A 144179-nucleotide genomic window follows, 5' to 3' on the forward strand; every position below is an offset into this window, starting at 1 on the left:
GTTTGACCTGTTCTCTGTTCAATACAGATAGTTAAAAACGTGCATTTTGGATTAAACTTTAGCAAACAACCACACTACACATTATCATGTCAAAGGGAAATAACAATGTCTGAATCTCAATCAAATCCTAATGAGTCATTATCAGATAACATGATGTGTACTCGTTTCTCGCTGTAGGAGAAGGAGCATGTGATTTACATGGTGAACTTGGTAGGGAAGGCGAGGGTGTCCCCACTGAGGCCGCGGTGGGTGCTGGCCAATGGTGTGGCCACAGTGTGCTCTGCTCCAGCACGAATCATGATAAAGAAGGAATATTTGGTTGCCTCTGAAATAATCAAAAGACAAAATGATGTTAACCATCAGTACAATAAATACTCAACAATACTGAGTGACGACTGATGTCTGCAGAAAATGTGGACAGTGGAGTGCTTCTTTGAAATTATTGCACTTTGAGTCTACCTGGCTTGTTGGCAGTGGAGCAAGCAAAGTCTGCCTTGAGAGGCAGGCGTAACTCCTGCAGGGTGATGGAGCCCTTGGAGGCAGACACGCTCGAAGGTTCTGGGGCTGCAGGGGCCTTTTTCTGGCCTGCTGGGTCTCCTTTCAGACGATCCAGCTCTGCCTTCAATGCTTCCCTCCTCTCAGCTTACAATGTCAAAAGAAAAGAAAGACAAGCCTTGATACTTCCACTGGGAGTCACCAAATCCTACAGAGAGGGCTTTAAAATATATATGGACAAGCTGTGGTGCTGCTGTGGCTTTATTATTTACACAAAGCAGATGTCTGAAAGCCAAGTTCACACACAGCCTGGAAACTGCTTGTATGTATTGGCACTTTGCATAGTAGTGTTAATTTTTGTATGATTGTATGGTCTCAAATCTTTTTTCTTCACATTCAAATTGCAGCTTATTAGTAACAGAGTTTTAGTTAAGTATTAAACCCCAAAATGAACCTGATGGCTAGATTTTGAAATGTTCATAAAGAAAAAGATAATAAGGCATTCACAAGAACGGCTACAAGTTTGTTGCCTGGGTCCAGATCATGAATCCACCCACTCCACTCAGTTGGCTGGTTTGTCTGCCATCCTGACAAGAAACGGCGATTCGATGACCGCCACAGGGGGACTAATGATTGTCAATCAGCGCCATGGGCAGGACTAAAGCTGTTCTCAAGCTGTTGTCAAGTGTTGTGAAGCTGTGCACCAGAACCGAGGAGGAGAAATAACAACAAGACAGACGCTGCTATTGTGGCTGTTCTTCACCCAACATCATAGTTTCTTTTTACTTTGCTCCACTCTACCCTTAAAAGCCTGCCAAAACCAGTATGTTGGCATAGCAACGCATCAGTGTTGACTTAGAATGACATTAGATTCAGGTGAATACGCTGGTCTCTAGAGACCGGTTAATGAAAAACGAATCCCCCTCCCCATGAACCCAGTTAGAGTGGAAGAAACGTCAGACTGAGGATGGAAACAGTGTCATGAGACGACGAGTCTGTCTGATATCAGGCAAACAGGTTTTATAAATGAAGCTGAATAACTTCTAAAACCACATTTAAGTTTGCCGAGCATGAGTCAAGTACCATCTGAACAAACTCACTTGCCACCAACAGCAGCCTCTGTGCCTCAGCTTCCACCTGGGATCCTTTGCCGTGCTCCTCATCTGTGCAGCAGTTCAGGGCCTGACTGGCCTGATGAATAACGGTCTGCTGCAGGTTCATCTCATTCGTCAGAAACTACGGACACATACAGAGTGAACTGTAACCTCGTCCTCCTTGTGGTAAACTAAGCTGTTTCAAACTTGTTTCTGACACTCACAATGTGCATTTTCAGTAAATGTGTCATGTTTTTTTTTTAATGTATAACCCCAATTCCAAAAAAACTGGCATGCTGTGTAAAATGCAAATAAAACAGAATACAGTGATTGATGAGGTAAAATCTGAAATATATTGACTTTGTACCGTTTTCAAATGAGTACATGTCAAAAAGGATCATCAAATCATCACATTTCATTTTATTTATGTTTTCCACAACATCCCAACTTTTTTGGAATCAGGGTTGGATATGCAATATTATGCTTTACTGACATCTTCTGTTTACTCTGAAAAATGCAGGCTGAGAATTCACCTTTTTTTCCCTCAGCAAGAGGATCTTAACCTCCACTTGACAATGAGAAAAAATAAACTCAATTCTTATTTCTGACATTTGGTAGGACTTAAATATAAGGTCTTTGTAGTGTTTTCAATTGAAAATCATGTCTATTTTTTTAAGTTCAGAATCTGTGTTGTACGTCAATAAAGTGAATAACAGAGTACATATGAAAACTTTACACAGCAAATTCAAGTATTTGTTCCAAACCTTCATTTTCTGTTTGACATTGAAGAGACTCGACCCTCTGTGTTCCTCCACTCTGTGAGAAATGTCCTCTTTTCTCACAATCACCTGTTTGACATTGGGTCTCTCAGTCTCTTTCACCCGGGTGGACCTATAAGCATCAATGCTAACACACACGCACATACATTTAAGTTACACACTTACTGAAACAAAATGGACAGCAAGCTTTAAAACATCCGAGTACTACATATGGAGCATATAGTAAGTTCTCCACTCACCTATACGGTAACTTGAGGTCTTCATTTGAGGCCTCAACACTGTCTGGGGAGCCAGTCTGTACTATGTTAGCACTCTGGAACTTGCTTGGTTTGGAAACACTGTCTGGAGTGTTGTTCTTTGTCATGAATGAGCTGGCTGGAGTTGACGTCTGCAAAAAGACATGAAGAAAATGTTTTTGCTCAGCAGTTTCTGGCCATTTTGGCCTCACCCAGAAAGGTCCAACACTAACTCTTGCGTGAAGTACATATAAGTGGCAGAAAGAACCGTCATGTTGTTGCCTACCATCATTCTGCGTTCTGGACTCTTCACTACAGCTGCCACAGTCTCTGCTAGTGGAGCGAGGATGGACATGGAGGAGATATTCAAAGCATCTTCCTCCTCGTCATCACTCTCATCTGCACTCTGCTCCAGGACACCATCAAACAGCTCGTTGATCACTGCAGAGTTGATGGACTGGTCCACATTCATCTCGATCTCCTTCACCACCTCCTTGTCTTCTGGGGTTTCCTCAGTACTTTTCTCTATAGCATGGGTGAGCACCCTGAGAGGACTGGATGTTGAGGCTGGAGGCGAGACCATCAATCCATGACCTGTTATTTAATATATGTTAGAAAACAACATAACATATAGTGCTGTCTTCACTTAGAGACTGTTTTTCCAGGGGAGTACAGAGGACTGATAGAGAGCTTCATCACATGGAGCAACAACAATCACCTGAAGCTTAATATCAGCAGAACCAATGAGCTTGTGTTTGACTACAATGCTTCAAATATGGATGCTGCTGCAAAGAAGCTACAAACTGTAAAATGTGGATGCTTCACCCACATCTTCAACCCAGCAGCAAAGAAGATCTACGCAATCAGCACAGTTTGAAGGTGACCACCCAAGATTAGTGTCACCAGTTCAGCGTCTGACCAAATGCGAAACATGGTCACAGTCTTTCTTCTGTTCCTGAGTTATGGGGTTGAATAATGGCCAGAATTCTGGTTTATTTATGGTCAAAAACTATAGATCCTCTTTGCACATAGATGACATTGATTCATTCTGCACCTCATTACTTAAAGATAATGTGTTATAATAGCCAGAAAGCCATTACACTAGAGTATTGTATTCAACAAAGAAATTCAAATGTTTTACTGTGGAAAAGGTTTGATAACAAACCCCAGAGATGCTGAGCTATTGATTTTCACACTTTCTCACAAGACAAGCCAAATGTTTTTTTTATGCCAGTATAAATATAGCAGCAATTAAAAAAATTAAAATTCCTCAAGCAGGAAAAGTTCTTCATTTTGTTATCCTGTTACTTTGCAAAACAGAGAGTCGTGTATGTGTTCGTCTGTCATTGTAACTGATCACTCACACGTCTGGACACAACCAAATAAAAGTGTTTAATCACCAATCTGAAACATTGTTTAATACCTGGAGACATGCATGTTGCAGGTGGATCAGTACACTCAGTAGAGGGTGCTGCGGGTTCATCCTGTGGTTCAAGTGGGGCAACTTCAACCTCCACAGGCTTGAGAAGCTGTTCCTAAAAAACACATTATTTATTAGAACTTTGCACATTCTATGAAAACATGCCTATTTTGCGAGATGCTTGTTGACCAACCTTGATGTCCGTGGTTTTATTGGTTGCTACCACTTCATCTTTGTTTTTCCACATGTTGTTCCCCTTCTGAAATCGATTGCGAATCTGAGCCAGCTCAGACTCTCGCTCCTGAAATTAAGGGATTTTTTTTTTTTAATCTGATTTTGGTTTTGTGATATCACACAAAATGATTGCAACAATAACATGATACACTATAGCATCTCTGACATTAACCTACCAGCTTCTGTCTTTGTGTGAGATCAGCACAGGTTGTGCTTGCAGCCTGAGCAGCTCTGAACCTCTCCTGTACCAGCCTGGTGTTTGGTGTGACCGGTAATGGAGTTACAGAGGGTGTCTTGGCATGGTTAACGCCCCCTGCTGGGGAGCTGTGGGTGGCACGCTCCTGGCACCTCTCCCCAAAGCGCTCAAGGAAAGATTTTACACCTATACAGGAATATACCATATACTCTGTCACACATGAGGAGGACACTGCTCAACATTCAACACTAAACAAAACCAGCTGTAATCTTACTGGTTCGAGCACATAATTAAAAATACAAGGTTAGGTATAAATCTAAAATTGAAGATAATTTTCAGCACCACAAAACCAACAAGGACATAAAATTAATACATTTTTCTATAAACAGGCCAGATCATGTGAAGGAGGAGCTCGGGAAGGTGCTCCTGGTACATGTAATATATAGCATAACACCTTACATTATACAACCTAATGTATTTACCCAAGTAATTCAGTTTGTCTGATAGAGCACATCTGAATAACTAGGACATCACTCCTTATCCAATTTTATAAAATATTTCCTAAATTAACTGTAACATGACTCACCGGGTGTTCCAGCAGTAGCCTTTTCCTGGTGGACAGAGGGGCCAGCAGTGGTGGGTTTGGCACGTAATTCTGGTTTCTGTGGGCTGGAGGTGGGTTTGAGGTCCCGGGAGAGGCCCTGATTCTTCAGGGGACTTTGAAGCACTGATGTTGAGGAGGAAGGGCCGGCCTTCTGGGGACTAGAGTGCAAGGTCATCCCCTGGTTGGAACTCTTCTGAGGACTGGACTGAAGTGCTGGCCTGGTTGTAGGAATGTCAGCCTTCTGAGGGCTTGGGAGAACCACTCGGCTAGACTTCACTGGAGAATATGCAGCCTGCTAAAAAGACATACAATAGTTCCTTCATTAATAAAGCATGGTCAAAAGCAATATAAATTGGGGCATCCTGTTGGTCTAGAGGTCAAACTAAAAAGCTCTGTGTTGAAAATACAAGTGTGCAACTATTGCATATCATAAAGAAAACCAGCAAACTCCCACATTTGAGGACTTGCAATAAGCATGTGTTTGGCATTTTTGCTGGAAAAATGACAGAAAGTATTGTACACATTAGCTGAAATGAAAAGAGTAGGAAAATTCACCAAAGTAGACAATTCATATAATAATATAATTAATTATAATTAATATAATAATAATAATTAATAAGACCATTTCAGGTGAACCTACCTGATCAGAGCTGGATATGTTCTTGCTGCTTGCAGTTGAACTGACCACCACATGGTCTGCAGCACTTGATTTAGTGCTGGCAGCCACTGAAGCATCTCTGACTGCAAACTTGGGAGCAGCTAAACCAGACTTCGCTTTTGCATCCTCACGGGGAATGTTAGCATGGCTTAGGTCGTCTTCCCAGGATCCAATGGTGGCAGCGAGGTTGGCCAGTCTGCCTTTCCTCCCCACAGGAGTTTCTGAGGACACGGTGGGGACGGTGGCTGGTGGGACCTCCGCATGTTTCTTCAACAGGGACAAGGGAGTGCAGTCTGACTCTGGATATGCATCAGAGGTGCCTGAAAAGGTAGTAATGTGTTTGTCCAGGGGCAAACTGTATTTGACATTTGTGAGAGTGGACATTGCACTCTTGACAATTAGCAATCTCAAATTTTGAATTCCTGAAACACCAATTGAGTGGCCCACAGTGAAATCAGAAACCCTTTCTGCTGCAGGAACATACAGTACGACTACAGAAAAACAGGTGAAGCACTGTGGCCTTTTCTGTCTTTGACACCTGACTCTTACTAGGATCATAATTAAAGATGTCAATGGTTAATCGTTAATTGGGTAACCACAGAATATTTTTAACGGGTTGTGCATGTTGGTCTGTGGGTTTAGTTATACACGCCCACACGTTAAGTTTTCATAATTTTTGGGGACAATACATAGACTTACATGCATTTCCTGGAGAGTTACCCTGAGCATAACCATTATTACTACTTGCCTAACCCTAACCCTTACAAACCTAACCTAATCCTCACCTTAACCCAAGTCTTCACCATTAAATTTAATGATTTGCGCATGCATGCCCGCCTGCACACCCACCCACCCACCTTTCATCTGATGATGAAATGACTGCTTCTATGAACGGAGTCTTGTGGCTTTGGCGTGAGCAACATAGCTCACATAGCTAGATCTTACTCTTTGACAAAGACATATTTCTGTGGAGATACTGACAGTCTGATCCTGTCAGTTGCAAAAACAGACACTTTCAGTGGAAGTATACTGAACGCAAATGCACAGAGGGATTACTGCAGCCCGCTCCGTGGCTCGCTCAATACTCTGTCAGTTTCAAAAACTGCTGTCCCCACACACGAAAGCTTTGGAAAATAGGTCCATAAACACAGATATTTGAGCAGAAGTTCCCCTATTTGTCCAGGACACTGAAATCTTTCAGGACATGACTGACTGGGAAATCCCGTCCAGCATGCTCCTCAACGCAAAATTAACTGGTTAGTTACCATTTAATGGCTGTCAGTCTATTAAAAGCAACATTAACTGAAACTGACATGTTCTAACCCCATGTTTCGGTGTGAAGATTCTCCTTTGTTTAAACCGTGATCATGGATTGTCTAAATATTGATTACTTACTTAAGATTATTTTATCTGAAAAGCTAAACAAATTAAATAAAATCTCATCAATCAGCACAAAAAAATATTCTTACCACTCTCATCCCAATACTTTCTCTGCTCTGCTAGCCTCTGCAGACGAGACTTCATGCCAGCAGCAGATGGAGCTGGATCTTCCTCCGGGTCCTTCTTGTTCCTCTGCAGGACTGAACTGGCAGTCACCATGTCTGCTTCTCTGCTGCTTGGGGGATCAGGGGCAGGGGTGACAGCCATCTTCTCTGGCTCAGGCTGTGCAGTTTTCAGCTGCCCTGGCTGAGACTGGACAGCAGGCCGGGCAGCAGTCTTCTCCAGGGAGGAGGAATGTCGGATACTGGCGGGGCCCACCGGAGGTTTCTTGTCTGTCAGAGGATCTGAGAGCATGGGGGCTACGGGACGGGTCAACACTGGCTCCTGGTTCTCCTCGCCAGCTGCAGGCTGAACATTTTCCCCTGAGCACCTGCGCTTGGACGGAGAAGGCTTGGAGGACACCTGTGGAACTGGGAGGAAGTGGGGAAATGTAAGTAAAGAGTAGAGCTGAAACTCGTTGGTCAAACTGAGAGGACAAGTCACACATAGCAGTCCAACAGATGTGTTCATACCTTTATCAATGACAGGCTCACTGATCATAGTGTTGGTGTCAGCCAGTGGCTCTCTGGCCCTTTTGACCATCGGTCTGTTTGCTGCATTTGGTCTATCTGCCATTTTCTTCTGCAGGTTTTCTCTGCGAGCCCGAGTCCGCTCCAGCAGTTTCTGGTTTGATGAAAAACAGTCAAATTGTTACTCCAGCAGCTGCTTTATACATATGGACAGAATAAAGCCATCATGTGTGGAATGTTCTATTGCACAGTATCAGGTACAATACAACAGGGCTGCATCTAACGATTACTCTCATCGATTAATCTGCCAATTAATTTCAGTAGTAATTGAATAGTCTATAAAATGTTTAAAAAAAAAAGGTGAAAAATGCTCATCACAATTTCAAAGTGACATCGTCAAATTGCTTCTTTTATCCAACCAACAGTCCAAAACTCAAAGACTTTTCATTTATTCTCATAAATGACAAAGAAAAGCAGCAAATCATTACATTTAAGAGGCTGGAACCAGCAAGTGTTTGACATTTATACTTGAAAAATGGCATTTTATTCATTTTCAAAATAATTGGCAATTCATTTTCTTTCAATCGACTTCTCGCTGCAGCTCTACAATACAATACCAAAGAATTTTAAATCTTGTCACATTACATCATAACTTGCAGAAAGGTGTTATTATAGCAGGACAATTGCACTGGATTACATTATGTTGTTGAACAGCGGGATGTACTACAAAGCAAGATCAACTGGTTAGCGAGGTATGTTGAGTCTATGGCCAGAGTTTCCAATGCCATGAAGATGACTCTCTTTTAACCTGGCTAGATCACTATGGTAACTTATGCTGCACATCTGTTCATAAAAAGTGTAAATTGTTTGCATTGCACTTAAGAATTTACACAATTTTTTTAACCAGCATTCCTCTCTTGCTTTACTTGCTGCGACAGTGTTGCCTTTTACTGTAATTTTATTTTATGTTCTTCACAGCAGAAATGTTTTTATCCAAGACAAGCTAAGGACTTAGCTCCCACAGCGAGTAAATACTATCATAGCAATCCAGAGCACCTGCTATTATGCTACAGGAATAACTGAAGGAATCAGTTCAAAGCAACAACTTGTATGCATCCATGAATACGAAATTTCCTGCAGACTTTAGTTGGTCGTTACGCCCTTGAAGGAATAGTTCAACATTTTGGGAAATATGGTTATTCACTTTCTTTTCTTGAGAGAGATGATCGATACCAATGTCATGTTTCTGTGTTAAAGCTGAAACTAAGTTGTACTTAATGCAAAGGGTAAATAGCAGTCAGAGTATAGTGCTGGACTTCACCCACAAATACAACCACTGCAAAACCAGACAAAAATTATCAAGAAATAATTGTATTCCCACAGTAAGTGACTGTGTATACCATTTTAATTTACTATGTGATGTAGAGTGACTGGGTTAAAGGCACACATACAGAACTGGAGCTGCATACATGTAACTTGTATTTATTTTCATCATTTGTCATTCTCCTGAAGAGAAGACTACTCCTGTGCAGTCCCTCATTTTAATGTCCATTCATTCACTGTGATAAAAGTAGTGAGCTGGAAGTCCGCAGTGGAGACAGCTTTTCAAGATGTAGGTTAATGAGAACTAAACTGCCAAGCATTGCTTACTCTTACATCAGCTCCATGTGTAGGCGCGGAAGCTACTGTGCAGTGTAACCCTTATGCACAACAATAAATCAGAGAGTTTCACAGAGCTGGAGCCAGGAGGCGAATAGCCAAGCTGAGCATTAACACGGGAAGCAGGGGTAACGGCTATCATGGCTCTGGCCAAAGTTCAAAATACACCTTCCAACATCTAAAGTTAACTGGCAACCTTGCATGCTGTTGTTTAATCTATGCACAAACAGAATTATAAAAACAACAATTTAGGCTTTTAGGGGGAGCTGCATGCTCAAACTATTTCTTTGCAAACAACAGCATGTGCACTAATATTTCTGCCACCAGCTGGATTAAGAGCATCAGGCAATTCCTCTAACTTTCCACAGCAGACAAACTGAAATTCACAATATGATTGGCCCGCTGTGCTGAGATAAGGAGCCTGAGAGTCAGGGTGTGAACCCATCTCTAGCGCTCTTAATTCACTCTTGACAACTATTTTTGTCACAGAAACAAAAACAAACAGATAAATAAATCACACAAAGTTTTGCAATGGCAGAATGACAACCCCCCCCCCCAAAAATCCCTCACAGCTTCTAACTTTCTGTACACTTTGGTTCTGCAGCATAGCTTGTGACTTTAATCAGTAGATTTGTCCATGTTGTGCCAAAGAATCTGAGACTCAAACCTATTTGTAATTACACTCCTGTTGTTGTCAGACTTGCAATTAGTCTGCGGCTTTTTCAAGTAGGCCAAAACGTGATGATTCCTTGCTGGATAAACTTCTGGAAGAAGGCACAGCATATTATCCGTCTTCATATGGGCTATTTCAACAAGTGACGTAACAGCCTAAGACACACAAAGCAGCCCTTCTCCACCAGAGATAAAAAAAAGGGATGTGTCTGCTTGCCCTCTTTCCTTCCTCTTTTCTTTTCATGACATTCCTCTGCCTTGGCCTCACACAATCTGATTTACTGTGCAGTGCGTTAACTTTGCAAGCTCCAACACATTCCTGCAGCTGTACTGCACCGCCTGCACCATTTCTCCAGGCGTTGTGGAAAACCTGAAGTCACATTTAGTAGCATTCCTGTGGAATGAGCCACTCCTGCTTGTAGTTCCTGGATTTGAAATTTCAAACTCGAACGCTATTGGCTCAGATACTGGAATTATAAAAACAGTTTTTAGGTATAAATCATTTCTAATTTCATTCCTTACATTAAAGCAAGGAAAGAAAATTAAGCAAAGAGGACCTAGTGTTGGACAATTTCCAGTGCTGACACTTACCATTTCCTTAAATGGAGATAAAGCTGTTTCAGTTGAATAGCGTTATGCTAAACAGATTTTGGTGTGTTGGTTCAGTGTACTGATGAAGTACAAGAATATGGATGCTATAATACTGAATAGAGAGCTAGTCAATCAGCACTCTGGATAAATTACTTACCAACTAGTTAAACACGTAGAAAACTGCATATATAAATTAACCTTAGCCGTCAGATCTTTGAAATACTTCCTAAGCTAGGTGTTATTTTTATTGCAGATTTGTGCTTGCTGACGACTGAAAAGACAAAGACACAACACGTGACATATTTTCATTGGCCTTGTTTCAATGCATCACCATACATTTCTGAATGTTAGCTTACATTAAAGTACAATGGAAGTAAACAAGTGCGTCTCCTGGTGCATCTAACGTCTGTCTGATGACATTATAAAAATACTAAATGTTACGTTAGGTAGCTTAGCATTAGCAGGTAACATTAACGGCACTATTTTGACTCAACCTCACATTAGCTTACCAGTGTGGACGATAGCAAACTAGCTACTTGAGTTAGCTCACCCACTCACCTCAGTAAACGGATCCATTTTGACAGTTTATCCCGAGACGCGCACTAATTTAAAAACTGGGTGTTTTAAAAGTCTTGTACACCACTGTGTGTACACAAACAGGGCGTAATGAGGGGAGCTGAACGGCTCTCAGCTTCTGTTGTCGTCTTCTCGACTCTTCTCTCTGCACATAACTGCTGTTCAAATTTGAATTTCAGCGCTGCGCCTACTGCGCAGACTCCAACAGTTGAACGAGCGCTTGAGATCCAATCAGAATCAACGAGCCGTGCTTACACTTGTTGAGCCAATCAAAACCTGGGCGTGTAGAGCGAGCCATAGACATATGGAAAGAGCTGTCACTTTATGAGGTACCAACCAGACCACAGACTGCAATACACATGACTGTATCAAGTGCTCCACATTTCTTTATGAATCAGTCATCTGTGTATTCAAAAACAAGCTGTTTAAAACGTACACTGAGCTAATGCACACATTCACTTTCCATTCATTACAATGTAAGCCTACATTTTTTCATTCTTAATTTTGATTGATTGCCTTTCTATTAACCTATGAATGATTACATTGTTTTATATCTTCGCCATTTTAGTGTAATCACCGTACATTCAGTAATCATTTTGAACCAAAGTCATTTTGTTTCACACTCAATCCAGAAAGTAATACAATGAAAAAATGTATTTACAGGCTGAAATCATATTGATACACGAATTACTACTGGTTAGAGACAGACGGTGCAACCAGTCCATAGAAAACTACAACCATGGCGTCCAATAGACCTTAGTCACACAGCGGTGGCCATTTTCCTCTGACGTCACGCTCAGGGTGGGAGGCTCAAATGCTGTTTTCGAATTCGAAAAATGTTGTACTGCCATGTACCAGGTTGTGAGTCAAATAAACGTAGGGAATCTGACAAATCTTTATCATTTCACCGCTCCCCGATTGATAAGCAACTGAAAAAACAATCGGTACAGAAAATCCGGTGGGACATACGGCCATGTTTCAAGGTAAAACAGCATATTTGATAACCCATTAGCTACCGTTAGACAACAGCTAACCTTAGCATTTAACAATTTCCTTGCTAACATTACCATTTCATAGTGTTAGACGACACGATATGAAAGGCGTAAAATAACATTAGGTCTGAAATATCTAAGCACATCTTGCACCCATTTATTTAAGACGGAAGTAAAACACACGTAATCTAACTCGATGTAGTTAACGAAGAAGGCACGTGTCATGACACTTCATGCCACACAAAACGCTAAACTGCTCGGAACACACTTCAATGCTGTATGTAATCCTTGTGAATATTACACAGAAATGTGTTCTAGTGAGCATAATGTCATGACATAACGTTACCGAACAGATCTTTTCTGAAGTCAGGTGGAGAGGCTTTTTACGTTACATTGAAAGCTTGATTACACCTGAATCCAAAGTTAGTGCATTTTACTTTCACGCTTAAAAAGTGTCTAAGATGTGCGTTGATATTTCAGAATTAATTTATGCCTTTCCTATTGTATTGTGTAACCCTGTCAAACGGTAACGTTAACCACGAAGTGGTTGAATGCTAAGGTTAGCTGCTGTCCAACGGTAGCTAATGGGTTATCAAATATGTTGTTTTACCTTTAAATATGGCCCAACCCCTCTGTATTTTTTCTATCGATAGGCTTTTCAGTTGCTCATCAATCGGGAAGCGGTGACATAATAACCATTTGTCAGACTCCGTCCGTTAATATGACTGTCATACTGGAACATGGCAGTACGACGATTTCATTTGGATAACTGCACCTGAGCTTCCCACACTGAGTGTGACGTCAGAGGAAAATGACAGCTGTGTGAATATGATCGAATATATGAGCACTACATTCAATCCAGTAACGATATAAATGCTGCATTACAAATTATGTATGATTCTCCAACCATTAAAAGACAAACCCTGATATTTTATCCAGTGCCTCAACCTATTCTCAGAGGGACTTCATTTCCCATGAGCATCCATGTGTATTGCGTAGTTGCCAGTGAAACCATGGAAACAAATCAGTCAATGCACTGCCCGTTCCACCCGAACAACTCAGCGCTTTGTCGTCAGTTTGGCAGAGGTTCAGCGTAGGTGGGACGGTTAGCTCGGCTGTTATCCATTAAATTGTTTGTTTGTTTGGTTTTTCAATATTTCTACATGTCGTAATACGTAGTCACGACAGGTATCTCATTTTGTCGTTTCTATTTGGTCAACATTAGCCGGCTAATTTAGCTAGGTTTACTTGTTTAGTAACGTTTGTATTGTTTGAACACTGGTGTTTCAGGTTCAACGTTACAGAGACCTTAACAGAGGATGCTGGAGTCCATAAAAGTAACAGGTAAAGTTAATGTTGGATTTCTGTTTCTCTTATTTTCCTGTGACTAGGTTGGAGCTCGTCTAACTTACTTAGCGGATTAATAGCATCAGGAACCAAACGTAACGTTAATAAGCACTTCATGTTAATATAGTAATAACAGTAAGCCTTCCTTAAAGCACTGATGTGACATCAGTTATCCCAAGTGGGAACTAGCTCAGCGTTAGCTCGGTTAAAGATGGGCAAGATGAAATATAAAGTACAGTTAGCTATAAAATTAACTCAACATTACGAGAGAAATATCAACGTAGACAAAACGAAGAGATTTTATTAGAGCATGAATTTGTTCATTATTCTCCGTTTATGTTTCATTATTGTTGCCTACATTGTGTCTCATAGTAGTCAGCTTCCTGTGTCCTACGCATTTGCTTTGGAAAGACTCATGGCAGTGTGAAAAGCAGATATCTGGTGATCGTATTCTGTGCAGTCATATGGTTTAAATTAACATTAGTGCTTGATATTCTTATTAACATGATGGATGAGATGGAGACGTTGAGCACGGATTCATTTTGTCTTGCAGCTGAATCAGTTTCTGGACTTAACTGGCTTGGAAATTTCCTAAACTAACTTTTGTAAAACTTGAACACACCATGATTCAGTAGACACTGGAGTTGATAACTTTTTTTTCCTTACAGTATGATGTGATAGTAACCTCAGATGAGGAGATATCCAGCTGATGTGTTAGGTAATAGTATTTGATTTGGTGGCTGAGCAAGCCAATGAAGCTCCAATTTGTACTTTCCCTCTTCCAATCATTGCTGTGCTGCTAAGGTCATTAGTTTGTGCTGTCTGTCATTGCATGGATTCCGCCTCAGTGCTCCTGTCTGAACAGAGAGCCTGCTTGAGCTGTGATGATGATCCAGGTCTTCTTACAGGAAATCACAGAGCCCTGCACTCTGACTCCTTTGTTGTACTGTCAGTCTCTGGAGACATGAGAATAATATCCTGTGTGATAGCAGGATACTGACTCATTAAAGTGAATGGGTCATAGCCATGGACTGCTGACATAACAGAAGTTCAAGACAAGTGAAATAGCATCTATTTGAGACATATCACACTATTATGGTTGTAGAAATACAGATTATAAGTTTCACTTATTTAGTACCTTTTTTTTTTTAGCTTGGCATTGGAATAGATCTAATTTTATCCTGCCTTGATAAGAGGATTAGTCTATGAAGTCTATCTATAAAAGGTCTGCACGTGAAGAGGATTCTAAAGTAAACAACAAACAGATTCACTGTCCTCCCTTACTGGTCTCTCATCTTCCTTCTTACAGAAAGACTCCACTGGCCAGAGGTAGAAATGTCCAAAAAGTATATCTTAAACTCTGCTGATAGGGCACTGAGTCCAAGCCAAGTATACCTGGACAAGATTTCTTCAGGTGTTCTCAAAGACCTCTTTAGCACTGGCTCCAGCAGCTACAATGTCCTGCTGCAAGCTGAGGAAGAGGAGAAGAAGAGCCCCAAGCAGTCCCCCTACAGGAGGCCAAAAACATCAGTGAAAAGTGGCACCACATTTAGTAAAAGAAACCGTCCAGGATTGGCTCCTAAAAAGGTGCGCACTCCAGAAGGTGGCAGTAAACCTGCACAGACGAATCGTGTCCTCTCAGGCAGCAACTCCAATCTCCCTAAACCAGCACGAAACATCGCAGTAGTGGGCAGCACCATGGGCCTAGCCCCCCGTACAGTTCCACATCACAGGAAGATATGCATCCCCAATTCCCCTCGCACTAAACTTCCTTCATTGCACAAAGCAGCAATAACGCGGGAAGTGGAAAATGCCAAGAAGCTCTGCATCCTTACCGCCATCAAGCCATCTAATGTTGAGAGAGAGAAGGCCAAGTTTTTTAAGTCTGACTTCAACTACAATCCCCAGTTTGAGTACAGCAACCCTGCCTCTGCGCTTGTCCTGGCACGGCATAACAATGCCTCAGACCGTTTTCTGACACAGGTAAGGGTGTGTTTGTGTTTAGAACAGCAATTTAATTCTCATGGTTTGCTTCATTTGGCCAGGTGAGAGTAATAACATCTGCAATGAATAACCTTCAGTGAAATTTGCTTGTTAGCTGTCTTCCTAACAAGCACCTATGTGATCAATCCAAACAATTATAGCAAGGAAACTCAAAGCATAAAGGGTGTTACGGTCCTATAAGCAGTGACTAATGGTTCGAAAACCTAGCAGAATATGGATAGTGAAGGTAAGACTGACAAAACAAATTGTACATGTATCACACGTTAGGCTAGGTCCACACCAACATAACATAGAAGATGCTGACAAAGTCATGTTTTCCTACCGTGAGTATATCTGCAACAGAGTTGTAGCTGTCATTAAGGACACTGACCAAATGTCTTATTTCTAGTATTTTTTTCATTTTTGTGTTTTAATTTTAGTATTTTAATCAGTCAGTCCAAAAGCACGGACAGGTCATTCATCACAGCTGCAGCAATGTCTTTAGTACACAAGCTTTGTGCTGAGCTGGCTGGTTTGGGATCAGCAACCTCATGCCAACAGTCAAGGTGGATGCTGTGATCAAAGAGACTTGCTGCCAAGGTTGTTTAGTGTCAGAGACGTTCAGAGCTGAAGCAAGGTGAGTCTATTGTCTCACCGTAAGTGGAAAGTGGCTGGACTAAATAGTTAAGGAGTCAAATGCACAGGACTGTGTTTAGCAAACACTGAAGGATTAGTTTAAAAGTGCCTCAGTTGGTGTCTTAAGTCAACATCAACAGTGTGAGGACATGTCCAGTGAGCAACACTGAAGCTGTTGAATAATCGCACAGTAATTTAAGTTTTTGTTCTGTAAGAAGACAAGAATTCCAATTCATGTTTCCAACCAATCACCCCACAAATGAGTAAATAAGGATATGAGGTCAGACATGTTTCAAGTGAACAGGAAAGCATCCCTGTGGTGTTCTGTTGCAGGCTCTTCCAGTAACACAAGTATTCAGATACCCAGTCAAGGAAAGAGTGAGTGAGCTCAACAGGAAATGCAGTAAAATGATCCTGTTTAGGTTGCTTGTGTTTTGTTTTTCCTGGAGTCAGCCCTGGTTTGTTTTCTTTCCCTGTGATGAACTTTGAAAGTGGACCGTCACTTGATTCACATTAGTCTCACAGTATTTATGACATTTGTCTGGGGAAATGGAGGACAGTAGGTCTCCATGGAGTATTAATTCATGAAAGTGTGGAGCAGCCCATCTAATGTAAAAAAAATATTCTGCATTTTTTTTTTTTATCATTGCCACCTCTATAAGCTACTGAGAAGACACAGGTCATGTTAGTGAAGTGCACAGTTTACTGATAAGATGTTAGATGGTTTGTGGGTAATGAATCTGTATCAGTTATGATAACATTTGAATTATTGTGCTAGTCAACAGGGTAAGAAACATGGACTAGGGTCAAGTATAGTTACTTGAGGAACCTCATAGGATGAAAAGGACTTACCAGTTAATAGTAGCTTCTCTACATCCCATAGTTAGTCTGTAAAATTATCTTACTATTTGCCTTCATTTTCTCCTTTAAAGAAGTTGTTTGACAAGCTTGTGGTTTCTTTAATTTCTGTCTGATTGACTGTGTATCTTGCTTGCTTGACTTCGTTTGATCAATGTGCAGTAGTAGCTGTTATTTCTTTGGAGCACCTTACTGTCTACCTTACCAAAGCATCAACAACAGCAGATGTCAAAGACAGTCATTAGTCATGAGCAGCCTTTGCATTATGAATTTCACATCTCTTGCAGGCAGTGCACATCATGGAGCTTGCCCTGCAGCGATATGGCAGCTATGAGAAGTTTGAACAAGCCACCGGGGGCAACCTCCTCACCAAGAGTCGTATCTGGCACAATGTCAAGAAATACATGGAGAAGGAAGGCTGCTTGGGTGAGGTAAGAGGACAGATGACTCAGGTTTATGTGCAGATGAAGAGATCTGTTCCTTTGTATGTGCACACTGTCATGATGTTGTAGTTTAGATTTTTTTCATCGTATGATTCAAACATAATTGTTTGAGGTGAGGCAGAGCAGCCAGAGGAAATCAGAGGGAAAACCAGAAAATATTTTCTCCATAAAACGTGATCCAGTATCAGCAAATCAGTGAATAAAGTTCCAAAGTTGTGTTTTTGTACAGTAATCAGTGAGGCCCATCTCACACTCCCCACTGTCCAATATAAATCTTGTCTCATTTATGGTCTGATAAACAGTAAATGTGAGAAAGTGTTTAATTGAGTCCAGAATTATTATACACCCCTAAGTGCAGGATCAGTCAACACTTCTGTCGTTTTCCCAGGAAATGACAAACTCCAGAATACAATTAAGAATACCTACAAAACAATGTTGCTTGTAATTGTTGGCATATAGGTGACAATCAGCGCAAGATATATGCCAAAGAAAAATGTAAACATCTGGTTTGATTTCATGGGAATTTCAAGTGCCTGGAGCCTTTTTTTTGGAGGCTGGTATTTTTCTGTAGCTGCACTCTGCAGTGTGTGTCACAGTGGATTTCTGCATCATCATTAAAGAGCACCAGACAACAGGGCATCAAAGTGAGCGAGCTCCAGGGAAATAAGACCTTGAAAAAAGCCACCACTGAAGTCATCCTGCAGTTTGCTTGTGTGCAGCTACGATTATGTAACCATCAACAAATACATGTTACATCATCAAGTTATTAATGTTCCACTGAACACATTACACCACATATATACATGCACCTTGTGTATGCTTGGTGAAGTCCTAATGGGTTTAGATATACAAGTGGAAAGAAAATACATGGGTGTGAATTCAGGGAGAAATCCACCCAAAAACAGAGGTGGCCAGACCAGCATGAACCAGGCAAAATGTGGGTGGAGTTATATAAGTGGCTGGAAACACCAGGGTTAGCAGTCTTGTTAGTGGTTGAAAAGAATGCATCTTTACTAATTATACACACCTAATGCTTTGATGGCATTCCCCCCTGTGAATGCAGCCTTGCTTGTGTTAATTGTCACTGTAATTATGTAAAAAACAATAGAAATGATCAATACTTTCTGGAAAACAGGTCGTTCACACCATAAAGTCTTTGTAGAGCAGGATCATGTTGTGATAGAAAGTTAAAATGTCCACATTCCAAACCACAAACCAAGAAAAACCACATTCCAAGAAATAAACCACATTCCAAGAAATAAACAGATTACCATCTAATGCAAGCTAATACAATAGCCATGCAGTCATTTTACTAATCTTATAGTGTTTTTGTTTTTGTTGTCACCAATTTTTTGGATTAGACAGGTGAAAGGAAAATACCCTGAAGATGTAAACAGCCAAAAAATAACACTGAGTTTTACCTGTACTGATAGATTGTAGTCCAGGTGACAGACGACCTCCTGTCCAGAGCGTCCATGACGGTGGTGAACAGCAGGCCCACACTGACCATCAATATCTCCACTGCCCGAGAGCACTGGCTTGAAGGCATGCTGAGGCATGAGATAGGTGGGTACAGTAGCTGTTGTGTTTTATTCTAAATGTGGGGCTACCGGAGGTCACCAGCTAAAAAATTTAAATTCAACTGCAATGCAGTTCATCGGGAGGCATTTAAAGTGACTTTTGTCATTACATTTCTGATGAGCTGTGAAATATGTGGCTAGAACAGTGACTTTCAGTGCCAAAATTTACAGTCACTGTTTTAGCTCTGTATCATCCAGTATCTACTAAGAGACTAAGAGTGTTATTGGTATCAATGCACCTATCAGTGATTGCATGGATCTAGTTGATGATGCTCATAAAGTTGGCTTGCATTTGGTACTCAAATACAATTATATAAATGGTCCTTGTCTCTGTCCGCCAGGCACACACTATTTCCGTGGCATCAACAACTGCCACCAACCTTGGAGCAGCAGCGTAGGCAGGAAGAAGCACAACCTGAAGCCTCTGAACCCCACAGAGGAAGGCCTGGCCAGCATCCATAGTGTCCTGTTCAGAAAAGACCCCACACTGTGGCGTGCCGCCCTACTCTACTACACTGTCTACCAGGCCAGTCACATGTCCTTCTCTCAGCTCTTCCACAACCTGGGACGCTTCGTCCAGGACCCCAACACCCGCTGGGACTACTGCGTCCGCGCCAAGAGAGGCCAGACTGATACTGCACAGCCAGGTCACTATGTCCACAGACAGGGGTTAACATTCGAAAGAGAGTTAGCTGATATATGCAGCCGATGTTGGGTTTACACATTTAATGGAGAATCAACAATCCATCACTGGTTGACTTAACCCGAATTGATACACATGTGATACATTCAAAGCCTCGTAAAATTCATACTTCAAACATCTTTTTTGACCTCTCTCATTGCAGGGTGCTTCAGTAAAGACCAGGTGTACCTGGATGGTATCCTGAAGATCTTGAGATACAGAGACAAAATCAACTTCCCGCTGCTGATGGCTCTAGGAAAGGTGATGCTGCTCAGCTGTCACTGTTTGTTGGTATTAGTCAATTTAGTGATTCACTAAGCAGTCAATGAATGGCTGCTTCCTCGATTATCCACATGCTGTGAGATACTGACATTTGGATTCAGCCACAATGTCCCATTCGTGGGACCACCTTCACATAAAGGTGTGCTCTTTAGAAGACTGATGACTAGTGGGCTAAGCTGATGCCTCCAAGTTTCACTGCCTAGATTCAAAGAGACCAAAACAGATGTTAACCGTGGATGGTGCTCACCTCCCATTAATTTTCCACCACGTATCCTGGTCTCAGTGGCGGCAGGCTAAGTAAGGTAGCACAGTCATCCTTCTCTCTAGGCACATCCTCCAGCTCTTCCTGTGGGATCCCAAGGTCTCCCCAGGAACTCTTCCAGGGTCTCTCCCCAGTTGGACATGCCCAGAGAAAACAATGTCTGGTACAGTGTCTGCATAACTGCTGACAGTAGGCTGACCAGTCTCACACTGCATTCGCCTTTCTGAGCAAGTTCTGAATTTACCACCACAGCACTGCATGCAACCTGCAAAGTTGGAAATACTAGTAGTGAAGGTGTTCCCTTGATACCCTTCACTATAAGGTAAGAAGATTTTCTTTATCTGACTTCTCAGTCAGGTATGTTCCCTTTAAAAGCTATGTTCCTAGTTGTTTTTCTGGCTGCGTCAGACAAACAGTCCTGCTCTGTTTTTCAGTTGTCAGGGTCAGCGTCATGTTTCTAATGGTATCTCTGCTCTGGCAGTGTCTCTGCGATACCACTATCGTAGAAAGTATCAGCAATCATTTGTGACATTCAGTCTCATGAAATAAAAGTTTAACTACACAGAAGATGGCTACAGTTCAGACAGAGTAAAATGAATGGAAAGCAGGGCTGATTGAGGCTTATGTAATAACCTCTCTAAGGAGTGAACAGACCGTGTTCTGCTTCACAGGAGCCGAAGGCACTGATGATTAGACAAAGCTCTCGTTCTAGTTCTAGATGCTGAACGTGATGTAAGAGGGGATGTTTTTTTAATCTCACCAGTGGTTTGAAGGCAGAATATACAGATTGACTGTCATGAGATGATGAAATTAGACGAAAACCTACTCATTAGCAAAGTGTAACAATCGCTCACTTTTTCACATAACACAATTTCATTTTATTTTGAACTTTGAAGGTACTTTAGCCATGACTCCTCTGTGCATCTAGGGATGGCAACAATCAGTCATTTCTCCCCTTTGGTTCAGACTTCAGGCTAATAAATATCAGCAGCTAGTAGATGGATTGCTATGAAATGTGCTACAGTATTCTGCTGACCTTTGCTCTAGAGCCATCATCAGGTCACTTTGTCTAATGCTTTTGTTTATGACTAAATAACTGCTAGCTAATGACGTTTCCATCAGTCTCAGACGTGCTTAGTGTGATACACAGCAAACTAAAATTGAAACAAACTGTAATCACTACCTGCTAAACTCACCATGTGTCATCAGCATTTTGTCATTGTTAGCATGCTAGGATTGGCATTGAGCTCAAAGCACCACTGAGCTAACAGAGGTGCTTACAAAGCACGGCTGTCTTCTTTAAATTCACTTTAGTAATGAGTTATTCATCATCATCATCATCATCAGATTTTTGATTTGCATTGCAGCAGCTTGCTAATTCTTCCTCTTCTGTTTTTCTGTGGGCTCAGGTGTCATTTGAAGATGTTGACCGCCTGAAAGCACTGGCTCAGATGGAGCACGTCCGCATCCCACACTTCATGCAGGACCAGGCGAGGTACGCAGAGCAGCTGACAAAAATCATGGCAGTCAACCAGCTTACTGACGAGGAGCTTAAGACTATCATCTGAGTCTACTGCACAAACCTGACCACGCCTGAATGAAACCTGTCACACCACTGCCAGCCAGGCCTGCACGCCTCAGCGACATCATTGTGCATAGTAACAGAGTGTGTGACTTGTGCAGCGAGCTGTATTGCATGTAGTGTAGAGTTGTGTTAGACAGAATATATTAGTTTAATCTGATAGTGGATTTTAATAAGGCGCCTGTTATTTTACCTGGTTGTTCCTCCACTGATAGAGAAGCAGTCACTCAGAGAATCATTGCAGTGTGTTGTGTTCAGGGCTGGATGTAGTTTGTTTGTTTTTTTGTTCTAGTGCCAATACAATACCCGGATTGCTGTATCAATACTTAACGGACACTTTTTCATTACTTTGCTTTACTTTTCTGTAACATTTACTAAGCACTTGGTGCCAACTGTATTTTTTACTTAACAGTTTCTGATACTCAATAGCTACATTAGCATGGTTTTCCAAACATCCCAGGATTAATATCCCATTATGAACTAAATTCAAGCCTGACTGATACTAGATAATTTAGGCTTATATTAATATTCGAGACTTAAAAATCTGATATGTGTATGTCCACTGATACTTGTTTATTTTAAGGTAAACATGTCACATAAACGCATGTGTGATGAGGATCCCTTAAATTGTGACCAGGATATATACTGAATGGGAGATTTTACAGTTGAAAAATAGACTTGTGGTGCTTTGTGGTGGACAAACTATGCTTTAACTGACTTCTAACATACCTTAGAGATTTGTGTAATCCTGTTTCTTGTTATTTATCAGCCATCATACACTGATAAGACTCACTTTCTATTCAAATTCAAACCATCCTTTAAAAGTGGGAAAAAAGCATAAAGGCTAATACTAATTGTAGAAGACGCTGTGATTTTGACCCACTGCATGCTCTTTTACCTATTGTTCTTTTTGCTAGCATAAAATACAGAAAACTAATGAGCCATGCTGAACGGATAGTCACACCAAGGCATCTGAGACGTAGTGTGACAAAACATTTTGGAGTTAATACAGTGAAGGCGAAGCTGTTTGCTGACTTTTCAAATGCAACTGACTTACAGTAGCAGTAGCTTGTTACTTAGTGGGGCAACAGAGGCACCGTGAAGGAACTGAGCATGAATTTGACAACATATTTTAGCATTAGGCTAAGTGGGCTGCATTCAGATTTGTTTGAGAAATGATGTGCTCATTTCAATTTATTTTAAGTGTTTTATGTAAAGAAGTGACATCCCTACACCAGTGTATCTGTTCTGTGATAAGCTAAAGCAGCAGGTGAAAGTGGATGTGACGATGCATCCGTCAGGCTCTTATCTAAATGCTGCCCCAGCGCAGTTTCAACCTGACAATGAAATTCTTGGATAATACCTGAATGCATTTTGTTGTGGGTTCTTGTGCATGAATAGAGTTAAATTTAGATGTGGAATATCCATTAGTTTTAGCATAAGCCATCAAAAAGTTATTGATCTAGTTCTAATATAAGGATGTTTTTCTCATGCACCTATGATCTAAGTGTACTTACCCAGTGTTTTATATGTTTCACATTCTTGCACTTTGTTTCGTCCTGATACTACTTAAGGTTAATATTCTTGTAGTACAGATTTCAGGCATTAGAGATGAGAGTTGTTCATGAGAAAGATGGTGAGAGCCGGATGCTTCAGGACAGCTCTGTTTTACGAGAGGGAGATGGACAGATGACTGTAGAAGTGCTTCATCAGCGTTGTCACGCACAGGCTTGTTAAAGCTGAGCCTGTCAGCTTTGTTCTACATTGCCTGAAAAGAAAAGGTCCCTGAAGTGTGAAAGTTATGACATGATGAAGGTGTGCTCCTCATTATGGTCTGTGAAGCCGTAGTGGTCCAAGTGCTCTGACTTGAAGCCCTGTTAGACTCTTTGCACTTTGTTACCTTCAATCTACCTTTTCAGCTGCACTGATATGGACAGTTACTGTGTTGATGTCATTTATACAGATTGGTGTATTTACGTTTTACAAACCAAACCAAATGCCTCGTGGTTTTATGGTGATACTTGATGAGTTTCTGTGTTGTTAATTACCGAGGATGACCTAATATCAGGAGCATGTGTGCTACTCTGTGTCCTCAAAGAGCCCTTAAATGGTACAGTTTAATAACATGGCATTTCTATGCGATGTTTTCTATTTGAATGACTTTTTTGTGATATTCATAGATACAATCTTCAGTAAAAGTAAATAAAGTAATAAAGTGTACTCCCTGAAAATGAGTTATGTGCTTTGTATCTCCCTAGGATGAGTTGGATGTACAAGTTCAAACTGTAAGCCTTAATGTTCATGTTTTTGAATGTAAATCTTGTTCCCAAGCACACTAAATTCCTACAGCACTTTCATTCCCCCTATGATCCAACAGCAATTAGTGTCGTTTTTTTTTTTTGTTCTTTTGCATGAAAATTGCCTAATTTAGAGCAGATTTTTCTGTGGTACTTTATTGTATGTGTCTAATTTCCTAACAATTTCCTGGAAGTTCCCTGAAAACAGCTGTGTAATTTAGAGGTGTCATGTGGCCTCCTGCTTTAAGACATGGAACATTTAACTGCAACAAACCTGGTGTGATTCCAGCTGAGGACCTTTCTAACATGTCATCCGTCTCTCTCCTGTCTGCTTCTCCACTGTAAACTCTGGAGTCAGTATTACACTTGGAATGAATTAGTTACAATTAATTTCAAGCTTTACCTGCAGAGTATGCAGGTCAGAAATCGATCCAATGCTGAGGCCAGACCCAGATTTCTGAAGGATTACGGTTCAGTATCAAATGGATAAAAATGCTAGCTGATATCAGAGAGCTACAAAGTTTATAATGCTAACAGAATACAGGTTTAGCATTTGGAGCTCTTCTCAGTGTCACACATCAACAAGGAGAGTCTCCTGAGCTGAACAAGCTGACCCACAATCTGAGTGAACTCAGTAACCAAATCTGTCGAACACACACTGCTGGCCTCTCCAAACCCTGTCCAGAGGTGTCACACTTCCCATTCACCAGCATCTGGTTTCACTGGGAAACTGGAAACCATTGAGGGCCAGAGTGGTGACTGACAGCTACAAGCAGTGACATGCTGGACGATAGGGATCAGTCTACAGTACACAGCAGTCACACACAGACAGTCAGGCCTGTAGACCTGGCTGTGCTATGATGAACACAAAACACAGTCCAACGCACTCTCCTTAGGATCTTTATGAGACACGCTTGTCCCCACTGCACTCATTTACTTTTTGACAAATAGATCTCTGTATGTTGAATTAAACTCTATTGTCAAGTCAGATACAATAGTCACTAATGCTAAATAGTCAAACTTGCAGATGACACAGCCTTGATAGCAGTGATTGTTAATGACCATAGAAGTTATAATTACCAAGAAATCAACTCATTCATAATGTATTGTGATACAAATTTCGAACAGTTGCTTCTGGCAAGACGAAAGATGGTCGCTGATGTCTGTAAACAATAATGCTGAGCCCTGTCAAGTGTTGATAGAAGCTTCTGTTGTTGATGACAGACTGACATGGATCATGTGTTAAAAACCACATTCAAACTGCCCCAAACTGCTGTATTGGACGTAGCAGCAGGGTCAGACCATCTATCACACACACTAAACTATCCTCTTTCATCTCTCAGGGTATTGATAAGCATGCAGTCAACTTTAAGCTTGTTATTTAGACAACCTGTCCTACTGAATTAAGATGAGGAAACAGCTGAAATGGTTGTTGTGAAATGGGGTCTTGTGTCCACTAGAGGTCAGTAGCACACAATGTATTTTCAGGAGGCGACCCATAGCTGCAGAGCCAATGTGATCCTGCACTCCTGTGGGTCAAGGACAGCCAAATCTACCATGTTCAACTAATTGTTTGTAATTGATTGTAAACATCAGATGACATTTCACTCCCAGCTGAGAGTACGACACATAAAATATGTGTTGATAATGGACTATAAATTTTAATATACACTGAGGAATGGGGGGAAAAAATAAAAAGGGCACCAGCTGCATGTGGTGGCCTTAGTATGACTATTACACCTGTGTAATTGAATGACATTGACAAATATACTCTGTGTAGATCATTTACATGTACAGCCATGTGTCAGATGTTTTTAAGACAATAGTGTGTTTTCAAATTTGGGTCAACAGTTTGGGTTTGCACAAAGTCATTTCCATAAAGAAACGGTTGATGTGGACAGAGACACAGAGCTCTGACTCAACTCCATCCATCACCTTTAGGATGAGCTGGAGCAGTGACTGAGAGCCGAACCATCACCCAGCTTCAGTGTTGGACCTCACTCATACTCTTATGGCTAAATGGGAGCAGATTCATGTAGACCACCTCACCAGGAACTTTACAACATGTCAGAGTTGTCAGGTATTCTGCATATTGTAGCACCAACAAGAGGACTTTGAATAATTTAGCACTCCATTGTTGTGGCCTTGTGATGATTATCAAAAGCATTCAAAGTTGCGCTGCTGTTGAATACATGTACTGCATGTTTTATTAGTGTGAACGTGAAAAAATACATCTACCACCACCTTTAAATTGACAAGCAGCAGTTTATCCATCTACCCAGTGTTTCTGTACTGGGACTCCACTAACTCCTGACCTCAGGCCCTGACACCATACTTAACACACTGATGAGAGATTAGTATTGACAACAATCATGGAGACATAAAAAACACAAAGGAAGCTCAGAAAAATGTTGATTTTCTTTCATGTTCCAACACAAATAATATCCCAAGACTCATCTCAGTGACAAATCCTGAACTACACATTGAATTGTATAAAATATTTTAATGCTTTGAGTAACGTATTGTAGAGCCTGCTGGCCTGTTGATGTCAGCAGTAACAGCAGAAACACACAGACATTTACACACAGATAAACAGACACACAAGTCAGCAGATAATTGGTACTTTTCAGTACCCTAACACATTTTACAGCTTTTAACTGTTTTTTATCCATGCATTCTTAATACATGTAAAAATAGATCTATTTTGTCACCAGAGGGCGTATTTCTGTCTGGGCAGCATGGTGGGAGCAGGTCAGACAACAACACACAAGTGAACATTTTTATTTTTTGCAAGTCACCCAGCAGAGTTCATGGCAAATTTGGAGCAGTTTTGGTTTATGTGATGTCTTGTGATTCAGTTGGCTTGGGGTCAGTGAATAAGGCTATTTTGTGAACAATTACTTAGAATATAATGTAAGGCCACAGACACATATCATTAAACAGACACACAGGTTAGCAGATATCTGCATCCTGCAGCACTTAGTACAACTTTTACATGACTGTGACAGTTCATCAGGTTCATCAGTGTTATTTACTTACATGCATTTGCAATCAGCTGAGAAAATAAATATTACATAATGGTATTCAAACAGATGTTTGACAAAGTATCAAAGAAACTGCTCTTTACTGGGGATATTAGGATTTTTCAAAACTTCCTTCAGAGTTAAATTAGGTTTTGTTTAAGTGTTATATTTAATATTTCAGTCAAAATGACAAATGGTCCTAACATGTGTCCAAATACTTTGTGCTTCGCTATTTTATAGTCAGAGATGAGGACGAGTCTGTAAGGGAGCTCACAGTTCACATGGCCAATCTGTCCATCAGAGGACAAAGCCGTCCTCATGATTGGCTGACAGACACAGAGGATGTGCTCATGGAGGAGCAATACTTTCGCATTCCTATGGGTTTGTTAATGTCATAAGTCTAACTTTATGAGTCTTAACAAAGGATGTGCCGCATGGTTCTATTCTAGGACCACTTTGATTCACAATCTTTAGAAATGAATGAATTTTTAGAAATGAAAACATTCAAAACTCTACAATTCATCTGTACAGGGATGACAACAGAGCCCTCTGTTGCACAGGCAGTTCAAAACTTGCAGTTTAATTTTTGTGCTGTAAAACCACCTTTGATTAATCTTAAATTAGAGTTTTTTTGCAAGCTGTTTTCTAAAAAAACTGGCAGCAGTTCCCCTGAACAGAATATTACTGTTCTTAGTGAGACAAGAATTTATCCTCTTATAAATGCCTTGGTTTCTGTCTCAATGACAAACTGTGCTTCAAAAAACATGTTCTGAATTGAATTAAAAGCAAAATTAGCATTCTTTTACAGAAATAGGGTATGTAGCGCTGTGTGATTGGTGGTGCTTTATCTGAATTGATGTCATCCCTTAAGTTGTCCTTGGGCTGTTTTTTGCACAGTTTGTCAATGTATGCTATAATAATGGTTGTAGTACATTTATTAAAATGTTATTTGTTTGGAAAACATGTCAATATATAGCCTACTCTGTCACCTGAAACATATTTCTATTTTATTTTGAAAGAAAAGTATTTTTTATCCAAATGTAGTATGTAAGTACACAGTTAAATTGTGTCAACAATACCTGAAATGCTTGCAGGCTACTAGAAGGAGCATGACTGGATGAGCTGCACCGTGGGTAACAGATCATGGGCAGGTTCTCAGAACAGGGACTTGAGAACCGCCCTGTGTACTGTTGGGGTAAATGAGCAAAAGACTAAAGGACCAAAGGACATGTGGGGTGTGCAGGGGGGAGCAGGATTAGATGACTGGTAAAGGGCAGGGAACTCTGAGGGCATCTGGTGGAGGGATGGGATATGACCATAATGAGTCCAACAAAGAATAGAGGCAGTAGAGGGAGGAAGATAGAGACAGGGCAGGTGTCACCATGACATGAATAATCATGATCCCAGTGCAGCTCTGAGCAGGTATTCACAGTGAAAACAACTGAAAACCTGAAAGGTGCTCACAGAGAAGTATTACCTGATTCTGCAGTTCCCAGTCACTGTATGGAGCCTTTCAGCCTCTATCAGCTCACTGGTTAGGTTTCACGGCTCTGGACTCGGCTCTCATCAGTCTTCCAGCAGCAACAGTCATCTGGTTTCTGTGGATAAACTCACTGTGCACTGCCTGTCCAGCACCAAACAGCACACAGACTAACTGGCTGGTGAACACAGTGGAACATTTAGCAGCTAAAGAGACATATATTTTTTACAGGAGCTAATAGAGACCAAAACATAGGTAAAATGAGAGATAATGTTGGACTTACATTCATCAGTTAGACTTCAAATAAATGCTAATGATGCTCAGATTTGAAAATGGGAAATTGTTTGCGAACATGTTTGCAATATCCACTCTACAAGGTGATGTTTTTGCCTTGTTCCACAGCTCCAAGTGGCCAAAAACTGTGAATGTGGGGCCCAGGGATGGTGCCTGTTTTGCCTGGTTGATAAACCAGCCAAGGGAAGAACAGAGGTTTGTATATTTACAGTATGTCTGCAGTCAAACACAATGATCAGCTGCACTCAGTTAATTACATCCACTCTTGTTATTGCCCAGTGTGGATATCTCTATTTCCTCCCAGTTCAAGATATGTATATTCTCTGACAGGTTTTCTTTTCCATTGGTTGTCTTTGCTGTAATATGTATCTATCAATGATTGAGTGATAAGTTCAGTTTTTGGCCCTTTAAAAGCATCACTGTGGAGCCGCTTCATGAGCCGTTGAAGCAGCAGCACTGTCCTCTGGTGGCACTCTGCCGTAGACCTCCTTTCCATAACACAGGAAGATGGCAGCGCACACGTGCACACAGAGGCCGGCTTACATAATTTAAGAGCTCTACAGCTAAGATATTATCATCCTTTCAACTGAGCAGTACAGCACAGCCTGTGAAGAGCTGGGTCGCTCAGATGACTCTGATTGATACAGCACTTGTTTGCATAAATGAGCGTTCAAACACAGCTGCAACATTTATTAATTTCTCTTTATTTTATATACATATAGAAAATGTTTGGCACATTTCTTTTTAAAGAACATTATATATACTTTATCTGAACATTTTTTTATGGCTCTATGACTTACCAGCTAGTATTATACATTGATAAATTGAAACCCGAAAAGGCAATCTTGGCACTTCTTCACATTCATCAGGAAACTCTTTGCTCCATGGCTAACCAAGACAAAGCAGCATCCAGGCAGGAGAAAGTCTGATGTCTTTTCTGTGACTGTGGATGTTGTCACCGCTCATGTTTGGGCATAATGTCTCCTCTGTCCACCACTGCCATACCAGGCCTGCTTAGCTCCTTTGGGGAAACATCTGCGTAAAATTCAGCCACCACGGGGCAGTGATCTGACGCCACGCCACCCCATGACCAGTTGTCGGGGATCCAGGGGTTGGTCAAGCCCTCCCGCACTACCACACAGTGACCTGTTGGGCGAGAAGACATAAGGTGATGGGAAGGCAGCAGACATGAGGACTGCATGCAACTTGGACATGTATCAATGGATAATATCCATATAGACAATAAAAAATGAATGAAAGCTACCAGCAGATCTTAAATGTTTAATTATCAGGCTGATGCACTGAGGATGCTCGGTCTCAGTCATGTAAGAAACTCATATCTTTGAAATGATTCAAATGCCCTGTCATTGTCATTTTCACAATCCAGAAAGACTCATCTCGACTTGACTTGAGACTCGCTTTAGACTAGACATTCACTTGTTTGGACTAACTTGACTTGAGACTTGATTTTGAGTAATCTTGAGTCAACCAAGACTTAACTTGGAGTTAATAATCTGACACCTCACTGAGACTTGTTTGAACTGACTTTAACTTCAGCGTTGACTTGAACTTGTCTCAAATGACTCAAGTCTCAGTGTTGGAAGCGAACTTTTCCTACTCACCACCATATTGTAATCACACTTTTGTGTGATGTTTGCCTTGCTTGGTTGCATTTGGCAGGTGGTGGGTGTTAATCTCCAGCCCTGTCAAGACTTGACATGGACTAATCTTGAATGACGTGAGACTGGATTTGGATTTTACTTGAATAATTCAAGCCTGGACTTGGATTATCATGAATAACTTGAGACTCCACTTAAACCTGTTTCAACTGACTTTGCCTTGTCAAGACTCATTTCAAGATTTAACTTGGACTTCCCTCAGATAACTTGAAAATTGACTTGATTTGTCTGTACTGAGTTTGAATTGACTTGGACTTGTCTCAAGGCTTGACTTTTCTTGATTTGTCTTGATTGGCTGACTTGAGACCGCTGTCCAAAACCCCCCATGCAGTGCACTTACCCGAATAGATCTTCTTGAGGGAGCGGCTGAGCCAGATGTTGTCCAGACATCGGGTGCCTTGTGGTGAGCGTGTGCTGATGTTGGTGAACTGGGTGGATGGTACCAGAGCACAGAGCTTCTCCTTTCTCAGTATGTCCAGATCTGAGCTCTGAGGGGGGGAGCCAAAATCTCCCAGCACCACCAACTCCTTCTCACCTGCAGAGAAGCATATGGAGAAAACAGGTGAGAAGAGAATAATTCACCTTTAGGCAGAGGACACACATGACGTGATGTGTAGAGGAGGTGACTTTTACCGGTCTAACCTGACAGACTGACCTTTGAGTGTTTCCTGGATGCTGGGGGAGAGACGCTGACACTTGGCTTCATCTGTGTTGTGGTTCTTGCCGTTGGACTCTGATGCAGCTGTGGCCTGAATGTGGACGTTTACCACCGTCAGCTCATATGAACCAACCTAATGGGAAAAGTCAGTCATTTGATTCCGGTCAGAATCCAGCTTGCAACTAAACAAAACACACTGAGCTATCTGTTAGCACTGTACTAACACGAGTTAAGAAATGTGCTGTTGTTATGCAGCGACGATAGGTTTGTAGTTTCTGATGATCATTTTAGAACATATGGAGGGAGATTAAAGGATAATCACAGATTATTAGAATTTGGGTCTTATTTTGATTGTTCTGATCATCATTCCCATCAATAGTGAATCCATTTACAACCTGTCTGCCCTTTACTGCCTGCCTGACTTCTTTTTTGCAATGTCTCCATATTCCCAGATTTAAGTGATTGCTTTGGTTGTTTCAGTGTCATCATAATAGAAATAATAACCAAAACTACAAAAAATAAGACCTAAATTGTAATTAACTGGAATAATTCTTTCAACTCTGCATACCTGCATGGTAGTAGCTACTGAAACATCTCTAGCCAAAAGTGTTGGGCAAAATGAGAAGAGGTGATCTATTAAGGTCAACTGAATGCAGCTTTGTCTGAGAAAAGAACTATTGGTTTAGTGGAAGCTACATTTGCACATAACAACAACAGAAAGCCTTCATTAAAATGTATAATGTTAGCAGAGGTCAGCCTATGTCCAGTTAGATATCTGGATCTGAGATTTCCGCCTCCACCTCCACAATGGAGGTGAAAATATCTGCACATCTCTTTTCATCAGGACTTCTTCAAATGAAACTATTTCCATAAAATTGTTGAAATTTTTTGTTGTGGATTATATATTCACTTCCATTCTATTTGGCACTGATTCAGGAAAGATGTGCTGAATTTTAAATGGTTTATTTAAATGCTTTGAGCTCCACAATAGAGATTCTGTATGGAAAGATGCCACTAGAGGCTATTTCAAAAACAGTCTTTTTAGCAGTAATCTGAGTAAAGTGACCCTTTAAATAACCTGGCAGGAGAGAGGCTTTGGTGTATTCAAGGGAAGAAAAGTTAACCTCCATGAAGCATTCAGTCCAACAACACAATTGGTGTGTTTCCATCCACCCATTTTTACACACATTGCGATATTTTGTTATTTACTTTAATTATTAGAGAGGCCATGTCCTGTATATGGGAATGCATCCTTGCACACAATAATGGCACCAAACTATTTTCCACACAGTGGGAATGCTGCAGTCTGTTTTGGGAATCAATCAGTACTTACAGAAAAGTGAGCCAGGTACAGTCGAGGGTAGGTATGATTCCCATTGCCATTGACAACAGGAGACTCCAGCACTGCAGCATCCCTCAAGTCAATACCACACGAACTGTCCCACAGGAAGCCAGAGTAGCTTATTCCCTGAGAAAAATAGGATCATGGGAAAAGAAGTCAAGGCATTTTTAATATTTTCATACCCACTGCTTAAATAGCCTCAAACGCATTACTAATGAATATGTTATGACCACTTATTGCATCACAAGGTCATCAATATGAACTATTTGTAGGCTTACTAAACTATAACAATTAACTGTTTCTTGCACTGTAAGCTGCAATTATCAGTCCATTATAGAGACAGCAGGAAGCACACTCATTCATCTCTGTTAGCACAAATTTGAATGTGAATGCAGAATAATAAGGCAATGGACAAGATTCTGGTATCAGAAGCTTTCAAGTTTCTGTTTGTAGTCCGTTTGTTGTCCAAATAGTAGTGGTCAATCATGTTTGATGGAGACCGAAAGAGGTGGAACTCACTGGCAAAAATGCAATCTCGGAACACGTCGGATATCGTCTGACGACAATTTAGCTTCATGTCAGTATGTTTTTTTATTTATCTGCGTTCACATTCAGATATGTGTTTAAAGAGATGAGCCATTTCAAGTTTCTAATCAGACAGATGGGACCTGTTGGCCTGGATATCCATTATCTGGATATCCGCCGGCCTCATCGTCAGACGATAGCTGCTGGGTTCTAAAATTGCACATTCGTTGAAATGCAAATGTTACATGGATTTCCTGATCATGACTTAATTGGATTCTTTTCTACAGCACTGAATGAGCCTTGAGATAACTCTTGGCTGGGTAACCGCAGTATGCTGTGACAGAAGGCCTAATTTTTAGACCTACAGATTTAAGTATTATAAGATGAAAGATCAGCCAACACGGCTTAGTCACAGTTATCAAACTGCTTTGTTTTCTGCTAATTAAAAAGACAGTTTGGTAACTGAAAATACTCAGAGATAAAATGACCCTTCAGTGATCTCTGTGGGGAAACCTCTGCTTTGCAGCAGTAAGGAAAGATAGAACAACATGAGTTTGAACAAGACAGAAAATGAATGCAGAGTAACTTTTCAAGAACACTACTGTATGAATGAATAATGTATGTGAGTGTTCAACATAACAGCACAACGACGTACTGAGCCTGAGACTGTTAAATGCTTTCATTATTTGAATTTTATTTCTTTCTATTTATCCAGTTATATTGTGTTATATTATAGGTGCCAGAATCCTTACTGGATGGTCAAAAAGCTTGGTGGAACCCCGACCCCGACACCTTTCCACTGTCAGATTGATTTCTGACACAACACACAAACCAAGATTTCAGCTATTAGATTTAGTTCCAAAGTCCTCAGAACACTGTCTAGAAAGAAAAATGGTGAGAAAATGCTGAATCCAGCAGTTCTGAAAGATGACAGAGAGTTTAAAAAAAGAGCATCTTTGGGGACTTCAGTGGTTCTCTAAATGGTTATTTTTGTTGGCCTGGAAGTTGTCAAATTTAATTATGCAAAATCTAAAAAAACACTGATCCACAGTGTTTGCTTATAATTGCAGAATACATGTAAACTCCCCCCTGATGATAAACTACTGAACAAACTAGCCCTGCTATCATGCTGTCAGAGCGCCGGCCCGTTGGAGGTGGCAGGGTGTCTTAAAAGCCCTTGCTGTTATTTCAACCATCCGTCTTACGTGACTGAGGCCACTGACATGCAGCTGACCCTGCTCAAGCTTCTATCAGGCGTTCATCTACTGGCTGGTCTCCACTGTGAACAAACAGCACTCTGCTGCGTGCTCAGCGTGTTCCTGATGTCAGAGCTGATACCGCACAGGAGAGAGACAACCTCTATGAGCTGAAGAAATCCACGAGGCTTAGCTTTACTGTGTGGCCCATGCCTTTGAAAACAACACCGCCTCGTTATCGTGATAGAAGAAATAAAGCTGCTGTCAGGTTTGATGCTTAACATTTGGAGATGAGAAGGCAGATTTGGGCACTTGAGGACTGCTGATATCGTTGCTTGTGAATTGAAGTTGCATCAGCTGATGGTCAATACGGCAATGCAGCAGCAGTTTGACGTCCAAAGCCGCTCAACCTTATTTAAAGATCAACGAAAGCAAAGATACCCGTGCGGTTAAAGATGGCGGCCGTACCTTGCTGGAGTGTCCTGTGGGTTTTTCAGACACGACACTCTTCCACAGCCCTCGAGGCCATTTCCACTTGCGTACGCTGGCCAGCGTTCCCTGGTTTAACTCCACACAGAACTGCAACACACCACAGACAGAGGACATGCTGTCAGCGCTGTGCACACATACGTGATTTTTGTTACTTTCACTTCTTCATTCGGCTGTGATGTAAATGCTGATTGTAATTTTAGTCCTGCTGACACCCCTGAGAGGGAGATCCACAGTCTTTTGTAAAAAAAAACAAAAAAAACACATAATGTGTGTAAATACATGAACTGTAGCTAGTATGTAAAATGTTGAAGTGGTAATAATCACTCATACAGTCTGTACAGGTTGCGGCAAAGTGGCATATTAATCAAATAGCTTCAGTATAACATAGTTAGGCCTTCCAACTTAAGCTAGCCATGCTAACGTAGGAGTAGAGAGTCACTCCTGACTTTCGCTGCTTTCATCAACCCTTCTGAAAAGCTAGAGTTAATACTGAGATATTCTGGTCAAATGATCCCCTAAATGGAATGACTCATTCACTTATTCAAACATTTCAGCAGTTACTTTGTTAGCAAAAGCTAAAGCCAGCGGTCCTTGAGTGAAAATTTTGCCAGATTTTCCCAACAATTCTGTGAGCATTTCCATAAGCACAGCTGAAGGTTTGTCTGGAGGTGGGTCTTCACTTTTGACAACACAGGCTGCGACGTGTGCGTGCAAGGATCATAAGTATTAGTCTTTCGCTCACTGTTTGAACACTGAGATTTGTTCACAAGAACAACACACCCTCTTTTGACATTTGAGAGCAATCCCTTTACATTTAAGGATTATATTTGAATATTTACAATGTGTATCTGACTGTAAATATTAGAAATTAACCTTTGACTTATTTTACAGTTAGCTGTTCCACGAAAAGACTAACATTTTACATTACATAGGTAGTACCCAGGTATTAGGAATTCTTGTGTGTGTGTGTGTGTGTGTGTGAGAGAGAGAGACGGGGTACTTATGATGTTGTATAATACACAGTTCTGAGTTGTAGCCATACACAACACTGTTGCTGATGTTGATGTTGCTGATATATATAGTGTATATATACATATATATGCACACACACACGCACATATATATAAATATATACATATGTGTGTGTGTGTGTGTGTGTGTATATACACACACATCAACATCAGCAACAGTGTTGTGTATGGCTACAACTCAGAACTGTGTATTATACAACATCATAAGTACCCCGTCTCTCTCTCTCTCTCTCTCACACACACACACACACACACACACACACACACACACACACAAATATACACCCAGAGTACATAAAGGGACTAAGTATTTAGTTCGAAAACATCTCCTGATGTTTATCTGATAATTAAATGCCAGCATCACTTTATCTGTGTCTCCGTCTGAACTTCTAATCTGTCTCAAATACATGACACAGCTCAGTTCACATGGAGCCATGTGCTTTGTTTGAACACTTAGGGGCAGATTAACTGGTTGTCAGCAAAAAGGTTTCGCTAAGCAGTCACAGAGAAACAATACAGGGTTCAGTGAACTCAAATAGCCTCATCTCATCTCATCTCTCAGAGGAAATACAGTGAGAAAGAGGAAGCCTCCTCTGTCGACATCACAGAGAGGGGGCGAAGCGAGTGGAGGGGTAATGCTCTGGAGAACAGGCAAAGTTAACTTGGTGAGGAAATAAAAGAAGTGGGAAAAGGGAAGAAATAGAGCAGGGTTGCCCAAACTGGGGCCCCTGGGCCAAACTTGGCCAGCCATTCGGTTTGATGCCCCCCCAGATGTTTCTACTTTCTCCTGTTTATGTTGCTTTGTTTTTCTGAGGTTAAAATGCTCTTTAAACATGCAGGATGCCTAATTGTTGATTCTTCTTCATAATATGAGCAAAGGAGGCAGAGTGACACTTTGAAATCAGTCACTTAAGGGAACTTGGGATCCTTGTCCCATTTTGGATCTTAACAGTACAATAGGTGTTTGCTTTTGGCCCGTGGCCCACCATTATGTTTGGCCGACAGGGGAAAAAGTTTGGGCACTCCTGAAGTAGAGGGAGCTGTACAGAGGAACATGCTCATGAAGGCTCAGGTTGCTGCTCTGGCTGACCTGCCACTGGCTCTAAATTTAACCTGAGAGGCTCGCTGTGGGACAGCGGGAGAGTCAGAGGAAGCCCACCTAGTACACACACACACACACACACACACACACACACACACACACACATACATGACCTCTCCATGACCGTGCTGACATGACATCCACTCAACAATCTGCAGCAATTTCATAAGAAATAGAACAATATTTAGACCTTTGACTTATATGGTTTATGGTTTATATTTACAAAATCAGTGAAGCTGATGAGGTCAAACACCGAATACACTGTCTCTGTACTGTTTTCAATATGAGTATGAGTATATGTCAAAAGCAAATGATCATCCTGACTTTTTTGGAATCACGATTGTACAAGAACTATTTCATTGTCCAAAATCCCCAATGTCCTGCATAATCAGTTACCATATAATAGTAATTCCATAACTTCAAAGCTTGGCATGCATCAAGAGGTTGTTTTAAACCTCCTGTCTCAAAAATAAATGCAAAACAATGTACTGTTTTGGACAGAGGAATGGAAGTATGGAATAGTTTGCCATCAGACATCCCATTAAACGATGTTGTGATATATTAGTTTGATATCCCTTAAACACATGAAGAGATTTTTTTGAAGGGGGAGCTTTTCATTTTTCCTTGGAGCCGGGCTCGAAGGATAAAGGGTGTCGCATGTTGTACCAGTCTGCAATGCTTTTCGAAAAATAATTTCTAATTAGTGCTGTTAAAATTAGTGAAAGTTAAGCTTAAGGCAATTTGACTGAACACAGCTTTACTGAGGAATAAGCAGCACGTGAGCACACGTGAACTGAAATAACTACTGTCTTAAAACTAGATTTTCACACAGGGCGTTTTTCCCAGAAACAGCTGCAAGATCAGGGGATGATACAGGACGTGCCTTGGTTGACACTGTGCTTTACAAGAGCAAAGTTCTTTGCACATAATCAAATTAGGGGCAGCTAAGTGACGCACTTGAACTTAGCAACTGTTTGCAACCACAGTGTATGCAAAAAATGATCATCTGCTTGAGATATTTCTGTTGGAATCTAAGCAAAGTGATGGATGAAAGTGAGCCAAATGTATGACAAGAAAGCTACAGATATCAGTCTCAGATACTTGTAACGTATTGTGAAACATAGGCTGCAAAGTTTTGGGGGACACTGTTGGACAGATCTCTGGAAGCTACTTGATATATTTTGTCCTTACAGGCACTGAAGCACAAACCATTGCAGTTTAACAAGAGCAGCACAATGCTAGAAACATTAATTAACACTGAAGAAGTGTTAGAAAGGCTATCAGGTCGCCTCACAGTGCTACCACAGCTCCATCAGGCTGCAGTGAGACATCCATTCACTGTGACCTGCGCTGTACTTTCACTGGCTCATCGCTGACTACGTAATAAAATTATTAATAAAGCAATTTCTGACTGTCTGAAGATTCACTTTACGTTGCAGTCCCCAAGGGCCATTGATGCTGTGAAGCGTACAAGGATGAATGGCTCGCAGGTATAACTTTGCCAAAACACAAATCACCCTCATAATTCAGCCTGTGAGGACCAAAGCGCGGGCCCAGCATGGAGTCAAGGCCCTGGCAAAGAGCCCAGGCTGGGAGGAATCACCTGGCAGAGCCGGAGAGTCCGACCGTGACACCTGGTTTAGACCAGGTAGGAGAAAAACACTGAAGCACGGGCTCATTTCTCACTGCCAAGGATTTAATGATGTGATCAGTAGATCGAGTGTTAATCAGCCGTCCAGGCAGAGGACGTAAAACCTTCTCACTGTGCTCTCTCATGTAGAACACAAAGTTTCTACTAAAGCCTGAGAAAATAATCTTGTCAGCAGGGTTATCTTACCTTGAGCTTGAAGAAGAAACATTTAAACAGAGAGCCTGTGTTTCAAAGTGCAGGTGTGCAGTAAAGTAAGGATATCTCAGCCTCTGCTGCATCGATTTGGACTTTCCACTTCGAAATCTGTTTTTCACAGGCCTTCCAATCTCAGGGAGGCGTAATTCCAAATCTCAGGAGAGCCCTTTTCTACATCATTGTTCACTGGCTCTGTATCTCTAAATCCATTAAGCGCCAAATCATAAGTTGGTTAATTGGTTTGTACTGGTTACAACTGGCTTGTGCCTCTAATGGGACAAACTACAATGCGAATGTGTCAGTAAATAGGCTACGTGCTGAGTTACAGGTCCAGCAGACACAGAGCAACATTAGCATTCAGCATGTTTCCGTCCATCTGATGAATGTCTGTTGAAAATAAATCTGAATCTCATCAGGCTGATTTCATGAAGACTGAAAATATCTAGTTGTGTGACTGAAGCTTCTTTCACTTCCTCAGGTGAAAACCTGCCAAGGTCACTCTGACTGAAATGTGAGCTACAACTACAATGTGAACTAGAATGGCTTATGGTTGTTTGCCTCCACTAAACAGTCAATTTGCAGTTTTCATCCATGTCTGTCCAGACTCATATAAAATATGTAGTGAAGACTTTGAAAGAATTGAATATAAGGTCTTAAGTGAACCTCTTGGTTGAATGGAAGTTCTCACTATATTGACACGTATGACTCAGTGTTTCTGAGGAACAGTATGACGTCACAGTGAAGTTGACATGTGACCTTTTGGTTATGAAGTGTCATCACTTCTTTTATCCTATGAGACATTTGTGTGAAATTCTGTCATAATCAGCAAATTAATGCTTGAGTTATGGCAAGATTTGGAGGTCACAGTGACCTTTTACCACCTCAATCTAATCAGTTCATCCTCAAGTCCAAGTGGACGTTTGTGCCAGGTGTAGTAAAATTCCCTGAAGGTGTCCGTGATATGTCGCCTTCATGAGAATGGGACAGACGGATGGACAGACAACGTGAAGACATAATAGCTCCGTTCACGGCTGTCGGCGGCACAGAGACATAAAAACTGAACTGCCTCTTCAAAGCAGGATGGACAAAGGAAGAAATTTAGGAGCAAACAACAGTGAACTCACTGAACCTTCAGAGGGGTGCCAGATGACGGTCTGGGGCTGCCAGTATCCACACAACACAGAACAACAAGAAGTGTGTGTGTGTGTGTGTGTGTGTGTGTGTTTGAAGCATTTAGCCAGGATGGTTAATCATGAGTTTGAAACGGAACCACAGACAGAGGGTTCCTTCACGACAAAACAGAGGGCAACAGTCTAAAAACTGGCCCACGCTCTCTGTGTGACTAATCACAATACACGTCCACAAAAAGGTGCAGTGAAACGCTTTCACAGACATTTAAACTTCCTCACATTTAACAGAGCGATGCAGTGGAGGGTATGTCCACCAAAGGTCAGCCGCACCTCGTGTTTATGATGACATAAGTTATCAGGATGTACCTGTACATTTTTTATGTCAAAGTTATGACAGGATCTTCTGACAGTGTCTTCAGCCATGGCGGCTGGAGCCTGCGTGTCCCAGCTCAGCTCCTCTACCTCCTTCCCAAATTTGAATTTTATAGCTTCAGCAACTGACAGGATGGAGACTAACTTTAAACTCAAATCCGCTCTTCAAAACATCCCTTCAAAAGGCTATGGGCGACGGACTGGAGAAGAGACTATGCAAAACTACAATTCTAATAGAGCTGATAGAGCACCATGACAGAGTGCAGTCTCTAACTATAGCCAAGCATAAACCTGTGGAATATTAATTTTGGAATACAGCCCCTTTGCATTAATAAAACATGTCTCCCTCTGTTCTTCAGACTCCTCTGTTTCTGTGGTAGAGTCTAAGCTGGCAGGCTGAGCTCAGTCAGGACGATGAGCAGCTTACTGCTCGCGAGCTCGGACACTAATTTGACACATCCCCCGTCCATAATTTCAATGGGAACTGCTGAATTTGCTGCATGAAATCACTGGTAGACTGTTTTAGATTACACTGACAGATGGTTATCCATTTGCAAATACATGCAGAAGCACGAACAATAGTCAAACTGATGTTTAATACAATAAAAAGCCTTCCACTGTTTCTCATTATGAGACCAAACCCACATGTTCATAATTAAAGCAGGATTTTTATAAAACTAGACATTTGAATAAATACTAAATGATTCCACTCAATGTTGCTAAATGCTCATATTGAATTAGGGCTAACATTTTTCTCATCATTACATCATGCTATCTTTAGGTATGACATTTGAATGCGGTATACTTAAGAGTTCCTGTGCAGGGTGTAAAATCCCACTACACATCATTTAGATCATCATCTGTTCATAAACTCTGCAGTGAAACATTCTTGGTATTCTTTTCAGGGTGGCAGCTCTTTAATGTCGAGTTACCCAGTACTCACATTCTACTACAGCCAAAGTAATGCAAAGCAGTTTCAAGACTTTCATTTGAAAATATGCCTTTTCAAGGCCTAAAACAGAAAGCTTGAGCTTTGAACAAAATGCAAAAAACTAAGGCACAAAATGTAGTTTGGCGAGCTGCGGCGCACCAAGTGAAGTGAGAGATCTGAGAGAGAATGAGGAACATTTCTCATTCACTCTGCAGGAAGAGACTCTGCAGGCAGAGCAGATGAAAAGAGAGGCTGCTAATGACTCAGACAAGACAGAAGAGATTGGAAACCAGGCAGAAAATCAGTGTGGGAGGCTGGCAGGAGTGAAAACACTGCAATGTGGGCTAGCACTGTCCAGAGGTAACTCATCTTCCCACCACCTCCCTCTCTCTGTCCAAAATACTCTGCAGCTGACCTACTTCCCTTTCCACAGAGCTCTGATTTCTCTGCCCAGGATCCATCTGGCAGCCAATACCGAAAGTGACATTGCGCGTATGCAAAGAAGTGTAGGCTGAACAGGAACACATCACACTGCTCAGAGCACGCTGCTGAACTCTGACATTTCATGGATACTCTGACACCTGTGTATTAACGCAGGCGACCCACATCGCTGCTCAGGAGGAAGAGGCTGATCTCGCTCAACAGCACCCTTCCTGTGTTAGTGCTTCTGTTTGTGAGTTTATCCAGTGTTTTCCTCTGCAACCACACTGGCTGGCTGACTTCCCAAAATTCCATGTCTTAAGGCTCTATCACATCAATTTCACAACAAGATCAGTTCATTTCAGAGCTTTTGCTCTCGGGGGCAATCTTTAGACAGCGTCGACCTTCAAGGGAACGCAGGGTCAGAGAGCTCGATGCTATCGTAGCATGTTAGCTGTTGCATTACTCACTTCTATTTAACGTCTGTCACAGCACTCATTGGTTTATATACAGTTAGGAGACAGAGGTCAAGGCCACACATGCGTCTTTTAAACAACCAAGCTAATAAACTTGCTATCTGACAACCACTGCAAAAAGTATCCCTGTAAGAAGCTAGTCACTACATCCCACCACGCTGCTAGCAGGGTTTATTTCATGAGGAGGTGTGGAGCAGCTTTTTCCATCAGCACTCCATGTACAATAAGAGACAATGATCTATGCACGAGACGTGAGTGACAGTGGAAAAAAGTGGTTTCATCAGGGGGAGGACAGGCAGGGACATTTACCTTCAACTCCAGCATTCAGACTCATATCTAACCCAATCCAATAATATGTTCTTGACTTGCTTTTGATATTGAGTTGAACTGGGATATAATGAAATATGGATTTAACACTGATATTGTGAGTGCAATGTTTTTTCTTTAAGATGTAACATTGACACAAGGACTTAATGCTGGAATTTTGAACACTCATCCACCAGATCAGCAGAGTATTATGTCATGTAATAATCTCACTCAATATTTCAAGACAGGTCTGGCTCTAAATATGCAGTAGATATGTGAAGAAGCTTAAGTTTATTAACTGTTGTGTATTTAATATAATATCAGAGCAAATCATGAGGTGATCAGGCCATCCAACACAAATATCCTTGAGTGCTAAAAACGTGGAAAGCTACAGGTTTATGTTTCTGTGAAATTTGCTTTCTGGGATGTCAGTCAGAGCTCCCAGCTGCCAGCCAAAATGCATCTTTTTGCTAAAATGTTTCGTACTTTTAAAAAGAATGTGAATCAAAGATGAATGTATCCTGATTACTGACGCTGCTGCAGAGGACACCCTCTAACCCATAGCAACCACCGTCATATTTATAGTCATGAAAGCACAGGAGAGCGCTAACACAGTTCAAACCCAAATGTGAGCCTAGAAATAGAAGACATTTACACTCTGGAGACAGGCACAGAGAGAGAGAGAGAGAGAGTGGAAGGAAAGAGGGAACATTTGCACAACAGCAACACATTAAATAAATGGGAAACACTGAGTGAGACTTTCTGAGTGCTTTTCCCTGAGAGGAGTCATCTCATTTACAGTGCTGCAAATCAAAACAGCTTACTACACGTACAGTAACGGTGCTCTCAATCAACCATTGTGACCCCGGCAGACTTTACCTTATCAAGAGCCTCCCGCTCCAGCAGGTCCTGCACTGCCAGTAACTTGATGCTGGAAGCAGAAAGAGAGGATGAGTTCATTTACATATTCACATTTTGACTGTATGTATATCAACATTTCCACATCAAGCAGCTGATCTCCACACGCCACAACCCGCTTCACTGCCTGAATGTTACTGACTGCTGTGGCCACCACTGAGCTTAAATAAAACTGGTTAAAGCCACTTCTGTACTTATAGCATCTGATGGATGTTATATAAGTGCTTGTAGAGCAATGAGACAGTCCCGCTGCAGCTGGCACAGTCTGTTGTGTGTTTGTGGGATAGCTGTGTGCACTGCTGGCGAAAGCACGGTCTTATTTGAAGGTACCACTCGGGGATGCCAAAGCCAGAAATCTAAAAATCTTCACATGGTCACTTTAAAAGGACACTTTAAAGGGACACTATGCGACTATTGAACAGCTCCCAGCTTCCACATTTACCTTTTACATGCTAAAACAGTAAACCAAGTAGCTGTGAAGTCTTTGGGTGTAATAAAGTGAGTAAGGGTGTGTTTTGTTGCTTAGAAAATCTGTTGAGTCATTTCCTGTTTCAAAAAATTACAGTCTTACTTTATATCCAGCTATTTTGGTCCAAACACTTTGTGAAAACATCCTGTTTTGCGTTTGTTCATGCTTCAATAAATCCATTAATATCCACCTGAATTACCTAAATGTTAACTTTCTGAACAAACTGAAAACCTGTCCTTCAGCCTTTAGTTTCCAGCAATACAAAGAACCAGAAAAAAAAATCTAAATAAACTCATATTATTAAAATTCACACAATCCACAGAGAAGATGTGTCAGTACTGCCCACGCTGTTTGATTCATGGATGGTTTCTAGGACACAACAGCACTGAGTGCTCAGCATCAAAGATGGAGAGTAGAGGCAGTCAGGATCCTTTGGATCAACACTCTAAAGGCATTTTCTCACTTTATTCTAGTGGCATCCAGACATACAGATATGATAGCTGTGGTATTATTTGAATTTAATATGTCTGTTACTGAGATTTCTGCCTATACTCTAACACACTGACAAGAGTAGAATTTTGTCAGCGGTGCTCACTGCAATGAAAATTTAGATTTACAAATTCAACGGCAGCATTAGTCCAAAGCGCTCACTGTGAATAGTCTTCAGAGGAACTACAGAACAAATAGCGTGCTGTAAGTTGAGTCAACTGAACCGTTAAAGCTGGAGTAACTACTTTATTTTAGAAGCATGTTCTGTGTATTTGTCAAAACTCTCTTCACATCCTGACAGCAATCAATATATCAAATGCTGTGAGAAAAAAAGGACGACAAACTGGAGTCTGTGGTTGCTGCAGGCCTGTAATGAACCCATCCAATTGTTTCATTTGGGCATATTGAAATGATTGGATGGTTTACCTGTCTACCTGCCTACGCACCTGCCTACCCACATGCACTATGCCATGCACTCATTTCGCATGACTGGAGTCTTCCACAAGGCTATCGCTGTAGTGAGCTAGTCCCACAGGAATGGCAGAGACAGAGCAGCCAAAATGTCCCAATGCTAACATGTTAGCTTGACAGCTGTGAGCATTAACTTTAGTCACGTTTGTTCTTTATGTTCTTTATGATAATGTCAGCTGTTTTCTTACATGTAAATGCGACATGAGGTAGTTGGATCCAGCACACACCCACTGTGCCAACAGACTCCGGTTCAGCAGCTAACCCATTAGCACAAAGCAAACACCCACACATTCATGTGTTTCGAGGGAGTGGCTTTGGAGATTTTTAGTTGGTGTACTTTCGAAATCTATCTTATTCTTGCTGGTTTCTCCAATTGATACAAAGACAGAAAGGAAACTATCGAGGCCACGAGTTGTAGTAGCAACTTTCAATCAATCCTCCAATAATGTTTTCCATACCTTCCACATTCCATCCAAATGTTGGATTTCTATAGTGTTTAGCATAAACAGTAAAGTTTCGTAATGTTAAAACCAGGGCTTTTTTTCTATTATCATGCACACAGTAATGAGTCAGATAGTGTTGACACAACAGATACAAGTGGCACTACCCAAACTGGATCCTCAGCATAATAAACAGCACAGTTCCTCAGGGCAAATTCAATGTTTTTTTTTTTTTTAACTGGCAGAGAGCTGAGAAAATCTGACTAACTCTTAGCGAGGGAGTTTGGACTGGTGTCCTATATTCTATCTGCCAACACGTTATTGCGCTGTGAAGGATCAGCCTTTACAGCCCAATAAACATTTATCTGTTTACTTTTTAAATGATTTTCCAGACCAACAGTCAGCACAATAAAAAGCAATAGATTTCTGAGAGGCACCAGCACTTTTCCTCCAGCCTCCATTTGGCTCCGGAGAGGAACTGCTTTGCAATGTAATTAGCGACAGAAGCGAGGAAAGCATTCCTCACTATTTCATTTGGATTAACGTCTTTTACTAATGGCCTCTGCACATGAAGAAAATCTGGTGTAGTAATAAGAAGGAAATCAAATAAGTTCCCGAAATCCTGCTAGTTGACACCCACAGTCTTCACGAGCTCAGTCTGAGCGGCTTATTATATTAGAGCCAGAGGTGAAAAACTGCTGCCTCACCGAGTTACACAAGACATGATTCTAATACACACACTCACACACACTCTCGGCTCAGTCTGCAGGACCATATGCTAAACTGATTCACTGTGGTGCAACACAATGAAATGAAGTTGGTGGCAATGCTGTGACCTCATTCACCTGTAACCTACCAATCTGAAATCAGCCACACAGAAAATCACATTGCATAACAGTCTTTTCTATTAGTGAAGTGCTGCTGATGCTGCTGTTACAGGAGCTCTGTTAGCACTTCAGACTGAATCGCATTCACTGAGCAGTGTTCCGCTGAGGCTCAGTGACCAGCACCAGCAGCACGTGTAATGCAGGCAGTCAGCACTAGAAGAGTTACAACACAAATCTTCTACGTGGTCGTACACATGCTGCAAAGGCTGTGAAGCCGTCAAGGGTAAATTCAGCCATGAGGAGACCACCTTCTGCACTGGTGCACCGACCGCCATGTTGATTCTGTTATGCAGCATTCAGGTCATACGGGAAAGATGGCAGACACCTCTCTGCCTGAGGATATCATTCACCTCATCTTCAAGGTTTTACAGAAAGTGGAAACAAGTTCTTCAGTGCAACATGGCACCATGTCATTTGATAGCTACAAGAGCCGAGAAGAGTCAATCCATGGAGCAAATAGGCTCCAGCAAGTAACAGTGACTTGTGCTTGTGGTGCAAATTTCTACATGTAGGGTAACTAGAAGTACAGGTGATTGTGTTTAAGAAGTTTAGTGTGTGTAGTTTCACAGTGCACACTCGCCTAACATACAGCTGTAGGACAACATTAAGCCTTATCAAGTCTACAGCAAATCATGACGCCTGGAAACAGGACAGTAGTGTTTCCTGATGTGTCAGCGTGAATCATCTTGTGATGATTTTTGATAAGATGTCACCTCAGAAGACTGTAGGTGTGGGTGTTTTCATACAGCACCAGTCTCTGTTGCTCTTTGGGTTTCTGACTAAACACCAGTACGCACTGCTTGGTGTAATTAGGACTTGTAAGAAAGCTTAATACAGCCACACATTTGACTTTGGACTCTAGGCATGTCAACCTTAATCCTAAACACATCCACTCCCCCATTCACTGTGACTGGAATTAGAATCAATTAAAGCAGCTGCTGATGCATATTCAGCACACAGCTAGTACAAAAAGTGAAGGATACAGAGGTGAGGATGTGAAGTGAAGGGAAAAGATGTGTGAAAAGTCTATTTAGACACCTCTTGAAGGTGAACAGGCTGAGCCTTACACATCCTGTGCTGGGCCTGGCTGATATGCTGGTGTGCCATTCAGTGGATTTAATGCTGTATTCATGAGAAAAGGGAATGTCCAGCTTTCAAGTAGTCATAAATTCCAATTTGTTTGTTCTTACTCAACATGCATGTGCTTTATAAATGACTTTTGACTTCAGATTTTCCAGCAAATCCCAAACTAAATCATACAAATAAAGCCTGCTATGCTGGAGACTAACGTTCAGCACAGCCCACATTACAAGACTGTTAGACGAACAAACAACATACTGACGACTTTGCAGGTCTTACAGCCTCATCAGCAGTCAGGCTACAAAGGTTTGTCTTGAAGGTGGTGATGCAGGTAATGCAGTCATTAAAATCAAGGTTCATCCTTCAGGGAACCTGAATGAGCTCAGTGAAATTAAATTCTGGTAAGAAGGTCAGGGGATATCTTGGAAGCATTGTGGACTTTCTGAACAAAGGAAGGTGCTAGACGAGAGCTTTTTAACTTTCCAAAATAGAAGTTGATCCTCTGGGAACCATGAAGGTTTCATGGTAACATGCAAGATGTTAAGATTTTTATTTTACGAAGCTATGGCCATCCACCAATAATCAAATAGAAAAACTGTGTGCAACTTCATTACTTTGAGTATAAAGAGGTTTTCAATCAACAACTACTCAAAATGAACGGTCACAATGGAAACAGCAACAATGGATGGCCAGCAAAGACCGAGTGTCTTCAGGTTTAGGGAACAGTGTATAAATCTTGCTATGCTTCAGGGAGCTTTAATAATTAAAGGTACCCTGTGAACTTTTTGGTGACTAGCGAACATGTTTGTTAGGCCTCAAGGTGACACTGAATATAAACATTATTGTGTTTGTTTACAAAAAACAAACACACTTTTATTTTCTAGTTAGTTTGTCAGTGGACATTAGCTAATGTTGTCTGTTACAATTAACTGTGTACATTCAATTTCTATTTGCAGATTCTATTTGCAGAGAGGCTGAGCACTTTTCACACAGCTGGAAAACACTACCATGTCCAGCAGTGAGGCTAGCCTCACGTTTCTGCATGTGCTGTTAGTACTGTAATGTTTTGATTGTGTTTAAAAAGTTTGGTGTAAGAGCAAAATTGTATGGACCTAAGGTGTTTATATAATTTCAGTGTGTAATGCTGATGTAAGACACATCCAGACTTGATTATCTACAGTATCCTGAAAAGCCACAGTCATATCAAGGCCACAAACGGTACAGCAACTCTTTACATCACAGTACCATTGAAGCTCTATTTACAAATGGACCTCTAGTATCAATAATCCGTATTTCAGTTTTCATGCAAATCCACGTTTCTCCTGCTTGACCATGCTGCTCCACAACAGCTTCACATTACATAACACTGACAGTCAGTGAAATCACAAGCAGAAACTTTGTCGCCGTTGCAATCAGCGAGTCCGCAGATCCTGTTTTCAGAACAAACAGGCCTGCAGTCACAGAGACAATACCCCTTTCCTCTCCCGTAGGTGTGATCACTCTGCACAATGAAAGAAACCCTCACAGACTCCCCGCTGGCTAAGATCCTGATCCTCCTGTTTCTACTGGCAGGGATTCAATCCCAGCACACCCTGAGCTGACCTGAGGTTCAGCCATGTCATCAGGACATGGAGGATAATTCCAATAAAGTCAATGATGCAGCTAGTGCTGCGATTGTTCTTTCAGGTCTTCAGAGGCCTTGCAGGACATAATTCTGATGTAAGTGATCATTAAGAAGCGATGGGATTTGGCAAAGACACACATAAGTACAAGAATGCAACCAAAGGTTGCAGAAACACACTGTGACATCAAGGCTTATTCTACAGTGTCACTGTGACAAAAGAGGCTGTCGTAGATGCAGTGAACTTCTAGGCTCCATATCAGTTTCTGCTTTACAGACATGAACAGAACGTGATGGAACAAGACCGAGTGTCTGCTTCAGCATGTGTCAGATTAAGGCAAATCTGAGGGCAGACACAAGGTTGCATAATCAGAAGCGATGAGCAGCAGCAGTGCAGATGACCTTGAACATAAATAACGCCTCTGTGGATTTTCTAGCCCTGAATGAGAAAAGGGCTCCAGGCTGCAGTTCACCACAGCACATATAAAGAGCGCACAGCCTGATGGGGTGCTGACAGTGGTGATACATGCACTTCTGTTTCGGGGTGGTTCATTTCAGACCACTGCTGTCTCGTGGAAATTGTCACTTTGGTTTTGGTTCTTCTATTGGCTGTGCAACCCATAGCTTTGGTCGCTGTGAGGTGAAAAATCTTTGGTATCTAACATCAATCAGTCATTCATTGACAAAGATATACAGCTAGGAACATATGGAAATTAAAGGATTTAATGAACTCATCCTTATATCAAGTATCCAGCTTGGTAATCTCTGTATTTTACACTGACCCATAAATCTCCACAGTCCCTCCGGTATTTCATGCATCTTTTGTTTCAATCTCACTGATTAAAGTGAAGTTGCATTTAGCTTACAAGTGGCCACAGTAAGTCACTTTGATTTACTGCTGCAGGAGACAAACAAGCCCAAATCAGCTTCGCTTAGCAAAAGAAACAGTGCTGGGAGCACTGTATTGGCCCGACTGACTCCTGGCTGGCAGGACTTGCTGGGCAATGCCCCTAACTCACTGTCCACCCACAATAAAATGCTGCGCCAATGGAAATTTCCACATGAGCACCCAACACTCTGCGTCAGCTCAGCACAGACCTCCTTTGCTGCACCCTGTCCTCATGACCTCAGCACCCACGCTGGCCTCAACCTCACTGGATGCCTTCAGCGAATCAGATTGTCTCAGTGAGCTTCAAGCACTGTGCTCTAACATCACTAAAAATGTGAATAGCCACCATGTTTATGATAGTTCTGTCAGTCTGTGAAGGGATTAAAAGAGTGTGTGACGCTGCTGCCAAACTCTGTGCCTGCCTTATCTCATAATCCAGGCCTGCTGTATAAACCACAGATGTTGGGTAAATCATCTCAACAGCTGCACTGGGCTTGGGTACGTTGCAGTCAATGGGTAGATTTGCAAAATCAGACATGCAAACATAGATGTACAGTCTTGTTCAATTCTAAAGCCTTGGAGAGGCGCTGTGGTGGGTGAAAAATGGATTTTGTGCTATCAAATGATTCCTGTTAAGATGTGAGATTGTGGTTAATGAAGACCAGCCAATTAAAGATATTTTGAGAAATGCATTAACTGCTCCCTTCCACTTCCAGCTCCATACTGAACAAACAGACATGAGATTAGAATCTATCTTCTCTTCTCACTAGCATCTAAGCATGTTTGCAAAAATCTTGAATTATTCCTTTAAGGTGACAGTTAAGACCTATGGGGTGAGACAAACATACTTTGCCAACAGGCCTTTGCTTCAGTGGACATTTCAAAGCTGAAAAACTACAAAATCACAGAGGCCATTCATCCTCAAGCAGGAACCAACCTGCCTCTATGTTTCTCCACTGATGTTCCGCATACAGTACAGCAGTGCATTTATGACAAACAACCTCTGACCGAAAACCATAAACATGCCATCATGAAGTAATCAAACTGATTCGAGTACAGCTGGAAGAAACTGAAGCTGTAATAAAAGCTTTATCTATTATGCATTATCAAATCATTAATTATTATATTTTGACATGTCAATTTGTGAAAACTATAAATATAACAGTTCAAATGAAGCAGAACTGGACAACATGTATGATGTCCAAATTGTGTTGTTGGCATGTTATATTTTCTTATTGCAACCACACCCACACTCCATCCTCTATGGTTTTATGGTGCATTCACGAGCCAAATGCTTTTCATTTCTGAGAAGCTGGCCTGCACTGGATGCCACCATTGTTAGTTTAATGCTGACATTTCTACTGAAGAAACAGTTCAATGAGACGATACTGCTGCATGATTCAGAAACTATGAAATGCACTCAGTCCTACCACGTCACAGCTGTTCAGGCCTTTATGCAGTCAAAAACAATGCCAACGTGACTTTCAAATTTAGTCTAATTATTTAATGAAGAACAAAAGTTCTTGGGGATTCACTGGAAGTGCTACTTTCCTCTCAAGCCTCTACGTGGGCCTGTCAGTGTGCAGTGGGGCATGGAGAGACAAAGAAAGCATATTTGTGCTGGTCACTAACTTATAGGCCAGACTGGATTTTGCTCGCAGTGGTATCAAACCATTAGGACCACACCGTTCAGAATATCCACTGAGAGGTCCAGCAGGTATGTTTTTCAGCTGTTTGATGTGCTACAGCTGGCTGGCTAGCTAATTAGCTACATACCTGCACACTGGTGCTGGAGGTGCACCTTTCCTTCTAAAGAAAGAGCAGACGCAGATCTGATTAGGTAATATAATTAACAAGAGTGACGACAGCAGCTGCCATCTGTATGCCTGTCACTCAAAGAGCAAGCAACTCATTATCATTTTATTGGCTTTTCTGGCTGCAGTGTTAACACAGCACTCTGGACTATCCTCTGTTAGCCACCTCTGCTAGATGAACGAATGGTGCAGATATGAAACGGGAAAGGCAGGAAAGCATTTTAACGGCTTTAATCATCTGTGCTTGAATACATGGTTTGATAGCATGTACTCTGCAAACACGATAACTAATCTGTCAGATACACAACCGAGTTGTCATTAAGCAAATAAAACCTAACACAGAGCCAAAGAACCCACAGCCTGCTATGAGGCTGCGTTGGCTGACTCTATGAGGATGTAGATTTCTGTCTTGTGTTTCTTCCCTTTTCACTCTGTGCTATTCTGAGGAACTACAGCTAGCTTTTGGTAGGAACTCTGCACTCTGCGTGTGATGTCAGCTGGCCATCCCCTACCATCATCAGCACTGTCAGCAAGGTCAGGGGTTGACCACAGACACAGAACCGCTGAAAACAAACCCCTGCGACTTGACATTGTGCTGAAAAACGGACTTGAGTTACCTTTTGGCTTTAAACTTCAGCTTGCTCAGCTCTAGAAACTGAGCGTTCCACCTACATGATCTAAATGCACGCTTGTTTCTCCTTGACTCACTTTTCAATGAGGCGAAATCAACTATTCTCACAGTACATCACATAGCACGGAGAGAAAGCTGAGCGTCTGTGGTAGCCATTTTTGTCTAAGTAAATGGATCAGCTGTCAGGTTTTTGGTAAATGACACTAGCAGACTTTGCCAGGATCTTAATTTTATCAAGACTTCCTCATTTTTCTGTTTTAATTATTCATTTCCTGTGTGCATTTAAGTGTCAGGTCGACAGAATTGTGAACTGGATGAATTGAAGCTGTCACACTGCGGGGATGCTCTCTCTTACAGACCTGCTTTACAATTCGGACAATGACGATGGGTGTTGTTTCTTGCATAAAACTCTTGCTTAATGCGGCTTCGAAGTTGCACACTGCTGCAAAACACATTAGGTGCCATGTAAATGTTTCAACATTGCGAGAGCCAAATTCTTCTGTGTGACACAAGACAAGAAGCAGACTGGCGAAGCACAAAAAAAAAAAAAACCTGAGTGAACGCTCCAGAAACAGAAACGTCCTCCTGCAAACTGTCATGAGGAAAGAGAGGATCCCTGGAGCAGATCTGACAGCAACACAGCTTTTCACTACTGCCGCCACATTTGCCAGCTCACACCTACACCCTGATCCATATTAACCCCGCTGCTGAGAGCGAGTGGCGGCTCTTTCGCTTCCCGTCAGTCTCGTGTGTGAGGCTGACTAATGGCTGGCTGATGACTAACATCAGCAGGCCCAGGAGGCTGTGGTGGCTGAGCGCAGTTTGCTGTGTAACCTTTGGTAAGTGGGAGTTCATTGAACTCTAGTAGCTCTCTGCTTGCGCCTGGAGGAAAGCCAGGAAGTGTGTAAGCTCAGCCTGGATCTTGTGATTGCTCAAACAGCGGCACCCAAGCACTGTGCAAACACGTCCTATCTCCTCCACAGCCTCCTCCTCCACCATAACAATGATCCCTCCAATATCACCATTAAGGCTGTTACCCATAGCTTGGGAACACAGGAAGCCGGAGGCATGAGTGAGGGAAGTGGTGGAGATTTATAAGAGGGTGGGTAGGTTTGGTGGGAGATGGAAGGGAGGCAGATCTAAGATGGAGCCAGAGATAACCAACAGCTCTAATCAGAACACACGACACTCAATCCTTGATCAAATGAATCTGTCCTGTGAGGCTCCAGGCCGGCTGCACTGGGTGTGGTGGAACTTTATGGATGGCTTAATAAATGTGAATGATTACAATCAAGTTATATGTATAAAGGAAATGTCACACAACAAACTCTTTTCAGTAAATTCAACATTTTGTGTGCCTTCATTATCAGCAAGTCTGCAGCTGGCCAGAGGCATAAAGGCCTCAGTATGCGTCAAAGGCCTGTTTGCACCCAGGATTAACATGTGTTTTGGGTGATCCAATCACAAGTGGACAGCTCTAAATACGTCAGTTATCATTTCTGTTTGCCAAGACAACATGCGTTGTTGTTTTTAACAGGTGGGAGGCAGCAATGCACTTCCTCTGCCTTGTCTGCCGGAAATTAAAAGAAGAAGAAGAAGTTGCGATATGAATCATACAGTTTCTATTTTCCAAAGAGAAATCAGACAGTGTGTTTTTTGTGTGTTCCATCCACAACAATCCATTTTGCCTGTTGCTGTGGCCTCTTCTTGCTTTTCACTTAAATATGACAGCGCTGGTGGACAAATGAGTACGTACCTCAACTTACACAAAGGACATCAGTGGAGAAGGTTGTCCTTCAATGTGGTCCAGGACACAATCTGAGGTTTGAGTGATCTGCTCTCAATACGTCCTTGTTGCGTCTTAGGTACATTCACACCTGTACTTAGAGCTGTCCACTTGTGATTGGCTCTCCTAAGACACCTTTTAATGCTGGTGTAAACAGGGCAAAAGAAAGGGCTGGTTGAATTGTTTATCAGCATCCCCGATTTTTGTACCTCTCAGAAACAGATAACATGTCAGTTACATCCACCTCACTCTGTCCCAGGTGTGTGGAGTTATGGAAGTAGTCAGGGTTTCAACTTCTCTCTCAAGCTTTTATTCATCAAACATCACTTCTGTCACTTTCACAAGCAAAATCACGTGCAACACTGTTGACAGGAAGAACAGACTTTTTGCCAACTGAAGCACACTGAACCCTTAACAGTCCTGCACAAGCCAGCTTTGAAGAACATCAACAAAAGCCCTGCAACTGCATCCTCTTAAGGTCTCAGTATGCTTCTAACAAACTTGCTTGTACAAAGTGTAATCTGAGTATGTCTTATGGCAAAGGTGTTGTAGCTGTTCTAAATGACCACACTCCAGGGCTGGATGAAGGAAGCCTGCTCTCATAGAGACACGCTGGACACACTGAATTCTCTCCTCAGAAACATTCTTGGTGTTGCACTTAGTTAGTGTGAAAATAAAAAAAACAAAGCTTGAAAAGGAAACTCACAGCCCGCCGTGTTTCACGTGACCCTGCACCTGACCAATCACGTTGGGGCATGGTTGAATTATCTGGTTTGGGAAGTTACGCAAACTTTCACAATGATCCCACTGTCAGAAAAAACACTATAAGGAAATCTAACAAGCAGTTTGTTCAAATACCGCATAGAGCTTTAGGTTGCATCATATCACCTCTTGTTACCTCAAACAGTCTGTTAAAGTTGCATGTGACCACACCACAAAGACTCCAACCACCAGCTAGCTGGACGTCAACATGCATCTATGTTCTGTGCCTGCATCAAAGAAAATAACTAGTATTATTCTGTATTTTTACTCCCCGACAAAAAGGAGATAAAAATAATGACAAAGTGTCCTAAATGGGTGAAATCACTGTTTTACAGGCTGAACTGCCGCTCAGGCTGCGCAGATGCCTGACAGAAGTGATACGAAATATCTCCAAAGAAGGATAACAAAATTACCTGAAGAGCACTGAAACATTCAACTTCAGCCATTAAGAACAAGGAGGATGTTATAATCAGACGTGTTGGCTGTAGCTACCGAGCTAACTTCATGGTTATTATGTTGGAGAATGTGGCTCTAAGCAGGATCACAGGTACAGACACTGAAGTCACAATAAGGTCGACTTGGTGTCTTTGACATATGAATTGATGATCAACTGATGACGACAGCAGATGATTTGATGAAGATCTTAAGTCATATCCAGTAAAGCATGTTTTCTTTTCAGCAAAGTAACATTAAAATCACCGATTTTCAAACAGACTTTGGTATGGGGGGGCCTCTCCATATGACAGAGAACACAATGTTTCACAGCTCGGATGGTTCAAATGATGGCTGCATTGTAAAGGATACTCATTTTATCAGCGATGATGCAGTCAGATGTAACAGCATTTCAACACTTCCTGCAGGAATGCCCTCCCATGACCCCCGCTTCGCCTTCCAAGCAGGTCAGGGCTCACCACACAAGCAGGGCACTGCACAGCTCTAGGCAGCTCATCTGGCAAACCCAGCAAGTGTAACCTGGTGCCAACAGACACTCAGAGAGTCTGGTTACACCCTGCTCAAGAAGTGTGTGTTCTGAACAAAGAATCACTGAAGGACACGGCGGCCATGTGAGCAGTCATGTGAGCAGAACAAAGTAAGCATCTTGTATGTTATGTCATACTGAGCTATCTCGGGCCTGAGCTAATAGAGCTTTTAGGCAAGGTGAGCTGAGCAGCTTGTTGTCAAGCAAATACATGTTGAATCCATTTGAAGTAATCTCGTTATTCATTGACTGTGAAACCGGACACTGAAACACTGTTCTCTGAGTTTATCTGGGCAGATTAACCTGGATTCACAGAGGCCTATTTTTCTGTTATCTGTGTAAATGTTGCACTCGGGTCAAAGGAGCAGGGTCGGTGCTCTAACTGCTCTTCATCCATTTCATTACAAGAGTCAAAAACAATGCGGTGGATCAAAGAACTGGAGATGTTGCATCAGACTCAAAGCTTGGCCCTGTTACTTCAAATCAGGTTTGGCCCACAAACCTGCTGGTTTGATATCGGTGGACAGTTGCCTTGTGAGCTTAGAATGGAAATTTCACTCTGTTCTATTACATTAATGTCACCTTTTCTTGTTTTTTGTGCATGTTAGATTAAATTATACTGGCTTTATTCACTGTTTATTGTCATGATGATGGTTTCATGAGCAGGTCTCATTGGAAATACTACTTCTCAAACAGCCTTGTATGGGTCAGTTAGGTCTAAGTAAAATACATGTAGGAGACACTGGTGCCATGTTTAGGGTGTAGCTTACTGGGTTTTAAAAAGGATCAGTTCACTGAACCCACAGCCAGCCTCCAAGCTTTGGGCCCCATTTACAACCAGAGGGTCTGGTCCCCAATCAAGAATTTCAAGTCTCTTTGGATTTTCTTGATCAATTTTTTGACATTAAAATTAAATAGATTATTTAATAACATGTTTTAGATTTGGGTTTTTGGTTATTTTTACTTTTTCTAAAAATTATTTCACAGATTTCTTTTTTGTCTGTTGGGTATTTCAAAAGGTTATTTTCTTCATTTTTTTTATTTGAACATTAAATTTAAAGTTTTTTTTTAAAATTATTTGGTTTTAAAATTCTTGCTGCAAAGTTGAAGAGTGAAAAGTCACTGCTGAAATGTGTTAGTGCCCCCCCCCCCCCCCACACACACACACCCTTAGTGCTGTGTATATATACTCTGTCATGTCAAACTTCTCATAAAGTACAGTACACACAAAGCCTCACAAACCAACAAGTACTCATATCAGCTGAAGTAAAACTGTCTGCTCACAGGTTTACAGATTAAGTAAAAATCCTGGACCTTTAGGTAATGTTGTACTTCAATCGATTAATCAATTAAAGTCCCCCTTTGGTCAAACATTTAGATTGCTTCTTGCTCCTGCAGTTTAATGTTTGCGCTTCACTGTGCTGAATGATGTCAGTGCTAAGTCTCACACTAGAAGACTGTTTTCACATTCACTGCTGAAAGTGTGAATGTTCTCTGTGGTAACTGAAAATCAGATTTTTGCCAGTTTAAGAAGAAGATGTGAACAATTAGTAGTTGGAAGTCACTACACTATCAGTTGACAACACAAATAAGGATTGCTTTAGTATGTATTACACTTATTTTCCACGTGCATCAGCAGACTTGGTTCCCATATGGCTTCTAGATGGCACTGCCTACACTGTCACACTGTCTACACTGGCATCTGTGCCAGGAATGGACCAAGAATGGTCCTTAAGGAAACACATGAAAGATGGCAAGCACAACATGAAGTGCTAGCTGATGGCCTGCAACATCAAATTTGAGCAGTTTGCCACGTAAGCCAATCTTTTAGATCAATTTTCTGAATCTGTATGGAACTGGTTCAGCACAAACTCCAGACATCTGTACCGTTGGTCTACAATCAGCACATCTGAGAAATAGAATCAGTTCTGTGGGCAATATTGACAATGAAAACTGTTTTTAATGTGTGTGCAGACTATTTTTGGTGGACTTTAAATTCTTCAGGTGTAATACAACCAGAAGTGTCTCCAATACATCACCAGCACTGGATTAAAAGGACATGCATGGCGTACTACTGTCTCCTGAAATTGTTTTCACACTTATTGAGCTGTTTTATTAAATACTTTAGTCATCCATGACATATCAGTAAAGGAGAATTGAAATGATTTCTTCATATTAATGAATGGGTTCAAAGATGAGCAGTGCCTGTGCTGGAAGTTTTACTCACTCATTCTCCAGCAGGGTCATGCACACCACCTCTTTGACCCCCGGGTTGTTGGCCTTATCGCAGGAGCAGCCCTGCAGGCTCCAGGTGGCCAGGCGCACCACGGGCTTCCCGTCCCGCAGGCCCGACGGGGGCTCCATGTTGGGCCGCACAGAGATGATCTGGGTCGGTCCTCCGGGCGGGAGGTCCAGGTCGTCGCTCATGAGGCTGAATGAAGTCGGGCTGGGGTGTGACTTGGTGGTGCAGGTCAACCCTCCATTGGTGTTGGTGGACGGCGCCCTGGAGCGCTCCACGAACACCTGGAAGCGGATTTTGTCCAGCAGGGAGCTGTTGATGTGGTTGACCCTCACCAGGTCCTCGATGCTTTTGAAGGGGCCGTGCTCCGCCCGGTACGCAACGATGTTTTTGGCTATTTTCTCCGTGATGCCTCGGATGCTCATGAGCTGCGCCGGGGTGGCGGTGTTAATGTTCATCCCGGTGCACGACTGGTGATCCAGATCTTTGCGCAGGGAGGACGGGGAGTGCTGGGACGAACTGGTCCTGCTGGAGACGCATATTTCCAGTTTGATCACCTCTAGTTTCGTGGCCCCGATCCCACTCACCAGAGCCAGATCCTCCACCTTTTTAAACCCCCCGATACAGTCCCGGTACTCCACGATATTCTGCGCAACAGTGCGGTTGACTCCCGGTAGAGTCATGAGTTCTTCCTCGGTGGCTGTGTTGATGTTCAGCCGCTCCTGGTTCACCAGAATGTGGCCGAAGTTACACGCAGCGCTGAATTTGCGCTTGCCGCAGCTGAAGTCCGTGGGGTCCTTGGGGATGGAGCGGTGGCAGCCCAGACTCCCACCCATGACTCCAGCCGGTGACCGGGGCTCGGATCAGTGCAGCGGGCGGCAGCAGACGGTGGGCCACGGCAGAGAGAACAGGCTGAAACACCAACCACCACAGAGAGTGACACACACATTTACACATCCGAACACACAGATATCTCCCTTTCATTACACGCTGCTTCGTTTAACATGACATTAGACATACGCACCACACAGCGGTCGTCCTCAGTGCGGGCTACATGCTGCGTGTGTCCCGCACACCGGCTGTCCGTGCAGCTGCAGCCTGTCTGTGGCTCCTCTGTGGCAGGTAAGAGCTGGATGAACAGGCTTCACTGTAAACTTTGCCCTGACTGGCCACAGGTCGGCCTCCACACACACACACTCTACTGACGGGTACACCTCAGCGCTCACACCAATACAAACCAATGCTCCCAGCGCGCGTCAAGTCACACAGGTTCAGACAAGCAAACACCGGAAGACTGAGAATTAGTCTTCAAAATAAAAGTGGAATGAGTTAGATAATGAAGAATGCGCTTCAGATTAAATGAGTAATGTTAACTGTTATTTATTTTCATATGTACTTATTTTCAAATGCATTTAATTCCACATATGCCACATATATTTTTAATGTTAGATTTGTTTTTCTATTTTTACATACAATAAATGTGAAAAAAGTAGTATTTCTTAATTGAACCTTAAATGTATCTGTTCTTTTTTGGTTTAATTTAAATTAATTCATACATTTTTAACTTATAGTCCACATCATTACAATGGATATATTTATTTACTTACGATGTACCATTTGGGCCCCCATGATAGGCGACTATAGTCTTCATGTACATATAAAATCGCCATAAAATGTAGATTTTACTTCTCTTGTTTTAAAAAAAAAAAGTGTCTTTTATTTTGAAACCAAACACTCCTCTTTTGTCACGCGCGCTGCTTCCTCCATTATTAGTAGCTGGAGGCGTGGCGCTAAGCGTGACAACCAAATGAGGAGCTGATCATGTGTGATCCAAATTTAAGTTTTGTTTTACTTTTGGTTAATACTTAATTGTTCATGGTTGATGACTGATGTTCTGATGTAGCAACAAGCATAAACCAGGATAACAAGGCTATGAAATGTCATTAATGTTCAGTTTGCTTATCAGTATTTGACCTTTCACACTAAATCTTAAGGTGTTGTGGACTGCACTCTAATCTATATTAAGATTTCAGTTTTAAAGGGAGTCAGAATAGCAGACAGTGACACGCAGTTTCTCCTCTCACCCATTCTGTAAATTAAAAGCATGGTTTTTGCAGAGGTTAGGAAGAAGGGAAATTCCACCAACATATCTGTAACTAAGAGTTTCTGGGGGATTCGAGGAAAGATGTTTTATATAAATACAGATATTTTAAAATGAATGTGTGAACTGAACAAAGCTGTGAAATGTAGGACTAGTATGCAACAAGTGGTCAAAGCATGCAGTGTTTGCCTGTGGCCTCCATCAATGGAAGGATGTAATTATCACTGTGGCTCCTTCTGCTCTGATCCTGCCTGATTGAATTATCATAGCATTATAATTTCAGATAAGACACATGCTTTGGTTTCATTCTTTATGACAAAGCCTGTGATTATCCATTGATCTTACACTTTCTCTCTTCTGTAATGGTGTTGAAAAGCTCCTCATTCATTAAATGTATTCTTTCCAAATGGAAATAAGAAACACAGTCTCAAAGGACAGTTATATAGACACCCACTCCAGGAATAATAAATATCGGCATCATCATTGATGTCAGTGCAAAGAGGACATTATATCATACTGATGTAGAAGTATTAATAGTTATAATACACTGCATATATAATATGCTACACCAGGAATTTTCAAAGAGGGATTCAGAGACTACTAGGAGTTCTTGATGTGGTTCCAGCGGTTGTTTAGTGAATTTTAGGGGGTATTTTAGGGCCACAAGAAGATTGAAAGAGCTCCATGTTTTTTTTTCAAAAGCTCTTTAAGCGGTTCTATGGATCCTGTGAGATCACAGTAACACAGAAAAGGGGGGGTTCTTGATGGAGCCCTGTGCAATGTTATACGAATCTCTGTACGGTCTTGGGTGGCTCCATGGATTGTTGAGGGTCTCCAGCGATGTGAGAGGGGTTTCAGGAGGTGATTTAAAAGGAGTTCTAGGAATTCTTGTGCCGGGTCACAGAGGTTTCTGATGGGGGAATTCTTGAAGGAACACAAAAACTATTTGATAGTGTTTTGGGGGGTTCCATGAGTTCTTAAAAAGATTTCAAGATTGCAGGGGTTGCTAAAGATCTTTGAGGTGTTTTCTGGGGTCCTTAAATGGTTCTGCACCACGGTCTTAAAAGGTTTCTGGTAATCCTTAGGGTTCTGGGGCCCTTGGTAAGGGTTCTTGATACACTCATGTGGATTCTTGAGAGGGTTTCAGAGAGTCTAAAACAGACTTAATCTGACAACTGTATAATTATATATCTTTTCCACCATAAGAGTATGTAGGATTATTATTTTTATCATAGGTGTCATGGTTAGCAGTGTTTCTTCTCCACAGCCAGTTATGTATGAAAAATGATATCTTACAAATGCAAATTCTGTCACATGGCACTCTGTTTACTCTGTCAAATGTGTTAAATATTCATTTAGTAACCACTGACATGGATCTCTGGTCCTGACAGACAGTGTGGTGCAGACAGTCAGCTGTATGCCAGGATCCTCTGGTAGTGAGAGGATAAGCCACTGTTCACATCACGGCTCTATTTACAGCCAGGTTGCCCCATGGCATAAATACTGGACAGGGTCACCTCTTCTTGACCTCAGCTCTTATGCAACATGGATAAAACAGAAGAACCCAAGCACCATTACGATCCAATAAGATAATACAAAAAAGGATTCCAAACTGAAGGCATCAACATTCCTAAAAAAGGCAAAAGACAGGAATGATTCTGGAGTCTGATCCACATCCAAATCAGTTATGAGGATTTCACAGTGATATGACTTTGAAAAACAAGACAGTGGCTTAGGATTCATGTTCTCTGATGATATCTTCCCAAGTCTGTTATCTAAGAGTACTAATCCAGGGGTTCTTAGCAGTCTCAGTTCTTGACTATTGACCTCGTAACTGAAACCTCATGTTAGCCATTTACATGAGGTCAGTCTATTACCGAGGCAAGAGATCAGATGTTGTGCGGTGACCGGTCAATCGGTTTGTATTTCATATTAAATACGTGTTCCTGTTGGCATGTCCTTGTTTTATCTCCATATCTTCTTCAGTCTTCACACTTTTACAGAGGCCATGCTTGCACATGGATCGAGGGAAGGTAATATTTGTCTGTCAGCTGGTTCACCACCTCGGTCCAGACTAAAAAATTTCAGATATTGAATGAATTGCCATGAAATTTTGGATGAACAGTGATGGTTCCCAGAGGATGAATCCCAGTGCCGTTGGTGTTCCTCCAGCACCACCATGATGTTTGACATTTGGGGCTTTTGGTGAAATGTCCTGACAACAAGGCCCCACATGCTCCCCACAGGATGAATTGTAATAACTTTGGTGATCCCCTGATTTTTCGTGTCAAACTCTTAATTTGCCAAATACTTTGGTATATGACCAAGTGTCTTTATAACAGATGACACAACCATTAACTCCTGTTGTACTTTGTGTGTAATGCTCATTAGCAAATGTTAGCATCTTGGCATAAACCTACATGGTGAGCATGAACATAATGATGTACAGCCTCACAGAGCTGCTATAAGACTTCTTTATGTTTGTAGATTCAGATAATATGTATTTAAAGGTAATGTCCCCTATTTTTAGGCCTATTTTTCAGTTTAAACATTAGCACAAAATGCTAAGTTTTGACACTGGCCTTCAAAAAACTAGCTCCAGATCTGAATATTCTCCTGTTCCCCTTGTCTTTCTACATGAATAACATGCTTTGTCTGAAGTACATGAAAACAGGTTCAGACTGCATGTTCACAGCCTCAGTGACATATTTGGTACAGTCTTGTGATTTTGCCCAGGGCTGAAGCTAACCCAGAAACACTGCGACGTTCAGTGAACCGGGTCAATGTCATTGTCGTAACAGCATTTAACCTACAGGGAAGTATGGTGAGTTATTCACCTCCCATAGACATTGCTGCAATGCAGTCATGTCTGGTCCCAGTCTTTCTGGGGGGCCATAGGCATAATTAGATTTGTGACCAGTTCCTGTCTTGTCATGGGCTGACACATGGGATTTCAGTGTAGACCTCTGTAACTGGCTGAGGATGTTTTCCCCTGGGTGACCCAAAGGCACAGCCAGCCAATCAGCAAAGGGAGAGGTCGAAGCTGGCTAGTTGTCAGACTGGGAAGGCTGTGGCGTGATGCTGGAGAACAGCAGGATGTGTGTTTTGTACTCCACGTAGTGACTGGGAGTCCAAAGTGTCCAGGTTTTGTTTGAATAGGCAAGAGGAAAAGACCAGTTAGGTTACGTCAATAATTGGAGCTAATACATTTTTTTTTCACTGAAAACCTGTTGACCATATCTAATATGGACATAATACAGGTTGACTGATTTATTGTGGAACGGATAGATATGTTGGCTGCCTTTGGGAAGGTCTCACTAAATGGGCTTGCACTCATCTTTTCTTGCAGTGCTGGCTAAAGTCAACAGTGGGCAGGAAGTAAATCTAGACCCAAACTGTTTCATAGCAACATAATTCATGGGACACTCCTTGTCCATCTCACAGGTTTAAGCAGGGAGTGTCCCTGAATAACCGAAATGCAGTTAAACCTTTTCTTCCCCACCAGAACAATACACTGACAGATACTGATGATGAGCAATATTAATCACATTTTTGTAAGGTGAAATTTAGAATATTATGCATTTTTTTTAAATTTAGTCCTCATGCTGTGATCTTTCAGTTGGCTATCAAAAGACAGCCAACTTCTGCAATCTATTATATAATGTGAGCATGTCTGCAAACTGTAAAAGTTAGTGCTCTTATAAAATGCTTGCCACATATTAAAACAGTTGAACAACAACAACAATAACAACTTTATGTGAAGAGGAAAGAAAGTTTGACACTTAGGGGTTTATGCGTGTCTGTAAGGAACTATTTATTTTAGAAGGCGTAATTGCAAATAACTATGGGAACATTCATGATTACTAGAGAAAATGACACGGCCAGGTCTAGAAAAATTCTTCTTATTAAATTACTTCATGTATGTTTGGAAATGGTTCACTGTTATCTTTTAAAGTGATCTTAAGAACCCCAGAAACTCCTTAAGGACTGCTGGGCTCTTCTCAGTAATACATGAAACCTCCTTATAATCCCTGAAATCCCTCAAGAAATCAAGAGGCCCTTTAAGAACCTCCAGAACTCCTTTGAGAACTCAAGAAGCTCCACCAAGAATACAATATTGCCAATGTGGTAACCTTACAAGAATCCCGGTCAATCCCACAATTCTCTTAAGCATCCTTTAGACCCCTAAAGAGAACCTCTGTAATCCTTTCAAGATACATTAGAACCAACTTAAGAACCCTTGGAATCTCTTCAGTGACCTCTGAAACTTCTTCAAGAATCCCTGGAATGCCTCAAAATTCACACAGATTCCTGTCAAGAACCTCTGTAATTCTATTAAGTGCACCTGGAATCATGTCATCAATCTAAGGAGGCCTTGATGCCACAAAAAAGAACCCAGAGATCTGCATCAAAACTTTGAATGGAATATTTTCAGTGACTACACAACTCCCTAAGAATTCACCCCCTAAGAATCTATAAAGCCCAAAGAACTCCCACAAGAGTTCAAGGGCCACCAAGAATCCTCTGTTACCCCTGTAATGCTAACAAGACCTGAAGAATTACAAGAATTACAATTACTCCAAGAGCTCCTTCAAGAATGCCCTGTTACTCATGTGACCCTTACAGGGAACCCATGAACTACCACAAGAACCCCTGAAATCCTATTATGTGCATCTGGAATCCTCTCATGATCCCCCAGAACATACTTAAGTTGCCCTGACACCCTCAAAAGAACCCTTCCAACCCCTTAGACTAAGAACCCCTGGAATCTCATTCTCAGTGATCCCAGAAATCTCCTCAAAAATCCCCGGGCCTCTTCACAAACTTGAACAACGCATCAAGAGCCCCTGAAACTTCCACAGTAACCCAAGGAGCTCCTTCAAGAACCCCCTGTAACCCACATGTGTCTCAAAAGGATGTCCTCCTATATCTCAGGAATCCTCTAGTAGGCCGCCAAGGAATCCTGGAATACCATCAACAATTCCTAGAAGCTCCTGAATGACTGCTGGCAGCCTCTCAAAAGCCCACAGTGGTCTCAGAATTCCACAAACAACCCACATTAATGCCGAAGGCATAAAAAAAAAACAAAAAACAAGCTTACTTCAAACTAAAAATCTCATTAGTCATCAGTCCCAAGTTGGCAGCTATGACCCAAATGGCTGTCAGACTGAGGTGCACTGTATTCCTGATAGTCTCTAATCTAACTGGTCAAGGCAGAACACAGGAGGTTAGAGAGGAACATCTTTTCAGTAGGTGAAAGGTTATGACAACACAATGTAGCTGTGAATCCCTTACTAAGCACAATTAAGGTTTTAAGTACATCAAGACAAAAACAGCTGGGTCATGGTGAAAGTTCAGAGATACTGATAAGGCTGATCAAAAGCATGCTAAGTCCCTGAACCTGTCAGCAAGAGGCACTTCAGTGCAGTCTTTTGCTGCCACCTGCTGGAAGTAAACATCATTAAGGATGAATTAAAACTTCAGAACTCTTCACTGAAATGTCACCAAAGTTGAACTTTGAAATTCCAAAACATCACGTTAATAGTTGTCTCTCTGTTGCATATCCTGCTTCTTGAACACTTCAAGAAATCTTAGAACACTAACTGCTGCCATCTTGCATGACATGGCTAATATGTGGACATCCTAGTCTAGTACCTTTGATCTGGGGCTGACTTTCTCATGCTGAATGTGCTAGACACTTATCCTTATATACCATTTCTACACTTCGTAGACAAGAAACCAACATACTTAACTGTTTTATACGAATCACAACATGTTTTTCCCCCAAAATGTTTTGTTTGTTTTTTAGGTGTTTGTGAGAATATTTCACAAGCATCATTTTTTCCAGCTCTGAGCAACTCCGCCAAGTCCTTTGTGCTTTGCATTGCTGTAGATAAGCATACACTAACATTTGACAATTGACAGCTGGGTCAAAGAGGCTTTTTGGACCCTTAACTCCAATAAAGGTAAACCTTCATGCTATAGCATACAGTAATACAATTTACTTCCAACTTTATGGCAACAATTTGGGGGAGATCCTTTCCTGCCCAAATGGTTTTACAGGTTTTTGTGTCAAGGAATTTTATTGGCCTGCACAGAACTCTGACTTCGACTTCGACACTGGACGCTGGACTTTGTTAATGTTCTGGTAGCCAGATTACATCTGGTGGACAGCCTGACTCCTGAAAAGTGGTGAATGCAGCAGATTAATGCCCAAGTTCACCAGCAACATACAGGTGCAATGTTCAAGTATCCCCATACTTCATCACATAGTGTTTTTTGTTTTTTTTTCCAAATATCTAGCCAAGATCATCTGTGTCTTTCCCCATCACAATTTTATTGTGTGATTTTGTACAATAAAAACAAGACATTACAAAATACAGATGCAGTACACCAACAGTGCTAAATGTGATGTAAAGAAAGCCAGCTTGGCACAGTTATTGGGTTGGCTGCTGTTTGCTTGACTGAAGCATCTCAGCTCCAGCTACCAACATCCAACACAAGCGTTCTACATCCTGCCCCCGGAAAGGTTTGATTCTGTTGGAAAACATTTTTATATAGAATCTGCACAAGAAGTTAAAATAAACTCACGTAAAAGCACTTCAAGAGCAGTTTCTTTACATTGTTACACTCAGCATGAGTGAAGTCAGGAATACATGTTTGGTTTCCAAGAGCAGGGCTAGAAAACACCGGCTATGATACTGAACACTAAATGAACACAATTCGTATGCCAGTGCCAATACAAAAAAACCCCAAAACTGAACAAAAAGTAAGAAAATGTTACACATGACTGAAGTTAAACACTGCAGTTCGTTGTTATACAATTTACATTACAGGAGATGGAAGAGCATAACATTTTGGGAGGAAATTAAATGTGATACCTAAATAAGTCAACCGAAAGATGCATATACATAAAAAAAAAAACAACAAAAAAACAAAAAACAGTGCCTGAGGTGAGCTTCAGCCTGACGCCGTCTGCCAATGTGCAGGAAGTGAAAGGCTGACCCCTTTGTTTGTTTTTTGGCATTAAAAGGATGCAGCACAGAGCACTGCAGCATCCAACATTCCCAAAGTAGAAGAAGAAAAGAGGAAAGAATGACTGAACTCTGAACACTGCCCTCTAGTTTGTCCTGAAGCAACAACATCATGTTTTCTTTGTGAATATAAATGTTTTTCTGAGCACTGACCCAAAACAGGACAGTACACTGAATCCATACAGAGATGTTAACAGGAGGAACATGAGGACGAGCAGAGAGCAGGCGGTTAAATTCAGAATCCAGACAATACTGCCCCCTGGCTTTCACTTGATTATTACACAGTAATATGGTCAAACAGCGGATGAAGGTGACTGACAGATGTTCTGACAATCAAGGCTGGCAGGCTGGCAAAAAATAATACACTGTAAGATCAGGAAAGTCATCCAGAGTTATTAAAATATCTTCTTCTTTTTGTTCTTTTCCAAGGTCCTGTAAACACAAGAGGACAGAGTCAAAAAATGGTCTCCATGACAACTTAAAACTGCCTCTTTCAATTTGCATGAGAGATGAAAATTGAGATGGAAACGTGTTGAAGTGATCTTAGAGGGCAGAACATGGCGAGCATCTCTCCATGTGTTTAACCTGACACCTGACACCTGAAAGTGATACGGAAATGTTGCTATCTTCACTGCCATGGTGACTTCTGTAAAAGTGCTTCGGGCACTTATTCAGACAAGAAACCACTATGTGAAATTACCATCATATGTATGCACTGTACTATTTACTGTTGCCATAAAAAAACACGTATACTCAGCCAAGCTACCCTTTAAATAAAGATTACACAAAGGTGTTCCCTCTGAAAGAATCTATTAATCAGCCCTCTGTAAAAAAGGATCCAGAGGGTGATCAGAACTCTAATACGCCTGTATCAGTCCTGAAGAGTGTTTCCTATTATGGGAGCAGACCAGTCAAAGCCTGGGAAGAAATCTTGACTACAGCCAATGTGTTAAGATGTCATGAAGCGAAAGATCTCTTCAATTTAGCCTTTAACTAGCTACGACTTGCCTGATACAGGCCTGAATCTTTTGTTTGTTCTTTGCCTCGCACTCATGCACTGCTGCACCTCTTCTCAAATATCATTTATTCTATTTTAACTTCATCTTTTTTGTTATTATTCAGTGGGTTTTGTTTTGTGCCTCATTTTATGCATTCTCTCTAATCTATGTTCATCCTCATCTTTTTAATCTATTTCTACTTTATTATCATCAAGTGGGTTTTATTCTCCATCTTTTTGTACATTAATTTTCTATCCCTACTTTTATGTTCATTCTATGTCTCTTTTATAAGAGGCACGGTGTGTGTAATTTCTACTTTGAGCTTGTATTAAAGGCAAATTAAGCTTATTATTAATATTATTATTACTATTATCTTTATATTCTGAACATGGTTAAAACACAAAGCAGGAGTAGTGTTCATGAAAAGGTACAATTTAAAACAATTTACAATGATTTAGTTCAATTTAAAACAATGAAATATTATAAAAGTACTAGAACAGTTATAAATATTGTAATGAAAAGAAAAAAGTTCCCTCTGGAGCAGCAGTGGACATCTTGTCCAGGGCATGAAACTGTCTACACACTGACGTATTGTGCTTTTGACTTACTCACACCATAAAATGACTTCTACTGAGAATGTGTGTGATGGTTAGTGAAGACGCTACAACCAGTGTTACAACATCCCTCTGCCAAGAAATTCATTCCCAAGTCATGAAAGAGAGGAAATCAAAGAAATCAAAGTAGTACTGTGGAATACTGAGGGGGCTTCAGTTTTTATTATTTATGTTGGATCTCTGTCTTATTACTCCCTATTGTACTGAGGGAATTCAATCAGAATTGTCAGTTTTTAATGTTCACATTGTGTCTTTTCTGGTTGCTGATACACAGTCTGTAGTCAAGTTTTCCTCCCAGGTTGCCCGTAAGCAATGCTAAGACTCAAGCTGCAAGTTAAACTTAAGACATCTTCAGTCCACAGTCTGTATTTCCTTCTCTTCAACTCTAAAACCCATTATTGATCATGGTGTGATGGTGTGTTTACCTGGAGGCGTCTAGTTTCTGTTGTTCCAGAATCCTCTGCTGAGCCTCCCAGTTGGCCTTCTCCTCCTCGTGTTGGCGACGCTTCTCTTCCAGTTCTTTGTGCTGGGCCTCCAGGTTCTTTTTCATTTGCTCATGACGCCTCTGGAGCTGCAGGGACAGCAGGGTACAGTCCCGGGTTAACCAAGCATTCACAATGGAACCCAGACTAAGAAACAACAAAGAGCCCCTCATTAGCTCACCTCAGTCTCGGAGTCTCTGAGCTTCTGGAGCTTCTCTTTGACCTTCATCTCAAACACTTGTTCCATTTCTTGCTCCATCTTCTTCATCTTGGACACGTGCTCCCGTCGCTCCTCCTCCATCTGGGCCAGAGGACTCCTGGAAACACAAGGCCGTGTTCATACAGACAGCACACTGTGGAGGGTATGTGGATAGTCACACATCCATGACACCCCAAGTTGGACATTACTCGAGCAGACATGTGCTTCCAACCCCCCCTCCCCTCCCCCCAGGTCTTTGTGACTGCAGAGTGCTGAAAAGGAGAGGAGGCGGGATGAGGGAAGGAGGACAGGCCAGGTTTGCTTCCCGTCCCTGGAAGCCTTCAGTAACAGATGGCTTCCAGTGAGGGCTGTAGCTGGGAGGTGACAGCGGCTTGTAAGGAGAACAGTTATAGAGAAAAAACCCTGATTGTGATACCAACCCTGACCTGTAATATGAGGTCTCAACAAGGCAGACAAGCTGTCCAGCTGAAAACCAAACTTCACTGCAGCCATATTGGAGCTCTGCAGCTCATCTTTTCTGTGAATATAACCTCTCCTGATATGCTAATGAGAAATGTTAGTGAAGGCTAATAAAAGCACACTAACTTAGCCTTTTGGCAAGCTAGCCGGCTTAATTAGCTCATTAGCTGTGTAGAGGTGAGGGCGACTGGCAGCTCAGCGTACAGCTTCCCGAACACAAATGACCCTATCACACCATTTATCATGATCTTTTATCTACACTAGTGGCAGGACTCAAGTAGCTTTTTAAAAAAATTATCATATGACATTTTTGTTGTGGTTAGTTAAAAAGTGAATTTCATTTTAATCAGCTGAATTGATTGCATTGGTGTATTATATTTAGCTACAGTATAACTGCGAGCAATGGAGGCTTTGCTGCTATTTTGCAGCCTGTAAGCTGACGTTCTTTTGGCCAAGTGAAAGCTGCCCCTTTAACACCAATCATGATACTATCACCTGTTACCAATGAACCTGTTTAACTGTGGAATGTTAGAAAAAAGACACAACTTTCTCAGTCTTTAGTTGCTCCTGTCCAAACTAGTTTGAAACGTGTTGCTGCATCAAATTCAGAATAAGCAGATATTTACAAAAATCAATGAAGTTGATGAGTAAAACATTAATTATATTGTATTTGCTGTTATGCTATTGTTTTCAATTGACTATATGCCAAAAAGGATTAGCAAATGATTACTCTGTTTTATTCACATTTTACACAGCGTGCCAGTGTTGACTCTGAGTTGCAGTGTTTAGCTGTTAGTTGCACAGGAGCAGCCCTGGAAGTTCTTAAAGGTGTTTAATCAGACATGTGTAATGAAACTGCAAAGCAGGTAGCCAAGCCAGCTGACAAATTATGATATTTTTGATGGTATTAGCGGTCTCTAGGATATTATGTAACATGTGGCCAAACAGGATCACTAAATGTAACATAATGTTTTAATGATTCAATCAAACAGGTACACACAGGGAGTGCGGGTGAAAAAAATAAAGACGAAGAAAATCCTATGAGGCAGGGAAACCGGAAAAGGTCAGAGACAGGAGAGAAAATGAATTGTTTGGAGAGGTTTTAAAGAAGTGAAGTAACACTTACATGCCGTCAGCCGTCTCAGGTCTAAAAACAAACAAACGCAGACACTTAGCATGCTTCCATGAACCATGCATTAGTTTGTGAGAGTGCTGGTGATTACTGACAGCTGCAGCCGGTGGATTAGAAGTCAGATGGTGCCTCAGTTAGTACGGTCGGATTAGACACCAATGATACTGGTGGTCAGTTAGTCGGGGGTTAGTTTAGCTTGTTTGGGCCAGGAATGGGTTGGACTGCCTTAAAGACAGCTTCCCAATTTCAATCTATGGGTCAATCGCCGTAGACTTTGACCTCTGAACTGTAGTTTCCTCCATGGTTATACAGTGAATGAGCTGCCGGAGGGTCCTGATGGAGCCAGCAGCCAAATCAGCAACATTATCCCATTGGTTCAAACTATTTAAAGTTCATTTCAGGAGCATACCGTGCAGGTGAACTTACTTGGTTAGCTGTCCCTTGTTCTTGTTGTTGTCCACACCATTGTAGGTGACCGCAGCAAGTTTCCTGCTCCGGTAGTTTTCATAGTGAACGTTGTTTGTCACATCCTTCAGGTCCTGCATGTGTGTCCTGGAAAAGAAAGTCAAGTGAAACGGCACTTCTACTCTCACTGGATGTATGAATGAGCAAGAAACACACACTTATCCTTGTGAGGTGCTGGCTCATAGACAGGCATGATACCAGATATGGATTCATAAATCTGATGTAGCTTTTTCTATTTTCAACTTTAGTGGAGTCAATTGGAAAACACTACAGATAACAGGGATTCATTCCCCACATGGTCATGCCAGGCATCAGGCACTGATGAAGAGGAGACGACGTGCTTTTGCTCACCTGATGAGCATGTTACGGAGGATTGTGAAGTCACAGTGCTCTCCATTTTCCACTGTAACAAGAGACAAACAGAGCAGTTTAAATACAATGAGCACGTGAGCATAACTGACAACATAGCAACATACTAAAACTCTTCTTATAACAACTGGGTTTCTATTTTACAGCTCTACGCATAAGTTTAATAAGTTATAATAATTATCACATTAAGTGATTGTTCTTGGAATATGGCTCTAGTGCTAAAAATAGGTCTGATGGGGCAACGCACACAGGCAGTCAGATCCACAAAGCTGACTCACTTGGAAGTTTGTCTCCAGCCCGTCTGATCCTTTGACTGCTCTATTTCATGCCCTACTGAACTTTTTTTTAGTGACACTGCAAGATTCTGAGGTCTCAGCAGTTCAGTACAATGTTATCAAGACCAGAAGAACCAATGACCAGAGCTCCAAAATTAGAAGCCGAGCTGGAAAAGACCACAGAATTCTTTTCATTTAAACTATAATTAATTCAAACTGTTTGTCTTCTCTTTTTATCTTTCACTAGCAGTTTTTTTTTTTGTTGTTGTTGTTTCAGCAACACACTGAATCATTTATTTATTCCCTATTTTACCCAGGCGACGTTACTTAATATCCTCACAATGTTTCCAATTCTCCTTAACGATTCCTTTTATTTGACTAACTGGATTATTTATTGATGCATTTGGTCTCATTGACCACTTCTGGGTTTTTGTTGGTTTTGGTGGCTCCACAGCTAATTTGTCTCGACTCCATCATGCTTTTCAGATCCCTGCAGGCACACAGCAGCTGCACTGATGTGGACGGCTATAGTACCAGAAGCCACCAGCAGATGGCATCATGCATCCCCCCCTGCAGTAAAGCTCACCACAGTCCCCTGAGGTTTCTCTGGACTGCTGTGGCAGAGTGGCTTGCATAGCTTCTCAGGGACCTTGCCCTCTCTCTTTCCCGCCCTCTCTCCATATTTATGCTGACATGGAGCCAAAAACATTTGCGGTATTCCAAAACTCACTCCCCATGGATGGCAAACACCGGTGGCAAACCAGTTTCATAGTAGCACTCCTCCAAGTCATCCACCAGGCTGTACTGTCCTCAGACCTTTAGCTGCTGTTTTTCTCTGAGAGATGGAATGTTCCCCTCACTGTCTCCAATTCATTAGCTACAGCAAAAACCTCTGAGCTCAGTCACATTCACACTGCGGCTTTGTCCTCATCGCTTTAATCTGCTGTTATGTTTCATACGTCTCACCACAATGTGACAGTAACTTCCTGTCAGGTCAAACAGGACTGTCACATCCTGTGCCGAAACACTGTTTTTTGTTTCGTATGATCAGTTCTGCTTGCTTGTGTTTTCTTCATTGAGGTTCATTTTGTTCATGAGAAGTCGTTCAACTGGCGGAGGAAGAAACAGAAGCCAGCTCACACAAATATGACAGAAGAGTGCATGAACGGGTCCTGTGTTTGTTATGAACCGTTTCATCCGTCATTTAGGAGTAAAGCAGATTAGACACACGTGTATTAAAGGTACCTTGTGGAGTAATCTTATAATCTTCTTGTGATTCAAACACAGTTCTGTTTACATTCAGAGTTGCTCACGGAAACACTGACAGTATCCTTGAGGCCTATCAGACGTGTTCAGTGCATCCATTGAATCCTTGATCTGAGCAGCAAGCAGACAACGACTTGACCTCACACTGCCAAAGGTCGAGCGGTCTGCCTACACAGAGCCGATGGTGAGCTGCCGCCCGCCTGCTCGATGGGGGCTCTCCTATGTTTCATGTTATCTTGTTATTCTGGAAATCCTATATACATACTTTTAGTAAATACAAAATTGATGCAACAGCTCCCAGTTTCTCCTCCTAGATATGAACACAATAACAACTCTCTACTTTATTTTGAAAATATAATTGCCATACTTTATAGTAAGTAGAACTTTTGTACAGTTTGTTTAGTGCATGCTTTGTATTTTCTTTGTGTTTATGTGTTTTTCACTCATATGTAAGCTTCATGTGAAATGTATTTTATGTTATATGTCAGACTAATAGTATCAGCGTTCAATACACTTCGATACAGAAAATAAATAAAGAGCTATCTTTAAAATGATTTGGTCTCTTCATGCTGATGCAATCTCTATCTTGTCTAGTATCACAGTGTACGCCGTGCTTACACAATAACACAGTTCCACAGTGTTTGTGTGTGTGTGTGTGTGTGTGTGTGTGTGTGTGCATTGAATATTGGAATGACAGCAAAACAGGAGCACATGGATTGTGTTACTGCTTTGCAAATCATCTCCACGTGACGCCTGCTCAACAATTCAATAACTGTGGAAATACTGTGTGTTTGCATGTGCGTCTGAGAGAGCAAGAGATTTCACTTAGTTGATCAATTCACAGGCTGGGATCAGTTGACCTTCGACCTCTCACCTTCAGCCACACCCCAGGGGTACTGCCTCCCGCGCACTCGCTTTCCATTGACCTCGATAATGGTGTTGCTACCGACTACAGCCAAGGGTAAACGATCCTGCAGAGAGGAGGGAGGGGACACAACTGTTGCATTGGTCACACACAATGGCTAAAAATATACTGTAGGCTGAGGCTGTGCCCTAACACACACACGCGCGTACACACACACGCGTGCACACACACAGTATGAATGACATCAACCAAAAGAGCACAAAAACCCACAAGGACCGTTTCATTTAGCCCTTCATGGAGGGCTGCTTTAGCAGAACAGACCTTGATTTTCCTGACCATCTTCATCTCCTCCTCATCATCTGTCTCCGGGAACTCATAGATTTTGATTTTGTGCTCCTGGATTTCTTTCATGATCTGCACACAGCACAGAGGAAACAGGAAGAGGCAAATGGAAAACCAGCATGAGAGGTGATGCAGTGAAGTGAGCTCTATGTGGGACAAACAGGACCAGAAGCATCAATAGTCACACTGGAGGTTAGTCGATAACACACAGGAGGAACCTACTGACAATATACATTCAGCAGAGACACACACACACACACACACACACTATGACTGTATTGATGCACTATCAATAGTGTGCTATACTTACACAGCTCTCTGAAATCAAACTTTTCATAAGTCTTCAACAACACTAAATATTCTAAATGGCGTCTATGCACCAACAGCTTTACAAGAACTTTGCCTCCATAAAATTAGGATTTCATAAATCAAACACCAGATCGATGTTCAGACAGGCATGAGCACTGCATGAAAGAAATCACAGCTCACTCAGTCATTTCAGCGTTGCTGCTGCGCTGGCACAGCAGGGCTGCTGATGTAGCGGCGCTCCAAACAACTTGACCATGACTCAACCTTAGCCAGACAACATCATCCAGCTGAACGCTGTGGTAGCAAATCACACATGTGCAGGCAGGGATTGTATTGTTTGTGGTCGAAACAGAGGATGTCCTAAGAATTATTTGGGCAGTATTTTGGTGCCTGACAAGCCTTCAAACTCATGGGTCTGTTTCTCAAACTGAACTTCTGGACTGCATTTCATCATTTCACCAAAACCTTAAACAACAGGCCTCCACAAACCTGAGGTTTTCTTTTAACTCAGTGCTGCTTCTGGTTTGAATAACCATTAAGGCTTTGATCCAGTGTTCAATGGCAATTTTAGATACCTGACAGCTTTCAGTATTCAGATTTTATACCTAACAAAACCCAGTAGTAATTAGCAGTAAAAAAAAGCAGGGTAAGTATTTTGTCAAATAAAGCCATCATATAGGCTGTAAAATAAGCACTGGTTCATAGTCAATATTGATCAAATATTAAGGCTGCTTTGAGGGCAGTGTAGACTCCAACTACAAATAGAGCCCCAACAACATGAATAAGAAATGAACTGTATTTAATAAAGCAGCCAGGCCGCCGACTGTACTTTACAGTGGGAATGTACTGAAAAGGACCCCTGCCATTAAGTCATCTACACACATGAACAGAGTACTCTGATCAAGAAACATTTGAACACATCGTGCTCGATATGTCGATACGTATCCATTCAGTCATAAGCGACACACACCTGTTTCTTGAACTGTTGGCACTCCTCAGGAGTCAGTGTGTCGGCTTTGGCGATGAGGGGGATGATGTTTACTTTTTCATGTAACCGTTTCATGAACTCAATGTCGAGGGGCTTCAGTCTGGGGAAGAAGCACAGAGAAGCGGCAGTTGAAAGGTCAGAGTGTCGGTGTACGGCTCTGGTGTAAGAGGAGCTGCAGGGCTGGGTGAAGCAGATAGCTGCTAGCACACGCAGCTGAAGGTCATGTTTCATGGCTTGGCTGACCTCAGACTGAACATCTGGATGGACCAGACAGCATTATAAATCTGTTTGGACTCGGAAAATCCTCTTTCAAATTATGATTTAGAATGCTTTACAATGCTTTACTATTTGTGTGCGACTGAAAAGGTTTTTGAGGTCTGATACAAACAGCTTTCAGATTTAATCTGCTGGTAGTTGATATTGGTGCCATTACATATGTAAAGGAATAGTTCAACATTTCGGGAAATGCACAAATTTGCGTTCTCTCCTTGAGTGGTATGACAAGATCAATACCTCTCATGTCAGTGCGTAGAGAGTTGGAGCCAGGCCGTGGTTATCTTAGCTTAGCATAATGACTGGAAGCGGCAACCACTAGCCTGGTTCTGTCCAAATATGAAAAATGGCTAAAATAAAGAGGTTTCTGTTGTTTTGTAATTACTGCAATTTCCACAATAATCCAGGAAACCAGTGATAACGAAACCAACCCTTGACCACCAACAATTTGCGGGATATTGTTTCCCCATGAGCTGCCTTCTAAGACAATGCTTGGTGTGTATATGCTACATACGCATATGTATGTAAAAGTGTGTCTTCAAGCTCCACACGAATGTAATCCAATGCACACGCATTAGGTGTATACTTTGTGCAGAATGGGCCCCTACAGACTAGGAGAGACGCGTTTATCAAAGGTTTATTAAAAGAGAAAAGCAGAGGAAAATGTGATTAGATGATAATGTACCTGATCCATGCACATAAAAAATACATATATTGAAAGTCTTAAAATGTTGCAAGGGCCCGGATTAAACTAGTAACCCTGCAGTCTGTACTGTTAATTTCACACATGTTAAAATGCCAATTCTGGCCTAATGTTTTAGTGTAACCCTGACACGCTTACAAACACACACGGCTCCAGGCTAGGTGTTGAAAATGAATGGGTCCATATGGTGCTTTTCATCTGCCAAGAGAGACATCAAGGCTGCGGTCAGTAATCCACACTGGGTCACTGTGGGCCAACAGGCTCAACAGCAAAAACCAGGTTTTTTTGTAGGCGGCACAGTGTGGCCTAGTGTGTGAAAGCAGCCAGGCCAACTGTGTGTGTGTGTATGCTTGGCAGTGGCCAGAGCCAAGACACAGATGGGAGGAATGGGGTCTCCAGGTCAACAAGCTCAGGACAGATTACTCCAGTGTTATTCCTGCTTGGTAGCCTGGTAGGAGGCCACAGGCAGAGCTGGCTGGGTCTGGACTGCTTAACTGCTGGCCAGACAATGAGGCAGCAGGGGAGCAAGACTGAAACACAACAGCTGAAATCAGCAGGTCTGTTGTTTATTTCTTCCCATGTGTGAGGTGAGAGGGAAGCCGGAAAACAGCCTCATAATGAAAGTCCTCTAAGTCTCTTTATCTTTCTGACAGATAATTTGGCCAATTTCTCAGCCTCTATAGCTGGTGTGTCCTGTGGGGTTCTCCAGAGATCTATCCTAGGCCCTGCTGTCTTTTTCCCATAAATGCATCCACATAGAATACTTAATAGGCCAGTCACTTTCTCCAGCTAAACAAAGCCACACACTGGCTCTCAAGACTCCTTTTGTATTTTGATTTCAGCTGTGAGAAGCAAATCAATTCAGTGGTTAGTTCTAGTTTACTACAACTGCAAACAATATCCAGAATGAAGTCTTTCTTGCCTCTTCTGCATTTGAACATGTGCAAGTCTCTGTTACGTCCCAGTGTTTGTGTTCTATATCTGTGTTGCTTGTTTTTACACCTGTGATTTTTAACCTTGTGAAGCTCTTTGGTCAACTTCTGTCATTTTTAAATGTACTGTATAAATGGAGCGACTTGAACCTATGCACCACACCCGACCCACAACATTTTTAGTTTGTTTCATTTGCACTACTGTCTCTTAATTTCCACACACTATCTCTGGCCATAATAAAGACACATGAGCTGTCTCAGCACTGACTCGTTCCTTCGTCAGGGCAATTTTCTAGGTAGGCTGGCAAGCAAGTCACCTTTATTTATTCCTGACCACAGAAGTTCTTCTGGCTGTTATGTAGTCTAACTTAACGGTGGCGTGTCAGGACCCTTCTAATACCTAAAGACTTCAGCAAGATTTTCAAAACCATCTCAAAATGCCCAAATAAGTGTAAAGCAGTTAATTATCAGGCTTCCACACTAAACCACTTGTTTATCATCTAATGCAAGTGAAACAAGTCTGAACATAGGTTGCTATATTGTATTGAAGTGGCTGGGGTGTGGAGTAAAGTACAGCTTTAAAAATTCCATGACGTTTTAGAGATTCCATCATCAGTGGGATCCCTGTGGTACCTACCCGTGCCCAGACGGAGCGATGAAATACAAGCAGCACTGCACTCTGCTGTCTGGCATCTGCCGTCGGTTGACCCGGGACTCTGCATTGAGGTAATCCTCAAACTTACTGTCGATGTAATCGATGACTGGCTGCCAGCTGAGGACCACGCATAATTCACATCAATGTCAGGTACAGTGATACAATTATTGTGTATTACAGTACCTTGAAATGACCAATGTCAGATGGCTGAGCTCACCAGTTACTGTTGTCAACTGCATCACCAAAGCCAGGGGTGTCAACGATGGTGAGCAGAAGATGCACTCCTCCTTCCTTTACCAGAACCTTGGACTGTTCCACCTGCAGTGAAGAATGTCACAAATCAGTCTAGAAATGTGCAAATTCTGTGTCTTAACATGTGATTAAGATGGTCAATTGCTGTTTATTTACTTGTGTACAATATTTAGCTCTTTTACAAAACAGCCAATTCCATCAACCGACTCGCTTAGAACCCATTTATCGCCTTGCTCGTTTGCTTGGTAAGTGAACAAGTATGGTTGAAAGAAAGACTTCACATGTTGGCAGCCTAAAATGATAACATGAGTAAATCTATTTAGAAAACTGTGAGTGAAACTCAAAGTTTCCACGCTGTCTTTGGCACTACAGTCACACTGAAGTAGAAAGTTAGCTGAAAGAATCAGTCGGCTTTCTGTGGTGAAAGCAAGATCATTGTGTACATGTAGAAATTGAGTGTCTCACAGTGGGAGTGGGACACCTCAACTGGCTACTTCTTTATTTACTCAGTGTCCTTATACAAATACACAGACTACAGAGCAGAACTAAAAACAGCTCTGCAAACTAATAAACCACAGTGAGCCAACACTATTATTATCCACTAAGCATCCAATCAGAGATAAGTGGAGAGCATCGGACAGATAAAGAACGTGGTGAACAATGCTGCCTCTGAGCACATGAGACTGGCCAGAAGGCCAGGGCTTTGATCAGCGTGGGGTCGAGGCAACACTCGTGATCAGCAGATGAACTTTAATTCAATCAGTAGATCTGAACCAACCTTGTGTGCCACAGACTGAGTGATGAGATACCCTCACAGAGGTCAAGCTAGGTCTGCACAACAGTTAGCAAACAGACAACACTGACATCACAACACCATGAACAACCTTTGATTTCAGTTCAAGTTTGAACTCTTTCATAAGTTGATGACCAAAGAGAAAAATGAGTGCTTTGAAGGAGTGTTTGTGTAGTGATGTTGTAGAATACTTAAAGAAGCAGCTAGTTTCCCTGAGGGATAGCCATGTAGAAGTTTGAAGGAGCTGAACAGTGCTGATACCTTAGGCTGAAGCAGCACTGCAGAAGGCCCACAGTATGCTCACTGACTGGGGCTGAGCTGCACTCTCACTACACACACATCGGCTACACAGAAAAACCAGTTTCTCACAGCACAACAAACAAGGACACGTGAGTCAAATAACAAGTTGTGCACAACAACCTTGGTTCTGAGAATCTCTGTGATTAAATGAATCATTTCTGTGCAGATGTTTTGTTTGGGTGTAGTAATATGGATTAAGTCTAGGGCTGCTCCCCAAACATCAATGATTCCACTCATCGGTCGACAAGTCTCCGAGTCTAATCTCATATTGTCTGTTGAATCACTGCACTTTGTTTGCAGACAGAGAAACACCCTCACACAGGAGAGTCTCTGTGGTGAGTGAAGCTTTTTCTTGTAGACAGAGAAACACAAGATGCTTTTACAAAGGAGGTCTTGTCTCAAAATCGCCTTACTGCAAAATTATCTTTAATGGAAATAGAAGAGGGTGATGGAAACAAAGCGTAGCACGACTTGTTTGTGTTCTGATACTATAAATACAATTATAATAGGTTAGCTGCAGGTTTGCTGTCCTTCAGCATCTGTTCCAACTTCTGTTCTTCCATCAATCACACAAACAAGATTCCCAAGCAATCTCACCCACTACTATCTACGGCAGTCTAGCTGTCTATAAACTGACCTCTGACCTGCAGAGCTGCTACTGGGAGGTGCGCCAGGGCTAACCAGACTGACACCAACAAATAACTATCATAAACTGAGTGCAAGTTCAACTGACAAACTTTTTCTAAATGTAATTCCACATGAAATACACATCATTTTATGCACAAACTAAACTAGTGTGACAATGAAAGCTACTGCAGGGTGGCTGGACCATGTGGTCTATGTGACTCAATGGAAAGAGAAAACAGTGTCAATGTGCAGTATTTTAAATACCTTTAAAACCACGTGACTGTGACAGAATATTTCTTGACAGGCTGGTATAGATAAGAATATGTTGCACATGTGGAATGACCATGAGGGTGAACCACTGTTTCTGAGATAGTCAGATGATGCTATACAGCACACTTTAAGTTAAAAGTATAGGACTGCTGAGTGGGCAACACTGAAGAATGCTGCAGTGTTTCTCTTCTTCTACTGCATAACAGGATGAGTCAAGGCACAGACATGCCTATTAACCAGACAGGCTGCCCACAGACAGTGAGCTCATGGGAAAAGGAAAAACAACACTAGGCTACACCATGTCTCACAGGGACAGTAATGTAAGATGTCAGGACCACATCCACTGACAGTGTTTGACTGGATCACAGGACTGCAAGCTTATTTACTTGGAATAACAACATTTGTAGTAAACAAACTACACATGATGGACTCATGGTGCACTTCTGTCCTTCCATCCAGGCAATATCTGCTCTGTTTACTCATTCATTTCAGCTGCAGCCCAAATTCAAATATGTGTTTCCTGTTTTGATGCGATCTCCAGCCTCGCTGGTCTGACCTTTGTTTAACTTTGATCTGCATGTCCTAAATACAAGCCATTACTCTAATGTTGAGCCATCACCCTGTTTAGTACAACATGACACAACCAGACTACCAACTGCACCATTGCTCTAAATTTGTGATCACTCTTCTCAGTATTTACTGCATCCTGTCAATACTGTGATGTAACATCCTGTTCCGTGACTGAATGCAGACCAGTTTCACTGACAGCTCATGTCACCACATCTTGACAGCTGAATCTCAGCTGAGTGGTTCTCCAGAAAGATAAAAAGAGTTCTAACGTTAACATTTTGATAGCCCCGTGCAGTGGTTAACTTCATGTCATTAAGGTAACGTTAGCTAGCCACCTTCAATGAATAATGTCGGCCTATCCATTGTAACAGCCTGGGACATGCGTACATCTAACATGGTAGGTCTGGAACTGCAGGGGCTCTCCAGCTCTCCAGGTCATGATAGTGTGGGAGCGGTACTGGAGACCAAGCAATCGGCCCGCTCTGAAGGGGCGCTGTCGCACAACTATGCTGTATTATGACAGGATTATGTGATGTAATTTTACATCTTTATATACAATACACAAGATATTGTAAAATAGTTTTTGGAGCATTTTTTTTATAGCAGCAGTAAATGAAAGGGGAGGGGGGGATGACATGTAACTTAAGTGCCAGCCAGATGTGAACCAGTACGAACTACACACACACACACACACACACACACACACACACACACACACACACACACACACACACACACACGCACAAAAAAAAACCAAATAGAAATCTAATGAAAAAAAAAAAAGGAATTTCATCTGTTGATGAAGTCTGTAAGATGTGACTAAAGGTTCCAGCAAAAAGCTATTGAGAAAGTCTTTAGTTAAGTCAAACTATTTCTGGATTAGTTGAACAGACCAGAACACGCCTTTTTGGTTAATCCAGTGAATTAAAGTCCTGACGAGTCAAGCTGCTTCTTTACTTTGATGCCATTCTCACTATAGACAAACATAGTATCTCATGGCATTTATTGTCACATTACCCAACACTACTGTACCAGAAACATTACAGTAAAAACTATTAACCGTTATATAACTGTTAAACAAAGGTAAATCCCATCAAATTACAAATACACTGTATAATTACACTTTTTCCATGTTTTCACTTCACACTCTGTATGTTCATTGCATAGCTCTCAAACTCACTCTTTCAAGAAATTACAGCAGCACAAAACAGAGTTATTACAAATAGAGTCTGAAACTACAATTAGTGGCAAAAACGACTGATCTAGATGAAGTGACACAAACTTTCAAACAGGGCTTGCTGAGAATAAGAGATGCCCTGCCTTCTGACTCCATCACTTTATCTTGTTATTTTGATCTCTACAGTTCCCCTGAAGCAGGAGCAAGTGTCTGGTATAAAAAAATGAGGCATGTCTGTGCGTTGGCAGGACAAGACTGAGCTGAGTGCATAAGGCAGTTTTCTGGCTAATCACCAGGTCCCTGTCCTCGTATGCTCTGCAGTCTCACTGAGGATTATTAGCATGGAATAACAGGCATCTTCCCCGGCCGATCACCTCTAACAGTTAACATCCACTCTGTCCACCCGGCTGTCATCATCATCATCTTCTTCTTCTTTTTTTTAAACAATAAATTGGATTCTATTACACACAAAGCATTCCTCGAGGCTTAATCACATTCTCTGGCTTTACTTGGAAAAAAATGGCCACAATTTTTTGCTGTGTAATTAGTTTGTGGTTCCTGGAGAGACAAAAAGAAGAACTCTGTTCTCTATATTTATTGTCTTGGTTCTTGAAATGATAAACAACGAGCAACACACACACACACACACACACACACACACACACACACACACACACACACACACACACACACACACACTTCACATTTCATTTTAACCATATATTTCAGCTCTCAATTTCTCCCTTTGGGACTGGAAACCTTGAGGAACCCTCAAACATTCAGTCTGGGAGCCAACAAAAGCATGCACACACAACATCTAAATCTCATTTAAACATTTAATAAGAGCTGAGGAGGTGTAATAGGCAGGTAAACAAATTGGAAGTAGCAGTGGGGCGAGGAGAGACAGAGCCCCTCATTGTGTTGCCAGGGATTAGAGGAGATTTAAAGCAAAGCAGCAGATCAAAAGGAGCAGGTGAAGGAAGATCCTCATCATGCAGCTGATGTACGGTACACTGGCCAAACTGAACACTTCTAATTCCCTGCTACAGGACGAGGACAGGAAAGAGAAGCCTGTTGGAGCTCCTTCACACCAACAGTATCAACTTTCACTCTTCAAAAGGAAGCTCCAGTCAAACTATGCAGCTGTGCGCTCTATTTGAGGAAAGAGCCAAACCCTAATCGTCACTGCAAACAGCATCAAATGTTGAAGACTCGGGATGCATAAACCACATGCGTCACACATTCTGCATCACTCCTGGAAGCAACTTCATTCTTGGCAGTCACATCTGCAGCTTTGATGTCTGTAATTGCTTGATTTAACATAGCAATTATTCAGCCTATAGTGAGCTCATGAAAGCGTCAACATTTGCTATTGTAAACGGATGTCTGGTCGGGAAAATTGGATTTGTTGGGAATCAAATAGAACTGGGTAGCTAACAGAGCTGGGTATAGTTTAAAATGACTATTGCGGGGTTTTTTGGGTTGCACCAATAAAAGAATAAATTTAAACTCAGTACAAATTCATCTTTAAAGCACTAGATCGTGGTTTTAAAGGATTCTTACACAGCACATCACAAAATGATTCACAGGAAGTCAGTGGCAAACATGAGGGCCAATGTGAAGTAATAATCAGCCATCACAGTCACGCTGTTGTCATATATTAAGAGGAAGTGTCTTGTCTTGGAATGTGAAGGGCAGTGTTCTGTATACTAAGACGCGTGCCTCGTTTTATCAGCACATCATCGCAGGAAGTTGTGTGTTTGTTTTGGGTTTTGTGCAGTACACACTTTAATGAGGTGTACGAGATCGCCTATCATTGAGACACAGGAAGTACAGCGCCAGTCAGCACACTGCTTAAACCTATGCAGTGAAATTAAGGCAGCTGTAGCTCTGAGGCCATTTCCAACATGTTTCTGAATACATGGGGTCGGTAAGGGTCTCTTTTCTAGCTTTAGACACCTGTCAGTCAAAGTCACCCATATGTGATGTGATGCCATTTGTTTGGTTAGCACTACTTCCCTGATTGCGTACAGTGAACCCTTAATATGAAATTCCTCTTGCAAAAAAGGCTTTGGATTACACAGGAAGTATAATGTAACATGGAGATAAGGTGCTTCCTCCCCATTTTTTTTACTTAACATTCCATACAGTTTGTGACACACATCTGGTTCAAAGGGCTAATAAAGAAAACTGAGGGAGATAATCAATGTCATTTGACACGGTAATACAAACACAGAGTTGATTGCATTGCACGGAAATGTGTCCACTTGTCTTCATGCATGCATTTACATAATGATAATCTTTTGCATTATGATTTGAAATCCAGCTGTGTATTCACTGGATGAGGGATGCTGGTTCGTTTAGAGAAGCAAAGACAGCCCCCCTTTTTTTTGGTAACATCTTCCCCAATGCTTCCACTCGAGCCTCCAGGAGCAGACAACAGTAAATACGTTGTCTACAGAGATGTCTGTATCCAGTCAAGCCTAGCCACAGGCCATCTCTGCTCAGACTAAATTCTCACAACTGGAACAGGCATGTCTTTCCAAAAGTGTTTACATGTGACCCATGCACCTTCACTTCCTCACCTCATCTGTATGCACATGCTATAAACCAGCCTTCCCTTTCAGCACAACAGTATGCTATTTGGGATCAATCATTAAGAGTTAACTTATTCAAGAAAAACTAAACTTACTCTTTCAACTGCTTCTTAATGTTGTTTTTCTGATTCACATGATGCAGCCTGACTGCAGCACCACCTCATTCATTCACACAGTCATGGACGGAGTCCACACACTTCCAGAAACCAACAGTATCAATCAATAAGGTGGCCTTCTTCACTTCCCACCACACCACATCTATCTGCTGTTCTTTACTCTGCACAAATTTCAGGTTCCCTCTTGTGCATTTCATCCATACTCCAGCCCACATAAAGAGCTTCTGTGGGGGCTGTTGAGTCAGCCCATTCAAGCATGGCTTTGCTGCAGCCATAGGCCTCCAGACTCCACACCGTGAGAGCCAGAGTGGTTCTGCTAAAGCAGCGATTTACATAGGAGGAAGCATCGTGACAGCTGCTTGAGGAGGTTTTATTCAGTCATTATCGATCAGTTATTACTGTAACCGGATACCGTGAGACAATTTTGGCAGCAATAATTATGCTATGGAATTTTCAGAAATATATAGTGTTTGATCCTATAATTTGAATTACATAGCAGTAGCAATGATTTTCAACTTCTGCTTGCACTAATTAATGGTGCATAATGCACCCTGGCTCAATATGGAGATGAAAAATGGTTAAAAATGTTAGAAATAAGTAAATAAATGGAAAATCTGAAATGAATAATCATGTGAATGAATGCAGACACAATATGTAATACCCTCATCAAATTGTGAAATGATCCAATACATTTTATGGTTTACACACATACAGCCCACGATTATGAATTGTTGTGTTGAATGTCACACAGCTTATTTTCACAGTAACAGCTTATTTCAGGGTGTTTTTTTTCCAGCTGATTTATTTAAGAATGTCCTTTTCCCACAGTGGGACATCGTCAGTCTTTCAAACACCATTTAATGGCTCTTTTCATCACAAAGTCTTTGTCCTACAGTGAAGACAAAAAAAGACTGATTGTGTGTTGCTTTGGTGTGAATGAGCTGACTTTTTAAATTCATTGCATTATTCATAATTTCATTGCTTATTTCATATTTTGTCTGTATTAAGTTCTATGATTATTTATTTCATACATTTGCAATTATTTATTTATCTGATGTGTGACCACTTTGGGTCTCCGTACATTAAAACCATGTCTAAATGAAAATGTGATTGGCCATCCTGGGCCTTGTATTCCTATCCAAATATCTCTGGGTTGTACATTGTTACAATGCTACGTGCATTTTTTTTCACTGCCAAAGGATTAGCTGTAGGAATTCCATTCAGATGATACCATCAAAAGTTTTAGATAAGCAGGTTCAAGTGTGCAGATCATGTCTGTGTAAACAAAATCACTGGAATATCTCAGCCCTGTTTTGGGGTACATTTTGTGTTAAATACTTTTTTAACTTTTTTTTAAATACAACCATTTAAAAAGCAACTTTATGCAGGGAAGTGTTACAGCTGTAAAAATTAGGTAATTACATTACGTAATTTGAAATCCTAACACATCTTTGCCGTTGGCCAACAAACTATCCCTTTTGCTCGAGCAGATGAACCGGTTTCACTGTCTAATACAAACACAAGGGTGGCAACAACCAGGAGGAGCAGCCTCACAAAAGAAGATCTCACACAGCAACTATTTAGTTGATGACTGCAACGCTGAGACACTAAAAAAAGGTTAGGGCACACCTGTGCTCCAGCAGCCTCAGGCTCTGACACTTCACCTGGCCAGTGTCATGGCGAAGGAAACCTATCACGTTTCTATTAACAGACAAACCTTTGGTCCCTTTGGAGATTTAAAAATTCAATCAGTGGCTAAGTCATACCAAGAGAAAGGGTGCATCGACAATGAACAAAGACAAGTTACCACAGTGTTGAAGCTTGATGACATGGAAGGTGTGGACTATTTCGGAGGAAAAACAATTACCTGTACAGTTTTTTTGATTCTATGTGAAGGACCCGGGTATTCAGGGGAGTACAGGTCTGTCAGAAAGAGTGAGTTGATCAGCGTCGACTTCCCAAGCCCAGATTCCCCTGAAAGACAAAGACAGAGCCAGAGTGAGTGGGTGGGAGTGAACTCAAGAGATGAATTTCACGCTATGCTTGTTTTCTAATCGGCTTTTTCATGGCAGACTGAGGCGCAACATGACACAATCTTCAGATGTTTATCAACTCCACTTCTAGTGCAGTCACTGTTTGACATTCTTTACATGTTTCCGATTCAAACCTCTTTTTTTTCAGGACAGGAAATAGCTTCTTTTAACCCCCTTTTTAAAACAGGCGAGCGTTAACATGAGACGAAGGAGGAGACAGACAGGGTGGAAGTTCTGTCCTCCCAAATTCTTTTCCTGTCTGCATTTCAGGAATCTAATCGGAGAATCATGGGAAGGGAGGAGAGGGGAAGGAAGATTTTCAACCACCACAGTCATCATGAATTTTCAGTCGAACAAAAGAGTGAAAACAGAAATCGCGATACAGATTTCATTGTCCGGGAAGACATGCGAGACATACGGAGCAATCACACAACTGACACTGTAATTCACTCCATTACTATAAAAATGAGTTTCTACAGAGTGAGAGTGGCAAAATCTTGTCATACGGGTCCATTCTTTCATTTCAATACAGACTCTGACCTTTGAAATTCAGCTCATTCTGAACATCACTTCATGATAATTTACTGTTTTGAAAAAAAGTTGTTTTTCGGCCTCATTTTCTTATTCCCTATTCATATCAGCTAAAAAAACATTTTACTCTCCAACTCCTTTTCAAAGATTTCCAAGGCAAAGACAGAGAATAAGGCACTTAAACTTGATTTTCCAACAACAAAATACAACATGGTTAGGCAGGACTAATAAATCTCAATACTTTGTTATTATCGACCGAACTGTGTCCATAAAATTGTCAAAAGTCAAGAACTCAAAGCTGGTGTCAAGCGTCAGCCCAGATTCATAATGTTGTTTGCCTATGCTTATCTGTGTGCATAGTATGGAGGAGCAGCCAGATGCATTTCATTGTGCAATTCCACTGTATAATGACAAATGATGACACTTTTGGGATCAGTCAATGAATGACACCATCTGGGTTCAGTCAGACAGATCCTAACACATCTTGTCTCTGGATCAGTTTACTTAATAGATGATGTTTTCCCTTGAGGCTTAATACATTTCCAGTATTCCCCCCACTATAAGAACCTCCACTGATTCTAAGCCTGCTAATGGTTAATGGAGCTTGCAGTCGGTGCTGCACAGCGTGGTAATGAATTAGATGCTCCCTCTTAGCTTTGGAAGTGATCCTAGTGTTGTAGAACAATTACTGTAGCTAGGTATGCTAAAATTAGTATTAGCTAGCTTTAGCTGACTTTAGAGCAGTTAATCAGTCTTTACTTTTGCTTTTCTTTTTGGTAGAACTAAACCTTGAATAAAACAAAAAAGCCAGACCTACACTGGCTCCAGCATCTCAGGTGTGGTTATTAGCTGCTTTTCTCAGTTTCATATCATTGTAAACTGAATATATAAAGGGGCAGAGGACTGTTACTCATACAAAATAAGTAATATGAAGATGCCAATTTAGACTCTCAGAAAGTGTGAAGGGCGTGAAATTTAGCACAATTTTTCAGGAGCTTTTAAAGCTTCAAGAGTCGCAAACATTTCTGCAAGAACCTGGAGGGACTGACTGTGGTAATCCAATACCATCAGCAGTGTGCCTGTTAAGATTGGGGTGAGTGGAGGGCAACAAGGAGCTGCTGAACAAAGGCCTCAGTGTGAGAGAAGAGGCAGTCATACGCCGGGCTGGCACTGCAGCCAAAGAGCTGCTCCTGACCTTTACAAGTAGCCTGGGCCAGAATGGGCCACTGCTGCCAACAACTCAGCCTCTCAACACTCCAACAGGGTGGAGGACGGCAAGATGAAGAAAACAGCACACAAAAGGATCCTTCACTCGACATGCTCGCGGACTCATAAATATTTTCCTAAGCAGGCAGAGCCACATTTATCTTGCAATCTCAACAGAAATGTTTCAGCGATTGTAGCTAGTCTGTGATGAAACATGCAAGACCGCTGTAAACATTTCTTCAAGGCTGAAAGGGAATGGAGCGCTCTTATGCACTGAAGGCTGATGGGTACCCAGGGAAGGCTGTGGTTTTGTGCAAACTGTGGGTGAAACATGCGATAAAAATGTCAGCTTGAATTAGGGAAGCTGAAAGCTGACAAGAACAGCAGGACCAAGGAGACGCAGGGAGGTCCAGGTCCAAGTCTCAGCCCAGTGTGAGGAGCTCTGGTTTCAAGAGAACCAAACTCATGAAGCTCAGTTATGATGGTGGTGACGGTGGTGGGTTGAGTGAACATACTCGTCATGGTTGGTCAGAGCTGTGGCTGCTTGTTTGGATGGGAGGGGGTCGTGAATCTGACTTAAGCTGAACCATTATACATAAATGTGATCAGATGATAACAGGCTTTGACTGACTGATAAATATTCATCACCCCTCCCTGCTGCTCTGGGAGTCAGACTATCCCAATATATGAAGGTATATGAAGTTTGACCCTTCACCGATAATTCACCTCGTACAGGTTTAGAATATTCAGTTTTTGGGGACAAACTGTGGCTTCCTGAGAATTTTGGTAGTCTTGGTAAGCCAAGTTTTGAAGTAGGGCACATAATTAGTCTGAATTGTACAAAATTAAGTAATACTTTTGGAAGCAAAACCATTACAAAACCATTTTCTCATATTGAAAAAAACATGTGTTGTGCTGCAAATTCCTAAAATTGTAGGTACAGTGCTGGTTAAGTTGTACTTTGTTACTTCAAATAAAAAAAAGAACTTGCAGAAAGATGCAGATTCTGTATAAATGGTTAAATTGTCCAAACTGAAATTTTTTAATAGGGCTGTTCCAGAACTACAACCATAAAGTCAAATCTGTTCTCTAGTTTGGTCTGATGTTTGGATATTTGGGTGGAGGGAGTTGACACAGGAAGTGCACCCACAGAGCATCTTTACACAGCAACCAAACTTTTGTGGAATCAGGGTTATAAGTGACACGCAAAAATCAGATTATAACACAATGAAGGAAATAAAAATGTTTACTTCCTAATTCTAAATCAGTAATCGCCTCTCAGTCACTGCCAACAGCACTGTGAGCAAAGTGCCAATCACACTGCTGGATGGCAGTAGGGGAAGCTGTACCAGAGTCCTCTCTGGTTCAGGAGTAGCTTAGCAGACCTCACTAGCATTCAGCCCCATAGCTGAGAGTTTCCAGTGGGAGGAGATGAAGGTGAAGAAACAGGGCGTGCATCATGCTGCTCTGCCCTCCTTTTCCATCAGCCTTCTTCTGCCTTCCATTACAGACGGGTTTTCCAGTTAGGTCATTTTGAGACAACACTACCTTTAAATAAACTCTGTAACCTGCCATGCTGTTATCCTGTGCAATAGCACAACAAGAAAAAACATGCTCCTCAGTTGATGATTCGAACCAGTGACGTTTCGGGGGCAGCCCTTATTCAAAGATCCGACGTCATTACCGTGAGGAACTAGCGTACTACTGGGTGCTCACTTGAAAGCTGTATGAGTCTCTTGCATTACTCAGCACAAATACAGTGATGAAGGCTCCTTGCTATTACAGACTTTCATTAAAATCCTCCATGCCAGCTAATTGAAACAGGATTCATAAAGAAGCCACTCACTGTCATTGCAGCGGGGCATCCCATCTGCAGCACCAGAGGACCACTCTCACTGAGTTGGCCCACCAAGCCGTGCTCGCTGCTTGGCTCATTCAGCAGCCAACACACTTCCTTTAAAGGAAATTTCCAGCAGCTGTGTAAACCATGGGGGTTTATTCAAAGGCACTTCCCACTGCATACGAGAGGCTGGTGGAGGGGAAGCAGGAAAAGTTTGGCTTTTGAGAGAAGGCTGCGTTGGGTTAATTCATTTGACAGGGCTTCCAAGACACTGGGCTAATAATGTGCACGTCTGTTCGTTTGTCAGAGGGAAATTCTGTATGTTCAACATTAGCGTTTGAAAGCAGTCATCTTCTTTCCTCTACTCTGTGTTTATGAATGGGACTTTCCCTTGAAAAGGGGGCAGGAGACAGTAAAAGTTTAACACGTCTCGAGAACGACAAAAGGGTCGTTCTCAACATATATCTGTTGGCAAAGCCATCAATTTCCCTGTGCCTGTTTCGTCTCCTTCTCCTAAAAGCTCCTCTTGTTTATGTGAGGAGGTTCTTTCCAAAAGGGATACAACAGAGTTCATTCAACTCTCTGTCAACCAGAACCAAACACAATGAGCTGCAGCTCCAGAAGCCAACACCAAGGTCAGTTCCTGCCAATGTGCAAATCACTGCCAAATATTGACTTTGACCAACAAATGGCTCTGGCCCACTTCCACAACAGCCACCCCCCACTACATCCACACTACACGAGTGTATACTTAAACCTAGATACATTTTTAAAAAATTCACTGGGTTATATGGGCTCCCACTATGGCTCTGACATTTGATTGCCATTTATCTCGCACTGCTGGCAAATAGGAAATGCATTACCATCCACTGGAGATCTATTTCTTTGCCACCCTTGTTTCATAGTGATGAACAGAGCTGTTAAGCTGTTATGTTCTTACCAACAATGACAGGAAATTAAGCATTTTTCTATATGAAACTTTTTGAGAAACTATTCTAAAAAGAGACAAATAATAATAAAAAAAAAAAAACCTGCATGCAAACTGACCTGAGTTGAATCACCCATTTAATCCTTATTCAAAGATATTCTTGGCTTTGGGATCACTCCAGGTCAGTGAGCCTTTCCTTGAAAATAGCACTGTGTCCTCGGACCGTGTTATAGGTGACTGCCTATAGTTAGACTTAGACTGTTACTTTATTGATCCCAATTTGGGAAATTATTCTGTTGCAGCAGCAGTTTAAACATACAGACAAACACAAAATATATACAACAAAGAAGAATAAGGATGAGAATGAAAAACTATTAGTATTTTTTGTGTTTGTATGTGTGTACCTGTATAGGATTCATTTCATTTCAGTGTGTATATCTAGATTCCTTTTGTCACACTCTTTACCTTATACTTTCTGTCATGCAATCTACAATACAGATGTGACAAGCTCAATAACGTGTGGGTACTGGGTGTGTACTAGTTGTGTATGAGGTATATGCACATAATACAGAGGCCAAAAAAAAAACTGTAGTCATTCCTGCTGTGTTCATACTTTCCTGAGGGTGTGAGCAGTCTGGTTTCTATCCTATTTCTATTAACATGCTGTAATGTCTCATAAAGTGAGCCCTAAAATACGGTGCAAAAAGTAACTTGATTGTAACATAAATTCCCTCACTTCTCACAGCTGTCTCTTACTGAAATATGCCTGGAGAAATCCCATTATATCCCATAAATTCTGGTGGTGCCTCCCCACTGGGTAAATGTGTTTTATAACACTACCATCAATCCCTTCAAAATTAAGGAAAAGCACACACTATCTGACACTTCATCTACTCCAGTGTGACAAGCACTTGACTTTGCCAATTACCCTGCTATTCTAATTACATGCTGCACACAAAATTGCTACATAACAGCCTCCTTCCTGAGAGCACACAGTAGGGGGAAACTCCAGGGCGTGACTACATGAACGAAGCCAGAAGGGAGAAGGGTGATCTGATTGCCATGGAGACAGGCTCTTCAGGGTTGGAGGCAGGTAGGCACAGAAAGCCATGAACCCAGGGGGCAGGATGTGACATCATGCAGGCATTCAGAGCAGCTTCCTGGTCAGGTACTGCTGGACAACGTGTAGCAGAGAGGAAAGGCAGGGTCCTATGGGTGCGCCTCCCTTCCAATCAGCTGCTCAGGCTTTTGACTTTGGCTGCATGAATGGAATGACAGGAAACCTCCTCCCACCACATAATCCAAAAGACACAAGCGACACACACACAAGCACAAAGGCTCGCATGCAGCAGAAGTGGGCTGCCTGTGCTGCTGAACGGCAAACATTTGTTTTAAATATGGAGTTTTGTTTTACGTGCAACTTATCCTCCACAATGAAATCCATCTCTAACGCGTTTGGGCGGCCAGCTGCTTGTGCTTTCAGCCATGGCGTTTCAGTGAAACTTTATCCTGCTTAGCGCATGCACAGTACAGTAGGAGCTTCTTCCACAGACACAGGTTTACTGTATGTACATGTACCAACATCTTTTAAGGCCTTCACACTTGAATAAGCAAACAGATTGAGAAACCGTAGGCCTCTCAGCGTTTGTTCAGATGAATGCCTGGTTGTGTCATAGAATGAGGAGAAGCAAGGAAAAATTACTCACCCACTACCATGAGCGTGAACTCGAATCCTCTCTTGACAGATTTTCTGTAAACTTGGTTGGGAAGATTTGCAAAGCCCACATAGCCCTCCAGGTTCTTCTGTTGCTGTGGACCAAAAATAAAACATAGCTGATACTTTTGTCCAGTGGACACAACACCATAGTACAAATGAGCACAGATTGTGGTGGATAGTAACGGTGGTAAGCTCAGATGTCAGAATCATTTTGACGACCATGTAATGTTACTGTGGTGCCACAGTAACAAAATAATTAATAATTAATTTATAATCTGAATCCTTTTTTCTTATGAATTGCAATCAACTATTGTTGCTTGAACATCAGTCACTGAATAGTAGCCTACAATTGTGTCTACTGACAAATCTAAACTTTGCGATTATTAACTGACACTAACTCATCAGTTTATCACATCAGCTGTTTGCTCCTTTACTAGTAATATTAAGCGGAGTCTTTAACAAAGCTAATCACACCCACTGTGAGCTACTGCTACAAAAGCTGAGCATTTCATGTCACGTTATGCTCCATTTCACTTTAATAATGCAGTATTGCGTTTGAAGAGACAATGACAGTAAAAGTACTGTACTTGACTCTCATAGGGCTGGGCTCCCATTCATTGTTTTGACCCTGGCTTCCCACAGATTATTATCCGACTCTCTCAACAATGCCCAACATACATTTGACACCACTGCTCCTTGCCAGTCAAATCACAAACCTTAAACCATTGCAGATAAAACAAACAAGCATGAACATCAATTTTAGCAATGGAGCCAAACACACTAACCAACCACAGCAGTGACTACTACAGTCAGACTACTGCTATATTGGCAAGATAACATAACTTTGATGATTCAGAGTTTGGGACACTTAATTGTAATGTCACCGAATCTGCATGTGCGACATGACTTGGGTGTGTTTACACATTACCATGAGCAGCCTATTCGAAACACTCTCGTCCATAAACTATCATTTGAACATTAATATGATCCTGAACATAACTTTTGGGAAGCTCTGATAAATACACTAGTAGTTCATGCTCAGCTTGAGGAAAATAGCAGAATGTTGCGTAATTTTTTAGGACAACACAGGATTTTTCATAACATTTGACTTTTTCCTCTCATTTTCCATGTGTTTTCCACGGCTGGAAAATCGGAACAGAGGCAGTGAGGCAAAGGTCACTTTTGTGCCCATTGGTTCCACTCATAATTTTTCCTCTCTTCTAGAAAACATCCACATTCACATCCAGTTTCATCACCTGTAGCTCAAACGATGCTGTGCGGTAGGAAAGGGGCTTACACTTTGATGTGCAAGCCAAAAACTGCAGATTAAATGGCTGTTGTTGTGTTTATTTCTGCTGTCAAATATATCCATTTCAAGTAAAAACATCCAAAGCTTATCACTGTTATCGATGAAAAGGTCTGCTATTGAGATCATTGAATCGCCCAGCCATACCTGAGTTAAGATTTTTTTTTTTTTTGTAGCGGTGTGATGAGGCATCAGTATTGTTGCCAAGGTCAACAGTAAACTTGCACATTCAAATGTATAAAAATGCATATCATGTTGCTGAAAAGAGGGTCAAAACATCAATTAAGTCTTATCAGTTGGCTGTGTGAATGGTTAAAAGTGTGCTATGGAATGTTTTTATGTTACCTAATTAAAAAAAAATCTGTATGGAACAGTTTTTAATCATTCTAAAAGCTGTATGAAAAATGTCTTAAATTCTTGCTACTTTAAAAGCTATATTGTAAAATCAACTCTTTTACACCATGTGTATGTCTAGATTCAAATGACTCAATTCTAAAAATAAAGAAAAAACAAGGAAAACTGCACTTCTAAGCATTTGGTGAACAACGAATTTTATATGAGTCATTTGACTACAATCTGTTTTGCCCAGAGGCCCTGCAGGCTGACGATAAATAAGCAGAGTACTCACAGCTGGGTTGGACAGCAGACAGGTTGTCAAGATGAAAAAATAATTGACGTGGGAAGGCAGCAGTCAAAGACGGCAGGTCCATCAGGCAGGAAGAGAAGAGAACCAGAGAGACAAATTAGTAAAAGGACACAATTCTCTTTCAGCCTTGCTCATGTGCTGGCAGATTTGCTACCTCATTGTCATATTGAGTTACTGTAGGCACAACCTAGACAGGGATGAAATATCCTGTTTCACATAACAGCAGACATAAAACACAGATGTACAGTACTACGAATATGGAGAGCAAGTCTTGGTCTTTGTTATACGCCAGTTAACAGACGTGAAACATCCAACAACAAAGGGCTTTTCTTAATTATTATAGCAGCAACTACAGAGGCTCAGTCATGTGCATGTTGCATGTATTAGCAGGTCATGTTCATGCAAAGCACCCTCTATATTCGCATTGGAGTACAGTATGTGTATCATATCTGTGAGGTCATTTTTGACTCTGAGAATAAGTTCAGTTAAATGGGCCAAACTAAAATAACCAACTTCCTGTTATACGTTTCAATTATTTGTCCACCGCATTTATACCAATAAGGGTAGGCTACATAACAGAAACGCCTCTCTGTATAAAGCAATACAGTTCAACAGCACTACAAACTAAGTATTCCAAAATGATCATACACGTGATTGACCATCTCTCTGAAACAGTTTCAACAAAAACTGAACATTATAACCTTCATGTCGGGAAGAGGCATTGCAGGACTGTTGTATTAGTCTGCAGTAGTTTTAGCTAGATGTACCTAATAAATCACCTGTCAGACTGCCACGCTCACCACCTCAGCTAACCAAGTTTCAGGAGGAAACCATGAAAAATACTGCACATGACAAGAGTCTGATTCGAAGAAAGCGAACGAACACTGTTGCAACCGACTGTTAGCACATCACATTATTACAATGCTATGGGGAGAAAAAGCCAGACCCACAGGAGAGCAACTGGACAGTATCATAAAACACTTATTTCCTGTGTGTTTATAGGAATTGTCACCAGTTAATCTGAACACTGATGATGCATCCTCCACTCATCACACTGGTCTCACTGTAACTACACACACACACATTTCTGACACACTTGCAGCCTACTGGCTTACATCCACAAGCCCTCTCCTAACTGCTTCCCATGTTGGAGACAGTTGACAAAAACCAGAGCAGTCAAACATTCAGCCTGAAACAATGTGCAAACAGCTGCAGTGTAACGAAGGGATACACAGAAAGGCACACAATAACACTGTGTGACTAATGGCCGGACATTGAAGTCAAAAGCTCTGGTCTACATTGCACTGAAGGTGATACCTCTGTGCAACGCTGGGTACTTTCACATATGTTACACACAAAGCATTAGCAGCCACTGAACTGCTATATTGTGATGCTTTGTAGATAAGGTGCTATTATTGACTGGAGAGGTGTCACACAGACTGAGGTAGGTTGCAATTTCCTGGCCAAACTGTATTCACGCATGTACACAAATTAAAGCCTGTTGTAACTCTGTGTAGAATATAAATAAAACATGATGCGATCATTTGCTAATCCTTTTTGAGATATACTCAACTGAAAACTGTACAAAGACAATTTATCTAATGTTTTACTCATCAGCTTCATTGATTTTTGTAAATATCTGCTTATTCTGAATTTGATGCAGCAACATGTTTCAAACAAGTTGGGACAGGAGTAGCTAAAGACTGGGAAAGTTGTGGAATGCTCCAAAAACACCTGTTTGGAACATTCCACAGGTAAACAGGTTGATTGGTAACAGGTGATATAGTATCATGATTGGGTATGAAAGGGGCAACTGACGGGTCAGCTGATCACAAGCAAGGATGGAGCGAGTTCACCACGTTGTAAAACATGACTGTATAAAGGATGTTACTCATGGGCTCAAGGAAGGAAATACAGTTAACGACTAATCCGTTTCTATTAATGTTTTACACGGCACCCCAACCTTTTTGAAATCTGGATGTATGTCAGCAACTAGCTTGCTGAATTTGGCTCTGTTTGTGCATTAACTTTTCGTTACAAGCAGACACGTCTCACTTCTAGATCTATTTGGTTCTACACTGTCATTACAGAAGTGAGAATTGAGGCAACTTGTTTGTGGTAATTACAGTTGCCCTAAACACAGTCAATGTCAAAAATAAGAAAAACAATGTTTTACTACGTGCTACCAAATTGAGAGGTGTTAACCAAATGAAGGCAGAGCTTTTTTTAAAAAAAGCAGCATTCATTAAATAATTATGACATTATTGCAAAAGGTGGAACAAGTTCCATTCTCTCAAAGAGGACTAACATCCGTGTCTTTATCTTAAGCGCCAAGCCAGTGTCACTAACATCTGAAATCACTGCAGAAAAGCAATATGACAGTAACAGACAGAAAAATGCATGGTGCATTCTGCTGTATGCTCAACTACCGGAAACAATGTGGTGAGCCTCCAGGAAGCTGGGGTTACTAGGAGGTTCAACAAGCCTAGAGGCAGGACTCTCAGCACTGAGTACGAATTCAAGAGCAGTGAGGATACGAGTGCTTTTTGACAAACCCCTTCCCACGACCTTACAAGAGCTCAGATGTTTCATGCATCATCCCACACTGTTGTTCTGACAAACATCTATGTTGATTTGACTTGGCTCCATTCATACTGCATCTAAAAAAAGTCCCCAATTAGATTTTTCTCCTCACATGGGAATAGACAGAGTTTTGACAAGAGTTTCCAGCAAATTCCTTAAAAATGTTTACAGCAAGTTTAAGATCAGCAATGTTTCCATATGAACCCATTTTAAAAACAAAATGTTAAAGGTGGTCAGGGATTTCAATCTATAGTCTCCATGCCAGAGCTAAGATGACCCTGATGACATCATAAGGGTTATTTAGTCTCACTTCATACATTAATCAGTTTCAATCAAATCTACAGATTAGAAGGGCACTTGGAGAGCACAGACCTCCACCAAGGCCAACAGTCCACACTTGTATAATATGCAAATCTACAATTGCAAACTTTACCATCAATAATACTGCTTGTTCTTGTGAGGCATAAGGTTCAAACATTTTCCATAATATCTCTGGTGGAGTTCAGTGCAGACAATTTGCATTTGGATGTGAGTAAGAGTTTAATTATTTGCATGATTTGGGTGTATTTATGTTTCCACAGCCACACCTTAGTTTGAGGAAAAACATGTTATTACAATTGTGGTTATGTTATAATTGTACCGGCTCTGCCATGAAACAACTGTCCCTGTCCCTTGACTGCTTTCTGTATTAAGTTTAAGCAGTGGTGTACACAGACTACCCCAGAGGATTACTGGCACCCATGAATGTGGACTGTGACACGGGGTCATTGTATTTTTCTACAGTTGGCAATCTTTTGTTGATACTGAACCTTACTAGCATCTACTGCATTTTGAGATGTATGCCATTTATTTCGCCAATGCCACATGCCCTATCTTGCAATGTCCGTGCAACAAGCTTCTTTAATGAAAATCAGGCCAGCAGCTTTACCGCAATCTTGCTGACAAACAGGCAAACAAACTGACGAACCGGATTGAAAATAACCTCCTCAGCTGAGGTAATGATTGTCAGTATGCTGTTTCACGGTAACATTGCATCCTGCATGCACTTCGTATTCTTTCCCCACATATGCAGTTCACCACATAAAAGACATTTTGTAGGCAGGTGTTGAATACTTCTTTACAGATAGCTAAATTAGCAGGACTAGCTGTGGTGAATGATCAGCCCTGTATAGTAAGCATGGTGAGTGTAGCCTTGGACAAAGTTAGCTGTAAGGCAAGTGGTGCATACTGTCAACGTATGCACCACGACTTCTTGCACTCTGTCTGACTTCTTGCACTCTGTCTTGTTGCTGCTGTAACATGTGAATTTCCCCCCATTGTGGGATAAATAAAGTCTATCTATCTCTGTATTTCATGTATGAAGTATTGGCCAGTGGAACAAGTGACATGTCAGCATGTGACACAGTATATGTTAGTGAAAAGCAGTATCAGGTGTGACAGTAAAATACATTCAGTAACAGGCAGTTTGAAATCTTGAAGCATGTTGATTAAAATATTCCCATTCAACAACAGATCACTTTAATTGCAACCCTGCACTGTACACGTTTCTGTCATATGTGCTGTCACTATATTGCTTCATGGTAACATGGTGTCACATCATGCATGTGACATACATTCTAACCTCACATGTGCAGTGCACTTTTCAGATGAACAGATGTTTCTCTGCCTCTCACACACTAAGTGCTACTAAGCCCACAGGGCAGCATCACATGAATCCTATAGATGATGCATTTAGTCATGTTTTGATTGTATCACTGAAATAAGTGTATTTGTCGATGATACACACAACAAACTCGCAGTCCATTTCAATGCACACACTGGAGCATACTGAAGCTGACAGCACTGCACTGACAATAACTTATTTGCAACAGAGCCGATATTGCAAAACAGAAGACTTCATTTCTATTCATAGAAAGATAACAAAATTTCATCAAAGCTAGACCCCACGCTTAACAAACAGCCAAAACAGATGCGACACTCTGCTACTCTGTGCATGTGTTTATTTTTTAACACCACTGTAAAGATAAGGACATTTCAATTTAGACCTGTGGTGTAATTATAGACTTGTGACCCTCTCACTGAATGTAGAGAAATGATGAAAATGTATGCCCTTAGAAATGACATGGCTAAACTCTACTTCTCTCACACCTGAACAAACTGAGAGCACACTGACACACACAGCTCGGTCATCACAGACTTCCCTGGTATTTGACTGCCGGGCCATCTGACACTCTCTGTCTGTCTGGCTGAATGCCTGACCTGCCCATCTGTGCTATGTCAGTGCCACTATGCAAACAGTGCAGGCAACATGCCACTTGGCTCTGACCGCGAGATACCACCAATTTTACTGCATGATGAGAGGTTTAATTACTGCATCTAACGTTACTTATGCCCCCTCTTCTCTTCTGGGTGGCACGGCGAACGGCTGCAACGGTATATAAAGTATTCAAATCCAATTAGATGTGAATGTTGTGAGTCTGTGTCTAACTTTGATGACCAGGAGTGTAACATGAGTCATGTAGCACCAAATATGTCACATTATAAGCCAACCACCCGCAAGCAGGAACACGGATGAAATCAATGACGCTATAGATCCACAATGCAATAGGATTGCAGACAGACCTGTTTTAGGATGACACTGACCTATGTAGCTAAGTTTACTGGCACTCAGCTATTCAACTCTTTCAACGTTGACAGTCTCACTGTTTTAGATACTCTTTGTGGGTTTGATTGCCACAACAGAAAGTCTAACTTGTAATGAGCATGCTTGACTAAAGTTGCGTAGCTAACTTTACTAACTCATGCCAAAAAAACACAGGAAATGCTCGGCTAACGTAGAAACCAACGACGGCAGTAGTTGAAGTGATAATGTCAACTTCTATTGTTGAACGCTACTTAGAGAGCTGCTAGCCAAACTCCATTCATGCATTTGAAGATTGTGCTGTCCTGGAACGTGTAACATGACGTTAAGTGCTAATCGTTGTCTTAGCATAATGTAATGTTAAGTCAGCCTAGCACTCATTAAGATGCACTTTTCAATGTGGCAGAAAATTACGTCGACAATATCAAGCAACAGACACAGCTGGGGATTTGCAACTTTGAGGCATACTTTTCTACAACGTTAGCCCGACGAATAAGATGCATATTGTTAACAGTAATTCCCAAGTTACAACATAACACAGCATGGTGGGCGGCAGCGACCAGGGTGACCGAGGTTAAGTTTGCTTCTAAAATAAGTGCTAAGGTTATGCACCGAAATTACCGGAAGACCACAAAGATTTCCGAGGTGTGTGCTGCTCGCTACGCTGAACGAAAAAGCAGTGAGACATTAAACGATCATATTTCTACGTGGGGTTTGGTGTGACATTCCCATACGAGAGTGGTTACCCGGGGCTATGCTAACGTTAAACACTGAATAACTATTCCCGACTTTATCGCCAAGCAAAGTTAGACAGAACGTTAGGCAGACACGGTTAGCTGGACAAAAGTCTACTGTTCAACAACAACTTCGGACTTGGGTCAACTTTACAAACAGAAGAGAGCAGGAAATTTGACAAATGTGAGAAAACTCACCCATTATGCCGCCGTTCCCGTCTGCTTCACTACTAAATGCTTCTCCGCTTGACATTCCCTCTCACAAACTCAGCACTCAACTCAACTGAAGTAGTAGTAGTAGTTGTAGGTGGGATACGCACATTATTGCACGTAATGGTATGTGATTGACGCAAGAACGTCAAAGCAAAAGGCGTACGTTGTCCTTGGAGAATACCGACTGCGACACATCGCGAGATTTGTGTAGAATCAACTATTTACAAATTACGTCCTCATATTACAGTCACTTATAATACTGATGGGTCTACTAATACTGATATTATTAATTAGAAAAACTGCAACTAATTTCGGACAATATGTGACCAATAAAGACTCGCAAAAGACCACACTTCTGTAATGATAACTGATGACAAAATTTTAATAGGACATGCATACTCATCGGCTTACACCACACTAACTGTATAGCTCAAGTACAGTGATTATAGTGGACAGAATGCATAACACCAGTGCTGTCTCTTGGGAAATGAGCAAGTCAACAGTGCCATCTAGAGGACATTTAAATTTAATACGTGTTTCTCTGTGGCTTCATGTTTATTTTTTATTTTTCAAACTGAAAGCAATATGCATCTAGCTGGGGGTTTAATATAAGATTTCTAAACAAAAATAACATTGTGCTTTGCTTTATATCACTTTCCATTTTGACTTTATGCAATATTTTACTTTATTTCATTGGTTTTATTTTTTATTTTTTATTTTTTCCCCCTTGTATGGTGTTGCTTTATTGAACACTCCTACATTAAATAGGGGATGTAAAAAAAAAAAAAAAAAAAAAAGAGAAGATTTTAAACTTGGTTAAACACATGCAGAGGACATAGATGTGTGAATGAAAACTGGATCTTGAGAGAGAAGTTCACACCTCGACTCCTTTCTGACCTTCACACACCTGAACAGCTGTGTGAAGTGCATGTACTTGTTGGATTGCTGGTTTTGGAAAAAGTAGCAAAAAATTGTCAGACACAGCACTCCAAATTCTGATGCCGGGATGGTGTCAGGGGAGAAAGTGTCAGACAATCCAACCAGCACTCTGTTTGATGAAGCCTTTGCACTTGGCATTTCTGGACATCTCAGGGTCACCCTGTGAGCCTCAGCTTGACATTGTCATCCAATTTAGGCTCAGCTGGGCGTTTAGTTTAACATTTATTCTGACATATTCAAGTAGAAGCATTAAATCAGAGTACACCCAAGGCTGACAGTCACTCTCCCTTTCATTCTGGAGGTATCCTGTGAGAAATTGAAGTGCTGGACTAGTGGGCTGTGGCAGAGGTAAAGTCAGCTTGAGTTAAAATTCCTGCTTTTGTGATCATAAGTGTTTATTCGACATTTAAATTCAGATTCAAGATTTTTTTGTCTATACAATGGAATGATTGTACTAAGGCACTCTCAGTATAAAACACAGAAACACACAATACACATAGTATGCAGTATAAAATGTAATGTAGATAAGCACAGTGTTGTGTACAGTAAATCTATGCTAACCATAAGTGTGAATTAGTGTGTGCGTGCGTCTGTGTGTGCGACCTGTTAATCAGTCTAATTTCTAATGACAATCCATCTATCCATTAATAGCTGTTGAGTTATTTCACTCTGGGTCCAAGTGTTGGACTTTGGACATGCTGCTAGTTTAGCTAAAATTGCACTTAAATTTCATTTGTAGCTTAATTAATTAGACCAAAGGAAGAAAGAATAAAACAAAGCAGACAGAAAGATACAGTAAATCTGCAGAGTGCTGCACAGGATTCAGGGTGCTTTTGGGAAAAAACCTCAACCAGCAGAGAGCATAGAAGACATGAACCATCCTACGCAAGTCTCAGTAAAATCAATGCACAGAGCCTGAGCAGCCTCACTGAGCTGCATATACGTGCACGACAGCCTCGGGCTGGGAAATCAAATGAAATGGAGTGTGGCAAAGAGGAGAATGAGCATGTCGCATCACATTATATGAAGCTGGCAGCTGATGCACACAAAGCTTTACATGGGCCACCTGCGGCTCTGTGTTGCTCAGCGTTATTACTGTGTACAACTGATTAAGCTGTTGTGTCGCAGATGCTGGAATAGCTGCTCAGAGACTGTAAATGATATGATTACACTGACAATGAACAGTAATTCTCGTCTTGATTAATATTCGTTAACCCATTGTGGCTTTACATTCATAGCGAAAGGAAAAGTTTGCCTTCATTTTGTTGGTAGAGCTCCACATCATCTACATAAACATATAAACTGCTGTTCCAGGAGATTAACATGGAATGTGCTTCACTCAACAAACTAAACAAACTAATTGCAGTGTATTTATCTGTTAATAGAAATAGCTACTGTATGAGTATTTGCTGTTAACAGTCTTAAAGAGATGGAGAAATATTTGACACCACCAGTGACTACGATAGTGTGCTCAGATGTTTGATGTGCATACACACGTCATGTCATGGGTTAATTTAAGGTCTTCCTGTATAACAACAGCCAACACGTTTAAATATAATGCAGGCGACCACCGCAAACTGCAAGCTCAATAACACTGAAACAGTGTCAGTCATTATCTTTGTGAAACTACACTTTATGGCTGAGCTGTTGTATTGGACGACATTACATTTTTGATAACATGGTCCTGGTCCCTTTTTCTCATTAGAATAGCTGATTTTGATAATATTTAAAATGCACTGAAGTGTCATGTGGCAGAATGGCCCCTGCCATGAGTTATATGTTATTGGATTTGTATTAAGCAGCTGCTACTTTACTGTGTAAGCTGCATTTGAATATTTTATGGTAGCTTGTTAGGGTGCAGCTAATTTAAAGTACTTGATATACAAAGAGGGGAATGAATCCATAACAATGCATGGAATATATTTTATTAGCTGATCATATGTTTGCTGGTTAAGTCTTGATCTTCTAAGTCAAATAAATGTAGTGCGGTATTAAAGACAATTAAGTGGAGGCTCTGAACTACAAGTGTAACTACCTTAAAATTTCTACAGTACAGTACTTGAGTACATATACTTTACTACTTTACATCACCCGCACTGTATGTATGTATGTGCTGTATCTACTTGTGTTATGACAGAGATCCCTCCTGCTGCCCTGCTTCCTATTCCTCAAGCTGTAGCACAATGCACACACCAGGTGTCAGTGTGGGTAATATAATACAACAGGCATGAGCTTGGCTTATTTTATCAATAATGACGTAATAACACAAGAAATAAAAAAAACCCATTCTTGATTATTTTAATGAAAAGCCTAAAATCTAAGTGAGGAAGAATTACAATGAATAGAAATGTATTGCATATGGAACAAGCACCATGATGGCACAGCATGAGATTTAATGCCAGCACTGAGGCGAAATGACTCCACATAACAAAGCCATCTGTGATCCAAATAGTCTTTTAACGAATCCAGTTTCAAATTGAAGAGATGCAATTATTATTCAGCGTCTACGCACAATTCTAATTCCACCATCAGGGAAGTCATTTGCTTTCTCAGGTGTTTTGGATCTCATTGACTGAGATGGGGCAGTATTATACACCTGCCTGTATTGCTAATATATTATCAAATGACTCAACTTATGCCAATGCTCCATTTATTTTTTCTGGTCTGTTATTTTGCAGCGGCAACAAATAGCATCTTCCCTCTGTGTTTCATCAACACTGTTTGTCTCCGTTCAGCAGCAAACAATCAGCCCTTTGGGTTTGCTCAGCGCTCATTTTATGCACTACATCTATTTACTGTCCCTTTGTAGCAGAGGGCTCGCGGAGCGGCTGTGCATATGTGCTCATGCGTGAGCTAGATGGGCATGCAGTGTAGTCGGTGTGTATGAGAGAATAATGATTGGTGCTGGTGGAGGAGCTGCCTGTCATCTCCAGCAGCAGGTCATTAGGAGGAAGAAGAAAAAATGAGCTCTTCCTCCCAGAGCAGACTAAGGAAAGCTGGAGGCCTGAAGCCGTCCAACAGCCCTCTCACTTAACTGAACATTTTAATATACGTAACCTCAAGAGACAGCAAGGGGAGTTCATATTCCATTTGATTTTTTTTATCGTGGCCACAGAGACTGCAGACCGGTCTTTTTCATTACACCAAAGAAAAGGCTGTGAATTAAGCGCTTTTATTTTGCATCTCTGGGAGAATTAATTTGATTCTTCTGGTTAATTTGGTGGACGCCAAAATCAAGGGCATCAAATGATGGAAAGCAGAGATCAAGGGGAAATCATCATAACACATTTAGAAAACATCTGAAAAGAAAGCACATCAGTGGAGCACGGTAAGCTGGTGGTTTCGTGATTCATGGTTCAAATTCCTAAGAATTTGTATCCTTCAGTAATATCTTGTTGCTTATCACTGAGGCAGAAGCATCTCAATCCACATTACCTGTTCCTTGTTGTTATACAATATAGGCAACTTTAAGAAAAATGCAGTCAGTGCAGTACAGTTAATTAAAGCAGAGTTGTCCTATCAATGAATATCCCGGTTAAGTGAGGCAAACATGTAGGCTGCAGGAAACCATTCATACATTTTCAGCAGATCAATGGTTCTGGTGCTCCATGCTAACATCTTTGCATATACTGGCATCACTGTGCTTAAACCAGGAAAATCCCAAGTGCAATTGATAACATGAACAAATGCTCTGTTACATTTAGGTGTCAGTTTACACGATAACATGATTTTGGAACTGCTATGACAGATGTCTGTTGGTCCCACTCATGTGGGAAGCCAGTGAGGGATTGTGTCTTTGTAGCTGCACTGGTTGGAGTCAAGAGGGTGGGAACTTCGGAGCAGGCAGGTAAAAAGAGGCGGCTGGTGATTCCATGTGTATCACAGGCATTGGTCATTCCAAGGGGAAAAAAGCCACATGTATGTATGTACCATGCTGCATGTCCAAGTCAGCTGATAGACAGCAAGTCTACAAAAGAAATGACATTATGTGGGCCAACTCTCACATCTTGACTCCCCAAAAGCAGAGGAGAAGAAAATGAGTTAATGCCTGATGATAATCACATGCAGATTATTTTTCTCCTAAAAAACAACAGTGGGTGTACTTTTTAATCATAATTATCATCACATATGCACATCATGTTAGTCTGAATGCAAAAAACAAAAACAAAAAACAACCCCCCCCCCCCCAAAAAAAAAAAAATCGTGCAGCTAAAATACTGTTGTAATCATCCTTCATTATCTATTTTTGTGGCACAGAAGCTCTCTTTTAAACCCAGAGTGCACATAAAATGAGTGATTCTACTGATCTAAATTGCTTGTCATTAGTTATCACTTTATTGTAAAGTCGTAATTTTGTCCCCGTCAGGATCCTGTAGGTGTGATGACTGATTTTTTCTGTGAGATAATTGGTTGGTAGTCAGGCTGTTGACAGGTGTTAATCTGATCCCCTGAAGTTAACCTGTTCTGTGCAGCCTAGGTTACCATGGCGATCCACCTTGTTTAAAAGTGAGCCAGTGTTGTGATGCCAGAAAACATGAAGCCAAACATAGCTGGATAACCCCTTAATCTTGCTTTGTCTTCATACCAAACAAGAAAAATATGTAATGTCTAATCTCTCAGTACCATAACACACCTGATGCCAGAATAACTTCTGAAAGACGAGGTGACTGTTCCTTATTCATCGGCTGCACAGTGACCTTTAGGCCCTCATGATCTCCCACCGAATTTTTGTCTTTTATGTTTAAAACAGATTGTTGTAGCCAGTAGCTTGATGTGCAAACTACTACCCCACTTCCAAAAAAGCTGGAACTGCACTGGGATTGCAATCCGCATCAAGACGATCAAGATGAGGACAAATCCTCAGTGACTGGAAGTTTTATTCAACCTTGATTCCAAAAAGTTGGGACAGTGTGTAAAATATAAATAAAACAGAATGCGATCATTTGCTAATCCTTTTTGGCATATACTCGACTGAAAATAGTAAAAAAAAAAACAATATATTTAATATCTGCTTATTCTGAATTTGATGCAGCAACATGTTTCAAAACAAGTTGGGACAGGAGCAGCTAAAGACTGGGAGAGTTGTGAATGCTCCAAAAACACCTGTTTGCAGCAAGCAAAAACTGAAGTTACAAGAAGACTGGAAAAAGAACTAGTGAAAAACATTTTTCTGAAGAGAAGAGGAAAACAACTAAACGTGAAGTAAACGCAACTGAAGTCAAGAGGAAAGTGAGCGTTTGCTGTAGGCTGCAGGGTATATACCTTCTTGTCATTTCACAAACTAGAAACACAGGAAAAGCATTGACACCATACAAATTATGAGTTTAGTGCTGTGGGAGCATCCAAAGTTGAATCAAACATATCGTTTGCATTGTCCTGATGTGGCAGAAAAGAAAGCACACAGACACACAAAACAGTTTGCTACAGGAAGGTCTGATTTACAACTCAGTGTTGTCTGATTTACCAGTCAGTGTTGTCTGGTCCTTGAGACCTGTTAATCGGTTTGACGGTTTTAAGGCCTTCATCCGGTGTGGAGCTGGAAGGAAGGATTAGCATCTCCATGAAAAACAGTTTAACTGATAGGTAACCCTTTGCAGTTGAAATGTCTTTTCTCCCCAGCTCTCCTGAAGGAATGTGGGGGGGTGGGGGGTTAGATGAGGGTCTCTTGTTCTCCTACATATCCCCCAATCAATTCGATGATCGCTGTCCAGGGAACTTCGGATCACTGAAAGGCTCAGGGGAACAGGTGGCATACAGCAGCATTTGACCGGAGTTGATGTCAGTTTTAATGTGTTCTATTGATCTATATATTGGTATAGTGGCTTTCGATGAGACTAGAGATGAAGATGAAGGCCACTTGTTCTCCGACACATGTTTTGTGGAATTGAGGTTGTCCTCTTTGCATGGAGCCAAACACGTTGATAGAGGAGGCTAAGGTGTATGAATTTATTATATAACATTTATGCACTCCGCATGTATTTGAAATTGTATTAGTCTGTGGGAGAAAAGTGCAGCGTTAGTGAAAGAGCTGGAACAATTATGGAACGGTATGTTTACAAGAAGACAACATTCGAATGCAAAGCATTACTATTGCAGTTTTGGTTATTCTAATTCATTTGTAAGCATGATGCCTTGTTAGAAACATTTTCGGAAAGTATCATCAATGTTTTAGAATTATTAGTCATTTTCTAATGTCCTAATGTGCATGGTACTTTCATCATATATTCCATATGCTCCGTTTGAATAAAAACCCTGCATATGTGAATACATATGTCACCACAGCTCATATCTGGCTCCACATTCCACTGGCATTACTCTCTTTGATGTCCCTGCGAGTTTGACAGAAAAAAGCCTCACTGTCGTCATTTATTTCCATTTGAAAGTGTATTTCTGTTTCATCTCCCATCCTCCACAACACAAACCCATGGGCTGCGCTGCTGTTACAGGCACAACCTTGTCCAATCGAATCAGAGATTCAGTTCACATCAAAACTTCCAGAGAAAAGCACAGATACCAACCACACTCAGGTGCTGAACACAAGAAAAACCCCCACAAAGGGTCTTCCTTGAATAGCTGTTCCAGACTTCTTCAAAAAATAATTGAACACATCCATTCTTTGGGGAGATTTATAGCATTTTCTTCTTCTTTTTCACTTTTATCTCCGGGCTGATGTGCCTCAGTGTGGGAAGTCCAATTACTGGAAAGTGAAAATTTCCAGCCCTGAGGATGGAATTATACTTCTTTCTCTAGACATTACTATCAGGACAAGTAAGCAAGAACTACTGAGTGGCTTCTCCATTTATCAGCCTCCACAAAGAGCTGAAAAAATCACATATGACCAGAGGAGAACAGACGGGAGGCCTGCATGTGGTGATTGTGTGTGTGTGTGTGTGTGTGTGTGTGTGTGTGTGTGTGTGTGTGTCTGGGTACAGTCTTTTCTCTTCTTTGCTCATGTGAAAATCAGAGCTCAGATTTACCCCATCTGTTGCCACATGGTGTTGATCCCTACAGCAATATGAGCAACGTTTAAGTGAGAGAATTCAGCCCATGCTCGTGCACGCACAGGAGGTACACACATGCATGCAGCACTTGTTCTAAAGACATCACACATGACCAGTTACATAATCACTATAAAATAAGTAACATGAATATTGGGTGAAAGAACATGTCAGCCACAAGGGCTGCAGACAGCACGATACAAGTTCAGCTGAGCGGTAGGCCACATGCAGAGCACACAGGATAGTTGATTCCCACCCGCGCTGATAAAAAGAGAATGTGTGCTCTGTTTACGGACTGAATGATTAGGAGGGAGTGGAAGTGGATCGTAAAAGAAAGAAGGAAGAAAGGAAAGAAAATGAGTGGGAGTGAGAGACCGCTTTGGCTAAGAGAGAGTGGTGAACAAAACAACAGAACATTGATTCACAAAGCTCGACTTTTAGCATATTTATTGACATATGAGTGTATTGTATACAGACATTCGGGAGTATATATTTACATATAAGTGCATATAATTATATTAATGTGTATTGATATGAGTGTGTATATACTGACACGTGTGTGAATAGTGATGTGTGTATATGTTGACATTTGATTGAATATATTGATGTTAGTGTGTAACTTAAAAGGCATCTCATACATCTATCCCTATGTGACTAATCCATCTGTAAAAACTGTCATGTTCCACTTAAAATAATCCATCCATCCATTTTCTATACCAACTATCCCTTTCGGGGTTGCGGGGGGGCTGGAGCCTATCCCAGCTGTCAACGGGCGAGAGGCGGGGTACACCCTGAACCGGTCGCCAGTCGATTGCAGGGCAACATATAGAGACAGACAACCATTCACGCTCACACTCACACCTAAGAACAATTTTTAGAGTCACCAATTAACCTAATGAGCATGTTTTTGGTCTGTGGGAGGAAGCCGGAGTGCCCGGAGAGAACCCACGCATGCACGGGAAGAACATGCAAACTTCACACAGAAAGGCCCTGCCCGACCCGGGGATTGAACCAGCGACCCATTTAAAATAATCTCAGTCATAATCCATTTTAATATCTATGGGAATGAAGTTCAACATTTCTGAATAGAAAGCTGTCTTTCCAGTGTTTTGTGATAGGGCACCTAGATGCACCTTGAGTTACTGAGCAGTGCAGGTGAGCACCTGAGGAGCCCTGTTCAATTTGTGGATAAGTCCATTAATATCAAATGATATCTAAACTATGTACTCTATCAGAATCAGATTTGGCTTTATTGGCCAAGTCTGTGTTTAAACATTACACTCAATGTACTTGCATAGGAAAAAAAGGCCATACAGCGCACTGTAATTATGGTTAACACAAAATTGCATTAGTCTGTGTGAAATTGGCCACTGAGCGCAAACCTGAGAATTTTGGCCAAGCTGTGTATTTGTGCTATGTCTAAAAGCCTATGACTGTCTTATTTGTATATTGATGTTACAATATTTTTTTTTTCTGCGTATTAAATTGATAGCGGTGAAATCTGAGAAGATCCCATGTTTATCACTCACATTAATTAAAGTTAAATGAAGATATATCAGAGCATATGCAGCCTCCCACAACACAGACTGAACCAAACTCACTGTCACACCCAGCTCTCAGCTAACAAGCCTCCCAAGTATCACCAATAATTCTCTGTGTTCCTCTGATTGTGGCCACAGATAGTCAGAGCATGCAGCGTGCTGACTAACACAGTGAAACTTCTACTCGGAAAGTCAGGGAAGCAAACAGGAGTGTTGTCCAGATGGTTACTGCCAGGAAAGTGTCAAAACCAGGTCCTTCACAAAGCCCTGCTAGTTTTTATACATTTTATTGGAGTTGAGAGAAACTGGCATTTTTTCCCATGACTCCCTCCACTCTCAAAACTACAGCAAACAAGCAGAGCTGAGTGAGATCTGCTGAAAAAGTGGGATTTCTTTGAAACCACCTACTCAGTCCTACGCAAGAGGAGGCTGCAAGTTAAAGATTTTGTGAGGTGGTTGCAAATAAACAAACTTTCACGATAATAGCATGAGGCATCCTCTTTTCTCAAAGCACAAGCTAAACAAAGAGGCTTTCAGTGGAAGTCAGCTTTGATTACTCTGTCCATGAATCAGCTGGAGACTTACCGACATGGAAACACAGATTCGAGGAAAGGTGGAGGGAAGATTTGGAAGTTTCTTTCACATTTCCAGTGTTTTCCTTCATGACTCATGTGTCTTGATTGGCTGTGTTTTTCAGAAATGTGAAGCAGACGTGTTTTAGCAGATTTCAGGGCTGGAATGCCAAAGCTGTATTGCCTGTGTGCCAAAAGATTACTTTGATTATTGCGGAAAACATTAAAGCACCAAGCGCGTGTTTCTTCTTCTGACTCATCTGTAGACGACACACACAAGTTTGATTCCTCAAGAGTCAGGAGGTGAGTCATTCCCAGACTGGTGACATCCATAGCTGCACATCCTGTGAGCATTCCTTCATTAATACAGTACAGTAACGGAAACAGGAACAGGGGAAATAACTTGACTCCTTCTACTACATGCCATCGTCCATTCACACCAAAAGTCTGTGTTTTTCAGTTTTTTTTTTTCTTAATGAGGTTTCACACCTCTCAGTTTACCTGGATCCACCAGGGAATTGAGGAAATGACTGTTAAAGGAGTGAGAGAAACAAGTGAGCGTCGACAGTCATCAGGTGCGAAAGTGACTAAAAACAGATTGTCTTCACAGGCGTGCAGTGCGCAGGCTCCTCCAGGTCAACCCACATACTGTACAGCATGCAAGAACAAGAGCTGTGACCTCATATGCAGGAGAAAGCATGTTTGTAGTGTTAAAAACAACTACAATAAGCAGCAGAGGTAAAAGCAGAAGCATTGTGGGAGTTATTGTGGCCTCACCTTCTCAGGATCAACACAGATGTTTCCACAGGCCAAGTATCACCTCAGTTTTATGTAATTCTGACACCAAATGTAAGAGTACTGCATGAAGTGTGTTCCATACTTCATAGGGAAAATGCAAAAATCAAGAAAGGACTAAATGGTGTATTTTAGCCTCTTTCAGCTCTCATCAGTACTGTTTCCAGCAGCTGTTTTCAACAACGGTGCTCTACAAACCAACTGTGCACTACCTGTCCAGCACCAAACAGCAGACAGACAAAGTTAACCTCTAGCTAGTCCACATAGTGGAGATCAAAATAAGTTTAAAGGTCAACATGTCAAAGTTTTGTTGTAGCATTCAAAAGCCATTCCCATGATTCAAGATACTGTATGCATCACTGCTATATCATTGTTAAAGTGATGAACTGTTTGCAAATTGTACTCTAAAGTAGAGGCCACTCATTTGACCTGGATGGATAGACGGTCCTCAGGATCATGTTTCAGCTTTTCACAATTAACCCTCTTTGTAAAAACATTTGGTGGAAAGCCAGCTAACAGCAAGTAGAACAGAGGCTGGTTTACTACACAGCAGGGCTGCTGTCCTTCAACATATGTCATTCTAGCAAAGGTAACATTGGTCATTTTCAAAGTTGTGTATCTCAGGTTGCCTTTTACAATGAGATCTTAAGTTTCAATGGACTTGCCTGATTGAGTAAAGGATATCTATAATTTTCTATAATTATATAGGAAGCACAAAGTGTTTGCCAGGATCTATGGGGGGACTGCGATTGGTTTATGAATTAGGCAGCAATAGGAATGAAATATTATTTATTTGGCTGCCACTCCACTTGTCAGACTATGACAGGTTGAGCTTTACAACAAGTGTCAAAAATATAATGTTAGTGGACTAAAGGCTCAGATATTTTTTGCAGAGGTGGTGGAGACCAATCCAGAGCTAAAAATAGAGTGAATAAGGGACAAAAAAATCATCAGTTGGAAACAAACATAATTTCAAATGCTGATCATTGCATGTCTGCAGGGTGTGAAAGTAGGCCGCTAGCTGGTGGGTTAGATGTGACAACTTTAATTGTATCGGTCTTGCTTTGACATTTTTCTGTGTCGTGGTGTCTTAACATAGATTAATGTATCTTTAAGGTAATGTTCCAACTATACAGGATGTTCAAAAACACATTAGATTGTTTCAGAATGAATGCACATGAAATAATTTGGCTTTTGTCTTTGCAATAATTGGGTTTATGTAATAATAATTATTGAAATCGCATCCCCAAAAGACTTCAGCTTTTTATTATAAGTGAAAAGAAAGTGAAGAATTACAGGAAGTAATGGGACCACCAGCATGGTTTAACAACGCAACATACACAACATGGGAAGAATTCGTTTGTCATCCCAATGAGCAGCAGCAAATTAAAAACAGTTTTAATTAAACTGCATGTGCATTATGATAATCTTTCATCTGAGGGAAAGTTTTCAGGGTTCTGTCCTAAATTTAACAATTCCTTATAAAGACATCACTGTCAGACTGAGTCATCTGATCAATGAGATAATGATTTGTGTGAGAAGAAATTGCTCTCTTCATTACATCATCAACTTAAATATCATTTCCTGATGGTCCATATTGACAGACTGGGCGCGTTGCCTTTGAGCTCAGCTTAATTTCTTATTGTAGACAGAGCAGAATGGCAGCCTGCAACAGAGCCAATGAACTGATAATGGTCATGTCAAAACGCAATACTGTCACACAAAATGCAGTCAGGAGAGGCAGCACAGGCAGAATCTGAAGCCAATCAGCAAATCTTTAGATGATATTTTCAGAGTGATCATGATGGCATTCAAAGCTGTAAGCCTTCCACTTTGGCTATTGACTCAAAGCTGCCACACAAAAAGCAGTAAAACCTCTCCGAATTCCATTATAGGTCTGGTTTGGGAAATCTGATTCAGGTATTTTTATTTCTGCTGTACTGATTTTTTTAGGTGTAAATGCAGCAAAAGACCCCATATCAGGTCCATATTGGTATTCCTTCAGTCATTCCTTTGAACGTGTAAACTGTAAACCCGAGTTTGTAACCTTTATTCATTCAGCAAAGTTTCACTGAGAAGAACACAAAACTCTGAACAGACTGTCCTCCCAAGAAAAACATCAGCATCAGTCAAGCTTCATGTTGGTTTGAGCAGCATTTGGTCCCAGTAGCAGACACACAGACAGAGGGTAAAATAGGAATTTATTGAGTTGATACTGGAGGGAGACTCCGTGTATGCAGGAAACTTGTAGCTGAGAAGTCCTGGGAATAGCAGGTGAGGCACGAGGCACAGAGGTGGAGAGCAGCTCAGAGAAATGCTGGAGCGCACAGAGCTCAGGTGGTGTGAGCGCAGCGTTGAAGGCACGTGGTGGTGGAGGAACAGATGAAACAAGGTGGTGATGGTTGAGGGCTTGAGGGCTTGAGGTAGGTGGAGGCAAATGGCTGGGCAACGTAGTGCCAGAGAGCTGGAGATCAGTGCAGGAGAACTAACTGAGCACAAAGGATGAAGCACTGGTAGTCGACACGAGAGAAACAAAAACTATACTCCTACATGCAGGTAGCAATTGTAAAGCAGCCATCTCTACCACTAAGCAGCGGAAACAATCAGATGATGAGTGGTCTGCAGTCCACAGTCTTTATGCTGTGCTTGATTGTGCTGAGTCCCAGCTGTGTTGGAGCCAGCTCCAAGCCACCTGGAGATCCACGGCCAGCCTCTACCAAAGAAGGCAGCACAGGGACCAAAGCCCCACACCTCTCCACAGTACACAAAAAAAACTCGAATCCAAACCACCACACTTGAGAGTTTATTCGTGACCTCGGAAACAGAAGTGTCACAAAATATTCTTGGCTTATGTTCCACTCACCGGTGCCTTGTGACACATTCATTGTTGCATCATCACATGACCATGAATGTATTGGTGCAGGGAATCAATAGCAATAATTCCTCTTAATAGTGGAAGTGAGTACCCAGGGACCCAACACACGGAGGGTGACAGAGAGTTAACTTGCTGAGAAATGAAGCCGCTTTCGCCAGAGTTGGAGACACAGCCAAAGAGAGTGAATCAGCAGCAGGTCCATCATCAGCACCTTCTCAGGTTACTGAAGACGTCAGACAAGATGAGCTCATAAAAGTGTCATTTTGCATCAGCAGCAGTTTACACTGAAAGGGGATTTACAACACTATCATAAAGTGGTCTGTTTTACTGTGCATAATAAGTATCGTAAAATATGATTCCGTGCACTTCAACGTGACAACAAAAGCAGTTTTAACCCAAACCAAAACCTTTCCCTAACCTTTGAAAGTACCAGTAGACAGTCATGAATCATTCTTTCAAAGGGGATTTATAGCAGTCTCAGAAGGCGCTGTCACACAGATGTCCTGCTGATAGAGAAGTCAGAAAACAGATATTGGTCGTTTTTACAATGACAAACAGCATATTTTGTTCCTTCGTTTGGATGACTTTCTTTGGCTGCACGACATCAGTTATAAAACCTTCAGTTTATTCTCTTTGTGCCTATGACTCACTGCACTTTATGACTAGAATATTTTTGATTAATTGGGCTAGCAGGGTGATGAAATAATTGCCTTTCATCACAGGAAGATGCAGAGATCGACTAAGGGAATTACACTCTCTAATTATTTGATAATACCTGCTCTTTTATCATTTTACAGGCAGTGAAACACATCACAGTTGTTGGGCTGCTGTTGTTAAACATGCTGGATTTTTATGACTGGAATCAGGACTGTCAAGCTCATAGCATGACTGAGAGACATAATTACTAAAAAATGACACAGTTTGAAAACATCGTGTCTACCTTCAGTGTCACAGACAGATTATTAGACAACAGACATGTGCCCACACAGAGGTAAAACACTGTGGTCCAAAGAGACACAAAATGAGCAAACGACTTGAGCTTCTGTCTGTGGTCGTTTGGCATCTCTTTGGAGTCGTTTGTAGTGGTTTTGTGTCTCTTTGTGTTGGTTTTGCACCTCCTGTCCACCTCGGTGTGCAGTTCAGTTGTGATTGTTAGGGTTAGGGTTAGGCTGTGCATGTTTACTTTTACTTCATTACACATGTGATGTTAAATGTTCTCTAGTTCTGACTAATATTAAACTAATGAGCATCACAGCATTATTCCAGGGAAAGATTTCAGCTTGGACAGAGACAGTAATAGTTTTTGTTAGGGTGGGATAGCTGATGTTGCATACTGTGATTTTACAGGCCACAGTAACTGCACTCCTTTGAAAGAGTTGTCCACCACACGAAGAAAGTGGTTGACTCTGACCTCCAGAGTGTAGAGGAGATCCAGCTTCAATGGGCTGTCTCTAGTTCTCTGCATTATAAGGAAGCCACACTGTCCACTCTGCAGACTGCCCTCCCTGCCATTACACAGCCCTTTCACAATTTCAGTTATTACTCAGTGCTTTATGGATCTTCAGATGTCGTTTTATTCTAATCTGTGGATTATTTAATGCTTCACCTGTTCAGTTACAGGTTATATGTTTAGAGTGTGTTTGTTATCATTGTGTTTTTTACTGCCATGTAACATGTAACATGTAACATGCTTATTATGCTGAGTTTCATGTTTTGATATATCTTATAGGTTTTCATTATGTACATTATACACACAAACTCATTCATATATGAAATAACTGCCATAATTTCTTTTCTGCTTCTGATGTGAAAGCACTTTATGATGGTGACTTGACAAAAGCTGAGATCCTGCATACTGATGCTTTTTGCAGTGATGTTGATGACAACAAAATACAATTCAATATTTTGATACGCATCTACTTAAGAGCAAAAAGCTTTAAAAAAAAAAAACCCTATTCTGTGTTTGCTTCATTTTTTTTTTTTTTTGGCTAAAAAGTCTCTAAAAGCAGTTTTCATTTGAACTCCCTCAAACAAATTCTACTGCTATGAATTCCATTCCTTCCAATGCTAGTTTTACTATCACAGTTGTTCCACTAATACTACAACTAATACTGCCACCTCATCCATCACTGCTAATTTCACTGTTGCTGTCCCTGTTGCAGTGCTGTTACAAAGGTTACTGTTACAATCAAAATGTACAGCAGTACTAAAGCAATGTAAAAGGTGTACACACCTGGGCTTTTTGGTGAATTCCTTATCAACAAGGCGAGGAGTCTACAGTCATGCTCGCAGCTCTGTGAGGCTGTACACTGCACACAAGGGAAAAAGGCTTTCTGTCAGAAAAAAAAAAACCCCTTTCTTCCAGAAAGTCACCCAGAAGACAAAAGTCAAGGATGACTTATTATTTCCACCCAAACCATGATCTCTTCCTGTGTTTGTGTGATTCATAAGAGCCAATTAGTGTGACTGAGATCGGCTCTGTATCTCAGTGGCAGATTGAAGCATTCAGTGTTTACTTATATGGCTATCATGAGTTAGAAAGCTCCTTGGATTCAGTATAAATCTCTGCTTTGTTGCAGTGAAATTAATTAACAAGCAGACAGGCAGCTGCCTTCATCAAATGAGTGGCAGTGAAAGGAAAAACAAAGCTGTACTGTACATATGCAACAAATGTGGGAACATGGGAAATATTTTCTCTTGTGCAGGGTGATAACCTAAACTTTCAGTCTGTACATAGTCATGCTCTATTTCTTTTTCTCATTCTGTCTGAAAAATTAGTCTTTCATTTAATTTCCATTTCTTCCTCTCAGACAAGGCTTTCAAAGTCAAAGTTAGGGTTTGCATGAAGATAAATAGATCCCAGTGGACCAGCAGAAAATGCTAAGTGACTGTTCTTCTACTCAGGTAAAATATCAAGTTACCGCTGGGGCTTCATATAACATACTGTTTTGAAGTGCAATTAAGAAAAGATAGAAGAGCATACTCTGTTTCCTGTGATGAGGCAAAAGAAAATTAAAACAGGAGGGGAATTTCTCTTGAGAGGCGACTGCAAAGCTCTTATCTTGTTGGCTGTGGAGGAAAGTTTATGTGCTTAGTTTCTCAAGAAATTAAAGGTAAAGTAAGGAGTTACTGGGAACAATGAGAACATTTTTTACCTTAATGGAACACTACAGGATACTTCCTGTTATCCCCACAGTTTCATCTGTGAAGGTCACCATCTCCAAAACCTGAACACCAAACTGAACAGAACTTGTTGAATTGATTCCAGCCTTGAAGCTTAGAAAGGATTATTTTCATTTATTTCACATTGTAGCAGTGTCTTTGCGATAGGCTTCAGGGAAACATTGTTTTTAATTCAATTTCACATTACAGACAAAGAAACATTGTATAAAGATATTCTGATTTTCCTTTTTGATGGACATTTCAATAAAAGGCAGCTTGTTATATAAACAGTGGCTCAAATAAAGCACATGAGCTGTATGAATTAACTGAACTGAACTGAACTGAACTTGAGTTTTTTAATTGTAATTATTAATTTTTTGAATTTATTGAATTTGAATGTGAACAGTCTGTAAATACTATCTACAATCTCTTACAATTTTTTACAATTTCTTTCTTTTTATTTTTATTTAAAATCCTCACTCTTTTGTATATACTGTTTTTGTTTCTAATTTGAATGCACTTCTTATATTAATCTTTACTGATGCTGCTGTATTCTGGAATTTCCCCTCGCGGGACAAATAAAGGAATATTCAATTGAATTGAATTGAATTGAATTTTTTCCCCGGATTTATAGGATTTGTCAATTTAAAGACATTTGTTGCATATGTAGTAAAAATACACCATATTAATATTCAATAAATGTAACAATTCAGAATAATGAATATCTTGAATCAGACTGTAAAATGGGCTGCAGACTTTCAAAGTTCAGTCTGATTGTACAGAAGTTAAGTAAACATGGATGCTACAAATAGAAGTAATGTACCGCTTATAATAGTAAATAAACTAAGTATGATATATGAAACTTAAGATATGTGTCATCATTTATTGTTTGCTGATGTATCTGTAATGGGAACATAATGTGCACAAGGTAAAACACCAACAAACTAAATGAGGAAAAATGCACTTTTAAATGTGCTATTACAGTTATTCAGCTGAATTGTGAGGCTGCAGGTGGGAACATCACATCAGAAAACTCTTTGATAAGGGTCCTTGTCTTCACTTCAGACACCAGTCTTCATTGAAATGCAGGACTGATTCGTGCTGTCATCATCAGCACACGCTTTATTCATGATGTGATACTTTGCATTTGGAGATGTCTGAATAGGAGTCTCATTCCTCAAAAAAATGTTTGCTTCTGCTGGTCCAACACAAGAGGATAATTGAGCAGCTGTTTGGGTCCGATTCAACCCTCCTGACAATCAGGTACACTTACAATGAGCTGCTAACTTGCTGTTATAGTAGCTTTGTGCAAATGGTTCAGAGGCCTGTAAAGTAAGATGTGATCTTCAAAAACAAGCATCTTATCTCTTTTTTTAACCACATGACTTTACAGTGTTGGAATCAGTTGCTCATGAACACAAACCATCAACTTGTTTATGATGTCACATTTAATTGTCTCTTTTTGTAGTCATAAATAATGTAAATGTGTTTTTTAAATGTATTGTTTTATTAAAAAGCAATTTTTTTTAGTGAAGTGAAAAAGTCTGCAGGGAAATATCAGAAATGCTCTGTTTCATCTCAGCCGGCTGGAGGGGCATGTCAATGTCTGTTTGATTGACAGCTGGGAACAGGAGACAAAGGAAGCAAGCTCGCCGTGGAGCCTGCACGTCCTGAACAGACAGTCTGTTAGCAGTGTTGAAGAGTAAAGACCACACCAGCATCTAACTGCATCTAAGTGACATTCTCAGGTATGATTACATGCTGTTTACTGTGCTAATAAGCTAGTTAGCAGTACCCTTTTCCCCGGTGAATGTTTGGTGGCTCGTTGAACAAGCCGAGGTTTAGGACCAGAGGTGATGTTTTCATGTTTGTAAGTCACATAAGACGGAGTGTGTAGTTGCTCGGAGTGTGTGGTGTGTGGCCGGCCGCTGTCGGGCTCAGTGTGAGCGTCTGCTCTGATAGAACACTGACTGACTGAATGAAGTGTGAGTCCACACTGTTTCATGAATGAAATGTTGTTGCTGTCATGGTGTGTGGAAGCATTTCATTCAACCAATGCATAACCGCCCCTCCATTAATACTGTCTGATTGGCTGAGGATCATTGCCTGTGTAGACAGAAAGCTCATCTGTTCCTGGATCCCAGGGGCAGACTGGGATAATGATTCACACCTAACTTGTTTGGTCTGGATGTTGGGACTTCTAAGTTTGATCCAAACCAAAAGCACAGGTGTGAAACCTCCCCCAGACCTCGGTCGAGACCAAACACCCAAATCTTGGTCCGATGAAAGAAGGAGGCCTTGGTCTGGATCAAACTGAAACATAGTTTGGTTTGTTTCTAATGTAAAAACATGTTTTGGATGGTTCGGACTTTCAGAACAATTACAGCAAGTTATAACAGCCTGTTGTCACAGTTGGAAAAAGGGAAAATGAGCTGCAGTAGCACATATGAGCAGACCAAGAGTTTTAAGTGAAATGTGGTCCAACAATGTTAGAAAACATCTGTTGGAAAAAAGCATAGACTGTATAAAACATGGATGTAGTCTCTGTGACATCACCCCCAGATTTCTGAAGATTGTCTGGCTGGCATCATCTTGGCAGTACCTGACTCTGGCTAACTCACAGCTAATCCGAAATGGACAAAAAGGTGGAGCATGTGTGGAGTTGAGGGGGGTCAAATGAAGTTGTGAGAGAAGGGAGAATTTATTGCAGTCCTGTTTCATGTGCATTAGTTTTAGCTTGGTGTACTTAAACTGACAACTGTATATATGCTTATAGGTGTCATAGAAACATTCCAATATGGTGTGTTGGGCTATTGTATTTGAAGTACAAATACCATATTTTAGCCCTCCTCTACATTTTGGAAAATGTGTAAATAGTGCACAAGGGACATGCAATTAATTTGAGCTACAGAGGTATTTACACATTCTGCTTTTCAGCTACTGGTCACACACACAATGTGCATGTGTGTACTAATGCAGTGGAGAAGAAAGAAGTCCCAGTCCAGAGACTGCACAGCCTTGTGGTAGGACTAGATCTAGGGAGAGAGGACTTATTAATGAAAACAACTGAGGCATGTAGCATTGCATTCACTCTGTCTTGCACTCAGAATAGATTCTTAGGCTCCTGCTTGTGCATGACACAAAACTGATTTCATATTTTAACAGTTGTTAGGTAGAATACAGTGATGGATTGAAGCTGCACAACAGAACCCCTCATGTTTACGGCTCCCTGTGACTAATAATGATAAGAAATCTAATTTTATTTATGAGAAAACATGGCTTGCAGACCTCTGAGAATGTCACAGAAATGAGAGAAAGATCTCACACAGATGATTCCAGCTTTCTCTGAGAGAAGCACATGAACACCTCTGCTTTGAGGACACATGGACACTGCCTGTACACATGTTTCTTTGGAAGTTCCAGTATCACCATTGGAATCACCAGTATGAAATCTACCTGTCATCCACGTGTTCATAAACAAATGCAAACACCTGAAACTAGACTGTCTGTGTAAATAGGGCAAGTGATGACCCACAAAATTGTGGTCCTTGTGGGCCAATTTAAGATGAGAGCTTGCAACTGAAGTCCATAGTCATTATTTAATTTGAAAAAAAAAAAAAAAAAAAAAGTTTGCCTCCCTGAATATACTAAAATGTTTTGCTGAATGCAATTGCCTTGTTTATTTTGCACCATTGACCAATTGTCTCTCTTGGTGTGAACTGAGCAGTTGTTGGCATTCATTGATATTCACCTGTTACTCATTGTGAATAATGGCTCATTTCATAATAATGTAAATTATACTACTGACTAATAAATATTGATGGCTTACTAAATACGAACTTCAATTGGTGCAGCTGGTAAAGGTGGAGCTCTTTTTTTTTTACTGCTGGGTACCTTGTGAATTTCATTCTGGAAATCACTTTATCTTGTCCATAATATTACATAATGATTTATTTATACACGTTTTGCATTATTCTACAAATCCATCGACAAAGTAACTTGAATTCTAAATGTAGTGCAGTAAAAAGTACAATATCTGCCTCTGATGTAGTGGCATGGAAGCATAAAGTAGCAGAAACTAACACAGAAAAACAGTGCTATATTGAAAATAAGTGTAGTCAATGACATGTTCTAATCAGAAAACAGCCAAAATTGGACATGATTTAATTTATAAGATAAATACTGTCCAAAAAAATATTGTGTATAAGAGCTGTTTTAAACTGTTCACAATCTTCAATAACCAAAAAGCATTTTAATGTTTCTGAAACATGTAGCACTTTGTGCCATGCATCAGGGTTTTGGTGCTGGTCTGTGTGTCCTTGAAGACTTCAATGTCCCAGACAAATAGGAGACATTCTGGTCCAATATGACCTGTGCTTATGGACCCTATTTTCCCATGTTTTTTTGTGTGTAAGTGACTAATTGGGACATCGAATTTTGAAATTGGTCCAGTATTGAAGGAGAGAGCTGCAGCCAGCTGGTGCAAAATTGGCTGCAGTGTATTGCATTCGCACTAATCATTTTAAGTGGACATCAATGTACATCTACACAGATAAAATAATTGGTTTGTCTTTCACTGTTCCAACAATCACCACTAACTTTGGTCGAAAGAAACCTTGAATTCATTGAATTGGGAGAGGAGTGAGAGAGAGGGAGAACATCAGGGAAGCTGTGAAAACAGACGAAGATTTAACTTTTTGTCCACAGTTCCCCATGGCATGTGAGCAGGAAGCCAGGCACTCAGCATCACCTCATTAATACCATCCCTACAGTCGCACAGTGGTGGCAGCATCATGCTGTCGGGATGGGAGGCTAGTCAGGATTGAAAGATGAATGCTGAAAAATATAGAGCCATGCTGAGTGAAAAAACCTTTTCCAGAGTGCTCAGGATCTCAGGCTGGGTGAGAGTTAAGTTTCAGACAGCAACCTGATACTGCCAAGAAAACACAAGAGTGGCTTCAGGAAAACTCTGTGAATGTCCTGGTGTGGCCCAGCCAGAGTCTAGACCTGAACCCAAGAGAGCATCTCTGAAGATATCTGAAGATGGCTGTGCACCAACTATCCCCATCCAACCTGGTTGAGCTTGAATGATTCTGTCAAGAAGAATCGGGCAAACTTCTAGAAGAAAGGTGTGCCAAACTCGTAGGACCATTTCTATGAAGGCTGCCATTACTGCCAAAGATGGTTTTACCAAGTACAAGGTGAATGGTCTGAATACATATGTTAGTGAGATATTACAGTTATTTTTAATAAATTAACAACACACTTTGTCAATATGGATTAGCATGTCTACACTGATTCAATTTTAAGATATGGATCATACTAAATGTGGAAAACTTGAAAGGGTCTGACAACGTTCTGTATGCACTGTACCATCCACCACTGCTTCTGGAGAGTTTGTTCTGCACCTGGTATTTCCTCTGACTGAACTTAGGTTTATCATCATGAAGGTCTGGTAGCTCTGAGTAACTGGTGATACTTCAACCCCACAGAAAAGAGTTTACAGAGTTACAGAGTTTATTTCTATGCATACACATCTCCTGCTTTCATATAGCACGATTACATATATTAAACATAGGACCTACTCAGGAAAGGTAGTTTTGATACGATGTGCTGAGGTCGATCCCGCTAGTATGTTTTTCTCTTTTTTAAACACCAACCACATACCTTGCTCATGCAGATATCTGTAATTCTACAGCATTTAGCAGCACTTTTAGCAGCACTTTCTCCTTTTAACTCTCCACTCTCTCTCAGCTCTACCTTTTCTCTTTCTCTCTTGGTCCATTTTTGCCACACTGTTTGGCTTTGTGCATTCCAAGCACTGAATGAACATTGTGCTGATTTGTGCATGCGACAAATCTCATATGGTGATGGACAGACATCATACAAACATGTTAAAAACAGGCGTTGAGGCTGACAGTCTATACATCTGAAGGGACTGTAGCTGTCCTCTGCTGTTTTCTCTTTGACTTATCCATTTAATTTAGCATTTCAACACTGGCTTGACGCTGGAGGCCAACAGGAATTCTCACAGTGCTCGGCCCTCAATGCATCCTGTGTTTGTGCTACATTACATACTGCCCAAAGCTGTGTGTTTTTAAATGAACGGAGGAAGAAAGTATACCATGAATGAATGCATACCTCCTTTATTTCTTTTTCTGTATGTCATGCCATTACAACACAACCATGATAGTCAGTGCTAACATCTTCATTCTCAACTGTGTGAGTTTGTCTATCACACCCTGTTTGTGCATGTGAAACTGTGATATGGTAGAGTATGATTCAGTTTAACAGCTCTTTACATCAGTGTGGTTGATTCCATTTTTCACAACTTGCAAAATAAACCTAAATTACCTAATCCACTAAACAGTGAGAAAGCTAAACTGAAAGAGGCTTATGTATTCAGAACAAAGACCAGAGGTGGAGAAAGAAAAAAAAAAAAAAATGGCGAGAGAAGTATTCAGGCACTTAGAAATACTCTCGAGTCCTTGGCTACACTGTGCTTCATTACATTGTACATGCATTTTATACCGTATCCTGATCCAGTCACGAGGAGTATGAGGTTGCCTCTAGAAGGCTAAGGGGTGTAGCACATTCAAGAACAACTAATTAAAGGGATTTCAAGTATTTTCACACAACATCAACATTCCTATTTACATGTGATCCTAGTCTACACATTCTAATTGCATATCCCCTATGACGTCATTTTAACGACCATTATTGTACAAATTCTGTGGCAAACAATTAAAACCTGAACTGAAAGGAAATTTCACGAGATACAAGTAATACCTAATATCCAACATGACACCAATGAAGTGCAGGATTTCTTTAGGTTATTTTTAAAGTAGATAGTATTTATGAAATGAGCTTTGTGGTGAAAATCTAATATACTGTACCTTTACTGTACATATCAATCTTGACTTTCATGTGGCTTTCTCTGGTCCTATGTTTGAGTGAGCTCCACTAGCTGTGATGGCAGCAAAGCCATCTGAAAAAATGAAAGCATCAATCTTCTCTTCACCCTCTGCTGGGGACATTATTGTACACAGTGTTATTAAAGGGAAATGATGCATGCATTGGCAGCTTGGCTTGAACAGGGATGTTTGTGTTGATTTGCCACGACTGAGATGATCGTATAGATTGAGAAATCTGTCCTCCCCTTGAAAGGACCTGATAAGAATGGAATCGAGTGAAGGCCAACGGTACCAATTACTAATAACAGCACTGACTCTGAAGGACTGGAGTATTCACAAAACACCAACAAGAAGAATCCACTGAAACTGACATTTAGTCTTGTGCTTACTTCTGATCAGTACAGATATACAAAGACTGACTCTGACTGACAACAGTCGACTAAAGACAACAGGAACAAACGCAGACTTTACAAACTGAAGGAAGAAATGTACAGCACAACACAGCAACAGCCTGTCCACAGATGTTAAACCATCACCACAAACCTTACATTCCAAAACATCAAATAAGACACTCTAAGTCACACCAGTTCTTTGACAAAATAATCTCAACTCAATGTCTGCTACAAGCTTTTTCCAGATCTTACAATTCTGCCCAAGCTCAAAATACATTTAAGGATATTTTCAGCGTCTTGTGCCAATGTTCTTTCCTTTCCACAATTTCTGTGCATCAAAACTATGGCAGGGTTAGACTTTGGAAAGGTTTGTCATTATGGCAAATAAACTATGGTTAAAGCAACTAGAGCACTTGGTTAAGGTTCAGGGAAAACTGTGGCTATAGTTTGTAAAAAGGTGAATGTTAATTGCAGGTCCGTAACAGGATGCAATCTCCCCTTTCTTGCATCAAACTCAGACAATCTTTGCATCACCTTGACCTCTGCTACCTACAATGCACACAACTTCCTGCACTGACACTGAGTGCTAATATTGGATGTAAATCATGAGGTGCAGGATCATCCAACGTGGGTAATTTTTTCTAGGGTGCTGGACTGGTTCAGTGACGATCTTTGAAGGTCATCCTTCTCCTGCCATGTACTGGGCCATGACTTTGACCCTTTCCCAGTCATTGCTATGACTGGTTTTGGATGTTGATGTTGTCCATTTCTTGGTGATTCAGTCTCTTTGCTGTTTCACCATGGTACATACATCGTGGGGGTCCTTTAGGGTGTGCCAGCAGAGATCTTGAGGTGCTGAATGGTTTGTGGTAAGTGCTGACTCCCTGTGACTTGAAGACTCTGGCTGGATGTTCCAGCAGCTGATCCCACTGTGATGCTTCTGCTGGTCCCAATTAATTTAGTAGTGTCCATCCTGGTCTTAGGGAGGAAATCTCATAATCCACTCTTTGTAAGTACCAATACGACCACCACAAGATCATCACACAATTAAAGTTTCATACACAGATCACATGATGACAACTTAGCCAACTCCATATGCTGATGATGACCAGACATAAGGTCAAATGCTCTGGACAAAGCCAGTAATTGGATCATGAGTTAAGATTATTTTGTTGAACTACTATTACCACTCATTTAAAGTTTAATTTTGGGGGGCCCTTTTTAAAATGTTCTTGAGTACCTTCTGGCTCACATCCTTTAACATACAGGGTTTGCAACAATTACAGTCCTTGACCAAGCATATACTGTAGTTTCCTGCCAAAGTAATTCAGGTAGCCAGAATTTCTATTCAAAATCAATGGATATATTTGATACCATTTGCGACGTATGTGGTCTTGAATTGTGAATTCAAGAGGAGACTGATGCTAAACTGGGACACTGCCAAGGTTTTGTATTTTTCGTCATCTCTTACTTAATTTAACACCAGGCTGAGTCTGATCTGGTTCAAACTGTCAAGGCTGTTTCACCTCTGGCTGCACTTAGCATCACTGCTGGGTGTGATTAGGTCAGGCCACAAATGTGCTTTGTTGCACCTGTAACCACATCCAGGGGTGATGACAAGGTGTGCTACACTTGTGCATCACTGCAGCACGGGTGAGCCACTAGTGATCTGCAAAAAACAGATTTTCAGGTTGATGTTAAGACTGTATAAAACATCTGTGACATCGACCATATGTTTCTAAATAGCCATTGTGAAGCTCAGTGACAGCGGCTATGACCATCACCGTCTTGGCAATGACTGACTCAGCAAATCTCCCAGTTAATCCAAGAATGTGCAAAGAGGTGGAGCATAGGTGGAGCTGAGATGGGCCAACTGAAGCCTGGTTGCTAAAACCTAGAAGCTACCTGTCACTTAAGAAGGCTATGCCCATAATTATGCATAACCGTAAGTCTCAATATAATTGAAATTAGTGAGTTACATAAAAATTCCCTTCATATACAGTTATCATGAATGGAGAAATTAGGTCTAGAGAGCAAAACTGTTTTTTGTACCAGGCTGTTTATTTCTGCTGTAAACTTGGGCGTTTTAATATGGGCGTCTATGAGGGTTGATTTGTGGCCATTTGAAGAAGGGCAGTTGGCTTCTTTTTCAGCCCCAGAGGTTGACATATGGAACAAACTCATGTTTGTGCTGTTCAGGTGTGGTTTGGAGGTATTTAGATTGCGAGAAAATGATTGCAGACTATCAACTTTTCAGTGTAACAGAAAAGAAAGAGAGAGTGGAATCTGAAATTCTGTACTGACAATAAAGTGATGGTAAATGGCTATACAAAGCACCATAAACTCAAGTCATATGTCACATGTAACCATCTGGTTCCAACACAAGGACATACCAGTTTTCCAGAGTCAAGATTTCTGCATCGTATCAGTGTATTTTGTGGAATTTAAGTACTCTAAAATAAGATTAAACACAGGCATAGATTTATTTCATGCAACCCTGTGCGGACATTTTTTGTAAGATTAGGTCTATTTTAGGTATATTTTCAATAATAACATAGTAAGTCTATATTTTATGTAACATTAATTTTAGTTGAAAAGGTTAGTTAAAAAGTTTATCACTGCGAGGCAGAAAAAAAACAGTTTAATATGAATATCAATCATTAATCTTTTTGTGCTGCTTAATCAAAGAATTTTCTTACATATAATTTACATATAGCCATCATGATATTTCTGGCTTGCAAATGTCAAATTTTGCTATATTATTGATTGATGTTTTGCATGCCAGGACAACCTTTCTGGGTCAAGTTCAAGGGCATGTAAATCTTTATCAAACTCTTAATGACCTTATTATATTTATGGATGGTGATAGTGTTGTTAATAGCAATGACTCATGCATGTTGCTTTTGACATCATGGAAAAAAGCGTTTTTCTCATAAAAAAAAAATAAAAAAATAAAAAAAAATAAAATCGTGTCATGATATTTTTATCTTCTAATGACATATTATCCTTGGTATTACTGTATACCAAATTACATACAAAATAATTTTTGCTATGAGAACGTATCACTATATCAAGAAACTCTTGTTATCACACACAAGAGCATCCTTTTGGTTTCATATTGTCATTATGTTGTATAGAAATTTTGACAAACAATGTCAACAATGAACCTTTAAACCCAATAAACAATATTTTATTTATATCTTTATACGATCTTTAAGAGCACTGTCTTTTCCTGTATTGTGTTTAATTGATGATCAGTTCTAATGTCGTTAATGAATTATCTGTAAAAAAAAAAAGGAGTTGGGAAACTTTCTCAGCCCTGAGTAGTGTCTGCAGTCTTTCTCACAAGCTGCATACAGCCACAACAAAGATAGAGCAGCCCGTGAATTGCCTGAGAGGCAGAGTTTGGGCCAAAAATTCACAGCTTAACTGCTGTGAGTGCATGGTTATAACTGAAGGCGACTCAGGTGAATGTGATAACATTCTGATCAACTTCCTACTGGGTTTTGGTGGTTGGCTATAAGAAGACATGGTTTAGTGGTATTTTAGTAAACGACCAACCATCACCATCATAGTTGTTCTAAGTGCTTTACAAAGGCAACTGGACAACATGTTCTAGAAGATGTTTTGCTTCTCATCCAAACGTCTTCTAGAACCTCAAGCAAGTCCAGCTGTAAATCTCTTTGAAGCACCATGACCTGGATGAAGGAGAATCTTCACAGATGCATGGTTAGTTGTGTAGCTATACATTATTTCAATATGTAGCAATGAACAGATGTAGGCTTGTGTCTTTCAGACATAGACTGTATCCTTTTCTCATAACATCATATGATGGTTGTATTAATGAGATAAATTGGGATGCTGTTACAAAAGCAAAGGTCTGAAATATTTATACTAATAATATAGTAATGATAAAGTCTCTTGATATGACAAGATGTTAGGATGTAAGTTGTTGTTGAAAGAGTAAATTTCTTGTTAAAACTGAAACTGGTCTGTAGTAATAACAAGAAAAGATAAAAATCTGTTATAATGAAACATTTTTTCATTATTACAGGAAACTGAGCAGACTTGATGTGATGAGCATAGTTTTGAAGTAGCTAATAGCAGGGTTGGCTCCTGAATGAGTGCCCAGCCATCAACCTTCTATGCCATTTCAGCTACAAAGCCTCCTCAAGTCTAAACCTTTTGGTTTCATTGGGATCACAGGGATTAACATTATGATTATTCCATTTTTGTATGTAACAAATAATCCACAATGTACTCATTGAAAAGTAATGCATACTGTGGGCTATTTGCACCCACACAGAGTGCATTAAAGTTCAGTAGTTGTACAAATTGGAATGGATTATCCTACTTATGGTATGGCCACTTGCTACAATTAAACTGTAAGTTTGGTTTGGGGAAGCACATTTTTTCAATGGAGATTTGTATTTGCAGTATCTTTGTCAGCCTTGTAAAAAATGTTACTTCCCTGGTCCAAGAAGGAGAAGACTCTTACGACCTGGAAACTGCAGCGTTCCTGCTATGAGAACACCGCATCAGAGAAGCGTGGTTATCTAAACATAATGGACACCCTCTCAACAAAATGAATGACAAAATACATACACTCATGGTAAATTGTGAGATAATAAGTCATTATGCTGAATATTAAGCCATATGGATGATGAGCACATAATGTGCCATTTACACCTCAACATCTGTCTCAGTGTGCCACATACTGAATGAGTTCCACATTGAGTAAGATCAGACTTATGAGTTAATCTGAGTTATAGTCTTCAGTTTTAATAACTCTTGTTTTCCACTCTATGATTCTAAGTTTTAGGTGGCTTTCATGCTAATACTTCACCAGTGCTATAACCCTGAACCAACCACTGGTTCTAAGATAATTTAATGTGGCCCATAATGGTGACGTAGCAGGTAATGTTGACAAGCTGGCTTAAGATAGCAATGATTTTGATTTCTTATCTCTATATTTTGTCATTCCTAACCTTTGGCTGATTTCTTTTCTTGGCAGAAATAGGCTTCCATAGATTCCACTGTTCTACATAGCTGTGACATGGTTTGCGAAATGTTTCAATGAAATCTTGATGTCCAGTCTATACCCTATTTGTCTTAACTGTGATTTTTCTGTATAAAAACAGGCTACTACAGTTCAAGGCAAGCAGGAAGGTAAGACTACTTTATACCTCACATCTGCATTACCCGTATCCCAGGATTTAATGGTATAAAATATTACACAATGTATAGATCAAATAGTCTCCATAGTATGCCACGGATTCAGAGATGCTGAAATTTCTGTACAAAGCTGTCAAAGTGGATAATTTAACATACATTTAATTTTAAGGGGTATGAAAGATGTAGGTGGTTTACTGAGTGTTTGCAAAACTCAATGTACATTTTATCATGGGCTCTGGGGAATGTAGTTTAGGGTGTCATATCTTACAAATATATTTGTTTTTATCAGATATTCCAAATTTTAATCTAAAAAAAAATCCATTATCATGTCAATATTTAAACCTGAGATTCAAATTTTCAAAACTCCCTACGCAATTTTTGTAGAAAAGACAATGTTGGTTTTAGCCTATTAGACTCTGGCCTCCCCTGTCATCTCATCTTGTCTCATCTCAGATCAGTCATGAACAAACCCTGGTAAGGATATACAACAGAAATTTCCAAAATACAAAGATTTCTCAGGAGATTGGATGCCTACATCACATAAAAGTTTGAATTAGTAAACACTATAAATTTGGGTCCTGTTACATAAACATTTTGGTGTTCATTACGATTGTGTGGGACAAAGTCACTTTGATACTGCTGTCAGACAACAGTGCTTATGTCATCAGCCTCGTCAGGTTTCTTGGGCTTGCTGGGGAGAGACTTGAGGTACTCCAGATGGCGTCGGGCATCTTCCTGGTTCTGACGGACATAATACACCACATATGAAATGACCATGGCAAACCAGCCGAACATGGTCACCAGCATAGCGTAGTCTGTGGTCCTTTTGGCTAGATTACAGAGGTCTGTGTCCACCGCCAAGAAAGGTCTTCCCTCCTGGTCACGAAGCTCTGAGCTCCTGCAGAGGACCCGGGCAGCAGCCTCGTGGTTGTGGGCCATTCCACCAATGGCCTGCTGGAGGGCACAGTCACAATGCCAGGGGTTATCATCCACAATGACACGGGCCTTTAGCCGAGCGAAGGCATCCTTGTGTACGCTAGTGATGCGGTTGTGGGAAAGGTCCAGCACCTGTAATGTTGCCTCTATGCCACTAAAGGCACCTTCCCCTAAAGTCTCCACTGCATTGTACGAAAGGTTGAGCTCCCTCAAAAGCCTGAGTCCGTGGAAGGCTTGATCGGGCACGGCGCCTATCTGGTTGTGGTCCAGTCTCAGCAGGACAGTGTCGACTGGGAGGCTGGGGGGAATTTCTTTGAGGCGGGACTGACTGCAAGTGACGTTGAGGCCATGGAGGTGGGGGTCGCGTTGGCAGATGCACCCCTTTGGACACATGCTGGCCGAGGGGAAGCACAGGGCCATGAGGACAAGGCTCTGAAGGAGCAGGCACATGGGGATGGAGCGCGACAGCCACAAGTCCAGCACAGTCATACTGACCAGCCCTCAGCAGCATCCCGCCTGGGGCCACAACACCGCCACTGGTTCCTTACACACATCGCATAGTGGCGACTGGTCCTCACTGTCCACCCATTGGAGATACTGGAGTGTGAACAGATGTTATCATGCTGCCTTGAGGCCTGAAAAAGATCAAACAGAAAGGCATGTTGAACAAATAAGGTTCCTACATTTTATCTTGTGTGGCATTGTATTTGTTGTTCTGTTGGTCACCAATATGGGCCCTGCGAATTTGGGTACTTGTGTTAGCTCGATGTAATTGTTGACAATTTAACAAGAGCCCATATTTTTTAGGGCAGTCAAGATAGTTTTTTTTTGCTCTTTGTTAATGGTAATTGGTGTCAGAGTTTACTGATTCATTTTTACTGTCTGAACTCAGAGTTACTTGCTGGTACACCCAAATATTTGTTCTCTGTACTCAGAGTGCTGTGTTTTCAAAGGGTTTCAGCCACTCTCACAGCATGACTGTAAGGATGTTAATCTAATATGAAATATATTATGAAATATTACCTTCTAAACATCAGCATGATAGCATTGTCGCTGTGACTGTTTTAGCTCGCTGATGTTGCTGATCTATCTATCTATCTATCTATCTCTCTCTCTCTCTCTCTCTCTCTCTCTCTCTCTTTATATATATATATATATATATATATATATATATATATATATATATATATGAGTGTGTGTGTGTGTGTGTGTGTGTGTGTGTGAGCATGTGTGTTAATAAATTGTAAAATATCAAGATTTTCCTGATAATCTTTCAGTAGCAGTACTATTATTGTTGGGAACTGATCGAGATTTAATTATATTTTCATTCAATTTAACTTTATTCAGCTTCACTCCATTTCTGGTCTGTATCTTTGCTATCGACAGCACTCTACAGCCTAGTCTGTCAATAAGCTCTGTATATTTACCTGTATTCTACTGTCCCTGTTATATTTTATGCTTGTTATAAGGAACCTTTATTAATATCCTTTATCCAGGTTGCTAATTATCTGTCAATGACCTTCTTTGATGAGAGTTTCTCACTTCTGTGGTCCAGACCAGACCGTGTTTTATGGTCCAATATTTATTTTAATTGTATTTACATTATATAGTGAACAGTATACCTGTGGTCTACAATTAGACTGGATTAAAGTTAAAGCAGCAAAGAGCTCTGCAGTAAGAAGATATAACCTGCTTAACAGCTTTCCTTTGATGGTTTAGTGTTCTGTTAGAGCACAAGTTGGTGTTTTTCAGTTAATGATACGACACTGTTCGTCAGAGTCTGTCGGCCGAGAACGCTCAAAATCAAGTGTTAATTGTAATGTGACCACTAGTTTCGACCATGTGATGTGCTCATAGACATTGGTGGGCATACTTTTAAAAACAGAATAGGTGTCTGAAGTAATTACATGCAATTCCTCCCCTTCCAGCTTGTGGTGTCCTCGATGACCGTCTGTCCATGACGCATTCAGATATTATGCATACTGAAGAAAACCAATTTCAACTAAATAATAAATCATATGACTTATGATAAATTGCTAAGCGCTGTGACTAATTCAACATCAACCATCTCACCTTGATCTCATACATCTGAAACAACAGTACGCTAACCTGTTCACATTCAGTAGGCACACTGCATCGTCCTTCATACCATCATCCACACAATGTATTGTTTTGTTGTATTCACTGCAATGTTTCAACACGATAATACATGCCCATTTTGTTGTTCTATGAGAGCTTTAAAAACTGCTGTTCTTGGAGCCTGGGAGCTCTTTTCTAGGAAAAATGTACTGGTGCACAGAAAAAGGGATACTTGCCAAGTAGGTTTTCAGATTCATGGAATTTGCCTTGGTGTTGTGGTGCATAACCGTCCCAATTAAAGAAAGTAAGAGAAAAGAATCAAGAACTCTTTAAGTCAAGAGTCATAAATATAAAATAGACATTTATAATTAAAATATGTAAAATATATGTATACCAAAATGACAAGCACTACCATGTCTCAACTGAAAAAAATGTCAAAAATATTGGCAAAATAATGTGCAAATGCTGTATACATAAAAAGAATACATGAATTGTGACAAAATAAAAAACCTACAAATTTGCAAAAAATATTCATTGATAAAAATTGGATAGGAGATATCAATGTAATGTGTATGTGATACATTTAACAGTATGAGTTTTTTGGAATATGGGCTGAACTGAAAAATAACTTCTATATTATAATATAATCTTTTTTAACTGGAAGTCATGAACAGGAAGAGGATGAAGACCAGTGGAGGAAAGTAAGTACATTTACTCAAGCACTGAACTTAATTACAATTTCGAGGTAGTTGTACTTTACTTGAGTGTTTCTATTTTAAGCTACTTGATACTTTTACTCAACTACATTTCAGGGGGAAGAATTGTACATTTTACTCCCCTACATATTTGGAGCCCCCTTACATTTCTGATGTCTACAAATAGTTAGCCAAAAGACATTTCACCTCTACATTAGTTTCATTTAAATAGCTGTTTGAGGCCTGTGCATCAGAAGTTTATCATTTCCTCTTTCCTCTCCCACTAATCATCTAACAACACTTCAGATTTATCTGGTGACCCTTTGGAAGACCCCTCGGCTGAAAACCACTGGACATATATGAATAGTTAATTCAATAATATATACCAATAAATCCTAACTGTATATTAACTGAGTTACTTCAAACTAGCTCCTCCTCAAGCAGCTACAACTGTAAAATGTTTCTCACACATTGATCATCAGTCTAATCTAATCTAATACTGTCATGTATAATAATATATCAGCCACAGGGGACATTTTACCACAGAATGAGCACTTTTACTTATGCTTCAAATATACTGTACCATTGCTGTATTGGTACTTTTGCTTAAGTAAATGATCAGAGTACTTCTTCCACCACAAATGAAAAGATACTAGTACTACTGCATCGATACTGCTGCTCTCTTTCTTTACCACATCCCTGGCTTTTAAAAGGCTGTCTATCACTCATACAGGCATTTTCCATTTCTCTGTCTTGGCACAAGACAATGCAATAATGTCTAGCAACAGCCTATGAGGAAGTGGAGAGGAGAGGGATCTATTTTCTGCAGCACAGTGAGTTCCAGTGGCAGCTTCCAGGCCCACATTAAGCTGTTTATCCAGCTGCTGCTTTGCCACAAGAGACAAAACCTGTTGTTGAATGGAGACGGGCTTTGTGCTAGATCTATTAAACCTGCGCTGTGAAAGAGACGCTTGATCTTCTGACATGGGGCCTCATTATTACTGTTCTTTAAAACCACCTCGTAAATCACCTCACCGCGACTGGTTTGTTCATTAGGAAAAGTCACCGCATAATGGGAATAACAGAAGCTGTAAGTGGATCCACGGGGAGTAGATAACATAGCAGAAATATCTTCAATAATACGAAATGACGCACCATGTCTTCACACCATTTCAAAGAATAATGAGCTCATGTTAACAAGTTACTGCTGATGGAAACCCAACATTTCCTACTGCTGCTAAGTCACATTAACAGTGTTCAATTGGAGAAACACAAGGTGGCTTTTATTGTGAAGCAGTCAATGAGAAACAGTTCATTTGTCACTGAAAATCATTTTTTGTCAGCAAGTCAGTTTTACATATGTCAGGAAGTAATGGAGCAAAAAGCAGCCACAGTGAGCTGTAAGATAAAGAGCTCCACACCTCAAACTCCTGAGCAAGTCAACAACTTTGCTGTGTCCTGCTGCTGCGCTGGAAACCTCTGGCACTGTGTGCAGCATGCAATCAAATTGCAGCAGCAATTATTATTGACTGATTTCTCCATTCAAACAACACGTAAACACCTTTGCTGCATCTATGCACAATCATTTTGAGCAATACTGTAGAGGTTCAAAGGGGAGTGGTGCTCATGGGGGAAACTTTTAACACTGTCTGTTTTTATAAAGCTGGCAAATAATGCAATCTAAAAAAGTTCATTGGGACCATTTCATCAATATAATGTAGTCTTTTCACTTTCTTGTATTGTGTTTTTGGGTTTATTTTTGCTTCACTTTTGTTGTTGGTAGATCAAAACTCACCGAGCCTTTGAAAAAGGCTACCACTACCAAAATCAGAATATCCAACTTGGCAATGGTCACAAATTAAATCAATCAAATCAATCAAACAGACCGCAGCTGTGTTGTGGCCTGTTTAAGTCTAAATATACCTTTAGGCAGGGCTTATAAGATTTAATATTTATTGCCATTAGCCACAGTCACCATCACTGTCTGCCATCTGACATTGTGAAATGGTATCCAGTAACTCAATGTTATGAATGTTAATGTGACCTTAAATGTTCACTACTGCTGCAGGAAAAAAAGTATAGTTCCGCAGTCTACATAAACTCCAAATTACACTAATATTATATATGGCTATGGTTTGCCTTTAGCCATTACTAAAAATTTTAGCTGTAGCTTGAGAGAAGTCAGCCCAGTTAACCTGAAAGTCCTAAGAAACTGCAGAATGGTACCTATCAAAGTTTGCTGCTTTAGAATTTTATTTCTTTAAAACTGTGGTTTCATGAGACTTCCGTCACCAGAACAGTTTGGTCAAAGGCCCAAAGGAACAATTCAATATTCGATATGTGTTAAGGACGGATCTGGAGTCAGGGTGAGGTAAAAATCATAAATTAATGTGTTATACATCATTCGTTTCATCTACATAAACTGAAATGTAAAAACAAGAAGCTGTTCTTTTACGGGGAGTTACATGTTGGAGCAATTGTGAACAACAGTGAAAACTATTCACACAATACTTCTGTCCAGTGTCTCCATGTATATTTCTCGATATGGTCATTGAGTTCGGGCTTTGCTGTCTCTAACAGAGTAGAAAGACCAAACCTTGTAGTACCAGATCGATGATACCAAACCTCATAACGTTTATGGTGACAAGTTTCTGAGAAGATGCACACAATCACTGTGCCAGACTTTCATTTGCTGAGAAATACAGTAGTTCCTACATGAACTCCCTATAAAACGACAGATTGGTGTTTTTACATTGCTGTTTACATATGGGTTTACTTACTACTTTCACTCTTTATGCTAAGTTAGGCTAAATTTTTTAGGATTTACTTCATGGCATGCAAAAAACTTCCTCGAATGGCCACTTGAGGCTGGCTTCAAAAGCGAGTCAATCCCCTTAGACCCCCATATAAAAATGTAACAGTAAAAATAAACATGTTTACAGCCTGGTACAAAGAACAGTTTGGGTCTCTATAGCTAATTTGCCCGTTCATGACTGTACAGGGGGGAACATTTTATATAACTCACTCGTTTAAATTAAGGCTTAAAGTTTTCTATAATTACCGGCATGGCTATGAGTAACAGCTAGCTGCTTGGTTTCAGTAAACAGTCTTAATTTGGCCCCTCTCAACTCCACCTATGTCCCACTTCTTTGCCCATTTTTGGACTAGCTGGGAGTTTAGCAGAGTCTAGCATTACCAAGATGGTGATGGCCAAAGCCGCTGTCACAGAACTTCACAATGGCTCTTCAGATGTCACAGAGACTACGTTCATGTTTTATGCAGTCTACAATTTCTGCAACCTGCTGTGGAACAGAAGAGGATACAGCTGGGGAAACTTCAAAACCCAGCCTTGTGTGAGGGAGTATGACCTTCAGAACCTCTGTTCCCTCTGTTCTATCACTTAGCATTACACATTAAAATTACCGGGCTGCGAGATGCCCTTTGTAATCTGAGACAAAGAATGGTCTGCTCTCTCCTTTTCTTCCCAGTGAGGCATGATTCTACGCAACCTTGTGGACTACAGTCTCACCCCATCTCATCTCATCTACAGGCTGCATGGGCTAAGCCTTCTGCTGTATTCAAAATTAATCCATGATTTAGTATATGGAATCCTCCATCTAGCATTAGGTCCCAAATTTAATACAGGAGGGTTCCAGTGAATTCCTTCATAGAGTGATTTGCACAATAAAAAACTTTAAGTTTTTGAGAGGTAGGATGAAATCTTACACAAAATTTCAAGCAGTGTGTGCAAATGAGATATCTCCTGTGTCAGGTCAGAGATTCTCAAGCAACACCTCCTCAACAATTCAATTTATTGATTTTTTTAGTATTTTAAGGATTCTTGGCTTTGGTTATGAGATCTCTGAATATGTACCAGTAAATTAAGGTGCCTAATGATGTAAGGCTGCCCTGGTAAAAAAAAAAAGAATCCAATGTCCATTCATCGAGAAAGAACAATGCTGCTGAGAATCATTAAAAAAACACCAAGGGATGTCAGAACCCGACAATGGAATAGTTTTTACTGGATTCTATGAACGGTACATAGACTCAGATTTAAAAAGGACACTGTTGGAGGTGTGAAATATCCATCGGGACTACTTTTTAGTTATTGGATGCAAATACACGGTCATATCAAGAGATTACATATACATATGGTCAGAGTAAAGACTGTTCATTAGTAAGCACTGGTTTGGTGATTTGCAGGTCAAAAAACGTCTTAACATTTTGGTTAAATCTGGGTTAAATTTGTTAGAGTCTATGTTACATCTTAAGAGGCATACTATTCAGGATTTTCCTATGAAACAATGTATAGACTCATGTGTCTGTATCTGTGTGTACCATTTCAGAACTCCACCAAAATTTTAACTAAAAAGTTACTTTTTGTCGGCCTTTACGGCACTTACTTCAGCCTGATGGCCATCTGTGTGAACCGTGAAGTAGCTTTCGTTCAACTGATGGATGATAACAAATTCCACAATTTATTCATGGAACTTTCAGTCGTCTCTGTCCATCAGGCAAAGCATATTTTGGGCACAATGTTAACAGCCTTGCTTTCGGATGCTAACATCTCCACCCTATTCCACCTACAGATCCTCTTCCAAAGAGTGTTATTGTGGGCTTCTCGATGGTCTGACATGCACATCTTCCTCAGGTTTTGACTTTGTGTTACCCAGAAGTTGTAGCCCTGGACATTGTGCAAATTCAACAGCAAATACAAAAACATCCATCTACTAAAGCTGTCATCATTCACCGACCTTCTGAATCTTTACAGGCTGATTTCAAGAGGCTAATAAACAACCCACTGCACTCCCATAAACGTATTATATTGGGTCGGACTCCCTCTCCTTTGCTGGGGGGATGTGAAATTCAACCACCTGCACCATCTTCATATCTGGCTGAGGGGACACTGCTGCTCTCTAGGCATACCATATATGGACAATTTCACAACATTCTGGAATAGAGCCACTTTCTTAAATTAGACATCACTGATTCTTACATGACTGGATCCCATTTAATTGGCATGAACGTGCAGCTTACTCTAAAATCCACTGCAAGTAACTGATGCTGGATGAGTCCATCTCTCTGGTTCCTAGTCTCATTAACATTCCTGTGGTTATTACTCACAGATTGGTTAAAATGCTACACAGAAACATGAATCATCTGGTTAAGTTTCAGACATTCTCACCAGCACAGACCGTAGATGAAGACACCCTGCTTAGAATGGTACTTTTTAATGTGAGCTCTCCTCCTGTAAAACTTTTGTTTTAAATTACTTCATTTTGTCCACAAACCTGTACTTCATACTTTTACTGAGACTTGATTACATCCAAATGACATCAGTCAGCTCATCAAGCTGTGTCCTTCATTCTGATTGTGTGAGCCGTCCTAAGAGTAGTGGATGTGGGGGTGACCGAATGAGTGTGTATCACAAAAATTTTTAACGCCACCAAACATCTGCCCTTGAGTTTTAAGCTCAATGGTTTACAACCCGTCCTTGTGCTTTTAATTTTCTGTCCCCCAAACTAAATTGTAGCTTTTTAATCACAGTTTTCCAACTTCTTATCTCGTCTTGTGATAAATTACAACAGGGTTGTTCTCTCCGGTGATTTTAACGTCCACATTGAGGACTCATCTAGTACTCTTGCCTGTGATTTCTTTGAATACGATGCACTCTTTCAACCTTTTACACCATGTGTTTGGCCCTCCACATCGCTGTGGTCATACCCTTAAATTTGATCTTCAACCTGGACGTGAATGTACCAATCATGGAGTGTCTGGACATATACGTGCACACACATTCTTAACAAACAGAGTGCCCCTATGATTTGTGCACTTTTTAGCCACTACACTACTGAAATTCTGAAAACTCCCCATCTCAGTGGCCTAGTTGACTGCTTTGATGAAAGCATTTATGGACATAAAAGAGAGGACAGGAAGGCTGAGTGGAGGTGGAAGAATACCTGCGTTCAGGTCCATTATGTGGCCATGAAGGAGCTTGTAGCATCCCTGTCAACACTGGGATTTAAAAATAAAGGAAATTGTCTGGCACTCCACCCAAAAATGGTTTTGGTCTCTATATTGAATTTCGTACTGTTGTCATGAACAGAGGGTGAATTTTCACTCACTCATTTAAATTATATCAAGGCTTAAATTATGCACATTTATGAGCATCATTCGGCCCACCTCAGCTCCACCTATGTTTCACCACTTTGTCCACTTGTGCCAGGCACTGCCAAGACAGCGATGGCCAGAGCCATCATCACTGAGCTTCACAATGGCTCTCCAGAGACCTGTGGGTGCCGTCACAGAGACTACCTCCATGTTTTATAAATTCTTCCCATCAACATTAGTCAACTAGAGGTGGGTGATATCTCCTAAAATGTATATCAAGTGATTGTTTTTTTTTTTCTTATGGTGACAGTATTACATCATGTTATCACAAAAATAAAAGAATACTCCACTCAAAACATGACTGAATCTATTTTCACTGCAGACACACTGGCAATGTGAGACTATGTGAAATGCAACATGAAAAAACACATCCAAACTAAGATTAATGCCAAATAAAATAAAGCGTAAAGCCACTGAAAAATGGCAAATCATAGAGGTTCCAAGTTTGAAGTTGGTATAGATCCATCCTTGAGCTTGAGAGAAGGATACACAGGAGAATCCCATGAAAAAGAGGAAAGTTCTGCTAAAAGTTCTTTTCTTGCTTCGTGAAGCAGTCTGTGACTTTGTTTCAATAAGTGCTGTTCAAATAAAGATCTTATACAAAGTAATCCCTCTCAATCATCACTTTGGACCCGCTAGCAATGTGTGGCAGTGTATTTATCTGCAAAGACCCTGCCCTCTGCCTGTATATGCTTATTTTCTTCTGATTGGTGGTAGAAACATTTCTGGGCTGCAACCTTTGGGCAGTTGCTGTGTCACCCCCGGCCACTAACAGCAGGCAGGTGAGGTTGGGACTTGATAAGAAGTTAGTGACCAGGCACCAGACCGTAAGCAGCACCCATCCTAAGCTATGAAAATGGCGAAAACAGTAACCAACACTTCCTGAATAGTATACCTTTAACATCTCAGTATGCTTCTAGTCCCGACGAAATGTCATTCAACCGAGGATAAGGCAGAAGCATTTAAACCTGTTCTTTATCAACACAATGAGGAAACATTTTCACTGAAAGTCATATTGAACAAACAAAAACACAAAACATATTTTCCAAATGTTAATAACAATGTGCAATATTTTATTTGTTTTCCCTACAACATACAGTCATATCAACTATACGGCATGGTTAACACTTTTATGGTTATGTGTATGCACTCACACACTCATCTGGTTTTGGCTATGAAAGGTCTGAGTAAAGCTCTGGAATCAACACACTGTGATCTTGACACAGGATGCATTTACTGAGGCAATATCTAATCAAACCTACCATCTTTCCTGAAACAAAAAGTGTTTTTCTTGCCTAAACCTTACCACACTCAGGACTCAAGATGCAATCCCCAGTCTCTAAAGTCCTGTGCTTTGTACACTCATCATCCACCCATCCACAGAACAAGACCATGGAACACCCTTTACTTGAAAAACTGTTGCCAGTGAACATTCTGGGCATTCATTCAAAAAGTATTTATCATAAAGGTGACACTGAGAGATGACTGATTACACATTTCCACAGAGTGGTTGAAGGGGGTGTCCTTACAACATAATCAGAACCTTACTGTTGGCCATCAGAGGAACTGTAGCCATGACAGCTTGTTCAGAAATTATTGCAATGGCACATTAGATAACCCAATATTAAAGCTGCTCTAAGCCACACTTTTATTCCATCAATGGATGAAATGACTATGTATGATATGAAAGTGTTGCTCACAGTGTCAAACCTACAGGGAATCACCTCATTCTGTTGTTCCCCTGAGCTCTATGGAGCATTTTAGTTTCTTTTAAAGCTCATCAGTTTTGGATTTCCATCCCACAACTTTACTGGTTTGATTCAGTCTCAGCACTCTCATCAACCAGCAACAGCAGGCAGCAGTTTTATGTGAAAAAGTTCCATAAAAAAGTGCACTACCTGTACAGTACCAAACTGCAACAATGAGCAAGCAGCTGGTAAAAACACAGTAGAGCATTCGGCTAAAGAACTAGATATTTTTCTTTGGAGTTGGAGACCAAACCAGAGCTCAAAGGAGAGTGAATATCTGACACGCATTTAAGTCAAAAACACGACTCCAAATGAATGTTTCTCTGCGTCTGGATGCCTAAACCGCCAAGTGTTTGCTAAGATTCAACCATTAAAGCTTAATAATGTGATTATATGAATGAGTACATAACCCATGATGCTCAAGGTTGTCGTGACAATAACATAAAACAGATCAGTAAAGTGGGGCTTTAGAAAAACACATGCCATCATGCTTAAAATGACACCAACATTCAGGCATTCTGTCACTGGATTGAATAGAATGAATTGAATGAATAGTTGACTGCAGAATCAGAATGTTTGTGCTTTTCTTGAGAAGAGACGAGCTTGCAGTCAAAGACTCTTTAGTCTGCTGGTGAGAAGCACTTACTGTCCCTCTGCTTGGTACTGTTTGTTTCAGCAGGATAAACATACAGATTGAGGGTGAAGGATACAGCTGACACACTACAACCTCAAAACCTCACAGCAAAGTGACTTCACTGCTATTACAGGTTAGATGGTGAAAGGTCAGATCACCTTGCCCATGAGAATGAGGGATTTCATGCACTGTTTCCTTCACTCTGAATTCTGCAAAAGAAATGGTCCTCCAGTGTCTACTTTGGTGTTGGAGCTCATTGTGATGTCATTTCATATTGACATACCCTAAAATGCTTTATATGCCTAAAAACTATACAACCTGAACTAAAAGGTTATCAATGTCAAAAAACTGCCATGTTTTTCATTGAATTTGACCACTTGAACCGTTCTGAATGTAGAAACATGAACAAAATATTTCTCTACACAACTATGTACATTTCATACCATACCTATTTCTCTCTCTGACATGAACTATTGATCTGCTTCCACACCCCTCTGGCACCAATTCACTGCACCACTGCGCTTTGTCACATTTTGCACAGCACGTAACGTAATGACATCATCAACTTGCGTCACGGGCACATCACTAGGGTGGGGTCGGTTTCCAGTTCCAGCAGGTGCAGCCCAGTGCACAAGCTTGAACCAGTTTGACTTCAGGCAAATCAACTGAACTGGCATTTGTAATTCCGAGATGTTCTGGCAAAAAGTAGTCCACATCAGCAACCTGTTATATTTGTTATTTGTCTAATTTATGTGCATTTTAGCTCAGTGTGAGAGACTTTAGTAAGTCTCCCTGTCATTTAAGGTCATGCTCTCTCCTGTCCCTGCCGTCTGCGTTGCACTGAGGGTGGGACTCAGTCCCTCCACATACACAGAGCAGAGCAGAGGACAGACAGGTGGGGCAAAGATAATGTTACTCGAGTTGACGGCAACTCTGTATATTACTGTAAGTAATATAAAAGCTTCCCAACAGCTAATTTATCCATCTAAAACCAAAGATGGACAGGCAAAGGGCGCCTCCTAAAACACTTTGTGTCATTCAGTTGT

The 144179-nt window shown here is 41.0% G+C and overlaps 5 protein-coding genes across 8 annotated transcripts in view; 1 reads left to right on the plus strand and 4 right to left on the minus strand.

Moving 5' to 3' along the window:
- Positions 1-11446, minus strand: part of anln (anillin, actin binding protein) — a 17532-nt gene extending 6086 nt beyond the window's left edge. Inside the window, exons 1-14 of the mRNA XM_076753796.1 lie at positions 11206-11446; positions 7729-7879; positions 7186-7626; positions 5699-6036; positions 5041-5353; positions 4435-4640; positions 4218-4325; positions 4028-4139; positions 2891-3198; positions 2608-2756; positions 2354-2495; positions 1596-1731; positions 460-642; positions 199-325 (exon numbers count right to left, since the gene is read on the minus strand). Coding sequence (XP_076609911.1) covers positions 199-325; positions 460-642; positions 1596-1731; positions 2354-2495; positions 2608-2756; positions 2891-3198; positions 4028-4139; positions 4218-4325; positions 4435-4640; positions 5041-5353; positions 5699-6036; positions 7186-7626; positions 7729-7879; positions 11206-11223 — 2732 coding nt within the window. The 5' untranslated portion in view covers positions 11224-11446. The remainder of the gene's footprint in view (positions 1-198; positions 326-459; positions 643-1595; positions 1732-2353; positions 2496-2607; positions 2757-2890; positions 3199-4027; positions 4140-4217; positions 4326-4434; positions 4641-5040; positions 5354-5698; positions 6037-7185; positions 7627-7728; positions 7880-11205) is intronic.
- Positions 11447-13212: 1766 nt separating this feature from the next.
- Positions 13213-24097, plus strand: matcap2 (microtubule associated tyrosine carboxypeptidase 2). The gene is made up of 8 exons (XM_076754888.1): positions 13213-13403; positions 13506-13559; positions 14872-15545; positions 17327-17470; positions 18916-19048; positions 19404-19709; positions 19908-20005; positions 21698-24097. The coding sequence occupies exons 2-8, from the start codon at positions 13535-13537 to the stop codon at positions 21854-21856; spliced, it is 1539 nt and encodes a 512-aa protein (XP_076611003.1). The 5' UTR covers positions 13213-13403; positions 13506-13534; the 3' UTR covers positions 21857-24097.
- Positions 24098-29648: 5551 nt separating this feature from the next.
- On the minus strand, positions 29649-59196 carry eepd1 (endonuclease/exonuclease/phosphatase family domain containing 1). Its single transcript, XM_076755392.1, has 8 exons — positions 58970-59196; positions 57934-58857; positions 43350-43401; positions 34833-34943; positions 32635-32769; positions 31299-31434; positions 30984-31178; positions 29649-30110 (listed from the first exon to the last, which is right to left on the minus strand). The coding sequence occupies exons 2-8, from the start codon at positions 58779-58781 to the stop codon at positions 29920-29922; spliced, it is 1668 nt and encodes a 555-aa protein (XP_076611507.1). The 5' UTR covers positions 58782-58857; positions 58970-59196; the 3' UTR covers positions 29649-29919.
- A 7192-nt stretch (positions 59197-66388) lies between these two features.
- Positions 66389-101620, minus strand: septin7a (septin 7a). 3 transcript variants are annotated; one of them, XM_076754551.1, is made up of 15 exons: positions 101493-101595; positions 101000-101001; positions 93374-93476; positions 86997-87103; positions 78645-78745; positions 78410-78544; positions 75847-75964; positions 74547-74639; positions 74235-74331; positions 71802-71853; positions 71412-71537; positions 70980-71000; positions 69356-69491; positions 69118-69263; positions 66389-67512 (listed from the first exon to the last, which is right to left on the minus strand). In XM_076754551.1, exons 1-15 carry the CDS (start codon positions 101545-101547, stop codon positions 67476-67478), a joined length of 1329 nt encoding a protein of 442 aa, XP_076610666.1. In that variant the 5' UTR covers positions 101548-101595; the 3' UTR covers positions 66389-67475. The 3 variants fall into 3 exon arrangements, with proteins under 3 accessions (XP_076610666.1, XP_076610664.1, XP_076610665.1); XM_076754549.1 differs by lacking the exon at positions 101000-101001 and having other exon boundaries at positions 101493-101589; XM_076754550.1 differs by lacking the exons at positions 70980-71000; positions 101000-101001 and having other exon boundaries at positions 101493-101620.
- Positions 101621-123981: 22361 nt separating this feature from the next.
- The window catches only part of lrrc3b (leucine rich repeat containing 3B), a 24258-nt gene continuing 4060 nt past the window's right edge, over positions 123982-144179 (minus strand). For both annotated transcript variants that reach the window (XM_076755367.1, XM_076755368.1), the window contains exon 2: positions 123982-132441. In XM_076755367.1, coding sequence (XP_076611482.1) covers positions 131513-132295 — 783 coding nt within the window. In that variant the 5' untranslated portion in view covers positions 132296-132441 and the 3' untranslated portion in view covers positions 123982-131512. The remainder of the gene's footprint in view (positions 132442-144179) is intronic.

Source organism: Chaetodon auriga, chromosome 17 (assembly GCF_051107435.1).
Source record: "Chaetodon auriga isolate fChaAug3 chromosome 17, fChaAug3.hap1, whole genome shotgun sequence".
In the NCBI taxonomy this organism is placed as follows: Eukaryota; Metazoa; Chordata; class Actinopteri; order Chaetodontiformes; family Chaetodontidae; genus Chaetodon; species Chaetodon auriga.

Excerpts from the sequence above, each read along its gene's own strand:
- matcap2 (XM_076754888.1), top strand. The coding sequence starts at position 13,535 with ATGCTGGAGTCCATAAAAGTAACAG. Across the intron at positions 13,560-14,871 it reads GGAGTCCATAAAAGTAACAG|AAAGACTCCACTGGCCAGAG; the intron begins GTAAAGTTAATG and ends TCCTTCTTACAG. Across the intron at positions 15,546-17,326 it reads CAGACCGTTTTCTGACACAG|GCAGTGCACATCATGGAGCT; the intron begins GTAAGGGTGTGT and ends CATCTCTTGCAG.
- eepd1 (XM_076755392.1), bottom strand. The coding sequence starts at position 58,781 with ATGGGTGGGAGTCTGGGCTGCCACCGCTCCATCCCCAAGGACCCCACG. Across the intron at positions 43,402-57,933 it reads ATGACCCTGCTGGAGAATGA|CATCAAGTTACTGGCAGTGC; the intron begins GTGAGTAAAACT and ends TTCTGCTTCCAG. Across the intron at positions 30,111-30,983 it reads CCTCAAGAAGATCTATTCGG|GTCACTGTGTGGTAGTGCGG; the intron begins GTAAGTGCACTG and ends CTCGCCCAACAG.
- septin7a (XM_076754551.1), bottom strand. The coding sequence starts at position 101,547 with ATGTCAAGCGGAGAAGCATTTAGTAGTGAAGCAGACGGGAACGGCGGC. Across the intron at positions 74,640-75,846 it reads GCCAACAGTTCAAGAAACAG|ATCATGAAAGAAATCCAGGA; the intron begins GTGTGTGTCGCT and ends TGCTGTGTGCAG. Across the intron at positions 69,492-70,979 it reads CCTGAGACGGCTGACGGCAT|GAGTCCTCTGGCCCAGATGG; the intron begins GTAAGTGTTACT and ends TTGTGTTTCCAG.